Raw genomic sequence first — 144179 nt, forward strand, 5'->3', positions numbered from 1 at the left:
GCGAGAAACACGTCCGTTTCTCACATGTGGAAACCAAGCTGTGGCACAGGCACTCCAGAGTGGAGCGTGCGGCCGCATAGGGACACATGGAGCTGCACGCTCCGCTCCAAAGTGCCGGCACCACAGCTTGGTTTCTAGATGCGAGACACGGACTTGTTTCTCGCAAGTGGAAATGAGCCCTAAGGGTGTAATAGGAATACTCATCCCCCAGCCCACCAGTGAGTGTTGTCTAGTGTAGTGGATTATTTATTGCTTGGTGTGGTTTGTTTTTAGGTCATTGGTTATTTTTAAGAGCAATTTAATAAAAGTTATTTTTATGGTATTAGTTTTTTTGGTGAGACGTTGTTTACACTAATCCAGCAATATAGTTAACATACTTCTTTTTTTGAAGTTGTGTAGAACAACACAAGCTTTTATTACTTCATTAACATTTGCCTCACTCAGCTGAATGGCAGACTGGAGAACACGCCATTTTGATGCCATAATGCCAAAGGCACACTCCACCAGTCGCTGCGCCCGTGAAAGTCTGACATTAAATACACACCGCCGGTGATCCAGGTTGCGCCGGGGATAAGGCCTCATGACATGCCTGGTCAATTGGAAGGCCTCATCTGCCACAAGTACATATGGCACTGGTTCAGCATTGGAGCCTGGGAGTTGTGGTGGTGGGAGGTCCAACAGGTTTTCACGTAGCCGCCGACCCATAATGGACACATTGAAGACTCTAGAGTCTCCAGTTCGCCCATAGGCCCCAATATCTACAATTATAAACCTGTAATTACTGTCAACTACAGCTAAAAGAACTACAGAGAAAAACTGCTTATAATTCTAGAATTGGGTGCCCGAGTTCGGCGGCTTACGCACCCTGATATGTTTCCCATCCAGGGCTCCAATACAGTGCGGAAATTGACAATAGTGTGAAAAACCATGGGCTATTTTGAGCCAATCCTCCATTTTGGGCTCCAGCATCACAAGTTCATGCAGTTTGTCCCAGATTTGAACACATGTGTTACGTACAATGCCTGAAATTGTTGACCGCCCTATAAGAAATTCAAGATGTAATCCTGCATAAGATAATCCAGTTGACAGGAATCTGAACGCACAAAAACTAAAAACAAAATATATACATTACAATGCTTAGACAAAACCATAGTAAACCAAAGTAATATGAGGAAAAAAAAGGCAGGAGAATACAGTAGTGTACCTTCATAAATTTACACTGGATAACAACATTTAACATTTACTACATATTTGTATAGGATTGATAAAACATTTAGTAATCTAATTAAAATAATATGCTAGGTTTTTAAAGTAAAAAAATATATATATAATCAACATACAGTATGTGAGGATGGTGATTACATACCGTAAGGCAAGGAGAAGAAGCTCCTCTGCGGATATGCATTTCCGCATCCTGGTATCCTGATTAGTGTTGAGCATTCCGATACCGCAAGTATCGGGTATCGGCCGATACTTGCGGGTATCGGAATTCCGATACCGAGATCCGATACTTTTGTGGTATCGGGTATCGGTATCAAAACAACATTAATGTGTAAAATTAAGAATTAAAATAAAAAATATTGCTATACTCACCTCTCCGATGCAGCCTGGACCTCAGCGAGGGAACCGGCAGCGTTGTTTGCTTAAAATTCGCGCGTTTACTTCCTTACTTGAAGTCCCGGCTTGTGATTGGTCGCGTGCCGCCCATGTGGCCGCGACGCGACCAATCACAGCAAGCCGTGACGTAATTTTAGGTCCTTCAGGATTTTAAAATTACGTTCTGGCTTGTGATTGGTCGCGTCGCGGTCACATGGGCGACGCGACCAATCACAAGCCGTGACGTCACGGGAGGCTGGACACGCGCGCATTTTAAAATGCGCGCTTGTCCTGCCTCCCGTGACGTCCCGGCTTGTGATTGGTCGCGTCGCCCATGTGGCCGCGACGCGACCAATCACAGCAAGCCGTGACGTAATTTTAGGTCCTTCAGGATTTTAAAATTACGTTCTGGCTTGTGATTGGTCGCGACGCGATGCGACCAATCACAAGCCGTGACGTCACGGGAGGCAGGACAAGCGCGCATTTTAAAATGCGCGCTTGTCCTGCCTCCCGTGACGTCACGGCTTGTGATTGGTCGCGTCGCCCATGTGACTGCAACGCAACCAATCACAAGCCAGAACGTAATTTTAAAATCCTGAAGGACCTAAAATTACGTCACGGCTTGCTGTGATTGGTCGCGTCGCGGCGACATGGGTGGCACGCAACCAATCACAAGCCGGGACTTCAAGTAAGGAAGTAAACGCGCAAATTTTAAGCAAACAACGCTGCCGGTTCCCTCGCTGAGGTCCAGGCTGCGTCGGAGAGGTGAGTATAGCAATATTTTTTATTTTAATTCTTAATTTTACACATTAATATGGTTCCCAGGGCCTGAAGGAGAGTTTCCTCTCCTTCAGACCCTGGGAACCATCAGGGATACCGTCCGATACTTGAGTCCCATTGACTTGTATTGGTATCGGGTATCGGTATCGGATTAGATCCGATACTTTGCCGGTATCGGCCGATACTTTCCGATACCGATACTTTCAAGTATCGGACGGTATCGCTCAACACTAATCCTGATACGTGATTCCTGGACGTACGATCTCCAGCAACATATCAAAGGTGGGTATTGTCATCCGACAGTAGTTGAAAAATTTTCCCGGATGCAGAGCTGAATATAGGCGGTGAAAATGCCCTTTAGTGGAGCGTTGCTGCAAAAGTGGATGCACCCACATTCTTCTTCTCCTCCTTCGCGGATCAACTATCACAGGGTATGGCTGGCCAAAGCGGTGTGACAAGACACAATTAAATAACACCCGCTGAGTTGGTGTGAATTGCAGGAGGTCACACATGTTGCCCAAGTACCACCAAAACACCTACACAAGCACAGCAACAAAATGGCCATAAGGGAGGGTTCCACCTGTTGTTGAGGCTTTAAATAGGATTAGGCTGATGATTTAAATTATTTTCAGGCCTCAAAACCGTTAGCATGTCCAATTTGTGAGTTGGCGTAAAAAAAAACGAAGTACGGATGGCATACAAATTACATACGGAGGTAAACATGCATAAAATACGCTGCCACACCCTGCCTACGGATGACATACGGATCACTGTTTTGGGATCATTTCTGCGTATTACGCATGTAAAATACGGACCGTATTTCCCTACGCTGAGTGTGACTCCGGCCTAAGGGCTCATACCATCACCATTAAAAAATCAATCAGATGTTCCTGAAAAGTCAGACGAGTGTTATGCAAGTGGAATGTGATTTTTATGTGAGTACAATGTGATTTTTATCAGCTAGCATCCGAATGACATCCGAATGACATGTGAGTGCAATCCGTATTCAATGCGATTTTCACATTAGCTTTTAAATCACAGAGTAATTCTCTGCCATTTAAAGATAGTTTTCAAATCAAATGAAATATTCTTCAATGCATAGATAGATAGATAACACAGGTCAACAAAAAAAATTTTTTTTTCTGGTATCCAAAATATTTTAATGAATTTGGGGTATTTTTGGGGTGCTGATTCTGAATATGTCATCAGTTTTGCCAGATTGGCTCAAGTTTTTGACATTTTTGGTATCTTATTTATAGCACTTGTTGGTAAATGCGACGCATCATCTCATTAATTTCTTTGGATTAGTACTTGAACTGAGCAGTTCTCAATATAGTTTTGTGTTAATTAGTGTTCTAAAAGTTTGTTCATAGCTTGATTTTTGCACTAACTTTATGTTGTTGTCTGTTTTCCAATGAAAAGCATGAACTCATCAAGAAGAAGTTGTCTTAACGATCCAGACTCATTCTGTTACATTTGTGGTGAATACACACTGCCAAAACATAGAAGAAACATAACAGACTTCGTAAAAAAAGTGTATTTTGCCTATTTTGGGGTTATGCTTGGGGACCAAGACAAGTTTTGGGCACCACACATAGTGTGCAAAGCATGTATCGAATTATTACGAAAATGGAGCAAAGGACAAAGAAAAAGCTTCAAATTTGGTGTTCCAATGGTGTGGAGAGAGCCAAAAAATCATCATGATGACTGTTATTTCTGTGCAGTGCAAGTGCAAGGATTCAATAAGCATAAGAAACGAAAATGGGAGTAACATGGAATCTGCAAGAAGGCCTGTCCCTCATTGTGAAGATGTGCCTGTACCTGTGTTTACCATAAATAACAGTCATCATGATGATTTTTTGGCTCTCTCCACACCATTGGAACACCAAATTTGAAGCTTTTTCTTTGTCCTTTGCTCCATTTTCGTAATAATTCGATACATGCTTTGCACACTATGTGTAGTGCCCAAAACTTGTCTTGGTCCCCAAGCATAACCCCAAAATAGGCAAAATACACTTTTTTTACGAAGTCTGTTATGTTTCTTCTATGTTTTGGCAGTGTGTATTCACCACAAATGTAACAGAATGAGTCTGGATCGTTAAGACAACTTCTTCTTGATGAGTTCATGCTTTTCACTGGAAAACAGACAACAACATAAAGTTAGTGCAAAAATCAAGCTATGAACAAACTTTTAGAACACTAATTAACACAAAACTATATTGAGAACTGCTCAGTTCAAGTACTAATCCAAAGAAATTAATGAGATGATGCGTCGCATTTACCAACAAGTGCTATAAATAAGATACCAAAAATCTCAAAAACTTGAGCCAATCTGGCAAAACTGATGACATATTCAGAATCAGCACCCCAAAAATACCCTAAATTCGATGAAATATCTTTGGCACCAAAAATGCTGTTGACCAGTGTAATAGATCCATTTTTCTGGAGTTCAAAAACTGCTTGATCACTTCCTTTGTGGACATATTTGCAGATATGCTTGATTGATTTCACAGAGTAGCAAGATTCAACATTTATGTGGGCCTGGAAGATTTTTGAGAGCAAAGGGTTGTAACGCACTACCCACCTGTTGTCAATTTCTATCTCTTGGAGTGATGATCCAACACGCATTTTGAGCTTTGCTGTGAAACCACCATCCCCTGGCTTTCTTCCTCAGTAACTGGATATCCATCTTGTCCTGTTTGGGTTTCTTGGGCCAGGAATCTTGGGTAATACTTTGAACACCCTCCATCAATCATACAGGGAGAATTTAGGTTGAGACTCCCACACGGACCATGGATCATGTTTTTTGTGATGGTGTCAAACAGCAATGGGTCAATCTGGAGGTCTGGCAATTCGGCACTGATGATATTGTCAATTTCGGTAGGCTGTATTTTTTGCTTCAGCCAGATCAAGATGTGGGCGTGAGGAAGGCCTCTTTTTTGCCATTCAACTGAATACATCCAGCACTGCGTCTCACCATAAATATGTGATTTTGTGATGAGATTAGTCATTTTTGAAAGTTTCTGTTTGAAAACCCGAGCAATAAGTTCATGGCGATTCACTGTTTATTGGCACGGCAACAGGTGCCCTCCAATTTCCTCCCAGGCAGGATTGCAAGTAAAGGTGATGAAAAGATCTGGACGGTCATACTTTCTCACATAAGTCATTGCATCCTGTGTGTATTCATGCATGTGTCGTGGGCTTCCAATGACAGTTGATGGAAGAATAACCATTTTCCCCAACTCTTTTGGCTCAGCATCATTTGCAACAGCATCTCTAAGGTGAATATATTCCTCTGCGCTGAGGTTCTTTTGATTTAGTCGGATATATAAAAGATGTTCACTCTCAATCTTTGCATATATGTCAACAATAAATTAGTGGAAGAGGTGTTTGCATTTCAAGATGTGATTTTTCCTCTGCAAATCTTGTCATGATCCTATATGCATAGAAGTCCATGGCAGACACTATTTTTCCTGAAGGATTGCCTGTTGTAGGATATGTCTGAGGTATTCCAAAGTGATAGCCATCCTGTCCCTGCCAAAAGATGATTGGATATTGCAGACCATCATAGGACCTGTGAGTTTCTGCTGCTCGTTGCAAACTATTGTTCCTTTTCTGAAGCACAATGTCACGGCTTTGAAAATCATTACCTACAATCAAGATGGCTACCTCATCAAATGTGGGAGCATTGAAACGTCGCTGATGTTCTCCTTGTGGTGTTTTGTCAGCTTGAATGACAACCTTGTAATCGTCATTTGGCATGCATTCAAGTGCAGTCTTGAAAAGTTGAACATATGGATTGTTGGAGTGAAGGAACTGCTGCAAAATAGTGACAATATCAAGGCGAGTGTTAGGAATTAAAGAGCATGTCCGCTGAGCCTCTGCTTCTGCATTTCCCATGAAGAAGAGTTGAATAAACTGAGGTTCTTCTTCTTGTAATGGAAGCAGTGAGCCAATTGAATGGCAAACCTGTCCTGTTGTAAACATTTCCTTTGTTGCAGCAAATTATGTCATTTGGAAGCAGGAGTTGTACTTCCTGATGTTGTCCAAGAAATGCTTTGATATTGTACTGGTATCTGTCATCAGAGACTCTAGGGGATCTGGTGGTGGCAGGAGAGGTGGAAGTTTTATCTTGCCATTTGCACAGCATAAACCTGGCAGTTCATCTTTCCATTTCAGGGCACTGCAGTACATGCAGACCACATCCATTTTTCCTGTCTGAACTTTAGGATTTTCCTGATAGTTTATGTCTGACTGGTAACAAAAGGCAACATGTTTAAAATCTCCAACCATTTCCTGTGACCTGGTGGAAGAAATAGCAATTGTCTCAGTGTCAAGTCGGCCTTCTCTCTGCTGAGATGACTCATTGACCCTTGAGGAAGCAGCTCTTCTCTTATCTGCAAGCCTCACTTCCCTCTCTTCAGAAAGTTCATTGGCTCTTGAGGAAGCAGTTCTTGTTCTCTTGTCTGCAAGCCTCGCTTCCCTCTCCTCAGAAAGTTCATTAGCCCTTGAGGAAGCAGCTCTTGTTTTCATGTCTGCAAGCCTCACTTCCCTCTCCTCAGAAAGTTCATTGGCACTTGAGGAAGCAGCTCTTGTTCTCTTGTCTGCAAGCCTTGCTTCCCTCTGCTCAGAAAGTTCATTGGCTCTTGAGGAAGCAGCTGCTGTTCTTATGTGTGTCAGCCTTGTTTCTCGGTCTTCACATTTTTCATTGGTCCGTAATGCAGCTTTTCTTTTCACATCAGCTGACATTCGTGCCATGGAATTCCTTTTCTTATGAGGCAATATTGTGGTAAAAATAGTCTGTAACTGGCAGTTCCTATATCCTCTCACATAGAGGTAATGTGACTGACATCAGCCTTTCCACCAACACACCCTAACTGACATGCTATTACCTCACACAAGCTTTGTTATACTGAGAATTTCCTTTGTTGCCTATATTAACCAATCAGAGCTCAGATTAATTAACTGTAGCAAAATAGAAGCTGAGCTGTGAATGGTTGCTATTGGCAGCCTGATAAATCCCCAGCCAACAGGAAGCCCTCCCCCTGGCAGTATATATTAGCTCACACATACACATAATAGACAGGTCATGTGACTGACAGCTGCCATATTTCCTGTATGGTACATTTGTTGCTCTTGTGGTTTGTATGCTTATTAATCAGATTTTTATTTTTGAAGGATAATACCAGACTTGTGTGTGTTTTAGAGTTTCATGTGTCAAGTTGTGTGTGTTGAGTTGCGTGTGGTGACATGCATGTAGCGACTTTTGTTGAGATGAGTTTTGTGTGGTGACATGTGTGTAGCAACTTTTTGTGTGTCAAGTTGCATGTGACAGGTTAGTGTAGCAAGTTGTGTCCAGCAAGTTTTGCACATGGTGAGTTTTGCACGTGGCAAGTTTTATGTGTGGTGCGTTTTGAGTATGTGCAAGTTGTGTGTGAGGCAATTTTTGCATGTGTTGCAACTTTTGTGCATGTGGCAATTTTTCCGCGTGTGCAAGTTTTGCGTGTGGCGAGTTTTCCATGAGGTGAGTTTTGCACTTGTGGCGAGTTTTGCATGAGCCTAGTTTTGCATGTGGCAAATTTTGCAAGTGGCTAGCATCACAGGTGTCTACAATCTTGGAATCGGTGAGTGGGCCTGTATATAGGGCTACAGATACTCAATGTGCTGTTTTGTGACATGGTGTGTATCACACTCAACATGGACCAGAGGATACATATTTGAAGACTTATATACAAAAAAGTCTTATAAAATTCATATCTACAGACATATAATTATATTGAAACAATATATATGTTTCAATATATATATATACATATATATATATATATATATATATATATATATATATATATATATATATATATACACACTCACCAGCCACTTTATTAGGTACACCTGTCCAACTTCTTGTTAACACTTAATTTCTAATCAGCCAATCACATGGCGGCAACTCAGTGCATTTAGGCATGTAGACATGGTCAAGACAATCTCCTGCAGTTCAAACCGAGCATCAGTATGGGGAAGAAAGGTGATTTGAGTGCCTTTGAACGTGGCATGGTTGTTGGTGCCAGAAGGGCTGGTCTGAGTATTTCAGAAACTGCTGATCTACTGGGATTTTCACGCACAACCATCTCTAGGGTTTACAGAGAATGGTCCGAAAAAGAAAAAAAATCCAGTGAGCGGCAGTTCTGTGGGCGGAAATGCCTTGTTGATGCCAGAGGTCAGAGGAGAATGGGCAGACTGGTTCGAGCTGATAGAAAGGCAACAGTGACTCAAATCGCCACCCGTTACAACCAAGGTAGGCCTAAGAGCATCTCTGAACGCACAGTGCGTCGAACTTTGAGGCAGATGGGCTACAGCAGCAGAAGACCACACCGGGTACCACTCCTTTCAGCTAAGAACAGGAAACTGAGGCTACAATTTGTACAAGCTCATCGAAATTGGACAGTAGAAGATTGGAAAAACGTTGCTTGGTCTGATGAGTCTCGATTTCTGCTGCGACATTCGGATGGTAGGGTCAGAATTTGGCGTAAACAACATGAAAGCATGGATCCATCCTGCCTTGTATGGAGCATCTTTGGGATGTGCAGCCGACAAATCTGCGGCAACTGTGTGATGCCATCATGTCAATATGGACCAAAATCTCTGAGGAATGCTTCCAGCACCTTGTTGAATCTATGCCACGAAGAATTGAGGCAGTTCTGAAGGCAAAAGGGGGTCCAACCCGTTACTAGCATGGTGTACCTAATAAAGTGGCCGGTGAGTGTATATATATATATATATATATATATATATATATATATATATATATATATATATATATATAATATATATATATTAAATAGCAGCTGAATGCCTGATAAAATATCATCTCCTTGTAGGTTTATAAACTACATTATCAGGTGACTATCATACTGTAGAGACATTTCGTATGTGATGCCTCCACACTGCAGGACTAGTAAAATGCCCATATGTTTATGGAAAATAAATAAGGTAACTTTGTAGGCTTGAATCAAATCTTATGGAAATGGAAAGATAGTGCATTCCGTATATCTCTCAATTTTTATTTTTTTTTAAGAATGAGTACCTCGTTCCCAAGTCTCTAGGCAGTTCTGCGTTTAACCACCGTAAGGCCGGATTCACATTAGCGTTCGGGGGCTTTGCAGAGGGCTGCGTATGTCCTCCGCTACAAGTTGCGTCTTGTGCGGACGGCGGGCACATCAAAACAACACATCCGCATACATCTGCATACATCCGCATGTCCTGCGTTCACAATGTTAAAGATAGGTACGCAGGACGCATGCAGAAATATGCGGATGTAGGTGGGGCTTAGCAGAGGACGTATGCAGCCCTCCGCAAAGCCCCCGAACGCTAATGTGAACTTAGCCTAAGACCTAGCTATTCTCAATGTGCAATGTACATTACATGTTAATATCCAGTGAGCACCAGTAATGAAGAGGATCCACAGAATGATATAGAGTAAGTGATTGTGCCTGGTGTAGAATCTAAATGTGTTTTGGTAATTTAAGGCTCTGAGATCTATATTCATTTAGGAGTTAGTCTGATGTGTAAGCTAATTTTGTGGTCAGGCCTGAGATCATTTTAGATTTGGTCTAAAGTCTGAATAAATTCCAATCATTTTGTCAGGGTGTAAGATCTATGTTCCTATAGAGGTGTCACGACTCTGGAGCAGGGGCTCCTTCCCTGTCCCTAACACTAGAGAGCGCTCTAGCTCACCTTATTCCCCATGTTAATTCAGAAGGTGAAGATGCTGGGGCCACATACCTTGCCTTATCTCCTGAATCTGTTCTCTGTCTGTACCCTTCACCCACCCAGGGAAGAGAGGAATAACAGTGCACTGTAGTACACCAACCAGATGAACAAGGAAACACGAACAGTGGAAACGGAAAACATCAGGCATACAAATATACACTATAACAAAGGTATGCACAGGGGAGTGGAGGATGGGGTAAAACCAAAGTAGGAGAAGAAAGGGAATTATCACACTCACATACCCAAGCAACAGACACAAATAAATCCACCAAACACCTTCGCCAATAACCACCAACTACTATCCTCCCAGCCATGCAGCATAAGCTAGCTCTGACGATGCGTGTTAGTCAGATAATGGATAGGAGTGGCTAACAGTGCTCAGCTGAGCACCTTAGCTTCCAGAGCTCTCAACAAAGCAAATTAATTAACACTGTTTAATAAAAAGGTGAATTGCTTCTATTCAGTGCAGGAGTAGGAGCATCAGACGTTGTGGTCTTCTGGCTCCTCTCTGTATATGCCACCAAACCCTTCTGTGATGAACAGTATCCTGTGAAGTATGTGTTACAGTATCCTGTGACGTATGTGCCCCCACTGTTTCCTGTGATGTATGTGCCCCGAGCACCTCCTTTGATGTATATGCCCTGGTGTTTCCTGTGATGCATCACAGGAGAGGCTGGGAGCTGATACAACACAGGAGGGTCGAGGGCATATATACATCACGGAAGGGTCTGCGGAAATATATAAATCACAGGAGATGCTCTCAGCTTATATATATTACAGAAGAGCATAGATACTTCAAAGGAGGGGCTGGGAGCATAAAACATTACAGAAGGGGCTGGGGGCCTATATACATCAAAGAAGAGGCTGGGGGCATACATACATTACAGGATGGACTGAGGGCATATATACATCACAGGAGTGGCTGGGGGTCTACATACATGACAGGAGGGGATGGGTAAATATATTCATCATATTAGAGGCTGCAGGCATACATATTCATCATATTAGAGGCTGCAGGTATACATATATTACAGTATGAACTGCGGGACCATAGACTTAACAGGAAGGGTCAGAGGTATATATACATCAAAGAAGGAGCTGGGGGCCTATATACATTACAGGATAATCTTGGAACACATACATCAAAGGAGGGGCTGGAATTCTATATACATTACAGGGGGTGCTGAGGCCTGCATACACTACTAGAGGGGCTGGGGGCACATACAACAAAGAAGGGGCTGGGGCATATATACATCACTGGAGCCTATATACATTACAGAAGGGGATGGGATCTAGAATAAGACATCAGGTCACAGATATCAAGCTATCATTTTATTCACCTTTATATGACTGTGGCAGAGCGGTTCACTTGGCTGCACACGGAGGTAGACACGGGAACACTGTGGTTTTAAGACCTTCCTTGGGTTTATTGTAGGCAGCATAATCCAAGGTGTGGTAAAGAAAATACAGCCCCCTGGGCAAAACAGGAAAACAAACAAAATGGCGGCAGAACAAACACAGTCTTTCTGTGAGTGGGGTTCCTCCGGCTGACAGCTGGCGGAACACACACAATTCAGGTTCACAGGTCCAAGCAACAATTTCCTGGAGTCCTCCTTGTCCAGGCACACCCACTGAATACTGAAAGCTCTTTCCTTCAGCCATTTAAGCCTAGACAATGTGTGTAATAATTATAGGGGATAACTCTGGAGACTCTTTGCATGGAACAAGACAACTACAGGATACAGTTTTATAAGTGGTAAAGTCTATATTATCACACGGTGACTCAAACAGGTGCAGAGAGAAACTCAAGTCCACAGCACTTGGTATAAATATTAAGTGCAGCTTAAACAGTCTATAGGGAACTTCAGAGGAAAATGCAATCACGCAGAAAGTCTATGAAGCACAATTATTCTTGAGGATACTTGACAAGAATAAGTCCTTGTTTTAGTCCAAACACAGATAGCTATGCTTATAAGGCAGTTCAAATAATGTCTTAGCACAACCAGGGAGGCCTGGGTAATAGTCTCAAGTCTTTGCAGAGCAGCAACAGCTTACATGTTCAGCAAATGCAGATGGAAGTAAACACGAGCAGCAGACGAAGGAGGATTACTGGAAACTGGTGTATGCAGCAGGAACTCAGAGCAGAGTAGCAGGATCACCACACAGGTTCACAGGTGCAGGTATACAGCTAGGGAGTCAACAGGGTCAGGAGCTGGATGCAAGGCAGCATACTCTAGCACAGACTGAAGGCTGGGGTGGAGTTTTACAGCAGGAAGACACAGTGCACATGAGACCAAAGACGCCATCTTGGAAAAGGGCAGTAATGCACAAAAGGTAATAAAAATGTTCAGAGTCCTGACAATGTGACTCCTCAACCACCTGACTGTTCACATGACTGTGACATCATCGAAGTCCTGTTAGCACACAGTGGTGCCTGCTCTGTATGTGGAGATATGGAGGGACAGTCTCCCACCCGCTCTATGAATGTCCCCCTAAAAACCAGTCCATAACATACGTTAACTTAACCCTCGCAACACTTACTGTGCTGAAGGAAATAATGCTCTGGATTTTATACCACTGGCACCATTAGTCATAGTGAAACATATCTTCCCTATATTACATTACCAGTGACTCTGTCACAAGGACCTTCAGAGCATGCCTATAAAGCGATGGCCGGGGGACCACCACAGTGCAGGAAGACTACTGTACACAAGATGAGGTGCAAACAACAAAGGGTAGATTTATTGGAAGGCATGGAATGTAGTGGATGAGGAAGATGCAAACAGGGGTATGCAATGGCAAAAGATAATTTGCAAGAGTTATATTCTTTAGCTTGTTCGTAAAATAGCACGGTGCTCCAACTGTTACAGACTTTTAGCTGAACCAAAACTTCATTTTATAAAGCTGGCATATAGCAAGTAATATAACATATTGGCAAATTTTGGATTATGTTATGGCTTGCATTGATGAATTATTTTCTTTATCACTTTCTAGTGTCATCTAGTCAACCATGTTGTAAGTCAATGTCCCACCCAAGCCGTGGGGACAGACACTAAGTTGTAGTCTAGCTACCTATAAGAGGCACTTCCAAGACAATGTGGGCAGAGTAAATTTTCATGCCTTTTTCACAGAGCATTACCTGTAAAACTTGATATATTTGCTAGATTTTCACATAGAGAAGCAGTAAGCCCTGCGAACAGATAAGGAATATCAATATAAGTATAGAAATATTAAAGACGTTCTTCAGCCATTTTAACCGCGCTCTGTTCTTTGGTACTGTCCACTTGTCACTGACTGTTGATCTCCGCCAACACATCCTGAAAGATGTCAGAGCAGAGCATCAATATTCTTTGAGAATGGATGTGTTACATACAGGAGCTGCCAGCAGGGTGGATATCTCCTGAATGCCAAGATTCCCAGACAGAGGACCCCTGCTGTTCTGGCATCTGGTGAAAGAGGATTTCAAACATATACAAAGACACATAGACACAAATCACCGAGCAAAATGTTTCATTTTAATAATTTAAATATTGCTCATCGTTAAACTAATTAGAGATCTTTAATGAGGCAGCTCATAGTTTCCATCGAATGCTGATTCATTTGGTACAATTCACTGCAGTGAGTAATATTCAATCCAAATAATCTCTGTAAATACAAAATGTGCAAAATATCGAAAAGAGCACTGTAGCAGTTCACTATTTTTTTTATTTAATCCTATAATTAATCCTCCAACATATATAACTTAGGTAGAATTATTTAGCTGTTCTTTTTCTTTTCTGTCTGAAAATTCATGAATTTCTTCTCTTAATTTAGCTCATATGTTCTTTAGAAGTTTGTGCCTTCTTCTTCTCGGAAGGGGGTCACTGTGTAACTTGACAGAATTGACTGTTTGATGAAATTACATGAACTGTATCACTGAACTTCTCCACATGGAATACACAGACTATTATCATACTTACTAATGATGATTGCGCAGCTCCTGTCACACAGTTATGATGAAGGAGATGACAATTAAGTCTGCCATATTGTATACACTGTGTTCCAAATTATTATGCAAATTGGATTTAAGTGTCATAAAGATTTAATTGTTTTGTTTTTCAAATAAACTCGTGGATGGTATTGTGTCTCAGGGCTCAATGGATCACTGAAATCAATCTTAAACACATGTGATAATTGGTTTTCCAGGTGATTCTAATTAAAGGAAAACTACTTAAAAATGATGTTCCACATTATTAAGCAGGTCACAGTTTTCAAGTAACATGGGAAAGAAAAAGGATCTCTCTGCTGCTGAAAAGCATCAAAAAGTGCAATGCCTTGGTGAAGGGATGAAAACATTAGAAATTTTCCAAAAACATAAGCTTGATCATTGTACTGTTAAGAGATTTGTGGCTGTATCTGAGCACAAATGTGTTTGTGCTGATAAAGGCATAATGAGGAAGATTTCTGCCAGGCAAGTTCATCGGATTAAGAGAGCAGCTGCTAAAAAGCCATTACAAAGCAGCAAACAGATATTTGAAGCTGCTGGTGCCTCTGGAGTCCCTCAAACCTCAAGGTGTAGGCTCCTTCAAAGGCTTGCTGTGGTGCATAAACCTACTATTCGGCCACCCTTAAACAGCGTTCACAAGCAGAAATGGTTGTATTGGGCCCACACATACATGAAGACTAATTTCCAAACAGTCTTGTTTACTGATAAGTGTTGAGCAACCCTGGATGGTCCAGATGGATAGAGTAGTGGATGGATGGTGGATGGCCACCATGTCCCAACAAGGCTGCAACGTCAGCGAGGAGGTGGAGGAGTCATGTTTTGGGCCAGAATCATGGGAAACAGCTGGTAAGGCCCTTTAAGGTTCCTGAAGGTGTGAAAATGACCTCTGCAAAGTAAATAGAGTTTCTGACTGACAACTTTCTTCTATGGTCTAAAAAGCAGAAACATGCCTTCAGCAGCAAAATCATCTTCATGCTGACAATGCACCATCTCATGCTGCAGAGAATACCTCTGAGTCATTGGCTGTTATGGGCATAAAAGGAGATAAACTCATGCATTTTGAGGTTTTATTCATTTTGGAGATTATACTGTTATCATTGGGAGGTTTCTTCAATAAAATTCGATGTATAATCTAACGGGTGATGACTTTTATTAGACTGACTGTCATTTGCACCGACCATTTAGGAAAATCTGATAAAAATGTAATTTGCATAATAATTTGGAACATAGTGTACTTATAATCTATTAATTTAGCCATCTAGAGAGAGACAAGGGCTCCCTTACATTGTGATGCTCTCCTGGGTAACCTAGTAAGAACCATTGCCAACTGTATCAGTGTCTACAATAAAGGTAGTAACTTTGGTAGAGGAAGAAACCATGGGTTCCCTTCCTTTCCAGTCTCTGTTTTATAGGTTGCAGCTTGCGGAATGGTAAGGTCACACATAAAACATCAGTTTCCCAGAGCTGGTGATGTGATAACGTCACAACTAGTGTTGAGCATTCCGATACCACAAGTATCGGGTATCGGCCGATACTTGCGGGTATCGGAATTCCGATACCGAGATCCGATACTTTTGTGGTATCGGGAATCGGTATCGGGATTAATATCAATGTGTAAAAGAAAGAATTAAAATAAAAAATAGGGATATACTCACCTCTCCGACGCAGCCTGGACTTTACCGCCGTAACCGGGAGCCGTTGTACCTAAAAATGCGCGCTTGAAGGGCCTTAGATGACGTCACGGCGCTCTGATTGGTCCGTAGCGGTCGCGTGACCGCTACGCGACCACAAAGCAGTGACGTCACCTAAGGTCCTTCAAGCGCTTGAAAGACCTTAGGTGACGTCACTGCTTTGTGATTGGTCGCGTAGTGGTCACGCGACCGCTACGCGACCAATCAGAAGCTGCGGACGTCTTCTAAGGTATTTCAAGCGCTTGAAAGACCTTAGGTGACGTCACTGCTTTGCGATTGGTCGTGTAGCGGTCACGCGACCGCTACGGACCAATCAGAGCGCCGTGACGTCATCTAAGGCCCTTCAAGCGCGCATTCTTAGGTACAACGGCTCCCGGTTACGGCGGTAAAGTCCAGGCTGCGTCGGAGGGTGAGTATATCCCTATTTTTTATTTTAATTCTTTCTTTTACACATTGATATGGATCCCAGGGCCTGAAGGAGAGTTTCCTCTCCTTCAGACCCTGGGAACCATACAGGATACCGTCCGATACTTGGTGTCCCATTGACTTGTATTGGTATCGGGTATCGGTATCGGATTAGATCCGATACTTTGCCGGTATCGGCCGATACTTTCCGATACCGATACTTTCAAGTATCGGACTGTATCGCTCAACACTAGTCACAACATTGCTCAGCCTGAATTTGGTACCATCTAGCTTGGTGGTGGACTTGCCATGATCTGGAATTAATTTCTAGTTTTTGTGGGACTATTGGAGCACTATTACTTTTTATGAGCACTGTGGGCATTATTACATTTGAGGAGCATTTGTGGCAGTATTACTTTTTGTGGGGGTACCTAGGGGGTATTTGTTACTATTTGTGAACCACTTGAATAATTATTCATTGCTAAGGGGACACTAAGTTAGCATGATTTCTTTTTAGAGCTCAAGGAGCATTATTTCTTGTGAAGTGGGCACTTCTGAATTATAGCATGTTAAGTCTTAGTAACCGTAAGTACAGATCCACATGGAGAAAAAAGAAGAACCGGAGGATAAAAGCCGCGCAGACCACAATGAAGATAACAGAGTTACACACACACTCTGTTTATTAGCCTACGCGTTTCGTGGCAGACAAGCCACTTCATCAGGGCATCCTACGTGTTTCGTGGCAGACAAGCCACTTCATCAGGGCATCCTACGCGTTTCGTGGCAGACAAGCCACTTCATCAGGGCATCCAACGCGTAGGCTAATAAACAGAGTGTGTGTGTAACTCTGTTATCTTCATTGTGGTCTGCGCGGCTTTTATCATCCGGTTCTTCTTTTTTCTCCATGTGGATCCATACTGTTTGCCGGGAGCCTGCTGCGACCATACGTGCTTATCCAAGGGAGTTGTGACCTGTCACAACCAGACCAGGTGAGTCTGTTTTGTGGGGGTCCACGTGATTGCAATACCTGAAGGTATTACTCTATGTGCGCTTCTTTTTCTTGTTTTTAGTAACCATAAGTACAGTAATACGGAATAATTAGGGAGCAACAGCATTAGTGTTGGAGGTAGAAGCGGGTTGGGAATTGAAGGATGGGATTCGGTTAAAGGTACAGGAAAAGTGTGTCATGGCTGCAAACTCTGAATGCAAGTCATGAGTGGAAGAAGTCATCATTCATGTCTGTCTGAACTAGATGGAAAAGAGAGGAAAAATGAATGACTATCAAAAAGTAAGTTACCCATGAATTTGATACCAGGATAGCGCTGCTTTCAATTTATTCCAGATTGTCACTTGGCTCCATTGCTGGGTCCCTCTGCTCTTCTGCACATTGGGTTGCAAATTGCAATGGCAACCTGGCACAAGTTAGTGTAACACTCTGGGACCATATAGTGTTAATATTCAGGTATTTGTTTCCATGTCGCTAAAGGTGACTACTTCTATGTGAAAAAGGGGTAGAGGAAATCAGCTCACCTATAGCAGTATTCAGCGTGTTGAAGTACGGAACTCGTGTGGCCACACGTGAGTAATCCAAGGCAGAAGGGCAAATTGTTCCAGATTCATAAAAGTATGTTTTTATTTTAACATGGTAACATTAATCAGGTTACAAAGTCTCGTCATGATCCAAATAGTAGAAACACGTTTCAAATGCCAAGAAGTGTCCTTTATCAAGCTCAGTACATTTTGCTATAACTTTGAGAAACTAAGTTAAGTCTCCTCTACTCTAAACAGAGGCTGGACAGACATCTGTCTGAGATGTTTTAGTGAATCCTGTGCTGCCCTGGGCAGGGGGTTGGACGCGATGACCCAGGAGGTCCATTCCAACTCTATCATTCTGTGATTCCATTTCCTTGTAGATTACAGTACTGTTACTCCTGTTGCCACTAATTTAATTATGTTTCCTCCCATGTTGGGATTAATGTTTTCTTCTGCGGTTGTTGTTCTGCCACAGCAACTTTCTTTGTTACATCTGGATAACTCTGTAACACTGCTGCACCAACGTCATCTGTCTGTGCTGCAAAATTCTGATTAATTGGACCAAATTCCTCAAGGACCCATTACACTGGAAGAAACATAACACAAATTCCATGCTTTTTACTCCCCTATCCCTCCCAGATCCTTGCTTTGTTTCCTTTACATTGGTCCACCGAACCTAGTTCTACTCCATGTAAATTTATGCTGATAGCCTGGCTTGATCACATGTGATGGCTTATATAAGGCCTACCAAGACACATACACCTGTGCCTGTAGCCTCCAGGCCTGCAGTCTCTTGGACTTCTGCTACCTGTCCTCGGTCACTTGTCCACCCTTGGTCTCCAAGACCTCGGCTACCTTTTTCTCATCTCCTGTCCACCTGTAGTCTCCAGGACCTCTGCTACCTGATCCCTGTCTCTTGTCCACCTGCAATTTCTAGGACTGCTGCTTCCTGTTCCCAGTCTCCTATCGCCTACATGCCCAGTACCTCTGCTACCTGTTTTCCATATGTCACACATGCTTGCTGCACTGATGCCGGAGGCCTGTGTGTCCACCTAGACCTTGAAGGATGTTTCTCACCAGGTAAGCCTAACAATGCTACATAAAGTTGATTCACACTTTAGGGTCATTTAGAAATATTTGGGTGGTGGTTTATACCATTAAATTTAGGATAAAATTGTTCATTCTGGTGTTCTCACTCTGGGATGTGGAAGGATTGCAGACCGAAACATGAGTCAAAATAACTTTACTCACAAAATGGCAATATCCTTAATGATTACAAAGCCTCTTTAAGGGTAATTTGCTTTGTAGTACAAAGGCCCTTACAAAACGCAATATCTTGAGCAAGGGTAGATAATTGACATTACCATCAACCATGGGCTTGCACAAGAAGACACCTCTGCTCTGCTGTGATGGATATCTGATATGAACGCAACACACACTCACTCACGGGTAGCAGGAAATGGGAAGAGTTACTACAAGGAGATGCTACACCCATACTCAACTGGTCCCTGTGCAGACTAGAAAGGCCCTAGCCTCACACCACAAAAATACCACCTTGGACTTGGCTCCCTAAAAGGCTACTGAGGGGTTTCTCATACCTCCTGAGAAACCAGAGCGGAGGTCACAACACACTGCCAAGAAGAGGAGATGAAAGTGTGCAGGAAGTCATGAAAACCCAGGGGGAGAAAATTAAAGCACATATGTATAGAGTAGAGAGGGGAAGCTAGGAGAGCCAAAATGAAATGGGACAAGTATAACTTCCCAGAAAGCTAAAGAGGTGAATGGAAGAGGAACTGTGAAGGAAAACACACAGACTCAATGCAGGAATTCTACTGGTATGTAACATATAAGGTAAATGTAAGGTAAACTCCTTAGCTGAAGAGCTGCAACTCCTAAACCCAAGTTCACCTAGAGGTATAGCCAGCAAAGAAGTGCAGTGAAGGATGAACATATAAAACCCAACCCAAAATGTGATCGGGCAGACCAAAACACAAAAATGTAAAACAACTGGAGAGGTGCAAACCAAGAAGGGGGAACAAAGACTATTGGAACCATCAGCAATTGTACAGGGAAGAAAATGCAATAGCTCAGCAGACAAAGGAATAGACCACACAGCAACAGGTCAGCCAATCTAATCCCTAAGCCAAGCCATGACAATATTCTCACCCTCTGTTAGCAATAATCGTGCTTACTATGGGAGTTAAGCCTTTCTCTGTCACCTGTGACAGACTAAAGTGATGGCAGTACTAGCAGGAGCTTTCTGCTTTGCTCTTTTGTGGTCATTAATAGTGCCCTAGGGTAGCACACATATAGTATATACAGTATATAGTGAGTGCTGCTCACCCCAAGACATTCTCTATCTAAGCTTCTGCCAGGCTATTTATCTGTGTTTGTCTGCTCTATACCAGTGGGTATACTACTAGGACAATTAAAAGGAACTTGGTAGAATTATGTTCTTTCCAAAAGCATGGGTATGACTGTAAGTCCTAGAACAACAATAAAAATAGATGACTGTCATCCAAATAAGATCCATATATTCACCAGGAATGTACAAAAACAATGAACCATTAAAACCAAAACGCGTTTTGGCTTCAACCAGCCTTTTTCATTTAGATCTTCATTACGTGGGAGTGTCGAGTACCTGGATTTTATACCTTGTATTGCACTCTGGTGGAATCTCCTCAACAGTCGACTGCACCTCTTACTATTAAAAACACACATATGGAGTTGTGTACCTCCTAGCCAGGTGAGAGACTTCACTTCTTATTGCCATATTGATCTCCAACTTACTGCTCAGAAAGTGCCATCGTTTCTCCCTTTCCCAAAGGGATAAATATACATTCTTAAAGCCAATAATGGAAACATAAAAAGAAAAACTATAATTTAATGTATGTTCATGTAGGTGTCATAAAATGATGACCTGGCTGCTACTGACTCAAGGCCATTGTGTTTCTACTATTTGCCGATGCAGCATTTAGACACCACTTAGTGGTCTTTTAATATAAACTGAACACATTGTATTCGGAGATTGGAAATGCACAATACTTCAATGATTCCTCCAAACAGATCTCAAATGTTTTCAGCGTCTGAGGAGATAAAAATGAAAAATGTTCACAATGTTTCCAATCTAATTAATGAGCCAGCGCTTAATATGACTCCTGCACATTACCAATAGATTAAATGGCGGTAAGACGGCACTTAGACTCATGCAATGCATTGAACATGGAACTGAAGAATGTGCTAATGTGCCATTACCTTATCACTTACTGACACATTGTGAGCATGGCTGATACTCCATAATATGCGAATCCTGTTATTTTAAAATTAACTATGTTTATTCTGTGCCTTATAACGTTAGGACATCATTGCTAACCATTCCGGAAAATTCTAAATCAGCTTTTGGCTCTATGTCCTCATACCTTTTTAAAATTAATTTATGACATTAAATGTAGTGATTTTGTGACTGTAAAGTAGTAAATGTATTATTGAAAAGGAAGGAAATCCAGCAATGGAGGTGACATAAAGTACAGAGCAGTGTCACCAAGCGCTGAGGAGCAGAGGGCAGAAAAGTTACTAGTGCTTAGCTGACTCCATAACCGCCAAGTCCAAACCTCATCTAATATTAATTTAAGAAAGTACGACATAAGAGATGAGAAACGAAACCCTGTGGAACCAAACAAAATAGGGAGAGTTTCAATGAGGTAGAGTTTGGATGGAGCATTGGGTCAGGTGACATTAAACAGCAATTTGCCAATATAAAAGGCCAGCGAGCCAAAATAGGAGATTTGGCACCAAGTGCACGAATGGGCAGAATGTGTATCCAGGAAGATGCCGAGGACGAGAGCCGTGGTATGCCTGTAAGCAAAACCCAGGTTCTGGAAGGCAAATGCTGGTCCACCCCAAGGATCCACTCCAAGAAGAAGACTCGAGAAGACTCGATCCACTCCAAGCAAGACCCTGAATCCAGATGACAATAGTCAAGTTCCGAATACCCGATCTGCTCCAGTCAAGACCTGGATTCCAGACTACGCCCGGTAAGAGCCAAGACCCAGTCATCATCTCACCAGGAACAAGAGACATCCGCTTTCAGTCAAGCACCAAAGATCTATGAGAAGACTCCACTCCAGGGTGGATGCCGGCGGTAGGCGCGAGTGAGCTTCCACCATCAATGTACAATACATGATTTGGCTTGGGCTAGTACAACAGACAGGGCGGGGGCCTACTGAAGCAAAGACAGCCCAGCGAACACTTGCTAGACATTGTCAGGAAGACTTGTGGCCTAATGGGATGAACAAGAGACCCCTGATAGGGCCTGTGTTACAAGAAGCAATAATACAGTGACTTTCTCTTGTACCGGTATCATCCCCTTAGTCAGAAATTATAAGAACGTATAACCAGAGACTGCTATAGTAGCTACAGTGAGCCAGAGGATTCTTTGTACATTTGTTACCATATATTTCATGCTGTAATTACCCTGTTTAGTTTTAACTGTCGTTGCATAGTTACTACAATTTCTGCCATATCAGGTAAATAAAGTTTCAGTGGTTACTTTCCTCTTGTGCTTTGTCAGTGTATTGCATCCGGTCACCTGCTTACATTTACATCAGCACAAACACTATAGCCCCGCTGGGATCTTCATGGTCGAGGAGCTGCGTGCAGCCTTACATCACCAAGATAAATGCTGAGCGTTAGAGTGGTGTAAAGAGGCCATCACTGGACTCTGGAGCAGACGTGTTCTGCGCAGTGATGGATCTCACTTCTCTATTCGGCATCTGATGGACGAGTCTGAGTTTGTTGAATGTCAGGAGAACGTTACTCACCTGACTGCATTTTATGCACTGTGAAGTTTGTTGGAGAAGGGATAATGTCATGGGCTTGTCTTTCAGTGGTCAGCCTCATGACGTTAATGCTTAATCAGCTTAATGATTCAGCACAAGAGATTTAGTAGTTCTTTCTGGGAACAGTTTGGAGAAGGCTAATGATGAGCAAGCACTTAGATGCTCGGTTGCTCCTTACTCGAGTGGAGCAAATCGTAATGCTCAGGTGCTCGACCCAATTAATGAGTATAATAGAAGTCAATGGAAACTCAAGCATTTACTGTATCTGGTGGCACGCCCTGGAGGTCTGGAGGGGGTCTAAAATTGCTGAAATCGATGGAAATAGCTCTGAAATGGCATGAGAACAGCATGGGGAAGACCGATGGAAGAACCTCTGCATCCCAGGCCACTGTTGGGAACAATGCTGTCAGAGTATTACACCGCTTTTATGGACTGACAATAAAAACATACAAAGCCGAAGCTAAAATAGATTTTACAGGAAAAAATGTTAAGAATAGTGTTGAGCATTCCGATCCTGCAAATATCGGGTATCGGCCGATATTCGCTGTATCGGAATTCCGATACCGAGTTCCGATATTTTTGTGATATCGGAAATCGGAATCGGAAGTTCATATAAGTTCCCAGTCATCTTCGGCGTGTGCAGTGCGTATGGTTCCCAGGGTCTGGAGGAGAGGAGACTCTCCTTCAGGCCCTGGGATCCATATTCATGTAAAAAATAAAGAATAAAAATAAAAAATATGGATATACTCACCCCTCCGACGGACCCTGGACCTCAGCGGTGCAAGCGACTGCCTCCGTTCCTAAAAATGCAGTGAGTGTAGGACCTGCGATGACGTCGCAGTCTTGTGACTGCTGACCTAACAACACCACTTGTTGGAAATTGTGTCTCATCGACATCCACCTCTTGCAACAGTAATTGCATTTTCTCACTGTTGCCTTCTTGTGACCGTGGCTGCTCAAATATTTGATCAGAACTACAGTACATGGGATCTCCTTATGTCCTACTTGAAATGACCAGGGCCAGAGGCCAGAATCTATACATGGAAATGTGAACAGCTCTGCGGAGTTTCCACATGTGAGATCACTCGAATCCGGGCGATCGGCATGGTGGGGGAAATGAGGGTCTGGGTATTGATTATGTGGTCCAGAATCATGGCTACTGAGTCTGGACCATGTGGGAGACAGGGTGGTGCTGACAAAGTGACTGCCATCCATCCAACAACCTTACCACACTGGTCTGGCTTCAAGTTAAGTTGACATGATGTGTTTGTTGTGCTTCCACAGCAGACACAGTTTGACTTAGCTCACTTCCTCTGCCCATGCATTCACCATCAGCATCGTATCCACTTTCCTGACCCTTACCACGCACCTTGCCCATTTTAACTCCTTTCCGACATCAGGTGTAATTATGTGCTGATGTCGGACTCCTTCCCTTTGATGTGTGTTTTCGTTTTTCGCTCCCCTTCTTCCCAGAGCCATAACTTTTTTATTTCTCCGTCAATATGGCCACTTGAGGGCTTGTTTTTTGCAGGACAAATTGTACTTTTGAATGACTCCATTGGTTTTACCATGTCATGTACTAGAAAATGTGAAAAAAATTCCAAGTGTGGTGAAATTGCAAAAAAAAGTGCAATCCCACACTAGATTTTTGTTTGGCTTTTTTAGTAGGTTGACCAAATGCTAAAACTGATCTGCCATTATGATTCTCCAGGTCACTACCAGTTCATAGACACCAAACATTTCTAGGTTAAAGGTTATTATTTACCTAAGTGGTGAAAAAAAATTTCAAACTTTGTAAAAAAAAAAAAATTGTGCCATTTTCCAATACCTGTAGCGTCTCCATTTTTCGTGATCTGGGGTTGTGTGAGGGCTTATTTTTTGCGTGCCGAACCCACGTTTTTAATGTTACCATTTTTGTGCAGATAGGATCTTTTGATTGCCCGTTATTGCATTTTAATTCAGTGTCGCTGTGACCAAAAAAACTTAATTTTGGCATTTTTACTTTCTTTCTCGCTACGCCGTTTAGCGATCAAATGTTTGATTTTATTTTTATTGTTTTATTTTGAATGGGGCGAAAGGAGGGTGATTTGAACTTTTATATATTTGCATTTTTTTATATTTTAAAAAACTTTTTTTTACTTTTGTCATGCTTCAATAGTCTCAGATTTACTGAGTTGCTATGAGCGCCGACCACTGGCATTGAGACCTCAGGATGTCATACCAACACAGCGGTGACCATTGATCACGTGACGGGGGTCACTGGTGTGAGTATATCAGAGTTTGACAGCAGCATTTAATTGGTTAATAGCCATGGGTGGATCGCAATTCCACCTGCGGCTATTGCGGGCACAAGGGAAGGAGACCGACATCGGCTTACTATTATGCCCGATATCTGTAAGGGGTTAATTGCAGCTGAATCCTACCTACCCATAATTTCAAGTTTTAGCCTAAGAGAGGTATTCACACTAGACATGTAGGTTTCCAGTAAACTTGAGACCGCCTTGTCGTTGGTTGCTGGGCATGCATGAATTGGCCAAATTATGTGTTAAGTGTCTCCATTTTTTCTTATTATCTAGAGTAGTAGTAAAAGCGATGGTCTTAAAAAGGGTTTGTGAAATAATAAAAGTTTGTGACGCCACCTGTGGTACTCGGTCAGGGGTGACCGACGCTGCGTAAAGGGGTCCTCTGGGGTGATGTTATGGCAGCAGGGATGGTATGGCTTCCCACAGGTGAAGCTGCATCCCCAGGGCTCCCGGTGTGTTTGACAAGGATGGTGTGGTGACAGAAAATAAACAGAGGACACAGGGTTGCAGTCTCTTTACCTTTTTTACTGATGGCAGACAGCCACAATCCAGAGTACCAGCAACAGGTGTTGGTGAGGTCCAGTCGGCCTGGAAGCAATTACAGATCCCTTTCCCAGGTGAGGTTCATAAGCCTTCCATCTCGCGCTTCTAAGCGAGTTCCTTGATGCCTGTGGCTTCTGTCAAGGTCCTCTCTCTCCTGTCCTGGGACAGTACCTGCATGGTATGCGACTCAAGCCTTTTTACAGAGTCTCTATCATGATTCAGGCTCTGTGTGTTGCTGTACCTTCAGGTTGGGGTGCAGACAGTTGACTTAAAATCTACTGTCCTCCGGTTCTGCTGTGGGGCATAAAGTACTACACAGCCTCGGGCTCCCGGTGCCCGGTTCCTGCGCTTCACCTCACCTTTGAAGGAGCGCAACCGTAGCTCCCTTCAAGCTCCCTTCTTCCCCAGCACTTCTCCCCTCAGGCACTTGCTATCAATGCAAAGTTCCTGATTTTCGTCTCTGGCCTGGAGCGACAGCACCACACGTGGCTGCACGGCCCCAGCTCTGCTCACACTCCTCTCTTCTTCACTGTCTCTCTCAGTCTCTCCACTCAACTAACTCCTTCTCCAGACCAGAATATATATATATATATATATATATATATATATATATATATATATATATATATATATATATATATATCTATATCTGGGGGAAGCTCCCCTGAAACCGGGTTCAGAGCTCCCCCTTCTGGCCTGGAATCAGAATATGTTGCACGTAGGTGTGCTTCCAGGCATGACATCACCCTCCCCGAAAGGAAAACAACATCATTGTAACAACTGGTTACCTGGGGCCAGGCCCGGATTTAGGGGGGCCCAAGGGGCCCGGGCCCTTGGCCACCCACCATGCGGGGGCCTCCCACCAATATAGGGATAAATATCTCAAAACATGTAAAATATATGTCTCTTTGCTGTGAACCATTCCTAATTATAAGGAATATTCAATAAAAGAGAAACTATTGAAAGTGTAGGGACCTGGCTACGGTCCTACATCTCAGTGGCTGGCGCAGAGTGGCAGAGTCATGGCACCTGACCTGCGTCAGCATCCACTGACCTGGCTAGCCTAGCTAGACTTCCTTAGTACCCTCCCTGTGCCTAATGCTTAGCTTATGGCATGTGTCTGCCTTCTCCGATCCCAACAGAAGCTTCTAGGCGCTACCTATTCAGCTATATGATCGCTCCCTCAGACTAGATCAGATGAGAGTTTGTTCAGCTACCTACGAGGAAGGAGGCGGATCAACAATGTCGGCGTGAGAAGAGCATTCTCCACCGCGGGGCGCAGCAGGACTTCACTCTGGATCTTCAGTCACTGAAGATCCAGAGGTGAAGTGGTTCAGTCTTCACAGTGTCACGGTGGGTGAGTATGATCTCTGTCTGTGTGTGTGTGTGTGTCTGTCTGTCTGTGTATCTTTCTTGCAGCTCCTGTCCTACACAGTATCATACTGTATATACAGGTCCACACTGTATCCTGCATTACAGTGTGTCTGTGTATACTGTATGTATAAAGTGTGGACCTGTTTACAGTATAGTGCTGTGTATACACTTTATACAGCCCCTCAGCCTCTATTCTATATACAGCCAGCACAGCAACAGCCTCTGATATATACAACCCGGCAGCAGCCCCTCATATATATACAGCCCAGCTGCATTCCCTCATATACATATATGTATGTATATATATATATATATATATATATATATATAGATATATATACAGCCCAGCGGTGTGAAGCAGAAGGACTGTTAAGACAAATGAATCAGCTTGAAATTGGTATTAACACAACCTTCTGGAATGATGTCCTGCAAAGAACAGATGCTACTAGTAAAAATCTACAACACGCAAAACTCGATCTAAACAGTGCTGTGGCGTCACTGACCAGCTTAAAAAACTATGTCGCATCAAAGCGTGACTCCTTCAAAATTTATGAGAAGCAAGGCGAAGAGCTGTCTGATTCATCTGAGTAAGTTCAGATGATAACTCGACACAGGCGCCGAGACGTGTGTCTCAATCCATTGGATTGTGGCCATACGGAAGAAGTACAACTCAGCCCTTCTGAAAAATACAGAACAGAAACGTTCTTGCCTATCATTGATCAGTTTATCGCTTCTCTTGACCAACGTCTTCAAGCATATAAAGATATATCAAGCAAATTTAGCTTTTTTAGCCATCTGAAAGAACTGTCTTCAGATGAGCTTAAGGCCACAGCAGAGCAACTCGTCAGGTCTTATTCAGATGACTGTGTCAGTTTGTAACATTTGCCAATTTATTCACAGATGAGGAGCCAAAAGATATCAGCACTGAAGTTTTCATGTACAAGCTTATGATGGAAAAGGGTGTGCAGGACAGTTTCCCAAATAATGAGATAGCTCTAAGGATATATCTAATTTTGATGGTAACAAACTGCAGTGGTGAGTAGAGTTGAGCGACTTTTACTTTTTTGAGATCGAGTTGGGTTTCGCGAAACTCGACTTTGTGAAAAGTCGGGTCGGGTGAAATCGGCCGATTATTGCGAAAATTCGGGGGCCGACTGAAACACGAAACCCAATGCAAGTCAATGGGGAATCAAAGTCGGCAGTGAGTGGAGGACAGGAAAACACCTACAGTGCCCATTTTAATGCCAAAAACATCAATTCTTATTAATGAAGCTTGTCAATCTTAATTTACTTTATAATAATGGTTAGGCATTGAAAACTGGGGGTCATTTGGCTAAAGTTGTGGGGGGGGGGTAGGGCTGGCTCAAGATTCTGGCTGTGTAGAGTGCAAGGGGAATGTAGTGGTCTGGGTCAATGTACCAGCAGACTCATCTAGCAGTGGCTGGGCAATGGGCAGGATGAGGAGGAAACACAGATATAGGCCAAAATAATAAAGTGGGCTAAATGCAGTTCAAAATTGGTAACAGGACTAAACAGGCGGCATTGTTTTGTTCAGTGGAGGACAACTGTAATGAGCGGCAGACACAGTTAGTAGGCCCAAATAATAAAGTGGGCTAAATGCAGTTCAAAAGTATTAACAGGACTAAACAGGCGGCATTGCTTTGTTCATTGGAGGACAACTGTAATGAGCGGCAGACACAGTTAGTAGGACCAAATATTAAAGTGGGCTAAATGTCTGCCAAAAAATTGATCATAAATAAACAGGTGACATAGCTAGGTAAAGGGGTGGGCTCCTCTGCTGGGTAGCCGACAGTGGTAGTAGGCGCAAAGTATTAACTGGTCTAAATGGAGGCCAGGGCCCCTGTATATTTTAACTATCATCTATCATTTCAACAAATTTGTATTGGCAGTGCCATTGAAGGATTTAACAGCACAGACTACACAGTGGTGGAGCAGGGAGAGGTAAGTATTGCAAGTGGTAGAGCACTGTTCGAGCTGGGGGGAACACTCTCTCATGGGCGGCGGTACTGGCATAGGGCCCCTCATATTACGACACTGTGTCTGACATTGGTTGTGCACCACCACCATCAGAGACACTTCATTGTACTATGAGGGACCCTGTGCCAGTGCCGTCGCCCAAGAGTGGGCACACCCACCTGTACAGGCAAACGGCACTCGCACGGGTGCTTGCGCCAGGTGGTGACCACGGCCCTGTGGGGGGAGTCAGCCCATTCAGGGAGGTATAAAAATGGCCTATGGTGGACATTCAGCAGCTGCAAATGGAGGAATTGGAGAAGTCAGTAAGAGGAGGCCAAAATCAAGACATTTTTCAGGCAAGCTACGTGTCAGCAGGGGAAGGTGGGGCAAAATAATTTAAAATCCATGATTGATTCATTTTAATGAAGGTTAGATCATCAACATTTCGGGTAGCCAGACGTGTCCTTTTTTCGGTCAGTATTGAACCAGCAGCACTGAATACTCTTTCTGATAGCACACTAGCAGCTGGGCAAGCAAGCTCCTGTAATGCATATTCTGCCAATTCAGGCCAGGTGTCTATTTTAGATGCCCAGTAATCAAAGGGGAATGACCTGTGAGGGAGAACATCGATAAGGGAGGAAAAGTAGTTCGTAACCATACTGGACAAATGCTGTCTCCTGTCACTTTGAATCGATGCAGCAGTGCCTGTCTTGTCAGCGGTTATTGCGAAATCACTCCACAACCTGGTCATAAAACCCCTCTGTCCAACGCCACTTCTGATCTGTGCACCTCTAACACCTCTGCCCTGTAGCCCCCTACGGCTCGTGTGAGAACCATCACTGCCGCTGTGTGCTGGGAATGCCTGAATCAAACGGTCTACAAGAGTAGCTTGTTTGGTTGCTAATATTTGTTTGAGGTTCTCATGTGGCATAATATTTTGCAATTTGCCTTTATAGCGAGGGTCAAGGATGCAGGCCAACCAGTAATCGTCATCGCTCATCATTTTAATAATGCGTGGGTCCTTTTTGAGGATACGTAGGCATAATCCGCCATGTGGGCCAAAGTTCCAGTTGGCAAATCTGCGGTTGTGCTGGTTTGAGGGGCAGTTACAGGCAAATCTACGTCACTTGTCTCCCTTACAAAAACAGAACCCGGCCTTGCAACACCACTAATTTCTGTTGGCCCAGGAGAAGCTTCCTCATTCAAAAAGTACTCATCCCCATCATCCTCCTCGTCCTCCTCCTCCTCTTCGCCCGCTACCGCGTCCTCTACACGGCCCTGACCAGACAATGGCTGACTGTCATCAAGGCTTTCCTCTTCCTCGGCTGCAGACGCCTGCTCCTTTATGTGCATCAAACTTTGCATCAGCAGACGCATTAGGGGGATGCTCATGCTTATTATTGCGTTGTCTGCACTAACCAGCCGTGTGCATTCCTCAAAACACTGAAGGACTTGACACAGGTCTTGTAGCTTCGACCACTGCACACCTGACAACTCCATGTCTGCCATCCAACTGCCTGCCCGTGTATCCTCCCACAAATACATAACAGCACGCCTCTGTTCGCACACTCTCTGAAGCATGTGCAGTGTGGAGTTCCACCTTGTTGCAACGTCGATGATTAGGCGATGCCGAGGAAGGTTCAAAGAATGCTGATAGTTCTGCATACAGCTGTAGTGTACAGGCGAACGGCGGATATGCGAGCAAAGTCTGCGCACTTTGAGGAGCAGGTCGGGTAACCCCGGATAACTTTTGAGGAAGCACTGCACCACCAGGTTTAAGGTGGGAGCCAGGCAAGGAATGTGTTTCAGTTGGGAAAGGGCTATGGCAGCCATGAAATTCCTTCCGTTATCACTCACTACCTTGCCTGCCTCAAGATGTACAGTGCCCAGCCATGACTGAGTTTCTTTCTGCAAGAACTGGGACAGAACTTCCGCGGTGTGTCTGTTGTCGCCCAAACACTTCATTGCCAATACAGCCTGCTGACGCTTGCCACTAGCTGTCCCATAATGGCACACCTGGTGTGCAACAGTGGCAGCTGCGGATGGAGTGGATGTGCGACTGCGGTCTGTGGACGAGCTCTCGCTTCTGCAGGAGGAGGAGGAAGAGGAGGAGGGGGGGCGAACGCCTACAGCCAACTCTTTCCTTGACCGTGGGCTAGGCAGAACTGTCCCAATATTGCTGTCCCCTGTGGAGCCTGCATCCACCACATTCACCCAGTGTGCCGTGATGGACACGTAACGTCCCTGGCCATGCCTACTGGTCCATGCATCTGTTGTCAGGTGCACCTTTGTAGTCACAGACTGCCTGAGTGCATGGACGATGCGGTCTTTAACATGCTGTTGGAGGGCTGGGATGGCTTTTCTAGAAAAGAAGTGCCGACTGGGTAGCTCGTAGCGTGGTACAGCGTAGTCCATCAGCGCTTTGAAAGCTTCGCTTTCAACTAACCGGTAGGGCATCATCTCTAATGAGATTAGTCTAGCAATGTGGGCGTTCAAACCCTGTGTTCGCGGATGCGAGGATGAGTACTTCCTTTTCCTAACGAGAGTCTCATGAAGGGTGAGCTGGACTGGAGAGCTGCATACGGTTGAACTAGCGGGGGTGCCGGTGGACATAGGTGACTGAGAGAGGGTTGGAGATGGTATTCTTGCCGGTGCCCTACATTAGGTGTTTCCTACTGCGAACCTGGTGATTCCCTGACTGCTTTGGCCTGGCGACGAAAGCTGCACAGATACTGCAGGTGGTGCGGGAAATGGTGGGTTTACAGGGAGGGAAGGGATGTTGCATTGCTGACTAGCTTCATTGGCCGAGGGTGCTGCAACCTTTAGGGACATTTGGTAGTTAGTCCAGGCTTGCAAATGCATGGTGGATAAATGTCTATGCATGCAACTTGTATTTAGACTTTTAAGATTCTGACCTCTGCTTAAGGTAGTTGAACATTTTTGACAGATGACTTTGCACTGATCATTTGGATGTTGTTTAAAAAAATGCCAGACTGCACTCTTTCTACTATCGGATACCTTTTCAGGCATTGCAGACTGAGCTTCTTTAACCAGATGGCCACGCTGTCCTCCAACTGGTTTTGGTTTTGCCACGGGTTTTTGGCCAGATACGGGCCCGGCAGATGGAACCTGTTGTGATGTTGATGCCTGCTGCGGCTCCTCCTCCTCCGCTTCAGAACTACTGCCGCCTGCACCCTGTTTCCCCAATGGCTGCCAATTGGGGTCCACAACTGGGTCATCTATGACCTCCTCTTCTATGTTGTGTGCAACTTCGTCTGTGTCACCATGTAAGCCGGTGGTATTGCGTTCGTGACGGAGCACCATAGTCTCCGCTGGTTTTGATTCTGCCTCAGTACACTGCGAGGGCAATGTTCTGGTCTGAGTCAAAGGAACAGCATAGTAATCTGGCTGTGGCTGTGCATCTGTGCACTCCATGTCCGATTCAACTTCTAATGGGCATGGCCTGTTAACTGTTTCACTGTGTAACCCAGGAACGGTATGTGTAAAGAGCTCCATGGAGTAACCTGTCGTGTCGACTGACGCATCCTTCACTGTTGTTTTTAGTGAAGGACACAAGGAAGCGACTTGTTCCTGACCGGGAGCATCCACTGACGATGCACTGCTCTGACATTTGGCACTTTCCGAGGAGGAGGCGAAAGAGTTAGAGGCAGAGTCAGCAATGAAAGCCAATACTTGTTCCTCCTGCTCCGGCTTCAAAAGTGGTTTTCCTACTCCCAGAAAAGAGAGCGTTCGAGGCCTTGTGTAGCCAGACAACGAACCTGGCTCAACAACTCGAGACTTAGGTGCTGTACTGCTTTTACCACGACCACCTGATGCTCCACCACCACTACCATCATTACCAGCTGACAATGACCGCCCACGGCCACGACCTCTTCCACTAGACTTCCTCATTGTTTGCAAAACGTAACCAAAGTAACGCTATTTGTTACTGTAAAAAACTTATCAGGTGAACTCAAACTTCTGTAGGATTTATATATACCTTTATAGGTGCCTGACACTGAAAGGAAAATCAGGCCCAATGTTACACACTAGGTTTTCTGTGCCCCAATAATTTGAGACAGATGGCACACACAGGACCAGCACTCAAGCAGAAATGCCAATCTTAATCTCCCACTATTTTTTTTTTTCTGGGAGAATTTACCCTAAAAAAAAAAAATGGCCAAGTATTACACAGTGTTTTCGGTGGCACACAATGAGAGACAGATACCACACACAGCAATGGCACGGAGGCAGACTTGCCAATATTTATATCCCACTAATTTTTTTTTTGGAAAAGGGAGAATGTACCCAAAAAAAAAAAAAAAATGGCCAAGTATTACACAGTGTTTTCGGTGCCACACAATGAGAGACAGATGCCACACACAGCAATGGCACGGAGGCAGACTTGCCAATATTTATCTCCCACTAATTTTTTTTTTGGAAAAGGGAGAATTTAGCAAAAAAAAAAAAGGGCCAAGTATTACACAGTGTTTTCGGTGCCACACAATGAGAGACAGATGCCACACACAGCAATGGCACGGAGGCAGACTTGCCAATATTTATCTCCCACTAATTTTTTTTTTGGAAAAGGGAGAATTTAGCAAAAAAAAAAAAGGGCCAAGTATTACACAGTGTTTTCGGTGGCACACAATGAGAGACAGATACCACACACAGCAATGGCACGGAGGCAGATTTGCCAATATTTATCTCCCACTAATTTTTTTTGGGGAAAAGGGAGAATTTAGCAAAAAAAAAAAAAAATGGCCAAGTATTACACAGTGTTTTCGGTGGCACACAACGAGAAACAGATACCACACACAGCAATGGCACGGAGGCAGACTTGCCAATACTTATCTCCCACTAATTTTTTTTTTGGAAAAGGGAGAATGTACCCAAAAAAAAAAAAAATGGCCAAGCATTACACAGTGTTTTCGGTGCCACACAATGAGAGACAGATGCCACACACAGCAATGGCACGGAGGCAGACTTGCCAATATTTATCTCCCACTATTTTTTTTTTGGGAAAAGGGAGAATGTACACCCCAAAAAAAAAAAATGGCCAAGTATTACACAGTGTTTTCAGTGCCACACAATGAGAGACAGATGCCACACACAGCAATGGCACGGAGGCAGACTTGCCAATATTTATCTCCCACTAATTTTTTTTTAGAAAAGGGAGAATTTAGCAAAAAAAAAAAATGGCCAAGTATTACACAGTGTTTTCGGTGGCACACAATGAGAGACAGATACCACACACAGCAATGGCACGGAGGCAGACTTGCCAATATTTATCTCCCACTAATTTTTTTTTGGAAAAGGGAGAATGTACCCAAAAAAAAAAAAATGGCCAAGTATTACACAGTGTTTTCGGTGCCACACAATGAGAGACAGATGCCACACACAGCAATGGCACGGAGGCAGACTTGCCAATATTTATCTCCCACTAATTTTTTTTAGGGAAAAGGGAGAATGTACCCCCCCCCCCAAAAAAAAATGGCCAAGTATTACACAGTGTTTTCGGTGCCACACAATGAGAGACAGATGACACACACAGCAATGGCACGGAGGCAGACTTGCCAATATTTATCTCCCACTAATTTTTTTGGGGGAAAAGGGAGAATTTAGCAAAAAAAGAAAAAAGGGTCAAGTATTACACAGTGTTTTCGGTGGCACATAATGAGAGACAGATACCACACACAGCAATGGCACGGAGGCAGACTTGCCAATATTTATCTCCCACTAATTTTTTTTGGGGAAAAGGGAGAATTTAGCAAAAAAAAAAAAAATGGCCAAGTATTACACAGTGTTTTCGGTGCCACACAATGAGAGACAGATGCCACACACAGCAATGGCACGGAGGCAGACTTGCCAATATTTATCTCCCACTAATTTTTTTTTTGGAAAAGGGAGAATTTAGCAAAAAAAAAAAGGGCCAAGTATTACACAGTGTTTTCTGTGGCACACAATGAGAGACAGATGCCACACACAGCAATGGCACGGAGGCAGACTTGCCAATATTTATCTCCCACTAATTTGTTTTTTGGAAAAGGGAGAATGTACCCCCCCCCCCAAAAAAAAAGGCCAAGTATTACACAGTGTTTTCGGTGCCACACAATGAGAGACAGATACCACACACAGCAATGGCACGGAGGCAGACTTGCCAATATTTATCTCCCTGCAGTTATCTCAGAAAAGTATGGCAGGCAGCTATAAAAAGGACTGCTGCACACCAAAGTGTGGACAAACACACAAGATAGCAGAAAGGAAGGAAAAACAGGATTTGTGCTTTGAAAAAAGCAGTTGGTTTGCACAGCGGCGTACATACAGGCACAGCAACGCAGCTATCAGGGTCAGGGAGCCTTCTAGTGCAGCCCAATGAGCTACAGCGCTGAGGAAAAAAAAATGTAGCTTCCACTGTCCCTGCAAACAAAAGGTGGTGTTGGACAGTGGAAATCGCTACAGCACAAGCAGTTTGTAGCTTTATGTACCCTGCCTATCACTATCCCTGCTTCCGAAGAAGCTGCAGCAACCTCTCCCTATGCTCAGATCAGCAGCAGTAAGATGGCGGTCGGCGGGAACGCCCCTTTATAGCCCCTGTGACGCCGCAGAAAGCAAGCCAATCACTGCAATGCCCTTCTCTAAGATGGTGGGGACTGAGATCTATGTCATCACGCTGCCCACACTCTGCGTCCACCTTCATTGGCTGAGAAATGGCGCTTTTAGCGTCGTTGAAACGCGACTTTGGCGCGAAAGTCGCGTACCGCATGGCAGACCCCACACAGGGATCGGCTCGGTTTCATGAGACGCCGACTTTGCCAAAAGTCGGCGACTTATGAAAATGAACGATCCGTTTCGCTCAACCCTAATGGTAAGTATTGGATATAAGGCACTTCGGGCTGAATCACATTTGATGGTATTAGGTACATGGCTCTGCGGGCGCTATCACACTTGATGGTATTTGATACATGGCTCTGCGGGCGCTATCACACTTGATGGTATTAGATACATGGCTCTGCGGGCGCTATAACACATGATGAGGTTAAATACATGGCATTAAAGGTAACCTGTCACCAGGTTTTCCCATATAACATACGGCCGTCACCATTAGGGTGTTTTTTAGATCATTTTGGAACGCACGGGCCTGACGGGTTTCTGCTGTGCATCACATTTCAACTGAATTTGCATCCGAGGACGCACATCCAGTTGAAGTTTGTGCTGGCCACAGCGGTCCCCTCACCCTCATGGCCTGGTCTGTGACCTCTGTCATTACGCCCCTGTTTGCATACAATTCAGCACTTACATAGACTGCTGTATTCTTTTATATATCTTTTTATCTATCATCTCTTTGTGTAACATCTATCTCTATATACTATATGTTCGTGTATTGCTCGTACAACCTAGAAATATACAGGTGCCTTGATAACTCGCCATTATATCGGGTAATGGTGTCATTGCTACTACTGATGACATTTATTACCTTTCTGATGATTATTTATCAGTATTCTTTTTATAATATATCTCAATGACTAAATCTCCATCACACATGTAACTGATAGTTTATATCCATATGTGGGCATTTTATCATCAAGCCGATACTCAAAATCTCATTTACGATACTTGCCCGACCCATAATATGATATATAATAATCTTTATTTTTATATAGCGCTAACATATTCCGCAGCGCTTTACAGTTTTGCACACATTATACATTATAAAGCCAAGTAATACTGTGACATAGGGAAAAACAATGATTGTGTGGTCATATGGAAAGTGGAGGACTCCCCTCAGGCAGTCATTGTGGGATAATAAGTGCAGTAGTGGAAGGAGATGAATCTGTGGCGTCTCCCATTGGGTGTTAGGAAATGATGATGGGAGCCCTGAGCAGAGTTCTCTCTCTCCAGCAGATGGTGTTTGTCTGCTTCTATGAACTAATTGCTATCAATAATTAAAAACAGGTCTCTGATTCATAGTCATCGGTCCTGAAATTCCTAAATTAACCATTTTATAATCATTACCGCCCCTTTAATGCTGTGCATTAAGCTAAAGAGGACGCTGGGGATCATTACCTAAACATATTGGTGCAAAATTGCAGATTTATGCAGTAACCACATCTCCAAAGTCGAAAGTTCTCTTAACTAGGAGGGTTATAATTCCAGCTGATGTACAGAGAACTTCATAGGAAGAGATAATATTTCCCAGAAGAGACTGTGGAATTGGGAATTATGTTCTCAGTGTATCTCGGTACGATTCTTCCTGGCAGCATGAAGTGGTATTAATGTTATAAACCTAAAGCTTGGAAACTATAATAGGACTCATATGGGAGCTTTAACTAGTTTCATATTCCAAGTAATTCCAAGTTAAAATGCGCACCCCTTGTTTTGGTTCTGGATAGAGATGAGCGAATCTGACAAAATGCAAACTGTCATGATCACTGGAATTTGGCTAGGAAATTCAATTCACTTTTAATAAATTTTTGAACAAATAGAATTGGCCCAGAAAAGAGTTGAAAAAAATCTTATATGTACCTCATCTCAGACCCAATCAATCGTCTCTCGGTCCGCCAAACAGCTCGTCTGTTGTCTCTCTTCTGTCTTATACATATACTAGATGTATAACGCATCGAGTATTCTAGAATATGTATGTAGTTTATTTATGAAGATTTAAGAATAATGCAATGAATACACAGGATTTTCCGGGTAAAATATATACATTATTATTGTCGTGTGGCAGTTTGTTGTGGTGTCTCCTGTTGGCGACGTTGTCTGTGAGATTACGCATCCTTGGCTTGTCTAGCGGCAGTTTGTTGAAGTGTTTCTTGCTCTCGACGTTGTCGTTGCCTTGCTGCTGCTTTTCTGTCATTCTCATTGGCGTATTTTTGCTGACGACCCATTGGAAGACAGGAAGCGTAAATCGTGATAGCGTACAGTAAAGAAGTATCTGTTCAGCGCGCTGTGACTGACAGAACGTGTTCAGTGAACGTGAGTGAACTATATCGCATTGTGACTGACAGAACTTGATCAGTAAACGTGACTGAACTACGTGGCACTGTGACTGACAGAACTTGTCTAGTAAACGTGAGTGAACTATGTGGCACTGTGACTGACAGAACTTGTTCAGTAAACGTGACTGAACTACATCACACTGTGACTGACAGAAGTTGTTCAGTAAACGTGAGTGAAATACGTTGCGCTGTGAGTGGGGGTTAATATCGCTGATTGGTCGCGGCCGGCTGCGACCAATCAGAGAAGCGGGGTTTAAATCTCACGCCAATATCGCTGATTGGTCGCGCCCCGCCGGCTGCAACCAATCAGAGAAGCGGGGTTTAAATCCCACGCCAATATTGCTGATTGGCTGCGCCCGGCCGGCTGCGACCAATCAGAGAAGCATGGTTCAAATCCGGCGTCTGTTGCTGATTGGTTGCGCCAGCTGCCCGTGACCAATCAGTGACGCGGGATTTCCGTTACAGACAAACGGACAGAATTAGACGATTACATAGTAGATGTATAATTAGAGCTATGCTTATATATGAGCTGACAGCAGCTTGCTGAGTAGACAAACGTCTAGTCTATATTAATGGGAGAGAAAAACAGACCTCAGATTCAATTTATATTACTGGGAGCACGGACCTCAAATCTAGCTCATATAACTTGGAGAGAAACACAGACCTCCTATCCAGCCTACAGTATTTTACTGGGAGAGATACACAGTCCTCCTCCCATCCAGCCTATATTACTGGAAGAGACACACAGACCTCAGATAAAGCCTACATTACTGGAAAAGACACTCCCACAAGATATTTTGGATTTTAAACTGCTTATCAAGGGGATCTGAAAATAAACCATCAAGTGAAGCTTCCAGAGTGAAATTTTCAAGAGCCCTGCTGCAGACTTACAGCAGGAGTCGGTGCACGTGTTACAGAAGGAAAGAGAGAGAGAGTAAGGAGCGTAGGACCTGAAACACGTGACCTACAGGGGGGGTGGACAGAGGTGGAACCAGACGCCAAGTGGCGGCGGTGACCGACGGAGCCAGAAAGCAGTCTGAACGGGCTGAAGTCAAGCTGGGAGGTCGATGTAGTGCCAAAAAGGTGAGACGTAAGTGTGGTTGGGACATAGCAAAAAGGTTGGGGAGCCGAAGATAGCGATGCAGTACAAACGGTGCAGACAGGAGGGAAGTTAGAGTACCAAGCCGAAGGTCAGAGCCAGAAACAGACAATTAGCACAGAGTCACAAGGCAAAGCACAGAACGAGAAATCAGACTGAATCATACACAAGAAAGCAACCAGACAACAGTATGCAAGCACATCAGGGGGTCACACACAGCCAAGACAGATGTATCACTGACAAGGATCCCCAGAGGAAGGCTGGTAAATATAGCCCTCTCCAAACCAGAAGGAGACTATTCAAATTAACCCCGAGAGGACAGAGAAGGATCCCTGTCCACAACCATGACAGTAACCCCCTCTTAATGGGGGACCACTGGACCCCCAGGCTTCTCAGAATGCCTGGAATGAAAAGCCCGAACCAACCAATCGACATGCACTGAAACGGCTGAGACCCAAGACCAATTCTCTGGATCATACCCCTTCCAGTGCACCAAATACTGCAGATTCCGGCGCACCCACCGAAAATCAACAATGCGCCCCACCTCATACTCAGATGACCTTTCACCAACACAGGAGGAGTGACAGACGAGGAGTCCTCCTCGACCACCCCCAATGGTTTCAAAAGGGACCTGTGAAAAACGTTGGATATTTTGATTTTGAAGTATGCATGAAGCTGTAACCTGTAGGCCACCGGGTAGACAACCTCAATTATTTTATATGGGCCAATGAACTTAGGACCCAGTTTGGAACCTTAAGTTTAATATTGTGGGTGGATAACCACACCTTCTCGCCCACTAGGAACGTAGGACCCCCTCCTCTTGTCTGCAAAAAATTCCCTGGGCATTGGTTGTTTCGCTGAACCTCCACCCACGGGACTTTTAAGCATTGTACGGTACCCCCCGCCCCCGGGCAATCTGAGTCCATGCAAGAGAACTCCCCAAAATGAGGGTTTAAACCCATAGTTGACTAGGAAGGGAGACATTCCCGTGGACTGACTCACACGACCGTTGAAAGGAAACTGTGCCACGAGTAGCGCATCACACCAGTCATCCTGTCTAGAAGATGCCAAACATCTCAGAATTTGCTCCAAGGACTGGTTAGTGTGTTCAGTTTGCCTATTAGACTCCGGATGATAGGCAGAGGAAAAAGACAGAGTGATTCCTAACTTCTTACAAAAAGCCCTCCAAAACTTGGCCACACACTGCACACCTCTGTCGGACACCACATTCGTAGACACACCATGCAGATGGACCACATGGAGCACAAACAACCTGGCCAAGGTTTCAGCAGACAGTAAAGCGGGCAGAGGTACAAAATGAGCCTGTTTGGAAAATTTATCCACCACCACCCACACAACAGAGTTAACCCTGGATGGAGGGAGATTAGTGATAAATCCATGGACAAATGTGCATGTGTAAAGGCACCAATTCCCTGGCTGGCAATAAGGATTTCTTGAACGGGCACAAACCCCACATGCAGACACAAACCTTTTAACATCCACGACCAAAGAGGGCCACCAGAAAACCCTAGCAAGTGCCTCCCGAGTGGCTGAAATTCCAGGATGAGCACTTAATACAGACTCATGAAACTCCCACAGGAGTCCAAGATGGAATTGTTCCAGTACAAACAATTTCCCCACTGTTAGGGCTAGCGGAAGGCACCAAATAATTAGAGAAAAGGAATAAGGTGCATTCGCAGCCCGGGGTCCACCGTACAGAGATGGAACCTGCTGCTAAGCAATGACGGACTATATGGAAGTGGAATGAGGATACACCCACAGGTTAGTTTCACCCTGTTTGAAAGAAGCGAACCCTGTTGTGTCACAGGGCCGCAGTACCTCACATAACAGAAATAATAAAGTAGCACAAGAGTGCATGCGGTGCCGCACTGGCGGATGCCACTAACCACCCAGAATTGGGTTTGGAAAGCGCAGTGATAGCGCATGGTGCCGCACTGGCAGTAACAGCAATAGACGTTGTTTGTGTACTTGTGTTGGTAACAAGTTGGGCGCTAGATTACAATCATCCTCCTTATGTGAGCATTCAAACACAAGGGAGGGGATCGCAAGAGCTACAGTAACTGAGCAACTTCAGGACCTTCCTAGAGGACCAATAGGAGCTACTGCAGTACCTGAGCATGTGACCCCAGACCTCCACTGAGAGGTCTTCCTTTGGGCATGCTCAGAAGGGGAAAAGCAGGACTTAGTCCCAGAGACGTCTGCTCGCCGCTGATCAGTACAGGCTGCAATGGCAGAGCCTGGAAAGGCAGCAGTAACCCTTTGCACAGAATCAGACTGAGCAAGACGCTGGGACCGACGTCTCCGCTGAGCAGGCTCCACTGCAGCTGATGCATAATGAGAGACCGCAGCAGACCTGGTTCGAGATTCCCCCTGTGCAGCAGTGGGAACTCGACTCCTAACACCCACAGGTTCATTACTGGGAGCCAGAACCTGGGACTCAAAAATTTCTCTCTCCAAATCAGACGAGGTTTTGGCCACCACCACCCCAGGATGAAGAATGGAGGACAGGGGTTCAGGAGGAGACACCGGATCAAAGCTTCGGGACAATGCATCTGCTTTAACATTCTTAGACCCTGGACAGAAGTTGATGGAAAATTGAAATCGGGAAAAAAAAGCGACCATCGGGCCAGTTTGGGGGTCAATCTTTTGGCAGACTCGATATAAGCCTTATTTTTGTGATCAGTGATTACAGTGACCAGATGAACAGCTCCCTCCAAAAAAATGCCTCCATGCTTCAAAGGCCAACTTGACCACCAGAAGCTCTCTATTACCCACATAGTAATTTCTCTCGGCAGAAGAGAACTTTCTGGAAGAGAAGGCACAAGGTTTGAGGTTGGTCACAGTAGCGGGACCCTGGGACAACACTGACCCCACTCCCACCTCAGATGCGTTGACCTCCACGATGAAAGGTCTACATGGGTCTGGCTGGATTAACACTGGGGTAGAAATAAAACACTTTTTTAAAGTCAGAAAATAATTTTTTGCTGAAGTTGACCAATTCTTCACATCAGCCCCCTTGAGTGTGAGATCAGTCAGGGGCTTAACCACCTGCGAAAAACCCTTAATAAACTTTCAATAGTAGTTTGCAAAGCCCAAAACGCATTGCAAACCCTTTAAATCATGAGGTTGAACCCAATCAGTAATAGCCTGGACTTTTTTCAGATCCATGCGAAATCCCTCACAAGAAATAATCAATCCAAAAAAAGACAATTACTGTACAAAGAATGAACACTTCTCCAACTTAGCATATAAATGGTTTTCTCTAAGTCCAAGAAGAACAGTTCGCAGATGGTGCATGTGGGATTGACTATCAGGTGAGTACACTAAAATATCATCAAGATAAATGACCACAAAATGCCCAATCAGATCAGAAAAAATGACATTAATAAAATTTTGACAGACAGCAGGAGCGTGACCAGGTTTTCAAACAGTCCTTCAGACGTGAGAAACGCAGTTTTCCACTCATCCCCTTCATGAACCCTTATCAGGTTATATGCCCCCCCCATAAATCAAGCTTGGAAAACCATTTGGCCCCTGAGAGTTGGTTACACAGATCTGGAATGAGGGGAGTGGATACGTGTTTCTCACAGTAATCTTGTTGAGTTTCTGAAAGTCAAGGCACGGCCGCAAACCACCATCTTTTTTCTTAACGAAAAAAAACCCAGCGGCTACAGGCGAGACAGAAGGGCAAATATGCCCTTTGTGGAGACTCTCTACAATATACTCCATCATGGCTTGGCGTTCGGCCCTGTCAGATTAAAAAACAAGCCTTGGGAAATTTAACTCCAGGAACTAAGTCAATGGCACAATCGAGAGGTCTATGTGGTGGTAGCACCTCAGCCTCGTTTTCGGAAAATACGTCTTCAAAGTCTATTAGGTACTCCAGAACACCCTCCAGACTGACAAACTACACAGATACAGATTTTAAAGGGGTGGACAATGGCACAGAATTGCAACACAGACTGGTACAATTGGACTCCACTGGACAATTTCCCCCGATACCCAATCAATAATGGGGTTATGGCGTTGAAGCAAAGGCATACCTAGAACCAGACCCTCAAGCAAATTATTTAAGACAAAACAGCTTATGTTTTCCAAATGAGCAGGACCCACTCTTAGTGAAAAAAAACTCAGACACAAAACAGATTCGCTCTCAAGTGAGAGGAGAGGAGTCAATAGCCTCCACTTTGACAGGGGATTCAAGCCTAACTGTCCCTATCTTATAAAGAGTCACAACAGGACAGGCAGCCTGTATAAAAAGTGATTGGTGGTGGCAGCGCACTTGGCTTATTGTGGAGTTATCAGTGATAGCAGGGTTTATAAATATATTCCATGCGTCAGAATTGGAGGTGTATATACCACACGGTCACTGTTAGTTTACCAATAACTGGCCTACTAGTAGAAACAGCCAAAGCCATCTCTGTTAATCATCAGCCAATCATGTATTTGTCCGGATGATAGGGTACAGCTCTAGGGGATGTAGAACTTTAGTGATAGGGACCAACCATATTTAGATCCACCTTGACGTGGTTGGATGGCTTTTATGTTCTTTGGTCAAAAAATGCTAACTAAGTACCTACAATTTTTAACTTTTGCACAAATATTGGAGTTCATGTATTTATTAGTCGCAGTGGGCTGACGCATCATGTACATATACAGTTAGGTCCATATATATTTGGACAGAGACAACATTTTTCTCATTTTGGTTATAGACATTACCACAATGAATTTTAAACAAAACAATTCAGATGCAGTTGAAGTTCAGACTTTCGGCTTTCATTTGAGGGTATCCACATTAAATTTGGATGAAAGGTTTAGGAGTTTCAGCTCCTTAACATGTGCCACCCTGTTTTTAAAGGGACCAAAAGTAATTGGACAGATTAAATAATTGTCAATAAAATGTTGATTTCTAGTACTTGGTTGAAAACCCTTTGTTGGCAATGACTGCCTGAAGTCTTGTACTCATGGACATCACCAGATGCTGTGTTTCCTCCTTTTTAATGCTCTGCTAGGCCTTCACTGCAGTGGTTTTCAGTTGCTGTTTGTTTGTGGCCTTTCTGACTGTAGTTTAGTCTTTAACAAGTGAAATGCATGCTCAATTGGGTTGAGATCAGGTGACCGACTTGGCCATTCAAGAATATTCCACTTCTTTGCTTTAATAAACTCCTGGGTTGCTTTGGCGTTATGTTTTGGGTCATTGTCCATATTCAGTATGAAACGACGACCAATCAGTTTGGCTGCATTTGGCTGGATATGAGCACACAGTATGTCTCTGAATACCTCAGAATTCATTCGGCTGCTTCTGTCCTGTGTCACATCATCAATAAACACTAGTGACCCAGTGCCACTGGCAGCCATGCATGCCCAAGCCATCACACTGCCTCCGCAGTGTTTTACAGATGATGTGGTATGCTTTGGATCATGAGCTGTACCACGCCTTCGCCATACTTTTCTCTTTCCATCATTCTGGAAGAGGTTAATCTTGGTTTCATCTGTCCAAAGAATGTTCTTCCAGAACTGTGCTGGCTTTTTTAGATGTTTTTTAGCAAAGTCCAGTCTAACCTTTTTTATTCTTGATGCTTATGAGTGGCTTGCACCGTGCAGTGAACCCTCTGGATTTACTTTCATGCAGTCTTCTCTTTATGGTAGATTTGGATATTGATACACCGACCTCCTGGAGAGTGTTATTCACTTGGTTGGTTGTTGTGATGGGGGTTCTCTTCACCATGGAGATTATTCTGCAATCATCCACCACTGTTGTCTTCCGTGGGCGCCCAGGTCTTTTTGCATTGATGAGTTCACCAGTGCTTTCTTTCTTTCTCAGGATGTACCAAACTGTAGATTTCGCCGCTCCTAATATTGTAGCAATTTCTCGGATGGGTTTTTTCTGTTTTCGCAGCTTAAGGATGGCTTGTTTCACCTGCATGGAGAGCTCCTTTGACCGCATGTTTACTTCACAGCAAAACCTTCCAAATGCAAGCACCACACCTCAAATCAACTCCAGGCCTTTTATCTGCTTAATTGAGAATGACATAATGAAGGGATTGCCCACACCTGTCCGTGAAATAGCCTTGGAGTCAATTGTCCAATTACTTTTGGTCCCTTTAAAAACAGGGTGGCACATGTTAAGGAGCTAAAACTCCTAAACCCTTCATCCGATTTTAATGTTGATACCCTGAAATGAAAGCTGAAAGTCTTAACTTCAACTGCATCTGAATTGTTTTGTTTAACATTCATTGTGGTAATGTCTAGAACCAAAAATAGAAAAATGTTGTCTCTGTCCAAATATATATGGATCTAACTGTATGTTCCTATATTGTCGGCATAGACTATTTATGCACCTTTACATTAGTTTAATGCTAAAAGTGTAGGGTCACTATTATATTATTTTTTGTGTTTGCGTTTATAGCGCTTGAACCCAGGAACATATTGTTCTAACCACAATGGGAATGCGGAGCGCCGATGGGTTACAATGACAGCTGGGGGCTTGCCGAAGACCTCTACACTTTTCATGACTGTGCTTTTGTGAAATCCAGTCTGTGGCTGGTGTTCATAGGAGACCATGATTTGTGCCATGTACAGCAATACTATGGTGGGGATGAGCGTGAGGCCAACACAGACTTTCTGCTGCAAGTCCTCCATAGAACTTTTTGAGCACCAACTGTCATCTCCAAGCTCCATAATGGGAAGGTCTGTATTACCTGCGGACACCTTTTTCCCATCAATTGAGAATTTTGAGAACAAATGAGAGGATAAAAAAGCCAATTTCTCTGATCAGATATATTAGAAAGCTTTTAATTTTTATGTGCACTATTGATATATGAAAACAATTTAAAGAAATAATGTTTGCTCTCTAATTTAAAAAAAAAACTGAGCAAGTTGGGATTGCCGTTATCATAATGACCTGAAGAATATTTCCAGGTCGGTTTCAGTGTAGAATGAACGCATAAAAACAAGACTCAAAAACACAAATGCAGATTTTTATTTATTTATTTTTTCACAATTTCAGCTCACTTGGAACTTTATCTCCATTTTCCAGTACGTTAAATGGTAAAACTAATGATGTCATTCAAAAGTACAACACAAAAAAAAGCCCTCATGTGGAAAAATATAAAAAAAATTCCTTTAGGAAAAAGGGAGGAAAAAACTAAAGCGTAAAATGAAAAATCACTTGGTCATCGAGAGGTTAAAAATCTCTCACAAACTCAATACTGTGATCGGTTACTTTGGGGATTTTTTTTTAAGCAGTTTTGATAAATGAGGCCCAAAGTGTAAAACAAGCATATTGGAATTTTTTATTTGCCAAAGAAATTGGAAATAAAAATGTACCCCCTCCCCCCCAAAAAGACAAAAAATACAATTACTCCATTGAAAAAATAATAAAGGGGTGAATAAAACTGCTACATGATGTAAATAAAAAAATGGAAAATCTCTAAAGAGTATGGACATCTTCAGCTTCTCAACTGATAGGACCTCAGAAAAAAGACCCAAGCTTCTTATATGAGTGATCTCACAGACAGATTCTCACTTTCTTAACGAAACCCAATAGTAGAAATTAGTTTTAGAAAAAAAAAATGCATCAATTTTAGTGAAAAAAGAAATCCTTTAAGAACATAAAATGCACAAGCGCCTTGTGAGGACTGGAGTTCCTTATTCCTCATGTATCATCAGGATTGTGCCCTTTATGTGCTATTTAAGGGTGAAATTGCTCTTTATACATTTCCATTATCCCGTAATATACAATTCACTCATTGATCACATCTGCTTCGTAATGCTAATGGATCTCATAGAAGACGAGTGAAGACGCTCTACAGCGTCTACATTTTAAAGGAGAACAACACAATTTTGTATGTTCTGCTGTTGGGGAACCATAAACTCGTGTTATCATTTCGGCAAGGCTAAAATCTGATGTACAGTTGGTGCGGATATTATTCAGACCCCCTACATTTTTGTATATTGTTGTACCTGATGAGAGGTGCAGAAGTCTCATTGACAGTTACAGGAATCATTTGATTGCAGTGATTGCCTCAAAAGATTGTGCAACAAAATATTAAGTTAAGGGAACCATCATTTGTGTCCAGGCCTATTTCAAGAGATTAATTTTTTTTTAATTCTGTGAAAGCATGGTTGAAAAGCAATGTCTGACTTTCATTTGTTCATTTTCATCAATTTTTTTTTTATTATTACTTTTGTCAGATTCTGTTCCACTGGAGACATCCCCACAGCCTACTGTCATTTCCCGTCATGGCCGCAGGAGAGAGCTGCAAGAAAATTGCAGGAATGTGGACACTGGAGTCCTTAATTATTTGGCCAGGGCTGCTCAGAATGAGGGTAAGGAGGCCTATGCGAGGAGCCTGGCCCGGTACCTCCGTCCCATACCCCGTGAGGTGAGGCTACGTGTGAGAGGGTGTATTCAAATACTTATTGATGCATGTACCCCCCCAAATGAACCGTATGATTTGTTTGAATTCATTGAGAGGTGGCAGCTGTCAGCACGTAATGTCCTGCGCCTTCCAACACCTCAACAGATGCATGCTCAACAAATATTTGAAGCACCCCCTCCATGTGTGCCTACTCCTCTACCTGTTACCACCCAAAACCCACCAAGGCCAGCACATTACCATATGCCATCATACCATCAACCTTCCCAATATGGCCATTTGTACAGACCCAGTGCTGGAGGCTGGTCCCAACCAGAGTTTGGACGACATTGCCATATTGGGAGGGTATGAGGCAAGGCCTTTTTTGCAACCTCATGAGGGCTATACTCAAAACCCTTGGCCAATACCCAAATGGCCAATATGAGCAACGGCAGCATTTTGATCAGGGACAGACAACATACACACAGGGTGATGGAAAATTGGCCCAACAAAGGCCACCTGACCAGGACCCTGAGCTGCCGCCTTCACCTCCACCAACTTACAGGAATCTGTAATTACAAATGTTTTCTGGTGTTTATATTTTTTGTTGCTAACCATATTTTTGTTTTACTCTGCTGTGATAGCACTTTGTTCTATTTTCCTAAAAAAATGGGTTATGTCAAGTTTATTTTCTAAAAAAAACATATGATTTTAATATGGTGTTTACACAACAAAAAAAAGGCTTTTGATATAATAAAAATATATAGTTAAAAGTCAATTTCAGTCTGTTGAACCAATCATTACAACAACATACTCAATTACTAGGTTTCCTAAATATCTGTTAAATAAGTCATTGAAACACACATAGTTAAGAAATTTAAGTAATTTATGCATTTTTTAAGAAAATATATATAGATATAAAGGAAAAAACTACAACACAGAAACAGCATTATCTTGCCAGGGAGTAGCACCCTGAGGAGAAACAAAATAATTTGTATAAATATCCCTAACTTTTATGCCAGAAACGGGACGCCGCTGAGGAAGGCCATGTGGTGTAGGCCTAGCCACATTGGCCAACATAGAAATGAGGAGAAAAAGGAGTATCACGGGTATAGCAATATACACATTTTATTAAATGTACAAAATAATCATGAACAATATGAAAAAAGAATACAAAACTACTAAATAGAGGTGCATAAGGGTGGTTTGAGGAAACAGGTATCCACCGGTGTGCAGTGCCAAAGATGTAAACCAGTCTGATAAAATCAGCTGAGTGGTAAAAAGAAAGCCGTAAGTCGCCGCCGTAATTATTAATCCAGTAGGATGACACAAAGTCTCTAGTCATAAACACATATTATGCAACGCTTACCGCTGAAATGGAAGGCAATATAGCACACCGGACTGGAACCAGGATGAAGCAAAGACCCCCGAAGCGCGTTTCACTTTTGGTGTTACCGCTTTCTCAAGGGGAAGTGGTCTGTCATGCAGAAAAGGACCTTAATATGGGCCGGTGCTGAGACATGTGACGAATCACATGTTATGCATCGGCCAATAAGATGTGGCAATAGCGGCGCATGCGCCGGAAGATCGGCAGGTCCTGTGCCAGAGACCGGCGTCAAGCGTCCCAACATGTGGGAGGGGAGAAAGCCCCGGTCACATGTGGGAGGCAGGAAAGACACTGCTCGGGAACAGGAAATCGCGGACCAAGCCAACGCATTCGCACTGCCACATATGTGGGGAACAAGATCACTCCACATAAGAGGTATGGTGACAATGAAAGCACATATAAACCCCTAACCACAAGTGAAGATGAGACAAGTCTGAAGGGACAGTATGTCCCAGAATGCAAATAGCAAATAGTCCACCTTGAAGATTAGAGCATACATTAAATGATAACATGATCCCACAATAAAGTCCGATAATTTTGACGGATATAGCATATTCATTGATATTGGTGGGACAGACGATCTGAATCTTCCGTGGGCTTGATGCCAAATTCTCCACTGGGAAAGGTTACAATATACGTCCTCCCCGGCATGACACATGGTAAAAGGAAACTATGAAAAAGGAGACAATAAAAAGTGAGAAATACAAAATCACAGTAAAAATTAAAACCATAATAAAAACAGGAACCAGTAACTGGAAACCTGTTCCTATGAAAGGAGGACCGGATAGGGTAACAAGATAAAAGGAAGAGCACGCCAATGCAGAAAGTTATTTATTTCCTGAGCGACACAATTTAGAGAAATGAGGAAAAACTAAGCGATTCATTCAGGCCGTTGGGCGCAACAGTATTAAGTCTGACAATCCAACTGGCCTCACGTTGTGCCAGTATCTTCTTGTAGTTACCGCCTCGTGTGCCTAGATGAACACAGTCGATGCCACTGACCCGCAGCGACCCCGCATCACAATCATGATGTAATTTAAAGTGACGGGGTATCGTTTTTAAGTCAGAGGCATCGACTGCGGTCCTGGCTGCCTGGATGTCACGCACATGCTCCCTAGTGTGGATACGGAGCTCCCTAGATGTTAAACCCACATAAATTAGAGAACATCCACATGTTGCATAGTATATAACATTTGTGGTGCCACATGATATATGGTGTCTGATGGAGAATGTCCTAGATCCATCAGATGTTGAGAAGGAAACTGTCTGTACAATATTGGCGCAAGCCAAACAGTGACCACACTGGAAACATCCAAGCAGGGGGCCTCTAGTACCAAAGGGGTTACTGGCAGGAGGAACATAATGGCTCCGAACAAGCATGTAATTCAAATTTGGGGACCTCCTTGCTGTCATGGAGGGAAAATCACCCAGGACGGGACCCAGGGATGGCTCTGTTGCTAAAATTGACCAATACCTGGTAAGGATGTCTCTCATATTAAACCATTCATGGTTATATGTTGTTATGAACCTTATTTTCTCATCCTTTAACCTGGTTTTGGCTTTATCACCTGTTGTATAAAGAAGATCCCTACGATGCGTCCTCCTGGCCCTGTCGTAAGATGCCTGATACACCTACGGCTATATCCACGTGCCTCAAAGCGTGCCTTAAGGGCCACAGCTTGGGTCTGGAACCTACCCTCTGTGGAGCATATCCGCCTCATCCTCAAAAACTGTCCAACCGGGACGGCCCTCACTGTTGTTGGATTATGAGCTGAGTCAGCGTGAAGTAGGGCATTAACGGCAGTTGGTTTTCTGAAAACATCAGTCAGGACGTGACGTGTATTGTCAATCTCCAGACTGAGGTCCAGGAAGTCAATATGGCTCTTATCATATTGATAAGTCAAAGAGATATTAAATGGATTGTCATTCAGCTGACTCATAAAAACCTCGAGCTGCTGCGCCGTTCCCCCCCACAAAAATAAAATATCATCTATATACAGGAGCCAGCACAGCACATGGTCGGCGGCTCGTGCCCCCCCATCGCCAAACAAGAATCTCTCCCAGTAACCCAGGAAGAGATTGGAGTACGAGGGCGCACAGGCCGCACCCATGGCTGTGCCGTGCCTCTGCAGATAGTAAGAATCTTTAAATACAAAAAAGTTGTGGGTGAGGACAAAGCGCAGCAGCTCGAGGATGAAATTGCACAGAGGGCCGCACAGTTCGGAGGTTCCCAGGAAGAGGCGGACCGCTTCTAATCCGTGCTCTTTCCGTCTCAGTTAGGGACTCAGATGGATCATAGCTTTTGTGATGTAACTTCCGCAGAATTAATTTTCTAGAGAAAAGGTGAAGGTCCTTCAGTGCTGTAAAGAAATTAAAAGGGTGAGTGGGTGAAAAAGTCAGGCCCTTACTCAAAACTGCAATCTGTGTACTGGTAAACGTTCTCGTAGACAAATTAAGTACCTGAAGGCTACCCTGGGTACCCGTCCCCTGTCGTCTCCCGGCTGAACCTTTGTTCTTAGATGTTTGTCTGGTGGTAATCCTGTTCTGAGAAGTAGTAGGTCCTACTTGGTCTTCTGGTATCTGGGTATGTTGTGCAACCCGAGATATATTTGATGCCACTGACCGTGACCAAGATCTAGAGCTTGACATGTTTCTATAACAGGAGCGGGAGCGTTCACCCGGGCCAGACCATCTGTATACATTAGCAGTTTGTTTGTCGCACACATCGCACTTGAACTTTCTCGCCTTGTTAGTCTGTATTTCAGTTGCCCATTTCTGCAGGTCAACATCAATGGTGTCATTCAGTTTTTTAAATGCATCGGCAGACATCTCCTTTTTTAAAACCAATTGAATGGACTCAATTTTAGTTTCTATGTCACTCAATGTTTGTGAGTCCATCTCCTTTAAAAGCATCATATAACCCAGGGAACATGTATTAGATAACTCCTCCCATTTATCTTTAAAGTCACCATCAGGGATAGGGAAAGATGGAAACACATGTATCCTTAGACCATGGGGGATTAATTTCCCTTCTAGATATTTTTCAAAATAGGCGTGATTCCACCAGACTCTAGTCCTCTTACGGAGGAGGTCTTTAAACCGGGTTATAGATTCTTGTAAGTCAATCTGACGTATAGCCAACGGTCCGCCATTAAGGAATTACAGTCCTACACAGATGTGGTTTACAAACCAGCTGGCAAGGGGGGAAACATCGTGATCTGGCCATGTCATAAGTATGAAAAAGAGGTGTTTCAACAGCTTAGGGACACCATAACATATACCAAACTTACTTATAACCCAATGCTCTCTTTTTCGTCTCAGTTACAAATAATACTTGCTCCCGCTTTGGATGAGGATATAATTGATAAAAAGGTGTGGGAGGGATTGACGGTCAGGTACCCCAAGACACCCACCTTTTACCTCCTACCAAAGGTCCACAAGGACGCCGTCAACCCCCCGGGATGTCCGATCGTGTCAGGAATCGACGGTCTTTGTGACCCTATATGCAAGTTCATAGATTTCTACCTCAAACCACTGGTTGAGGTTTTACCGTCGTATGTCAAGGACACAACGGACGTCCTTACTAGGGTGGACGGGGTCCTTGTGGACCCTGACATTCTCCTGGTCACTGCAGATATTCAAACTCTGTATACTTGCATCGACCATGAGCACGGATTAGAAGCGGTCCGCCTCTTCCTGGGAACCTCTGACCTGGGCAGCCCTCTGTGCAATTTCATCCTCAAGCTGCTGCGCTTTGTCCTCACCCACAACTTTTTTGTATTTAAAGATTCTTACTATCTGCAGAGGCGCGGCACAGCCATGGGTGCGGCCTGTGCGCCCTCGTACTCCAATCTCTTCCTGGGTTACTGGGAGAGATTCTTGTTTGGCGACGGGGGGCACGGGCCGCCGACCATGTGCTGTGCTGGCTTCGGTATATAGATGATATTTTATTTTTGTGGGGGGGAACGGCACAGCAGCTCGAGGTTTTTATGAGTCAGCTGAATGACAATCCATTTAATATCTCTTTGACTTATCAATATGATAAGAGCCATATTGACTTCCTAGACCTCAGTCTGGAGATTGACAATACACGTCACGTCCTGACTGATGTTTTCAGAAAACCAACTGCCGTTAATGCCCTACTTCACGCTGACTCAGCTCATAATCCAACAACAGTGAGGGCCGTCCCGGTCGGACAGTTTTTGAGGATGAGGCGGATATGCTCCACAGAGGGTAGGTTCCAGGCCCAAGCTGTAACCCTTAAGGCACGCTTTGAGGCACGTGGATATAGCCGTAGGTGTATCAGGCATGGTTACGACAGGGCCAGAAGGACGCATCGTAGGGATCTTCTTTATACAACAGGTGATAAAACCAAAACCAGGTTAAAGGATGAGAAAATAAGGTTCATAACAACATATAACCATGAATGGTTTAATATGAGATACAGGAATTATACACGGCACTCGAGGCTCCTGGGTGGTGCTCAAGTAAGGTTTCCAACCCGTCAATAAATTAATAAAAAACTTGGCACTCAAGAGTTCTTTTTGAAAAATGAAGAAATAATTGTTCGTTTATTGGTGCAACCAGTTCAGTAATTGATGATGTATAAACGTTTTCGGTCACAAGACCTTCATCAGAAACATCATATATGAAACTGAAATACATAATTTACAGAGAACGCCATATGTTACACAATATGGATCACATACAGAGGACCAGTATATGCACACAAGTAAAACGAGATAAAAAATCAAATGGGTGCTGGTTCTAGAGAAGTATATAAATGACAAAATTAATAATGATGATAATGATAATAGAGGGTGACAACCGTGGCGGTTGGAACGAATCCAGACGTGCTGCGTGAGTCGTGGAATTTCTCAAGCTAAAGAAAAAGCTGTGAGCGTGGATAAGGAGAGAATACAAGGCATGGTATAACTACTGTATAAAATCACAAAATTGCACCTAAATGACCAACAAAGGATACTAAGTAGCAGGTGATGATGGGTGCTGGGCCGTGGTATTGGGGACGGAAGTGCACAGTGAGCACCTAAAAGAAGAAAGTAAGATCGTGAGTCTGTCAGACTATCCCAATCAAAACCATATAGCACAGTAACAGTATATACAAGTGAAAGTGTATGTAGATATATCCGCAATAGAATGAATGTTGTCCAGACCTGCTGATACCACAGTGTAGAGAAAGGTGGACCTAGGCATGCCCCTGAGTTGACCCCTGACTGTATACCAGTATATGCATATCAATATAGTACCTGGAAGCAGGGCTGCAATAATGTATAGGCACAAAAGGCCTGCGTACAGGTGTTACCGGGCAGATGAACCTGAGGAATATGATGAGGGCAGATGATTATTGCCCACAAGAAAAACGCAGGATGTGGGTAATGGTAACCTGTATGGAGGGGTAGAACTAGTTACCTGGAGGCTCCTGGGGAGACTGTGAGGTGGGGCGCACTGGGGAAGCAAGGTCCCGCTGTAAAGGACTAGCGCTGGAAGAGAAATGCACAGTGGGAGATACCCCTTAGAAATGTGCATATAACAAAGAGGGAATGGAGAGAAAGGCCCCATGTATTTACCTTATGTATCCAGGTCCAGGGAACGCTGTGTAGCTGGAAGAACCAGAAGACGCTGTTTGCCAGCGTTACTTCCGGGTTTAAAAGCTCCTAGCAAGCAGGTCATGTGACCCGCCGCATCATAGACCATGTGACCGCAGCAGCAAGCTGCAGTTGCGCAGAGCTGATGAATGCTATGAGACAGGAGTAAGGGCTTTATTGCTATTGCGCCTGCGTGGATACTGCAGAGCTAAATGAATGATAGAAGGCAGGAGAGAGGGCAAGACTGCGCATGCGTGGATGCCATATAGGCAGCGATGGCATGCAATAGTGTGATGAAAACATACAGTAGTTATACCATGCCTTGTATTCTCTCCTTATCCACGCTCACAGCTTTTTCTTTAGCTTGAGAAATTCCACGACTCACGCAGCACGTCTGGATTCGTTCCAACCGCCACGGTTGTCACCCTCTATTATCATTATCATCATTATTAATTTTGTCATTTATATACTTCTCTAGAACCAGCACCCATTTGATTTTTTATCTCGTTTTACTTGTGTGCATATACTGGTCCTCTGTATGTGATCCATATTGTGTAACATATGGCGTTCTCTGTAAATTATGTATTTCAGTTTCATATATGATGTTTCTGATGAAGGTCTTGTGACCGAAAACGTTTATACATCATCAATTACTGAACTGGTTGCACCAATAAACGAACAATTATTTCTTCATTTTTCAAAAAGAACTCTTGAGTGCCAAGTTTTTTATTAATTAATTGGTTTAATATGAGAGACATCCTTACCAGGTATTGGTCAATTTTAGCAACAGAGCGATCCCTGGGTCCCATCCTGGGTGATTTTCCCTCCATGACAGCAAGGAGGTCCCCAAATTTGAATAACATGCTTGTTCGGAGCCATTATGTTCCTCCTGCCAGTAACCCCTTTGGTACTAGAGGCCCCCTGCTTGGATATTTCCAGTGTGGTCACTGTTTGGCTTGCGCCAATATTGTACAGACAGCTTCCTTCTCATCATCTGATGGATCTAGGGTATTCTCCATCAGACACCATATATCATGTGGCACCACAAATGCTATATGCAACATGTGGATGTTCTCTAATTTATGTGGGTTTAACATCTAGGGAGCTCCATATCCTCACTAGGGAGCATGTGCGTGACATCCAGGCAGCCAGGACCGCAGTCGATGCCTCTGACTTAAAAACGATTCCCCGTCACTTTAAATTACATCATGATTGTGATGCGGGGTCGCTGTGGGTCAGGGGCATCGACTGTGTTCATCTAGGCACACGAGGAGGTAACTACAAGAAGATACTGGCACAACGTGAGGCCAGTTGGATTGTCAGACTTAATACTGTTGCACCCAACGGCCTGAACGAATCGCTTAGTTTTCCTCATTTCTCTAAATTGTGTCGCTCAGGAAATAAATAACTTTCTGCATTGGTGTGCTCTTCCTTTTATCTTGTTACCCTATCCGGTCCTCCTTTTATAGGAACAGGTTTCCAGTTACTGGTTCCTGTTTTTATTATGGTTTTAATTTTTACTGTGATTTTGTATTTCTCACTTTTTATTGTCTCCTTTTTCATAGTTTCCTTTTACCATGTGTCATGCCGGGGAGGACGTATATTGTAACCTTTCCCAGTGGAGAATTTGGCATCAAGCCCACGGAAGATTCAGATCGTCTGTCCCACCAATATCAATGAATATGCTATATCCGTCAAAATTATCGGACTTTATTGTGGGATCATGTTATCATTTAATGTATGCTCTAATCTTCAAGGTGGACTATTTGCTATTTGCATTCTGGGAGATACTGTCCCTTCAGACTTGTCTCATCTTCACTTGTGGTTAGGGGTTTATATGTGCTTTCATTGTCACCATACCTCTTATGTGGAGTGATCTTGTTCCCCACATATGTGGCAGTGCGCATGCGTTGGCTTGGTCCACGATTTCCTGTTCCCGAGCAGTGTCTTTCCTGCCTCCCACATGTGACCGGGGCTTTCTCCCCTCCCACATGTTGGGACGCTTGACGCCGGTCTCTGGCACAGGACCTGCCGATCTTCCGGCGCATGCGCCGCTATTGCCACATCTTATTGGCCGATGCATAACATGTGATTCGTCACATGTCTCAGCACCGGCCCATATTAAGGTCCTTTTCTGCATGACAGACCACTTCCCCTTGAGAAAGCGGTAACACCAAAAGCGAAACGCGCGTCGGGGGTCTTTGCTTCATCCTGGTTCCAGTCCGGTGTGCTATATTGCCTTCCATTTCAGCGGTAAGCGTTGCATAATATGTGTTTATGACTAGAGACTTTGTGTCATCCTACTGGATTAATAATTACGGCGGCGACTTACGGCTTTCTTTTTACCAGTCAGCTGATTTTATCAGACTGGTTTACATCTTTGGCACTGCACACCAGTGGATACCTGTTTCCTCAAACCACCCTTATGCACCTCTAGTTAGTTGTTTTGTATTATTTTTTCATATTGTTCATGATTATTTTGTACATTTAATAAAATTTATATATTGCTATACCCGTGATACTCCTTTTTCTCCTCATTTCTATTATAAGTATGGAGTGGGTTGCCTTTCCTTTAGGCTTTGGTCTCTTACCACTATTTAGTGCTAATAGCCCCTTTTCTCTTCAAAACATGCGTTCTGGTTTTGTTGTACCACATTGGCCAACATGCCATAACCACTGTCAGCTGAGGAGCACTCATGAATTCTTGAGAAGTTGTATAAAACAACACAAGCTTTTATGACTTCATTAACATTTGCCTCACTCAGCTGAATGGCAGACTGCAGTACACACTATTTGGAAGACATAATGCCAAAGGCGTACTCCACCAGTCGCTGCGCCCTTGAAAGTCTGACATTAAACACCCGCCACCGGTGGTCCAGGTTGCGGTTGGGGATAAGGCCTCATGACATGCCTGGTCAATTGGAAGGCCTCATCTGCCACAAGGGACTGCTTCAACATTGGAGCTGGGAGTTGTTGTGGTGGTGGGAGGTCCAACAGGTTTTCACGTAGCTGCCGACCCATAATGGACGCATTGAAGATCCTAGAGTCTCCAGTTCGCCCATAGGCCCCAATATCTACAATTATAAACCTGTAGTTACTGTCAACTACAGCTAACAGAATTACGGAGATAAACTGCTTATAATTGTAGAATTGGGAGCCCGAGTTCGGCGGCTTACTCACCCTGATATGTTTCCCATCCAGGGCTCCAATACAGTGAGGAAAATCACAAGAGTCAGTAAATTCACAGGCAAATTTCAGCCAATCCTCCCTTTTGGGCTCTGGCATCAGTAGTTCATGTAGTTTGTCCCATATTTGAACACATGTATTACGCACAATGCCGGAAATAGTGGACATCCCTATCAGAAATTCCAGATGTATTCCAGCATAAGACAATCCAGTTGACAGGAATCTGATCACACAAAATTTTTTTTAGCAATGTTACAATGCTTGTTAAAAACCATAGTAAAGCAAAGTAATATGAGGATATAAAAAGGCAGGAGACCAGTGTACCTTACAAAATTTACACTGGCTACTAACATTTAATATTTACTACATATTTGTATTGGATTTTGTACAAATAGATTAATACAATTTAAATCTGATGCTAGGAAAATCAAAATAGTACAAAAACATCATCAACATACAGTATGTGAGGATGGTGAATACATACCATAAGGTAAGGAGAAGACGCTCCTCTGCGGATATGCATTTCCGCATCCTAGTATCCTGAAACTTTATTTATAAGATATCAAAGGTGGGTATTGTCATGCAACAGTACTGAAAGAAATTGCCCTTTAGCGAGGCATTGCCGCAAAAGTGGATGCACCCACATTCTTCTTCTCCTTCGCGGATCAACTATCACAGGGTATGGCTGTCCAAAGCGGCGTGACAAGGCCCAATTAAATAACACCCGCTGAGTTGGTGTGAAATGCAGGGGGTCACTCATGTTGCCCAAGTACCACCAAAACACCTACACAAGCACAGCAACAAAATGGCCATATGGGAGGGTTTATGCTGATGATTAAAATAAATTTCAGGCCTCAAAACCATTAATTGTCCATTTTGTAAGGCTGCGTGAAAAAAGCGCATTACGGATGACATACGGATTACATATGGAGGTTTACATGCGTAAAATACGCAGCCACACCCTGCCTACGGATGACATACGGATCACTGTTTTGGAATAATTGCTGCAAATTACCCCTGTAAAAAACGGACCATATTTTCATACGCCAAGTGCGACGCCGGCCTCATAGTTTAGGCTTCTTGCTGTTCCATTGCTCAAATGGATTTTTCTCAGTAGCTTTACCTGGTAGTCTGCTTTGAAGATGGTAAACTCTCATGATTGCTCACCCCAATATGTTGTTGGCAAATCCGCGTCAAATAGCATACTTCTTCCACTTTTATAAAGTGTCTGTTTTCTTCTTTCTGCTACACCATTTTGTTCAGTGTTGTATGGCACCATGGTCTGAAACACGATTCAATTTTTTTTTTACACGCTTTGTGTCTAATTAATTGTATATTCAGTTCCATTATCTGCATACTGAATTTTTGACATTCTCCCAAATTTCTTATATACTTCAGCAAGATATATTTCACGTTTCCCTGAAACTTCATCTTTTCTGTGAAGCAGATAAACAGCTGTGTATTTTGAATAATCATTAATAAATGTAAGACAATATCTCTTCTTTCCAGGAGAACTTGAAAAAGGCATCAGCTGAAACGTGTAGTTTTAGGGGGGTGAGGGGTCAATTTTTTGTTTAGACATGTAACATTATTGGATTCATTAAATATCGAGAAGTTTTTTGCAAAAACGTCTATCACTGGTCCTTGCACGCTCACTGGATACACTCCTCTTTTTGTTTGAGTACACATTGGACCACAAACATGTATGTGTATTAAGTCTTGAAACTGATCTGATTTTGTATCACTATTTGTAGAAAAGGATTTTCTTGAGATTTTCCCTTTAAGATAGCTAGTACATTGCATTGTATGATTGCACAAATCGACTGTAATACCATCGTTGTTTTTTAGCTAACTTTCTAATTGCTTCTTGGTCTCTGTGCAAGACACATGTGTCATACATGGCTACAATTCTCATGCTGCTAATGTTTAGCAGTGTATACACTTTCTTTGCATTTTAGCTGGTACAACTCATCTTTGATTTTTCCTTCAGTTAGTGTGTGACCTTCTTTTGATATGATACATCTGTCATCTTTAAATGTTATTCAATTTTCTTGTTTTGTAAGCTTTTTCACATATAGCAGATTGCGTTCAAGACTAGGCACATAGAGCTGTGCTTTACTGGGATCTTACTGCTTTGAGTTGGGAAGACTTGACAATTAATGTAACCATTTCCTATTCCCTATGAATTCATATAATGACCATTAGCCAAGACCACTTTCTCTGACTTTCTTTGGTCAAGGTACAGAAGATGCTTCTGTCATTAGTCATATGACTAGTTGCCCCAGAGTCTATACACCATACATGCTTCAATGTACTTGCCAATAACAGTAAACACAGCTTCAATACTTGAAGTGTCATATTCTTCAATGAGCATAATCTCTTATGTCCAGGTTTCCCTCTCCTACTGTTGTGAATTTACTTTTTGGCTCCCTCTAGTGGCTACTAGGGATTTGACTCTGGGTATTTCTGTCATTCCTTTTATGCTCACCTGGGTCGTTAGGTCAGGGGTGTTGCTATATAAGCTCCCTGGACCTTCAGTTCAATGCCTGGCAACGTTGATATCAGAGCTAATCTGTAGTGCTCTTGTCCACTGATCCTGGTTCCTGCTTCATTAAGCTAAGTCTGTTTTTTTGCTTTTTGCAATTTGTTTTCTATTTTGTCCAGCTTGTATATAATCTGTATCCTGACCTTGCTGGAAGCTCTAGGGCGGCTGGTGTTCTCCCCCCGGGCCGTTAGACGGTTCGGGGGTTCTTGAATCTCCAGCGTGGATTTTTTGATAGGGTTTTTGTTGACCATATAAGTTATCTTACTATATTCTGCTATTAGTAAGTGGGCCTCTCTTTGCTAAACCTAGTTCATCTCTGTGTTTTGTCATTTCCTCTTACCTCACCGTTATTATTTGTGGGGGGCTTGTATCCTACTTTTGGGGTCTTTTCCCTGGAGGCAAGAGAGGTCTTTGTTTTCCTCTTCTAGGGGTAGTTAGCTCTCCGGCTGGCGCGAGACATCTAGCGACCAACGTAGGCATGTTCCCCGGCTACTTCTAGGGTTGGCGTTAGGAGTAGATATATGGTCAACCCAGTTACCACTGCCCTATGAGCTGGATTTTTGTACTTCGCAGACTTGCTGATATCTCTGAGACCCTCGCCATTGGGGTCATAACAGTTTGCCAGGCCAGTACTAAATGTTAAATGCACTGCAGAAGTGGGATTATAAGAAAGAAAGCTCTGAGTTTTTTTTTCTCTCTCTCATTTTTTTTTCTTTTCCCCTTTACCTCAGAGTGGCTTAAGCTTGCTGCAGACATGAATGTCCAGACCTTGATTACAAGTGTGGACCAGCTTGCTGCTCGTGTGCAGGGCATACAAGATTATGTTACCCGAAATCCTATGTTAGAACCTAAGATACCGATTCCTGAACTGTTTTCCGGAGATCGATTTAAGTTTAGAAATTTCAGGAATAATTGTAAATTGTTTTTGTCCCTGAGACCCTGTTCCTCTGGAGACTCCGCTCAGCAAGTGAAAATTGTTATTTCTTTTTTACGGGGCGACCCTCAGGATTGGGCTTTCTCGCTGGCGCCAGGAGATCCGGCATTGGCTGATATTGATGCGTTTTTTCTGGCGCTCGGTTTGCTTTATGAGGAGCCCAATCTTGAGATTCAGGCAGAAAAAGCCTTGCTGGCTATGTCTCAGGGCCAGGACGAGGCTGAGGTGTATTGCCAAAAATTTCGGAAATGGTCCGTGCTGACCCAGTGGAACGAGTGTGCATTGGCTGCAAATTTTAGAAATGGCCTTTCTGAAGCCATTAAGAATGTGATGGTGGGTTTTCCCATTCCCACAGGTCTGAATGATTCCATGGCCCTGGCAATTCAAATTGACCGGCGGTTGCGGGAGCGCAAAACCGCAAATTCCCTCATGGTGTTATCTGAACAGGCACCTGATTTAATGCAATGTGATAGAATCCTGACTAGAAATGAGCGGAAAATTCATAGACGCCAGAATGGCTTGTGTTACTACTGTGGTGATTCTGCACATGTTATCTCAGAATGCTCTAAGCGTCTTACTAAGGTTGTTAGTCCTGTCGCTATTGGTAATTTGCAACCTAAGTTCATTCTATCTGTAACTTTGATTTGCTCACTGTCATCGTATCCTGTCATGGCGTTTGTAGATTCAGGTGCTGCCCTGAGTCTTATGGATCTGTCATTTGCCAAGCGCTGCGGTTTTGTTCTTGAGCCATTAGAAAATCCTATCCTTCTTAGGGGTATTGACGCTACGCCATTGGCAGAAAATAAACAGCAGTTTTGGACACAGGTTACCATGTGCATGACTCCTGAACATCGGGAGGTGATACGTTTTCTTGTTCTGCATAAAATGCATGATTTGGTTGTTTTGGGGTTGCCATGGTTACAGACCCATAATCCAGTCTTGGACTGGAAGGCAATGTCAGTGTCAAGTTGGGGCTGTCATGGAATTCATGGAGATTCCCTGCCCGTGTCTATTGCTACTTCTACGCCTTCGGAAGTTCCGGCGTATTTGTCTGATTATCAGGATGTCTTCAGCGAGTCTAGGTCAAGTGCATTGCCTCCTCATAGGGAATGTGACTGTGCAATAGATTTGATTCCAGGCAGTAAGTTTCCTAAGGGAAGACTGTTTAATCTGTCGGTACCTGAACATACCGCGATGCGTTCATATATCAAGGAGTCTCTGGAGAAGGGGCATATCCGTCCTTCTTCTTCCCCTCTTGGTGCGGGATTCTTTTTTGTGGCTAAAAAAGATGGATCTTTGAGGCCTTGTATTGACTATCGGCTTTTAAATAAGATCACTGTCAAATTTCAGTATCCTTTGCCGTTGTTGTCAGACTTGTTTGCCCGGATTAAAGGTGCCAAGTGGTTCACCAAGATAGACCTTCGCGGTGCGTACAACCTTGTGCGCATTAAGCAAGGAGATGAATGGAAAACCGCATTCAATACGCCCGAAGGTCATTTTGAGTACTTGGTGATGCCATTTGGGCTCTCTAATGCACCTTCAGTTTTTCAGTCCTTTATGCATGACATTTTCCGGAAGTATCTGGATAAATTTTTGATCGTTTATCTGGATGATATTCTGGTTTTTTCTGATGATTGGGACTCGCATGTGGAGCAGGTCAGGATGGTTTTCAAGATTTTGCGTGAAAATTCTTTGTTTGTTAAAGGCTCAAAGTGTCTCTTTGGTGTACAGAAGGTTCCCTTTTTAGGGTTCATTTTTTCCCCTTCTGCTGTGGAGATGGACCCAGTCAAGGTTCGAGCTATTCATGATTGGACTCAACCCTCGTCAGTTAAGAGTCTTCAGAAGTTCTTGGGTTTTGCTAACTTCTACCGTCGTTTTATCGCTAATTTTTCTAGCGTTGTTAAACCGTTGACGGTTATGACCAAGAAAGGCTCTGATGTGGCTAACTGGGCTCCTGCTGCCGTGGAGGCTTTCCAGGAGTTGAAGCGCCGGTTTACTTCAGCGCCTGTTTTGTGCCAGCCTGATGTCTCACTTCCCTTTCAGGTTGAAGTGGATGCTTCGGAGATTGGGGCAGGGGCCGTTTTGTCGCAGAGAAGCCCTGGTTGTGCTACTATGAGACCTTGTGCCTTTTTCTCTAGGAAGTTTTCGCCGGCTGAGCGAAATTATGATGTGGGCAATCGGGAGTTGTTGGCCATGAAGTGGGCATTTGAGGAGTGGCGTCATTGGCTCGAGGGTGCTAAGCATCGTGGGGTGGTCTTGACTGATCACAAAAATCTGATGTACCTCGAGTCTGCTAAACGCCTGAATCCTAGACAGGCCCGCTGGTCATTGTTTTTCTCCCGTTTTGACTTTGTGGTTTCATATTTACCAGGTTCTAAGAATGTGAAGGCCGATGCTCTGTCTAGGAGCTTTGTGCCTGATGCTCCTGGAGTCGCTGAACCTGTGGGTATTCTTAAGGAAGGAGTTATCCTGTCAGCTATTTCTCCAGATCTGCGACGTGTGTTGCAGAGATTTCAGGCTGGTAGGCCTGACTCTTGTCCACCTGACAGATTGTTTGTGCCTGCTAAATGGACCAGCAGAGTCATTTCCGAGGTTCATTCCTCTGTGTTGGCAGGGCACCCGGGAATTTTTGGCACTAGAGATCTGGTGGCCAGGTCCTTTTGGTGGCCTTCCTTGTCAAGAGATGTGCGGTCATTTGTGCAGTCCTGTGGTACTTGTGCTCGAGCTAAGCCTTGCTGTTCTCGTGCCAGCGGGTTGCTCTTGCCCTTGCCTGTCCCGAAGAGACCTTGGACACACATCTCTATGGATTTCATTTCGGATCTTCCGGTGTCTCAGGGCATGTCTGTCATCTGGGTGATATGTGATCGTTTCTCCAAGATGGTCCATCTGGTTCCTTTGCCCAAACTGCCTTCCTCTTCTGATCTGGTTCCTGTGTTCTTCCAGAACGTGGTTCGTTTGCACGGCATTCCTGAGAATATTGTGTCGGACAGAGGATCCCAGTTTGTTTCCAGGTTCTGGCGATCCTTTTGTGGTAGGATGGGCATAGATTTGTCGTTTTCGTCCGCTTTTCATCCACAGACTAACGGTCAAACGGAACGTACTAATCAGACTCTGTAGGCGTATTTGAGGTGTTTTGTCTCTTCTGATCAGGATGATTGGGTGACCTTCTTGCCGTTGGCTGAATTTGCCCTTAATAATCGGGCTAGTTCTGCCACCTTGGTTTCGCCATTTTTCTGCAACTCTGGTTTCCACCCTCGTTTTTCCTCGGGACATGTGGAGCCGTCTGACTGTCCTGGGGTGGATTCTGTGGTGGATAGGTTGCAGCGGATCTGGAATCATGTGGTTGACAACTTGAAGTTGTCACAGGAGAAGGCTCAGCGTTTTGCCAACCGCCGCCGCGGTGTGGGTCCCCGACTTCGCGTTGGGGATTTGGTATGGCTGTCTTCTCGATTTGTTCCTATGAAGGTCTCCTCTCCCAAATTTAAGCCTCGATTTATTGGTCCTTACAAGATATTGGAGATCCTTAATCCTGTATCTTTTCGCCTGGATCTTCCGGTGTCATTTGCCATTCACAACGTATTTCATAGGTCCTTGTTGCGGCGGTACGTTGTGCCTGTGGTTCCTTCTGCTGAGCCTCCTGCTCCGGTGTTGGTTGAGGGCGAGTTGGAGTACGTGGTGGAGAAGATCTTAGACTCTCATCTCTCCAGGCGGAGGCTTCAGTACCTGGTCAAGTGGAAGGGCTATGGTCAGGAGGATAATTCCTGGGTGGTCGCCTCTGATGTGCATGCGGCCGATTTAGTTCGTGCCTTTCACGCCGCTCATCCTGATCGCCCTGGTGGTCTTGGTGAGGGTTCGGTGACCCCTCACTAAGGGGGGGGTACTGTTGTGAATTTACTTTTTGGCTCCCTCTAGTGGCTACTAGGGATTTGACTCTGGGTATTTCTGTCATTCCTTTTATGCTCACCTGGGTCGTTAGGTCAGGGGTGTTGCTATATAAGCTCCCTGGACCTTCAGTTCAATGCCTGGCAACGTTGATATCAGAGCTAATCTGTAGTGCTCTTGTCCACTGATCCTGGTTCCTGCTTCATTAAGCTAAGTCTGTTTTTTTGCTTTTTGCAATTTGTTTTCTATTTTGTCCAGCTTGTATATAATCTGTATCCTGACCTTGCTGGAAGCTCTAGGGCGGCTGGTGTTCTCCCCCCGGGCCGTTAGACGGTTCGGGGGTTCTTGAATCTCCAGCGTGGATTTTTTGATAGGGTTTTTGTTGACCATATAAGTTATCTTACTATATTCTGCTATTAGTAAGTGGGCCTCTCTTTGCTAAACCTAGTTCATCTCTGTGTTTTGTCATTTCCTCTTACCTCACCGTTATTATTTGTGGGGGGCTTGTATCCTACTTTTGGGGTCTTTTCCCTGGAGGCAAGAGAGGTCTTTGTTTTCCTCTTCTAGGGGTAGTTAGCTCTCCGGCTGGCGCGAGACATCTAGCGACCAACGTAGGCATGTTCCCCGGCTACTTCTAGGGTTGGCGTTAGGAGTAGATATATGGTCAACCCAGTTACCACTGCCCTATGAGCTGGATTTTTGTACTTCGCAGACTTGCTGATATCTCTGAGACCCTCGCCATTGGGGTCATAACACCTACAGAGTGTAAGCTCTTATGATCAGGGTGTCCTCGCCTGTAGGTTATAAGTTATGTGCAGGGTCTCCTCTCCTGTAAAGTGTAAGCTCTTATATGCAGGGTCCTTTCTCTTGTTGAGTGTCATCTTTTATGAGCAGGGTCCTCTCTCCTGTAGAGTGTAAGCTCCTATGGGCAGTGTCCTTTCTCATGTAGAGTGTCAGCTCTTATGGGTAGGGTCCTCTCTCCTGTAGAGTGAAGGCTCTTATGGGTAGGGTCTTCTCTTCTGTAGAATGTCCTCTCTTCTGTAGAGTGTAGGCTCTTATGAGCAGCATCCTTTCTCATGTAGAGTGTAAGCTCTTATGATCAAGGTCCTCTCTCCTGTAGAGTGTCGGCTCTTCTGAGCAGGATCCTCTCTCTGGTAGAGTGTGAGCTCTTATGGGCAGTGTCCTCTCTCATGTAGAGTCTAAGACAGTGCTCCCCAACTCCAGCCCTCAAGAGCCACCAACAGGTCATGTTTTCAGGATTTCCTCAGTATTTCACAGGTGATGGAATTATTGCCTGTGCAGGTGATGCAATTATCACCTGGGCAATACTAAGAAAATCCTGAAAGCATGAACTGTTGGTGGCTCTTGAGGACAGGAGTTGGGGAACACAGATCTAAGATAAGGACTAATAGCATTATACTGCCCAATAATTCATATGAAACTGCCACTTGGGGGCAGTAGTCATCAAGATCACCCCAATCTCAGACAGTGACCCATTTCCAGCCTTTTTCTCAATGTTATTTCTCAGTCCTAAATAATGCAGAGAGCAGCGTTATGCCATTTAACAAAGTACATTCTGTGCATTGGTCCTGAATTACTAATTTCCTCATAAAACCTATTTATTAAAATGACTTCAGACAGTGAGTCAACATGCATGATGTACCCTTAACCGTAATCCAGCATCAGTGATTTAAAACATAAAGTTCATGAGATAAGAGATAATGGTTTTATTCCCCTGACTTACTGTAACCGGAGAACAGCTGACATCATATACACTGGGAGATGCAGTTGCCTTAAACTAATTATATCCTGATTGAATCAGCAGTGAAATGGATGGGACGGTCTGTGCACACCGAATCCGAGCTGCACTCTGTGACATTGTAGCCATGAAGCACTATAATAGGGTCATTCATGATTTACTGTAGCTGTCAGCTCTGGGGTATGAAAATCTTGCTCTTGAATTATTATTTTTATGGTCGCAGTGACGATTTTGAAGAGGTAGTTTCTTTAAGACGAACCTATCATGTTGGGTCTTTAAAGTGGTTGACCACTACTTTTTTTTATAAAGATATGCCATCAATATTCGAGCGGTCAGGGTGCGACATTTGGCTCGCCCAACAATCAACTGTTATGCCAGCCGTAACGTATCGGATGCTGCCGGAACACAGAGGCTCCATCATTTCTAATATGGTCGAGGCCAGGTGCTGCAGATCTACCCCCTATTCAAAGGAATAGGGGTAAATCTGTAGTATTTGGACGAGGCCAATATAGATTTGAAGACTTTGTCTTCCGGCAGCATCCAATAACTTTTGGTCCCCCATAACAGCTTGGGGTTCACTGATAGTGAAATATAATAAATTAAGGTGAATCATAGAATATCCCCAAATTTTGGGAACTTTATCGGCTTGAACTCTCTCTCGCCTTTTTTAAAATGCTTGACTAATAAAAAAATAAGGACATGTGTAAAGGATCCTGGAGAATGGTCCTGCAATACAGGGCTGATGTTATTTCTATCCCCTCCGTTTTACTATTTAACATATAACCTTTTGTATTGAAATCTCTCACCCAAAGCAGTACCACCAACTTTGGATGATTTGACCCAAGAGTCTTTTTCAGGACTAGAACTTTTTCAAACTACCACAAAGTTAATTTCGCAAAAATATAGGATATCGATAATTCAACTTGGTCTTGGGTAAAATATGAAATTGTCAGCTCAGGTCAATGCCTGCCCACATTAAATGAATGCCATCAGGAGATGATAGTGTGACAAGAAGAAACTAGAGAGCGTCCATCCAAATGTATCTACTCTGAAGACATTAGAAAAGCCTCCAAGAAAAATTCTCTCAGTGGTCCATCACCAGGATTGATGGCTGAAGGAAACTGAAATGCTGAGTATTCAGGAAATGATCTTAGAAATGTCAAAGACAAGGGGTCTAATGAACCCTGGGTACATACAAGTAGAGATGCCTCAAAAAAATTGCCTTGAATGAAAGTTTTCGAGCAATTTGACTAAATGGAAGTGTCCGGTATAAGCCGTTCAAGAACTCCCCTTTATAACTGTTCATTATGGCAAACTTGTTAATTAAGGAAGTTGTCTTTTGCTTTTTTACTAAAATTGTTCCAAACCTGTGCATAGGTTGTGTACTACATTGCAGTGTAGCACCATTCTCTTCAATGTAGCAGAGCTCCAACATCAGAAACCACACAGAAAACGGTGTAAAAAGAAAGCTGCCATGTTCTAATAATCCTGGACAGCATGGCAGAGACTGACATTGGGGCAGAGTAATGGGAAGCAGTAATAGTTGATGGTGATATAATTGTGCACAACAATACAAATACGTAAGTATTTAATTCTGGATTTGTGGATTGACAAAAAGCCTGGCCCAGTGTGTGCAGTAATTACAGTCCAGGAGAGGAGTTAACTCCTATCATTCCAGCCATCTCTCTCCAGCCAATTGATTTCTATACAGCAGTTAGCTGTTCATTTCCCTACCGCTCCCTCTCAGCTCCTGACCAAGGTGCTCTTATTAGTTCTGTAGAATCATAAGCCTCTAGCATCGGCAGGTTCGAGACCACTTCTCCCAAGTCCTGGGCTTGTTGAAAGGCACGGTTATCTCTCGATGCAAATATAGTGAAATTAGTATAGAACAACCACTGACTTAATGTGTTATAATGGGACGGAACTCCAGACTAGCATTCCCTCTCTAAGAGGAGTGCTCACATTACAAACAGCAAGGAAATAAAAAAATTGTGAAGTGACAACTTGAGAATACCCCTTTAAACCTATAAATAAATGTAAGTAGGAGCCTAATGTGTCCAAAATGAAGTAGAGATTTCCTGGGGAGCGAAGGTTAGTCATTGCAGAGTATGCAAACATCCTTTATGTTTTTGTTCCTCACCTCTCTGGTGAACACACGTTAACTAAATTCCTCCCTGTAGTTGCTGGGAGCATTTACCATGTGCGTGTGCTGCCCCTTTAAGACCATTGGAGCACAATCATATGTGGCCTAGTCAGGCCCCCTGGACACAGTGTGACGTACACAGAGGAGGCAGGAGCAGGAGCACACCGGGGATCGCGAGTAAGCCGGCATCCCTGCATGGAGGGACCTGGGGACCCCATGCAGAGGTGCTGATCATAGCGTTACTCTCTGCAACATTTGCTTCATAAAACTTTGTCAGCTCTGCTAAACTCAGCCCACATTGCCATATCAGCTCTGCTTTATCAGTACCTAACCTCTGTATTAACTCTGCTACATCGCTGTGGCAACTCTGCTTGAGTCATCGTTGCAAACTCAACTCTACTGCATCGTTTCCACATCACTGTGTCAGCACAACTACATACTGTATTTGTTCCAGATCTGCTAAACCGAGCCACCATTACACTCTCAGCTCTGCTCCATCAGTACTATATTGCCAAGTCAGCTCTGTTGCATTGTTGTAACTACTCTACTTCTTCATGGATTACAACTCTTCTACTCGAGTTGCTGTGAATCCAGATAGTCCAGTGGGGAGAGGCTCCTGCTGCAGGCAGTTGTGTTATGCCAAATCATAGGATGGTAAAGAAGACTAGAAACTCGGCATGGTGGATCTACTCAGGCACACAAAGAAGATTTCTTTATATTTCTCAGATTTAATTGTAATGAGACCAGATAAAATGAATACAAAGGACGAGACGAATGGAGGAATTGTTGCCATTCCTTTTTTTTTTTGTGCCTTTTCTATGCTTAGTGTTTCTTTAGGGTTCTTATAAACCAGCATTTGTTAACCATGTAGGAGACCAATAAAATATTAAAAGGCTTCTCCCAAAGAAGAAGCTCGGCAGCTTATGCTTCCATTTACATGGGGAATGCTCTTTAATACCTGTCAGGAGGGGTGTTAAATGCAAAATAATTTCCAATATTATGTTTATAACGCTGACGTCTCTGGTGTCCAACAAAGGGAAGACATTACGGCGGTCGTTCTGTGCTTCTGCCTAGTGCCTACCCTACAGAACCGAGGCTGATAATAATCTATTCCTTTATGTTTGATGTATCTGTATGTTCCAGGTGCCACATGATAATGATAGACTCTCTCACTTTATAGATTCAATGCGATGTCCTACTTTCCTGGCCTCCACCCTCTGGTGCTTTAAACAACCCAATCTGCTGCCTGAATCAGGTCAGATATCTGGAAGAAAAATGTGTCAGCTAAGATTAGTTTGACTCCTCTGTATTCTCAGCCAACAAGGAGCCATGAAGATCTTTCCATTTATTGTATTGTTATGCTTCCTACAGTATCCTGAATGCTGCATATCCTCCTTTTATAAGCTTTTCCTAGGTTATTGCTTTTTGGAGCCTCCTTGTCAGGAATGTGATGAGAGATTCTTCATGCCACCACTTATAAATGATGGCCGGGTTGTCACAATTCTGGAAATAGCTGAAAGTATTATTATAACTTTATCTTTAATTTATCCTGAATTGGTCCTTTAATGGCCCCCCTGCTTTCCTGATTAATTCACTTCTTTTTATGTAAAATTCCACTATACGGTTCCAATTATATGGACTTTTTTATTTAGAGCCATTTTAATGGTCTTTCCTAGGGGGCGTGACTTACATGGTTCCTCAGGGGCGGGGTGTGTCCTTAGGCTGATCAAGAAATACTACAATGAAAAAAATGTAAAATGCTAATAAATCTGAATAAAAAAAGATTAAAAATAGTACATAAATAAAAAATAAATAGAAAAGAAACATAAAAAAAAATCAATAATGTGCCTAACAAATACAGAAAAAAATAAATATATAGAAATTATTAAAAAATAGTACATAAATAAAAATAGAAATGAAATACAATAGATAATGGGTAGAAAAAATAGTACATACTGTCAATAAAAGAAATAGAAATTAAATACATCAATAAATAATGCGTCTATAACATTAAAATATTAAACAAATTAAAAATAGTACATAATTAAAAAAAAAAGAATTGAAATACATTAAAAAATATAACAATGAATAACACAGATACTAAATGTGAATAAATATTAGTAAATGAATAAAAATAAATGATAACAAAATAGTAGATAAATAAAAAAATAGAAAATAAATACATCAATAAATATAGCAATAAATAATGTGCATGCAATATGTGGATAAATATTAGTTAATAAACTGATTAAGAAATAGTACATAAATGAAGAAAATATATAAATTAAATACATCAATAAATAATGCGTATACAAAATGCAAACAGCTATAAAAAAATGATAAAAATAGTACATAAATAAAAAAGATAGAATTGAAATACATCAATAAACAGCAATAAATAATGGGTATACAAAATGTGAATAGGTATTAATAAATAAATAAAATAAATTATTAAAAAGAGTGCACAATAAAAACTAGAAGTGAAGTACATGAGTAAATAAAACAATAAATATATACATAAATGTAATGAATAATGTGTATATAAAATGTAAATAAATCTAAAAAAAACCCCATAAAAATAGTACATAAAAAAGAAGAAAAGTAATACATCAATAAATACAACAGTAAATAATGTATTTCCAATATGGGAATAAATCTAAAAAATAAAATAAATTATTAAAAAGAGTCCACAATAAAAGAATGGGAATAGAATACATGAATAAATAAAAGGATAAACGTGTACATAAAAGTAACCAATAATGTCAGTGTGTGTATATATATATATATATATATATATATATATATACATATATATTAATTCCAAAAATGTATGTATATATATATATATATATATATATATATATATATATATATATATATATATATATATATACATACATCTACATCTTTTTGGTCTACTTTTTTTAGACATTTGGGTGAAATGTCACAGTACTTGGGTGTGTTTTATGTCTGTACTGTACCCAGTGCAGCCATGTCATGTCCAACACTTGCAGATCCATTCCTCTTTATGTCTGAATCAGACAAGCATGCTTTTTTGCTTTAACCCTTCCTCTCCCAGGCAGTGTGTGAGCAGTTAGATCTCCAGAGAGGAGGCAGGGGCTGGGGAGGGAGGAAGGTGCTGCTGATTCCTGCCTTGTAGCGTCAGCATTGCGTCAGTTTGGCCATCATCAGCCTTGTCTGCAGCTGGAGCAGAGCAGGAGGTGAGCTGCAGTCAGCTCAGGAGAGCCAGCCCCTCCTCATCCTCACATCCACTGGATCCAGGCACATTCTCTCTCTTTCCCTCTCTGCCATTTTCTCAGGCTGCTCACAGCTGCTGATTTGTAAGAGGAGCCCGGCAGAGAAGCCTACAGAACAGGTTTCAGCACCTTGGAGAGTGGAGCCAGGATCATGGCTCCAGTCATTGCCAGCAGTGGGGAGGCTTATGGTAAGATACAGCTCTTCTTCTTTTCTTAGTTATAAAGTTGGGGAAGAAAAACAACTATTAAAGTATCAGATTGATAAGTAACACTGGGAATAACATAGGGGGCAGTTGGTGGTTGCAGGTGATGTTCTCAGGCTGTAGACTCCATAGCTGCTGGTTCCTCTCCCTGTTACTTATGGTGAAGTCTTGGTTATGGAGAACATCCCTGTAGGGGCAGTGGTGGTGGTGGTGGCTGCATGTGATGTTCTCAGGCTGTAGACTCCATAGCTGCTGGTTCCACTCCCTGTTACTTATGGTGAAGTCTTGGTTATGGAGAACATCCCTGTAGGGGCAGTAGGTGGTGGTGATGGCTGCATGTGATGTTCTCAGGCTGTAGACTCCATAGCTGCTGGTTCCACACCCTGTTACTTATGGAGAAGTCTTGGTTATGGAGAACATCCCTGTAGGGGCAGTAGGTGGTGGTGGCTGCATGTGATGTTCTCAGGCTGTAGACTCCATAGCTGCTGGTTCCACACCCTGTTACTTATGAAGAAGTCTTGGTTATGGAGAACATCCCTGTAGGGGCAGTAGGTGGTGGTGGTGGTGGTGGCTGCATGTGATGATCTCAGGCTGTAGACTCCATAGCTGCTGGTTCCACTCCCTATTACTTATGGTGAAGTCTTGGTTATGGAGAAGTCTTCATGTTAAGCTCTAATTGCTATCTACGCCATGGCTTGATAGGGTGTGGGGCTACCGGATGACTGGCATTCTCATACCCACAGACCGATATGTTCAAGTTAATACATTTTTGCAATACATTGCTTATTTGTGTGCAATGGAGAGAAGTTTTTGGCAAGGCAGTAGATGACATTGGCTTTGACTCCCATCTATTAGTGAGGTGGACTCCATTGCTGTAGGACAAGACTCATCCTGCCTCACATTAAGCCATGATTCATCATCGCCTGGATGTGTAAAGTGTTAATGCATCCTGCCTCAATGACGTCAGACATTATGGGACACCTATAAATAGCTTTTCTCTGGATGTTCGGAACATCTGCAAATCCATGGGAAGTGCAGGAAACATTGTCACAAAGTTACTCAACAAATTAAGATAGATTTGTGTCTCTTGGAGAGGACCACCTAAAAATTGCAATAAAAAGTGTTTGTGGTGGTCTTCACAAAAGAACATGCCCAGTATGGTAGGTATAATATATGGTGGAAATGGAAAGTAGAAGGAATGCAGGAGTGGCCATCACAAAGAGGTGGTGTTTGTATATGTATTGTGTAGGTGATGGTATTTGATATGATTGTGAGATATAGGTGGGGTTGGGAAGTGCAGGGTGGGACCATGGAGTGAAGAACATGGTCCATGAGAAGGTGGATGGTAGAAGTGATCAAGTTGCATAAGGGGGCTCAAACTGATATGTATATATATATATATATATATATATATATATATATATATATATATATATATAATATATATATATATATATATATATATATATATATATATATATATATATATATATATATATATATATATATATGATTGTGGATATATATGTGCCTTTTTATGGAAGTAATGCATGACTGACATGAGATCACAGCTGGCAGGATGGGTGTGAGGCTGGTGGTCTTATGGATGGCCCCAGTTTTATTCCAGGTGCAAGCTGCTGCACCTGCAGTCTGAATATACATCACCTTATCTTTACATTTCTATAATTTCTAAGTTTTATCTTACACTACATTTACTGTACAGATAGCTGTGAAGAGGAGCGCCCACCTTCTCATGGAGACATGTCCGTTGCACCATACACTTATACTAGGATTCCAGCTATTAGTAAAACCCATTATTTGCTACATAGTTTAACAGCTGAGGATCTGTATTTATGATAGTAGCATCACTAAAGGCTACTCCACTGCACTGTGTATAAAACCATGGAAAGGAACATCAGGAACAAAGGAAAACACTGTCTCCTACAGTATAAGTGTGGGTGGCTTCTTTTCTGGTTGCGGGGAAGCCATATATTCGAGTTACCTATGAAGACATCTTGGTTGGAGAACTGACTGTAGTTGTAGATTGATTTTTAGTTTTTCACTCTTTTTTATGTGAAATGCTACCCTAAATCCTACTCCACCTGTAAAGGCTGACATTCTTATTTATGCTCACAAGTGCAATAACCTACCTGATGGAAAAGTTTGTTAGATGTTCATTGTCTCATAGTCAATGGTTTACTGGGTCCATCAGCTATTCAGAAACCAAGGGGTTAAAGTTTGAGCCAGCACATAGTCTTTCCTTATAGAAATATGAAAGGGTTAAAACTTGAGCTGGCACATGTAGGGTCCTGTACATGCCCCCTGCTCCTATGCAGCTTGTAGGGGTTGATGTTGTGCGATGCAGGTGTAGGATCTGCACCATTTCCGCCCGGCAGTGACCCTGTGTGAATTCTCAGCAGTCACTCTGCATCTCTCCTGCTCACCTCTATGGGAGAAGAGTTAAACCAGTTATAGATAACCCTGCGGATGGATCAGGATGGACATATTTATTATCAGCCTGATGACCATGTAGAGCTCCCTGTAGCCATGCAACCACCAGCCTCCATGGACCACAGAGAGCAGAGCTGCCCCTCCTCAGTGCTTCACATCTCACAGCTGCCCCACCTCAGAGTGCCAGATCTCACAGCTGCCCCTCAGTGCTTCACATCTCACAGCTGCCCCTCAGTGCTTCACATCTCACAGCTGCCCCTCCTTAGAGCTCCACATCTCACAGCTGCCCCTCCTCAGAGCTCCAGATCTCACAGCTGCCCCTCCTCAGAGCTCCACATCTCATAGCTGCCCCTCCTCAGAGCCCCACATCTCATAGCTGCCCCACCTCAGAGCTCCAGATCTCACAGCTGCCCCTCCTCAGAGCTCCACATCTCATAGCTGCCCCACCTCAGAGCTCCAGATCTCACAGCTGTCCTTCCTCAGAGCTCCACATCTCACAGCTGCCCCTTTTCAGAGCTCCACATCTCATAGCTGCCCCACCTCAGAGTGCCAGATCTCACAGCTGAGCCTCCTCAGTGCTTCACATCTCACAGCTGCCCCGCCTGAGTGCTCCACATCTCACAGCTGCGCCTCCTCAGAGCGCCATGTCTCACAGCTGCCCCTCCACAGTGCTCCACATCTCACAGCTGCCCCTCCTCAGAGCTTCAGATCTCACAGCTGCCCCTCCTCCGAGCTCCAGATCTCACAGCTGCCCCTCCTCCGAGCTCCAGATCTCACAGCTGCCCCTCAGTGCTTCACATCGCACAGTTGCCCCTCCTTAGAGCTCCACATCTCACAGCTGCCCTTCCTCAGAAGTCCAGATCTCACAGCTGCCTCTCCTCAGTGCTCCACATCTCACAGCTGCCCCTCCTCAGTGTTCCACATCTCACAGCTGCCCCTCTTCAGAGCTCCAGATCTCACAGCTGCCCGTCCTCAGAGCTCCAGATCTCACAGCTGCCCCTCCACAGTGTTCCAGATCTCACAGCTGCCCCTCCTCAGTGCTCCATGTCTCACAACTGCCCCTCCTGAGAGCTCCACACCTCACAACTGCCCCTCCTCAGTGTTCCACATCTCACAGCTGCCCCTCCTGAGAGCTCCACATCTCACAGCTGCCCCCACTCAGAGCTCCAGATCTCACAGCTGCCCCTCCTCAGTGCTCCACATCTCACAGCTGCCTCTCCTCAGTGCTCTACATCTCACAGATGCCCCTCTTGAGAAGTTTCACATCTCACAGCTGCCCCTCCTCAGTGCTCCAGATCTCACAGCTGCCCCTCCTCAGTGCTCCACATCTCACAGCTGCCCCTCCTCAGTGCTCCACATCTTACAGTTGCCCCTTCTCAGAGCTCCACATCTCACAGCTGCCCCACCTCAGAGGGCCAGATCTCACAGCTGCCCCTCAGTGCTTCACAACTCACAGTTGCCCCTCCTCAGAGCTCCACATCTCACAGCTGCCCCCACTCAGAGCTCCACATCTCACAGCTGCCCCTTCTCAGTGCTCCACATCTCACAGCTGCCCCTCCTCCGAGCTCCAGATCTCACAGCTGCCCCTCCTCAGAGCTCCAGATCTCACAGCTGCCCCTCCTCAGAGCTCCAGATCTCACAGCTGCTCCTCCTCAGTGCTCAATATCTCACAGCTGCCCCTCCTCAGTGCTCCACATCTCACAGCTGCCCCTCAGTGCTCCACATCTCACAGCTGCCCCTCAGTGCTCCACATCTCACAGCTGCCCCTCCTCAGTGCTCCACATCTCACAGCTGCCCCTCAGTGCTCCACATCTCACAGCTGCCCCTCAGTGCTCCACATCTCACAGCTGCCCCTCCTCAGTGCTCCACATCTCACAGCTGCCCCTCCTCAGTGCTCCACATCTCACAGCTGCCTCTCCTCAGTGCTCCACATCTCACAGCTGCCTCTCCTCAGAGCTCCACATCTCACAGCTGCCTCTCCTCAGTGCTCCACATCTCACAGATGCCCCACCCCTGAGCTCCAGATCTCACAGCTTCCCCTCAGTGCACCACATCTCACATTTGCCCCTACTCAGAGTTCCACATCTCACAGCTGCCCCTCCTCAGAGCTCCACATCTCACAGCTGCCTCTCCTCAGTGCTCCACATCTCACAGCTGCCTCTCCTCAGAGCTCCACATCTCACAGCTGCCCCTCCTCAGTGCTCCACATCTCACAGCTGCCTCTCCTCAGAGCTTTACATCTCACAGCTGCCTCTGCTCAGTGCTCCAGATCTCACAGCTACCCCGCCTCAGAGCTCCACATCTCACAGCTGCCTCTCCACAGACCTCCACAGCTCACAGCTGCCCCACCCCTGAGCTCCAGATCTCACAGCTGCCCCTCCTCAGAGCTCCACATCTCACAGATGCCCCACCTCAGAGCTCCAGATCTCACAGCTGCCTCTCCTCAGTGCTCCACATCTCACAGCTGCCTCTCCTCAGAGCTCCACATCTCACAGCTGCCTCTCCTCAGTGCTCCACATCTCACAGATGCCCCACCCCTGAGCTCCACATCTCACAGCTGCCCATCAGTGCACCAAATCTCACAGCTGCCCCTCCTCAGAGCTCCACATTTCACAGCTGCCCCTCTTCAGAGCTCCACATCTCACAGCTGCCCCACCTCAGAGCTCCAGATCTCACAGCTGCCTCTCCTCAGAGCTCCACATCTCACAGATGCCCCACCTCAGAGCTCCAGATCTCACAGCTGCCTCTCCTCAGTGCTCCACATCTCACAGCTGCCCCTCCTCAGTGTTCCACATCTCACAGCTGCCCCACCCCTGAGCTCCAGATCTCACAGCTGCCCCTCCTCAGTGCTCCACATCTCACAGCTGCCCCTCCTCAGTGCTCCACATCTCACAGCTGCCCCACCCCTGAGCTCCAGATCTCACAGCTACCCCTCCTCAGTGCTCCACATCTCACAGCTGCCCCTCCTCAGTGCTCCACATCTCACAGCTGTCCCTCCTGAGTGCTCCACATCTCACAGCTGCCCCTCAGTGCACCAAATCTCACAGCTGCCCCTCCTGAGTGCTCCACATCTCACAGCTGCCCCTCCTCAGTGCTCAACATCTCACAGCTGCCCCTCCTCAGTGCTCCACATCTCACAGCTGCCCCACCCCTGAGCTCCAGATCTCACAGCTGCCTCTCCTCAGAGCTCCACATCTCACAGCTGCCCCTCCTCAGTGCTCCACATCTCACAGCTGCCCCACCCGAGCTCCAGATCTCACAGCTGCCCCTCCTCAGTGCTCCACATCTCACAGCTGCCCCTCCTCAGTGCTCCACATCTCACAGCTGCCCCACCCCTGAGCTCCAGATCTCACAGCTGCCCCTCCTCAGTGCTCCACATCTCACAGCTGCCCCTCCTCAGTGCTCCACATCTCACAGCTGTCCCTCCTGAGTGCTCCACATCTCACAGCTGCCCCTCAGTGCACCAAATCTCACAGCTGCCCCTCCTGAGTGCTCCACATCTCACAGCTGCCCCTCCTCAGTGCTCAACATCTCACAGCTGCCCCTCCTGAGTGCTCCATATCTCACAGCTGCCTCTCCTCAGTGCTCCACATCTCACAGCTGCCCCTCCTCAGTGCTCCACATCTCACAGCTGCCCCTCCGGAGTGCTCCACATCTCACAGCTGCCCCTCAGTGCACCAAATCTCACAGCTGCCCCTCCTGAGTGCTCCACATCTCACAGCTGCCCCTCCTCAGTGCTCCACATCTCACAGCTGCCCCTCCTCAGTGCTCCACATCTCACAGCTGCCCCACCCCTGAGCTCCAGATCTCACAGCTGCCTCTCCTCAGAGCTCCACATCTCACAGCTGCCCCTCCTCAGTGCTCAACATCTCACAGCTGCCCCTCCTCAGTGCTCCACATCTCACAGCTGCCCCACCCCTGAGCTCCAGATCTCACAGCTGCCTCTCCTCAGTGCTCCACATCTCACAGCTGCCCCACCCCTGAGCTCCAGATCTCACAGCTGCCTCTCCTCAGTGCTCCACATCTCACAGCTGCCCCACCCCTGAGCTCCAGATCTCACAGCTGCCTCTCCTCAGAGCTCCACATCTCACAGCTGCCCCTCAGTGCACCAAATCTCACAGCTGCCCCTCCTGAGTGCTCCACATCTCACAGCTGCCCCTCAGTGCACCAAATCTCACAGCTGCCCCTCCTGAGTGCTCCACATCTCACAGCTGCCCCACCCCTGAGCTCCAGATCTCACAGCTGCCCCTCCTCAGAGCTCAAGATCGACTCCCTCTGTGCCAGATAAGGTCTGTGTAGGAATGGGCTGTACTGCACCAGGGTCACTTCAACTGCTGACACTATTGGGGAAAGGCTTCCAGTGCAGTGGATGGATTATAAATAGATACTGTAGATAGTAGATTTATAGATGATAGATAAGTAATAGATTGATAGATGATAGATAATATATTTAATAGATAGATAATAGATATGAGGTTAGATATATTAATAGATAGATAATAGATTGATTCATAAATGGATGGATAGATAAATGGATGGTTGGGTGGAATGATGGATCGATAACATAGAGTGCTGTAACGTGACAGTTTCGGCGCTATCTTATTTATGTATATGGAGTAGAATCCATTAGTCATTATCATTGTTACCACTCTCCTCCCCACCCACATTTCGGTTTAACAGGCTGGACAGATATTAGATAGATTTTCATGGAACGTTTTGCTATTGCCAGATAAATGCAGCCAGCTCCTGTGCACTGGTACTAACATCCCGCATCTCGCTGCTCCTCGCTATTTGCGTAGTGCGGCCATTGTGGTTCCCGCTGTATGAATAGTGCGCTGCGTATGTGAGTGATGAGGAGACGCTCACTATTATCTCCTCTGTACTCATAGTTGTAGATCAGCTGATTTTGCCATCTACTCTTCCCCCTCGATAACCATAGAAACATATAAAATCTATGAATCATTGAGCCGGCTGACAGACACCACCCTATTTTTTCTTTATATATTTATTGCAAGATATAACAATATAAAATCTGGGGTTGGTTTCACCCTTGTTTTAGGTGTTTAAAGTCCTCGATCTTTTATAAGTGATTGTGAATTGTGACACTTCCTTACATTGTGATCTTTCTTGCTTTTCTTGCATAAAGTGATATTTTTTGTTATTGACGTTGGATTGTCTTTATGTTAAGAATACAATCTTATCTGAATTGTGGATTTTTTTATCATTATATTATGTGTAGCATCAAACCAATAACAGATGTAGTAGTTGTGTAGTAGAACTAAATCTGTATCTTAAAGGAAGCAGCACATGACATACTCAGCTCTACTACATAGGTTCCATTCTAAAATGTATTGTAATACCACAAGTCACCAGCAGGTGGCGCATATCATCTAGTTTACCGCCATTGAAATGAAATGTGTGTATTCCTCTATATTAATATTAATGTTACAGGGGTGGTTTTTTTATGCTTTTTTCGGTAATTGTTGTTTTTTTATATGTTTATTTTTACAGCCGAAATCCCCACGATGGTTGGCCTCATAGGCGCTTTTGGCCTGGTGTTTACAGTCTCCCTTTTCTCCTGGATCTGCTGCCAACGCAAATCCGCCAAATCCAACAAAACTCCTCCTTACAAATTTGTTCACGTGTTGAAAGGTGTCGACATATACCCTGAAAATCTGAACAGCAAAAAGAAATTCGGGGCAGACGAAAAGACAGAATTATCGCCCAAGTCGCATATATCAAAGACGTCGCTTCACCTCGACCTGGAGAATAGAGACTTGAACGGCAATTTTCCTAAAGCCAATAAAGTCAGAAGTTCTCCAGATCTGGAGGACTTTTCTCAGCCTCCATTACAAGAAAAAGACAAGAATTCTGTATCTCCTGAGAGTATCAACTCTATCTCGTCCCTGTCGTCTGTGGAGAAGCCCGATAAGCTGGGAAGCCTGTTTTTCTCCTTAGAGTATAACTTTGAGAAGAAGGCTTTCGTGGTGAACATCAAGGAAGCCAGGTCTCTTCCGGCCATGGACGAACAGTCAATGACTTCTGATCCTTACATTAAAATGACCATCCTTCCAGAGAAAAAGCACAAGGTGAAGACAAGAGTCCTACGGAAGACCCTTGACCCAGCCTTTGATGAGACCTTTACGTTTTATGGAATCCCTTACAGCCAGGTGCAAGATCTAGTCCTCCACTTCATCATCTTGAGCTTCGACAGGTTCTCCAGAGATGACGTCATTGGAGAGGTCCACTTCCCTCTCTCTGGGATTGAGCTTTCCGATGGAAGAGTGTTGATGAACAGGGAGATCAATAAGAGGAACATCAGGGTAAGGATCTAAATTATTACATTTATTAACGTCACCTATTTAGTTTATTGATCTGCTTGAGTTTTTTTTTGACAATTTTGTCTCACACAACGCCACTAATTACATCGTGCCTGCTCCATACTGTAATTAGCTCCTTACCGGTTGATGGACCAAGTGTGAAGATCTCATCAATGACCTATTGTTTAAATAATGTTTTTGTGTTACATTTATTTAAAAAAAATTAAGAAAAAATTTAAATGAGTAATTTTGTATTTTTTACACTGGCCGCTGGGGCTTTTTTTAGACTCACACTTCCTGCTCTTTCAGTAGGAGTTTACAGCAGCTTCCTCATCAGCAGAGGCAGCATTACAATGATACATATCGCAGCTGATAACACAGGATCCACCAATCACAGCCGAGCCTGCTCCTTCCTTCACCATGATCTTTGCACACGTTCATTAGACTCTTAAAACCAAATAAAGCAAAATATGGGGTCAATGGTCTGACTTTTCTGTCCATGTAAATGTGTTATTTATTTATTTTATTTTTTTAGAGTCTAAAAAGCCTCAGTGACCATGGTCAAAAATGCAAGATTATTTCTTTTATCTTTAATTCAGAAATATATAGAATATATTTACACTTTTTTTTCTGCATTAAAGATAAAAAAATAATCTTGCATTTTTCTCAATGGTCACTGAGACATTTTAGACTTACTTTCTTTTAAAAAAAATAATTAAAGAATATATTTAACACAAAAACTTGATTTATTCTATAACGTTTTTTTCTGTTGACAGCTTCCTATTAAGAAAGCATAAAATACAGATATGGAGTGGACAGTCATGTCACTGTACGTATGTGATTTGCACACTTCTGACCACTGTCTATGCGGCATTTGACCACATCTATGCAAATCACATATTTTCAATCATGTGACCGCTGCTCGCGGCGCCGGCATCGGAGAATTCTCATAGCGCGCAGTGTGCGCAGTGTGCGCGATGTGAGGATTCACAAGTCTGCAGTCACATAGAGTGACTGTAGACTTGTAACTTAAAACCAGGCAACCACTTGAACTTTTTTGGGGAGATTGACATATACTGTGATGATTGGTGCATAATGACCAACTTTGAAAAAAATATATATCTTGTGATACTTTGCAGATATTTGTGCCAAGTGGCTGCCTGCCTCAATCATTCCCAGAACTTGCAGGGAAGTAGCTGCCCACCTCAATTATTCTGAAAAATGTACAAAGAAGTGGTTTCCCACCTCATTTATTCCCACAAATGTGCAAAAAAGAGGCTTCTCACCTCAATCACCCCCAAACCTTGCAGGGAAGTGGTTGCCCACTTCAACCATTCCCCAAAAACTTGCAAGGAAGTGTCTGCGCATCTCAATAATTCCCAAAAACTTGCAGAGAAGTAGTTGCCAACCTCAATTATTCCCAAAAACGTTAAAAAAAATGTGGCTGCCCACCTCAATCTTCCACAAAACTTGCAGGGAAGTGGTTGCCTACCTCAGTTATTCCAAAAAATGTACAGGGAAGTGGCTCCCCACCTCAATTACTCACAAAAACATATCGGGAAGTGTCTGCTCATCTCAATCATTCCCAAAAACTTGCAGGGCAACAACTACCCACCTCAATCATCCCCAGAACTTGCAGGAAATGGCTGCCCACCTCAATTATTCTCCAAAAACTTGCAGGGAAGTGGCTGCTCATCTCAATCATTCCCAAAACCTGCAGTGAAGTGGCTGCCCATCTCAGTCATCCTTAAAACATGCAGGGAAGCTGCTACCCACCTCAATCATCCCCAAAACTTGCAAGGAAGTGGTTCCTCACCTCAATTATTCCACAGACACTTGCAAGGAAGTGGCTGGACACCTCAATTATTCCGAAAAAAGTGCAAAGAAGTGGTTGCCCTCCTTAATCACTCCCGAAAAACCTGCAATAAAGTGGCTACCGACCTCAATAATTCCCTAAAAAACTTGCAGGGAAGTGGCTGCCCATCTCAATTACTCCCAAAAAGGTGAAAAAAAGTGGTTGCCAACTCAATTATTCCCCAAAACTTGCAGTAAAATGGCTACTCACCACAATCATTTCCCAAAACGTTGCAGGGAAGTGGATGCTCACATCAATCATTCCCCAAAAAACATACAGGGAAGTGGCTACCCATCTCAATCATTTCTAGAACTCTCCAAGTATGTGGCTGCCCACCTCAATCGTTTCTGCCCAACTTCCATTATGTGCAGAAACCTGCAGGGAGGTGGCTGCTCATTCAACCACCAGGTGTCTGCAGGGAAGCTGGTTGTCTGCTAGGAGAAAACAAGATTAATAGATATGCTCCCTCCCAGGAGAACTGGCCTCCACAGGAACAGACTACAATGACCTCTGCAGAAGAATCCTAACCGAAAATAGGTGGAAGCAGGTGTAATAATAGAAGGTGTAAAAATGAAATCCAGCTCCAGCATTTGTACCCAGACCTATGCATTCTGTAAGAACATGCACCACCCGAAACGCGTCAGCTATTTTACATGCATTTGTGATGTTTTTCATGTTGCATGAACGTTAATAAAGAAAAGAGTTTTAAACAGAAGAAGCAGAGAGTTGGCATTGTCTCGTATCTATGCATCCCCCCACACACGCTCCGCCAGATGGGGGTCTCTATTACAAATGTGACCCGCCTGACAATGGAGGAAATCAAGATTTACTTCAAGACCAAAAGTACCAATAATATATATGGTTAAATAATATCGAAACAGTATGACCACATAATACCACAACATAGCCAACGAATAATGCCACCATACTAATCATTACCAATATGATTGTAAAAAGACCAATATTAGATGCTATACTGTAATATAGCTTATAAATAATACCGCCAGACAGTAACCAAATATAAACAGTTCTGATAATAGCCTCATACTGATCATAAACTTAGACCGGTATTACCGCCATACAGCAATCCTGTCATGGTAGATATCTCACTGATCATAGTCCATCACTTTCCTATTCTTTCTCATTCGGCCCAGATCATCATGACCACTTCTTCCATCTATAAGGCTGGGTTCACATTACGTTAGACGGACCGAGTTACACCACGCATGCCAAAATGGGCGTGCACTAGCGATGAGCCGTCATTGAGTGACGGACCCTCGGACGCGGGCTGCAGCATTTCCGGGCGCGATCGAATTTTGGCACTTGCATTAACGCAGCCCGTTTAACGCACTATAAACAGTGCCCTGGACAGTAATAATGCCCCCCTGTGCCACCTATTAATTATAATGCCTCCATGTGACCTCTTTAAACTACTATATTAGTATTAATTACCCCCTGTGCCTCCTTTTAATAATGACCCCCATTGTACCTTCTCATAATAATTCCCATTGAGTCTCCTTTAAATAATGTCATCCACTCTCTTTGTGTCTCCTTTTGATAATGATCCTCTTTTTAATAATGACCCCCTACTGTACCTTCTTATATTAATGCCCCCATTGTGTTTCTTTTTAATAATGACCCCCATTGTACCTTCTCATAATAACGACTGCCATTGGGTCTCCATTAAATTATGCCCTCTACGCCCTTTGTGTCTCATTTTAATCATGATCATCTTTTTAATAATGACCCCCACTGTGCCGCCTTTTGATAATTACCACCATTTTTCCTCCATATAATATTGGCCCACCCTACCCCTTTGTGCCTCTTCTTAATAATGGCCCCCACTGTGCCACTTTATAGTAATAATAAAGTCCCCCTGTACCTGTCAAAGAATAAAAATAAATTAATTCTCACTTCACCCCTCTCTCATGCCCAGTGGTGATGCTTTCTTCCCGCTCTCCCTGCTCCTCTGCTGCAGTCCCCATGCCTGCACAGCCTAGTGATGTCAGCGCACCACCTGACATCCTCTGCCATCATTAACCCCTTGCTCTTCACAGACCGGAAGCTTCCTAGTAAGTGGCAGAGCAGACAACTGAGGTTAACACTATCGATGTCCTGATGACGCCGAGATTTTTGGAAGTGTCTCGGACTGATGTGGCAAAATGTTTGACCCTTCCATTTGGCATTTTTTGCAGAATTGCCAGATGGTGCTGTGAGACCCATGACAGCGTGTTACTTATTATTGCACATGTATGTACCTTTACTAAGAAATATTCACCTAAAGATGAAAAGAATTGGAGCCTCAAGTCTTAGTCCAACATTTGTAACCATATTACTATGTAAATCATTTGTAAAATATCTGCTCGTTATCATGCATCACAGCTTTTAATAATGAATGTCTCGTATTGACTTTTAGAAGTCGTCAGGACGCGGCGAATTGCTGATCTCACTGTGTTACCAGTCAACTACCAACACGTTAACGGTGGTGGTGCTGAAGGCGCGTCACTTGCCAAAAGCCGACATATCAGGACTATCAGGTGCGGTACAAAAACAATATGATTATAACAACTTCCTATATTCTATATTTCTCATGCATGGGTGCTGTTCTGCCTGCTTCCCTTCAATCATATCATTAGCTGATCACTGCCACTAGGTGGCGCTCATAGACATTTAAACTTCTGTTATACTGTATACCTGCTGAATTAATCAATAAGCCTTGAGCTCCCCCTAGTGTTGGCTTCAGGGAGTATTTATTTTTTATTTTTACTTTGACTTTGCAAAGTTTGCATGGTTATAAAGATCTAAAAATGTATCTGAATATATAGCATAAAATGCCGATCAATATATTTAATTAAAAAATTATACGACATTTGGTGGCGTATTGGGACCAAGTTTGATTTTGGGTGTCTCTATGATTTCTGTAGGCGTTATGAATATTTTTTGTGTCTCATTAAATGTTAAAGCAATTAACAAACTTTATATTCCATTAATCCCACTTATTGGGATAGTCAGTGGATAAATGGTTAAAGATTTAAGTCTGGAAACATTTCAACGTTATATAGTTGGAAATCATTCAATATGCATAAAATGTAACAAATTATATCGGTGATGGTTAATAAATGTTTAGGATGCATTTAGTATTGTTATTATTGTTATTATTATTACTATTGTTATTATTTTATTATTATACTAGATGGAGGCCCGATGCTATCACATCGGGAGGGCGGTGATGTCACGATGGGGGCAGGCTTTGCACCATTGAGAATCTCTCCCCCCCATGTGCTCACCCACCTATCCCCACTCTCTTTCCCCATGTGTTGACTTCTCCCGGCTGTGCTCTCTTCTTTGACCTGTGTACCATATGTGCTATCCCCTTGTCATCGGCATACTTTTTAGAAGGAGCCATGTTGGCATTGATATTTGATTTTTAAAGGGGTTTTCCCATGAACGAAAATTCATTTTAAAAATTGTCTGTGTCTGACCGTGTATGGAGCATAGCACATCTCCTGGGCAGGGGAGGAAGCAAAAGACCATACTGACATTACAGCAGGAGATCACAGAGGATACATTTTGTGACATATTGTCAGTGAACTATTTTACCTGACAAAATGAATCCACTGTGATCCCCTGCTGTAATGTCAGTATGGTCTTTTGCTTCCTCCCCTGCCTAGGAGATGTGCTATGCTGCGTACACGGTCAGACACAGACAATTTTTAAAATGAACTTTTGTTTGTGGGAAAACCCCTTTAATGTGACCGGCTTCCTCTGCCTGTAGACACGTCACGCATCTGGCGCCGGGATCAGCCCACTGATTCACTGCGCCTGGGCGTGATTCTTGCAGGCGCAGTAAATCAGACCGCCACCATCTTTGTGCAGACAGATAGCGGTGGACACATTAAAACTGCACATGCGCTCCTCCTGTTCAAAGATGGTGACGGTCAGTGAATCATTCGGCTGATCCGGGTCGCGGCGTGTTTGCGAAGGTGTTCCTCTGGTGGTACCACGCAAGAGGCTGTGTACGGCGTATACAGTGTGTGTGTGTATCTATGATAGGGGGTTGGAAGCCTTCAACAAAACGTCCAGGGGCCCGATGAGGAGAAGCAAATAGAGGAAGGCCCAAGCTGCCAGCTTGTTCGGGACCCCTTTTTGCTCCTCATCACCGGGCCCCATACAGTAGTAACAGCTGTAATGCCCTGATGGCGGCCCTGACTGTAGGAGAGCTATGTGGGGGCTCATACTGTATATAGGGGCTGTGTGGGGGCTCTAACTGTATATACTGTAGAGAGCTATGTGGGGGCTCATACTGTATATAGGGGCTGTGTGGGGGCTCTAACTGTATATACTATAGGAGAGCTATGTGGGGGCTCATACTGTATATAGGGACTGTGTGGGGAATCTAACTGTATATACTATAGGAGAGCTATGTGGGGGCTCATACTGTATATAGGGGCTGTGTGGGGGCTCTAACTGTATATACTGTAGGAGAGCTGTGTGGGGGCTCATACTGTATATAGGGACTGTGTGGGGAATCTAACTGTATATACTATAGGAGAGCTATGTGGGGGCTCATACTGTATATAGGGGCTGTGTGGGGGCTCTAACTGTATATACTGTAGGAGAGCTGTGTGGGGGCTCATACTGTATATAGGGGCTGTGTGGGGACTCTAACTGTATATACTGTAGGAGAGCTATGTGGGGGCTCATACTGTATATAGGGGCTGTGTGGGGGCTCTAACTGTATATACTGTAGGAGAGCTATGTTGGGGCTCATACTGTATAAAGGGACTGTGTGGGGGCTCTAACTGTATATACTGTAGGAGAGCTATGTGGGGGCTCATACTGTATAAAGGGACTGTGTGGGGGCTCTAACTGTATATACTGTAGGAGAGCTATGTGGGGGCTCATACTGTATATAGGGGCTGTGTGGGGGCTCTAACTGTATATACTGTAGGAGAGCTGTGTGGGGGCTCATACTGTATATAGGGGCTGTGTGGGGGCTCTAACTGTATATACTGTAGGAGAGCAGTGTGGGGGCTCATACTGTATAAAGGGACTGTGTGGGGGCTCTAACTGTATATACTATAGGAGAGCTATGTGGGGGCTCATACTGTATATAGGGGCTGTGTGGGGGCTCTAACTGTATATACTGTAGGAGAGCTGTGTGGGGGCTCATACTGTATATAGGGGCTGTGTGGGGACTCTAACTGTATATACTGTAGGAGAGCTATGTGGGGGCTCATACTGTATATAGGGGCTGTGTGGGGGCTCTAACTGTATATACTGTAGGAGAGCTATGTTGGGGCTCATACTGTATATAGGGACTGTGTGGGGGCTCTAATTGTATATACTGTAGGAGAGCTATGTTGGGGCTCATACTGTATAAAGGGACTGTGTGGGGACTCTAACTGTATATACTGTAGGAGAGCTTTGTGGGGGCTCTTACTGTATATAGGGGCTGTGTGGGGGGACTCCTACTGAATATTGAAGAGCTTTGTGAGGGCTCATACTGTATATTGTGGGAATTGTGGGGGCTCATACTATATATATATGAGAGCTATGTGGGAGCTTATACTGTATATAGTGGGCCGTGTGTGGGGTCATATTGTATCTAGGGGGCTGTGTGGAGTCATACTGTATATAGAGGCTCTTATTGTATATAAGGGGCTCATACTGTATATAGGGATCTCATAATATGTATAGGGAGGTTAAATGGGGTTCATAATGTATATAGAGGTGTAATGTGTGCTGTTACTGTATATATGTGGCTGTAGAAGCTCATACTGTATACAGAGGAGCTATGTGGGGGCTCATACTGTACATAAGAGGCTGTGTGGGGGCTCTTACTGTATATAGAGGGGCTATGTGAAGACTCACACTGTATATAGGTAGTTGTGTGGGGCTCATACTATAAATAAAGGTGCTATGTAGAGGCTCATACTGTATATAGTGGGTTGTGTGAGGGCTCATACTGTATATAAAGAGGATGTGTGGGGGCTCAAACTATATATAGGGGGCTATGTGTGGGCTCCTACTGTATTTAGAGAGGTTGTGTGGGTATCTATACTGTATATAGGGGACTGTGTGGGTGCTCATACTGTATATAGGGATCTCATACTGTGTATAGAGAGGCTATGTGGGGGCTCTAACTGTATAGAGGTGTAATGTGCAGACTCGTACTGTATTTAGGGGGGCTATGTGGGGCTCGTGCTGTATATATGGGGCTGTGTGTGGACTCATACTCTACTTGTATAGAAGGCTATATGGGGGATCATGCTTTATATAGAGGGGTGTGTGTGGGCTCATACACTATATGGGGGGCTGTAAGAGGGCTCCAACGGTTTTATATATATATATATATATATATATATATATAATTAATTATTATATATAATTAATGTTAATATAATATGATAATTATAAATAACATGTTTATATTAATATTGAGCAGAATTAATTTCAGCCTACTGGTTCAGTCCCCCACAAGAGTCATGGTTTCTCATGTGGCCCCTAGAGAAAATTGATTGCCCACCCCATTATTAGTGTGAAGGGTTAAATTGGAATTAGTAAAAACAGACTGCTCTATAGTCAAGAATGGAAACACTTCTAGCAATGTTTGCTATTAAGTGAGATTGAACTGTAGTACCAGGCACAGCCTATGGACAAGAGAGGCGCTATTTGTAGAAAAAAGCAGACCCTTTTTATAATCTCATACAATTCTGTACACAAGAGAAATAGCTAAATGACTTATTCAGCTCTGCTACATCTGTGGCTATTATTTTGGGGGATTTACAGCAAGACACATATTATAAACTCAGCCATGAGCAAGGGTAAATGAAATCACATCTAACTAAACTTGCTCATAGGAACATTAATCTATCGCAAATAATCCCAGGAGGAGAACACCTCCAGATCCAATTACTCTTATTTCATGTGTCCCGAGTGCAGAGATGGAAAACTATTGTCCCTGCATGAGTCAGCCACTTCACATCAACCGGTGACATCACCCAGCCGGGGCGGCTCAGTACTGCGGCCTCTCAGGCAGCTTAAGTGGGTGGGAGGAGAGGGGTTTCGGATTAGAGCGTCTACTTATCATGCTGTGTCATGCACTTGTACTGAAAGGACCTGAAAAATAGCTCCGCGCTGCTGAACAAGAGGGGCAATCTACAGCCCCAAAACAAAATCTATAACTGCATACCTCTCAACCTGACCTCACCGAGTCTATGGCCTACCTGCACCATGACACCCTCACAGAGAGAGCCCAGAAAGAATGATGCCCTCACTGTAGTTTCCCACACACATAGCATGATGCCCTATAGCCACTCAAGTAGTATGATGCCCCACAGGACATTACCCCACAGCCCCCACACACTGTATAATGCCCTGCAGTATATTATCCCACAGCTCCACGCATAGTATGATGCCCTACAGCCTCCCACACAAAGTATAATGCCCCACAGTGCATTATTCCACAGCTTCACATATAGTATGACACCCCACAGCTCCCCACACACAGTATAATGCCCTGCAGTATATTATCCTACAGTTTCACACACAGTATAATGCCCCACAGTACATTATTCCACAACTCCACGCATACTATGATGCCCCACAGCCTGCCACAAACAGTATAATGCCCCACAGTACATTATTCTACAGCTTCACACATAGTATGATACCCCACAGCTCCCCACACAGAGTACAATACCCCGCAGTACAGTATCCCACAGCTCCACGCATAGTATGATACCCCACAGCTCCCCACACAGAGTACAATACCCCGCAGTATATTATCCCACAGCTCCACGCATAGAATGATGCCCCACAGCCCCCACACAGTATAATGCCCCACAGTACATTATCCCACAGCTCCACGCATACTATGATGCCCCACAGCCTCCCACCAGGGCCGGACTGGCCATAGGGCACTTCTGGCAAATGCCAGAAGGGCCGGTGCCAGTGGTGAGCCGCTCAATCCGCCGCCCCCGCCGTCGCATTCAACTATATCGGCGTATAGACGCCGGTACAGTTGAATGCAATGATGGAGGAGAGAGCGTCTACAGACGCTCCTCTCCCATCATTCCCCGCTCTGCCTCTGACACTGCGGGTGCGCGATGACGTCATATCATCGCGCACCTGCTGTGTCCCGGGCAGACTGCAGCTGCTGAGACAGGAGCAGGAACCAGGAAGCAACGCTGGGCACGAGGAGAGGTGAGGAGTTGTTTTTTTTTTTTCTGGACTGTGGGGCCATTCTCGGAGGAGGTGAGGGGAGGAAGAGAAGAGATGTGGGCTGTATATAGTTCTCTGTGGGCTGTGCTCTGTGCTGTATACTGCTGTGGGCTGTATATAGTTCTCTGTGGGCTGTGCTCTGTGCTGTATACTGCTGTGGGCTGTATATAGTTCTCTGTGGGCTGTGCTCTGTGCTGTATACTACTGTGGGCTGTATATAGCTCTCTGTGGGCTGTGCTGTATACTGCTGTGGGCTGTATATAGCTCTCTGTGGGCTGTGCTCTGTGCTGTATACTGCTGTGGGCTGTGTGCTATATATAGTACTCTGTGGGCTGTGCTCTGTGCTGTATACTACTGTGGGCTGTATATAGTTCTCTGTGGGCTGTTCTCTGTGCTGTATACTGCTGTGGGCTGTATATAGCTCTCTGTGGGCTGTGCTCTGTGCTGTATACTGCTGTGGGCTGTATATAGCTCTCTGTGGGCTGTGCTCTGTGCTGTATACTACTGTGGGCTGTATATAGCTCTCTGTGGGCTGTGCTCTGTGCTGTATACTACTGTGTGCTCTGTGCTATATATAGTACTCTGTGGGCTGTATATAGTACTCTGTGGGCTGTATACTACTGTGGGCTGTATATAGTACTCTGTGGGCTGTGCTCTGTGCTGTATACTGCTGTGGGCTGTATATAGTTCTCTGTGGGCTGTGCTCTGTGCTGTATATAGTTCTCTGTGGGCTGTGCTCTGTGCTGTATACTGCTGTGGGCTGTATATAGCTCTCTGTGGGCTGTGCTCTGTGCTGTATACTACTGTGGGCTGTATATAGTTCTCTGTGGGCTGTGCTCTGTGCTGTATACTGCTGTGGGCTGTATATAGTTCTCTGTGGGCTGTGCTCTGTGCTGTATACTGCTGTGGGCTGTATATAGTTCTCTGTGGGCTGTGCTCTGTGCTGTATACTGCTGTGGGCTGTATATAGTTCTCTGTGGGCTGTGCTCTGTGCTGTATACTACTGTGGGCTGTATATAGCTCTCTGTGGGCTGTGCTCTGTGCTGTATACTACTGTGGGCTGTATATAGTTCTCTGTGGGCTGTGCTCTGTGCTGTATACTGCTGTGGGCTGTATATAGCTCTCTGGGCTGTGCTCTGTGCTGTATACTACTGTGTGCTCTGTGCTATATATAGTTCTCTGTGGGCTGTGCTCTGTGCTGTATACTGCTGTGGGCTGTATATAGTTCTCTGTGGGCTGTGCTCTGTGCTGTATACTGCTGTGGGCTGTATATAGTTCTCTGTGGACTGTGCTCTGTGCTGTATACTGCTGTGGGCTGTATATAGTTCTCTGTGGGCTGTGCTCTGTGCTGTATACTACTGTGGGCTGTATATAGCTCTCTGTGGGCTGTGCTCTGTGCTGTATATAGTTCTCTGTGGGCTGTGCTCTGTGCTGTATACTGCTGTGGGCTGTATATAGCTCTCTGTGGGCTGTGCTCTGTGCTGTATACTACTGTGTGCTCTGTGCTATATATAGTTCTCTGTGGGCTGTGCTCTGTGCTGTATACTGCTGTGGGCTGTATATAGTTCTCTGTGGGCTGTGCTCTGTGCTGTATACTGCTGTGGGCTGTATATAGCTCTCTGTGGGCTGTGCTCTGTGCTGTATACTACTGTGTGCTCTGTGCTATATATAGTTCTCTGTGGGCTGTGCTCTGTGCTGTATACTGCTGTGGGCTGTATATAGTTCTCTGTGGGCTGTGCTCTGTGCTGTATACTGCTGTAGACTGTATATAGTTCTCTGTGGGCTGTGCTCTGTGCTGTATACTACTGTGGGCTGTATATAGCTCTCTGTGGGCTGTGCTCTGTGCTGTATACTACTGTGGGCTGTATATAGTTATCTGTGGGCTGTGCTCTGTGCTGTATGCTACTGTGGGCTGTATATAGTTCTCTGTGGGCTGTGCTCTGTGCTGTATATAGTTCTCTGTGGGCTGTGCTCTGTGCTGTATACTACTGTGGGCTGTATATAGTTATCTGTGGGCTGTGCTCTGTGCTGTATGCTACTGTGGGCTGTATATAGTTCTCTGTGGGCTGTGCTCTGTGCTGTATATAGTTCTCTGTGGGCTGTGCTCTGTGCTGTATACTACTGTGGGCTGTATATAGTTATCTGTGGGCTGTGCTCTGTGCTGTATGCTACTGTGGGCTGTATATAGTTCTCTGTGGGCTGTGCTCTGTGCTGTATATAGTTCTCTGTGGGCTGTGCTCTGTGCTGTATACTACTGTGGGCTGTATATAGTTCTCTGTGGGCTGTGCTCTGTGCTGTATACTACTGTGTGCTGTATATAGTTCTCTGTGGGCTGTGCTGTATATAGTACTCTGGGCTGTGCTGTATATAGTACTCTGTGGGCTGTGCTGTATATAGTACTCTGTGGGCTGTGCTGTATATAGTACTCTGTGGGCTGTGCTGTGTATAGTACTCTGTGGGCTGTGCTGTATATAGTACTCTGTGGGCTGTGCTGTATATAGTACTCTGTGGGCTGTGCTGTATATAGTACTCTCTGGGCTGTGCTGTATATAGTACTCTCTGGGCTGTGCTGTATATAGTACTCTCTGGGCTGTGCTGTATATAGTACTCTCTGGGCTGTGCTGTATATAGTACTCTCTGGGCTGTGCTGTATATAGTACTCTCTGGGCTGTGCTTTATATAGTACTCTGGGCTGTGCTGTATATAGTACTCTGGGCTGTGCTTTATATAGTTCTCTGTGGGCTGTGCTGTATATAGTTCTCTGTGGGCTGTGCTGTATATATTACTTTGTGGGCTGTGCTGTATATATTACTTTGTGGGCTGTGCTGTATATATTACTCTGTGGGCTGTGCTGTATACTACTGTGTGGACTGTGCTGTATACTTCTACGTGGGCTGTGCTGTATACTACTGTGTGGTCTGTGCTGTATACTACTGTGTGGTCTGTGCTGAATACTGCTGTGTGGGCTGTGTTATCTACTATGCGAGCTGTGCTATAGTATGCAGGCTGTGCTGTATACTATGCGGTTTGTGCTATATAATATGCGGGCTTTGCTATATACTATGGGGAGTATATTATATTCTATGGGGGAGGCCATGTTATGTACTATGTGGCTGTTATATACTATTGTGGGGGTATATTATATTCTATGGGGGAGGCTGCGTTATATACTATGGGGGGCTGCATTATATTCTATGGGGGGCTACATTATATATTATGGGGAGGTGGGCTGTATTATATTCTATGGGGGTTACATACTCTGGGGTGGCTGCATTATACTCTGTGGGGTGGCTGCATTATACTCTGGGGTGGCTGCATTATACTCTGGGGTGGCTGCATTATACTCTGGGGTGGCTGCATTATACTCTGGGGTGGCTGCATTATACTATATGTGGGCTGCATTATACTGTATCGAGGACTATGGGGAATACGTTATACTATATGAAGAACTATGGGGTGCATTATACTATGGGAAGTGAATTGTACTACATGGATGACTGTGGCGGTGCATTATACTATATGGAGCACTATGAGGATTGTATTATGCTATATGGAGGACTATGAGGATTGTATTATGCTATATGGAGGACTATGAGGAGTGTATTATACTATGTGGAGGACTGAGCAGTGTATTTTAATATATGGAGGACTATAGGGAGTGTATTATACTATATGGAGGACTATGGAGCACATTATAATATATGGAGGACTATGGGGTGTATTTTACTAAACAAGTAAAATGCTGCATATTCGGATTGTTTTTGCTGGAACAAAAAGCCTTGTTGTCAGCAGCACATTGCCAGTGTAAACTGTAGATGTGCTGCTGAAAACATGATACTGTATGGTGATCTATTAGTGATCGTTCTGTCTCATCATTATTCCTCAGCTGGTGGAAAGAGGCCGGGAAACAAGCGTTGAACAACTTCAGTATTGTCGATCAAACTCGTTTAGCGGCCTGAACTCAGCGCACGTAAATACAACAGAAAGGCTTCTGTGTGATGTGCAATATGTTAGCATTTGGGGACCCATTTTAAACTTTGCCTAGGGCCCCACTTTGCCTAAAACCGGCCCTGCCTACAAGTGTACAAAGATATTATACAGTCACCATGTGACAAGTGGGCCTGTGTAACTTCAAATGCCAGGGCTGAATTTTAGTCCCAGTCCGGCCCTGCCTCCCACACACAGTATAATGCCCCACAGTGCATTATTCCACAGCTTCACGCATAGTATGATACCCCACAGCTCCCCACACACAGTATAATGCCCCGCAGTACATTATCCCACAGCTTCACGCATAGTATGATGCCCCACAGCTCCCCACACAGAGTATAATACTCCGCAGTACATAATGCCACAGCTCCACGTATAGTATGATGCCCCACAGCCCCCACACACAGTATAATGCCCTGCAGAATATTATCCCACAGCTCCACACATAGTATGATGCCCCAGAGCCCCCCACACACAGTATAATGCCCCACAGTACATTATCCCACAGCTCCACGCATACTATGATGCGCCACAGCCTCCCATAAACAGTATAATGCCCCACAGTACATTATTCCACAGCTTCACACATAGTATGATGCCCCACATCTCCCCACACATAGTATAATGCCCCGCAGTACATTATCTCACAGCTTCACGCATAGTATGATGCCCCACAGCTCCCCACACACAGTATAATGCCCCGCAGTACATTATCCCACAGCTTCACGCATAGTATGATGCCCCACAGCTCCCCACACAGAGAATAATACCCCACAGTACATAATGCCACAGCTCCACGTATAGTATGATACCCCACAGCCCCCACACACAGTATAATGCCCTGCAGAATATTATCCCACAGCTCCTCGCATAGTATGATGCCCCAGAGCCCGTCCACACACAGTATAATGCCCCACAGTACATTATCTCACAGCTTCACGCATAGTATGATACCCCACAGCTCCCCACACAGAGTACAATACCCCACAGTACAGTATCCCATAGCTCCACGCATAGTATGATGCCCTGCAGCCCCCCACACACAGTATAATGCCCTGCAGTATATTATCCCACAGCTCCACGCATAGTATGATGCCCCACAGCCCCCACACACAGTATAATGCCCCACAGTACATTATCCCACAGCTCCACGCATATTATGATGCCCCACAGCCTCCCACACACAGTATAATGTGTTGTGAATTCTGCTCTTGGGCTCCCACCGGTGGTTGTTGGTGGTAGTGCAGTTGTCTTGGGGTTGTATTCCGGGCAGGTGTTTCTGCTGATTGCAGCTCTATTAGGTATTTAGGTCTGCAGGATCCATGAGTCCATACCAGTTGTCCATTGTACTTGGAGGGATTGCATCTCTCTCTGGCTCCTCATGCCCTGCTGCCAATTCATCTAAGATAAGTGTCTGTTTTTTTGTCTCTGTGCACACATGCAGTGTGCTTTGCAATTCAGTGCAATTCATTGTGTTTTTGTCCAGCTTAGACTTTGTTTGGATTTTTCAGTCATGCTGGATTCTCAGGAGATGCAGATATACTTTCTATGTCTTTAGTTAGATGTAGAATATTTGTATTATCTGCTGTGGATATTTTTAGGATTTTAATACGGACCGCTTAGAATTCTGTCCTATCCTTTTCTATTTAGCTAGAAGTGCCTCTTTTGCTAAATCCTGTTTTTCTGCCTGCGTGTGTTTTTCCTCTTATACTCACAGTCAATATTTGTGGGGGGCTGCCTATCCTTTGGGGTTCTGCTCTGAGGCAAGATAGAATTCCCATTTCCATCTATAGGGGTATTTAGTCCTCCGGCTGTGTCGAGGTGTCTAGGACTTGTTAGGTACATCCCATGGCTACTTCTAGTTGCGGTGTTAGTTTAGGGGTTGCGGTCAGTACAGGTACCACCTACTCCTGAGAAAGTCTCTCATGCGGCTCCAAGGTCACCGGATCATAACAGTACAACTGGCCAACGATGAGTTAAATGCATCTCAGAAGAAGGGAAGAAAGAGCCTTTTTTTTTTCTGTAGCCTGCTTTGTCTTTTCTTCCCTCTTTTCCTCTGGGTGACTGAGGAGTCTTGTGCTAGCATGGAAGTTCAGGGATTAGTTTCTCGTATAGACCAGCTTGCTGCTAAGGTACAGGGTATTTCTGATTATATTGTTCAGACTCCTCTTTTAGAACCTAGGATTCCTACTCCTGATTTGTTTTTTGGGGACAGGTCCAAATTTTTGAGTTTTAAAAACAATTGTAAACTGTTTTTTGCTCTGAAGCCTCGTTCCTCTGGTGATCCCATTCAGCAGGTTAAAATTGTCATCTCCCTGCTGCGTGGCGACCCTCAGGATTGGGCATTTTCCCTGGAATCTGGGAATCCGGCCTTGCTTAATGTAGATGCCTTTTTTCAGGCTCTATGATTATTATATGATGAACCAAATTCTGTGGATCAAGCAGAGAAGACCTTGTTGGCCCTGAATCAGGGTCAAGAAGCGGCAGCATTGTATTGTCAGAAATTTAGAAAATGGTCTGTGCTGACTAAATGGAATGAGGATGCTTTGGCGGCAATTTTCAGAAAGGGTCTTTCTGAATCTGTTAAAGATGTTATGGTGGGGTTTCCCACGCCTGTTGGTCTGAGTGATTCTATGTCTCTGGCCATTCAGATTGATCGGCGCTTGCGGGAGTGCAGAACTGTGCGCGCTGTGGCGTTGTCCTCAGAGCAGATGCCTGAGCCTATACAGTGTGATAGGATTCTGTCTAGAACGGAACAACAAGGATTCAGACGTCAGAATAGGTTGTGTTTTTATTGTGGCAATGCTTCTCATGTCATTTCAGTCTGCCCAAAGCGTACAAAGAGAATCGCTATTTCAGTTACCATCGGAACTGTACAACCTAAATTTCTGTTATCTGTGACCTTGATCTGCTCATTGTCGTCATTTTCTGTCATGGCGTTTGTGGATTCAGGCGCCGCTTTGAACTTAATGGACTTTGAATTTGCCAGGCGTTGTGGTTTCCCCTTGCAGTCTTTGCAGAACCCTATTCCTTTAAGGGGCATTGATGCTACACCTTTGGCTAAAAATTAACCCCAGTTTTGGACACAGGTGACCATGTGCATGGCGCCAGCCCATCAGGAAGATTGTCGTTTTCTGGTGTTGTATAATTTGCATGATGCTATTGTGCTGGGTTTTCCATGGTTGCAGATACATAATCCTGTGTTGGATTGGAAGTCTATGTCTGTGACTAGTTGGGGTTGTCAGGGGGTTCATAATGACGTTCCTGTGATGTCAATCTCCTCTTCCTCCTCTTATGAAGTTCCAGAAATTTTGTCTGATTTTCTGGATGTATTCGATGAGCCAAAGTCCAGTTCCCTTCCATCGCATAGGGACTGTGATTGTGCTATTGACTTGATTCCAGGCTGTAAGTTTCCTAAGGGCCGACTTTTCAACCTGTCTGTGCCGGAACATACCGCCATGCGGAGTTATGTTAAGGAGTCTTTGGAGAAAGGGCATATTCGGCCATCTTCTTCACCGTTGGGAGCGGGATTCTTTTTTGTTGCTAAGAAGGATGGCTCCTTGAGACCCTGTATTGATTATCGCCTCTTGAATAAGATCACGGTCAAGTTTCAATACCCTTTACCTTTGCTTTCCGATTTGTTTGCCAGGATTAAGGGGGCTAGTTGGTTTATTAAAATTGACCTTCGGGGGGAATATAATCTTGTTCGTATTAAGCAGGGTGACGAATGGAAAACTGCGTTTAATAAGCCCGAAGGCCATTTTGAATGCCTTGTGATGCCATTCGGGCTCTCTAATGCTCCATCTGTTTTTCAGTCCTTCATGCATGATATCTTCCGGAATTATCTTGATAAATTCATGATTGTATATTTGGATGACATCTTAATTTTTTCCGATGATTGGGAGTCTCATGTGAAACAGGTCAGGATGGTATTTCAGATCCTTCGTGATAATACTTTGTTTGTGAAGGGGTCTAAGTGTCTCTTTGGAGTGCAGAAGGTTTCTTTTTTGGGCTTTATTTTTTCTCCCTCATCTATAGAGATGGATCCGGTTAAGGTTCAGGCCATTCATGATTGGATTCAACCCACATCTGTGAAGAGCCTTCAGAAATTTTTGGTCTTTGCTAATTTTTATCGCCGTTTCATTGCTAACTTCTCCAGTGTGGTTAAACCCCTGACCGATTTGACGAAGAAAGGCGCTGATGTAACAAATTTGTCCCCTGTGGCTGTCTCTGCCTTTCAGGAGCGTAAACGCCGATTTACTTCTGCCCCGGTGTTGCTTCAGCCAGATGTTTCTCTTCCGTTTCAGGTTGAGGTTGACGCTTCTGAGATTGGGGCAGGGGCCATTTTGTCTCAGAGGAATTCTGATGGTTCCTTAATGAAACCGTGTGCCTTCTTTTCCCGTAAGTTTTCGCCTGCTGAACGCAATTATTATGTCGGCAATCGGAAGTTGTTGGCTATGACGTGGGCATTTGAGGAATGGCGACATTGGCTTGAGGGAGCCAAGCACCGTATTGTGGTCTTGACCGATCATAAAAATCTGATTTACCTCGAATCTGCCAAGCGGCTGAATCCTAGACAGGCTCGATGGTCCCTGTTTTTCTCCCGTTTTGATTTCGTGGTCTCGTATCTTCCAGGTTCTAAGAATGTTAAGGCTGATGCCCTCTCTAGGAGTTTTTTGCCTGATTCTCCTGAGGTATTTGAGCCGGTCGGCATTCTGAAGGAAGGGGTGGTCCTTTCTGCCATTTCCCCAGATTTGCGACGGGTTCTGCAGGAATTTCAGGCTGACAAACCTGACCGCTGTCCTGTGGGGAAACTGTTTGTTCCTGATAGATGGACTAGTAGAGTGATTTCAGAGGTTCACTGTTCTGTGTTGGCTGGTCATCCTGGTATTTTTGGTACCAGAGATTTGGTTGGTAGGTCCTTTTGGTGGCCTTCTTTGTCGCGTGATGTGCGTTCTTTTGTGCAGTCCTGTGGGACTTGTGCGCGGGCCAAGCCTTGTTGTTTCCGTGCTAGTGGGTTGCTTTTGCCCTTGCCGGTCCCTGAGAGGCCCTGGACGCATATTTCTATGGATTTTATTTCAGATCTTCCGGTTTCCCAGAGGATGTCGGTTATCTGGGTGGTTTGTGACCGGTTTTCTAAGATGGTTCATTTGGTGCCTTTGCCTAAATTGCCTTCCTCTTCTGATTTGGTTCCGTTGTTTTTTCAGCATGTGGTTCGTTTGCATGGTATTCCGGAGAATAATGTGTCCGACAGAGGTTCCCAGTTTGTTTCTAGGTTTTGGCGGGCCTTTTGTGCTAGACTGGGCATTGATTTGTCTTTTTCTTCCGCATTTCATCCTCAGACAAATGGCCAGACCGAGCGAACTAATCAGACTTTGGAAACTTATTTGAGATGCTTTGTGTCTGCTGATCAGTATGATTGGGTGGCTTTCTTGCCATTGGCTGAGTTTGCCCTTAATAATCGGGCTAGTTCGGCTACCTTGGTTTCGCCCTTCTTTTGTAATTTTGGTTTTCATCCTCGTTTTTCTTTGGGGCAAGTTGAACCTTCTGATTGTCCTGGTGTGGATTCTGTGGTTGACAGGTTGCAGCAGATTTGGGCTCATGTGGTGGACAATTTGGTGTTGTCTCAGGAAGAGGCTCAGCGTTTTGCTAACCGTCGTCGGTGTGTTGGTTCCCGGCTTCGGGTTGGGGATTTGGTCTGGTTGTCTTCCCGTCATGTTCTTATGAAGGTTTCTTCCCCTAAGTTTAAGCCTCGGTTTATTGTTCCTTATAGGATTTCTGAGATTATCAATCCGGTGTCTATTCGTTTGGCCCTTCCGGCCTCTTTTGCCATCCATAATGTTTTCCATAGATCTTTATTGCGGAAATATGTGGTGCCGGTTGTTCCCTCGGTTGATCCTCCTGCTCCTGTGTTGGTTGATGGGGAGTTGGAGTATGTGGTTGAGAAGATTTTGGATTCTCGCTTTTCGAGGCGGAGGCTTCAGTACCTTGTCAAATGGAAGGGTTATGGCCAGGAGGATAATTCTTGGGTTTTTGCCTCTGATGTCCATGCTGCTGATTTGGTCCGTGCCTTTCATCTGGCTCGTCCTGATCGGCCTGGGGGCTCTGGTGAGGGTTCGGTGACCCCTCTTCAAGGGAGGGGTACTATTGTGAATTCTGCTCTTGGGCTCCCTCCGGTGGTTGTTGGTGGTAGTGCAGTTGTCTTGGGGTTGTAATCCGGGCAGGTGTTTCTGCTGATTGCAGCTCTATTAGGTATTTAGGTCTGCAGGATCCATGAGTCCATGCCAGTTGTCCATTGTACTTGGAGGGATTGCATCTCTCTCTGGCTCCTCATGCCCTGCTGCCAATTCATCTTAGATAAGTGTCTGTTTTTTTGTCTCTGTGCACACATGCAGTGTGCTTTGCAATTCAGTGCAATTCATTGTGTTTTTGTCCAGCTTAGACTTTGTTTGGATTTTTCAGTCATGCTGGATTCTCAGGAGATGCAGATATACTTTCTATGTCTTTAGTTAGATGTAGAATATTTGTATTATCTGCTGTGGATATTTTTAGGATTTTAATACTGACCACTTAGAATTCTGTCCTATCCTTTTCTATTTAGCTAGAAGTGCCTCTTTTGCTAAATCCTGTTTTTCTGCCTGTGTGTGTTTTTCCTCCTTTTACTCACAGTCAATATTTGTGGGGGGCTGCCTATCCTTTGTGGTTCTGCTCTGAGGCAAGATAGAATTCCCATTTCCATCTATAGGGGTATTTAGTCCTCCGGCTGTGTCGAGGTGTCTAGGACTTGTTAGGTACATCCCACGGCTACTTCTAGTTGCAGTGTTAGTTTAGGGGTTGCCGTCAGTACAGGTACCACCTACTCCTGAGAAAGTCTCTCATGTGGCTCTAAGGTCATCAGATCATAACAATAATGCCCCACAGTGCATTATTCCACAGCTTCACGCATAGTATGATACCCCACAGCTCCCCACACACAGTATAATGCCCCGCAGTACATTATCCCACAGCTTCACACATAGTATGATGCCCCCAGCTCCCCACACAGAGTATAATACCCCGCAGTACATTATCCCACAGCTTCACACATAGTATGATGCCCCACAGCTCCCCACACAGAGTATAATGCCCCGCAGTACATTATCCCACAGCTTCACGCATAATATGATTCCCCACAGCTTCCCACACAGAGTATACTACCCCGCAGTACATAATGCCGCAGCTCCACGCATAGTATGATACCATGTTGTATCTATATCTCATAAATAATTATGGTTTTTTTAATGTGACACGGCTCAACCTCATTCTGCTTTTGGAGCATTACGGCTTTCATGGATTGGCCCCCAGGGACCGGGGTTAAGTGCAGCTTCTGCATTCACTAAGGTTGTTACTCTGGCTATATGGTATATGAAAGGAATAGGATAAAGCCCGGATCAATGTACATCCTGCCTGCTACGTATGTTACTCTGATTATTTCACAGGACATCTTAAAGGGCTTATCTAATTAAAGCCATTAGTGGCACATAACTGGGCCATCAATAACTGTCACATGACAACCCCATAAATCAGATCATAGATGACAGTAGATGATGTCACAGCTCATTCCTAATGGCAAAGCCACTAGTGATCAACGATGGCATTGGCAATCAAGACAACGTTGACATATTCTAGCAATACTTTGCTGTTAATTTTAATGAAACAATGTCTTTAAAGGGATTGTCCCATTAAAAACATACCCTACAGGGAAAAAAATATTGTGTGCCTCCACATTACACCCACAGGAGCTTTTCTGACCTCCCGTTCTACATCCATAGTCATTAATATGGAGTTGGTTCCTCTGCAGATATAACACAGATATAACCGCTTCCGCTCTTCTGGGAAGCTTTTCTATAAAATTTTGGAGATGTCTGTGAGAACTTATGCCCCTTCATCCATTTGTGAGATCAGACACTGATGTTGGGTGGAGACCGAATTTATAATCTTTGTTGTAGTTCATCTCAAAGGTGTTGGATGGGGTTGAGGTCCAGGCTCTGAGCAGTCAGTCATGTTCCTCCACAAAACTTCCCCAACTTATCTTTATGAACCTTGTGCACTGGGCACAGTAATGGGAAACTGTTCACTCAAAGCTGAAAGCTATAATTGTGCTGAAGCATTAAGATTCCCCTGTCCTGAACCAAAGGGGCCAAAATCAACCCATGATAACAATTCTATAGCATTATCCCTCTTCCACCAAACTGTACAGCGGGAACGATGCGGTCAGGCGAGTAACGTTCTCTTTCACCAAACCCAGACTTGTCCATCAAATGCCATAAAGAAAAGTGTGATCCATCACTGCATAGAATGGAGGGCTGATGTCAGACACCAGGGATGAGGGGCTGGATGTTACACACCAGGGTCTGGATGTTATACACCAGGAGCAAGGGGCCAAATGTTATACACCAAGGGATAGGGGCCAAATGTTATACACTGAGGGTGAGGGGCCAAAGTTATACATCGTGGTCAGTGTGGCTGGATGTTATACACTGGAAGGGTACAATGGGATTGAATCATTTATACACTGGGGTCAAGGGGCCAGATGTTATATACCAGGGGCAATTGGGCCAGATGTTAAAGGGAATCTGTCACCCTATTTTTCACATATAAGTTGCGACGACCGCCATTAAGGGCATTCTGTAATGCTGTAGATAAGCCCCTGATGTAACCTGAAAGATAAGAAAAACAAAGATAGATTATACTCACCGAGGGGTGGTCCGGTGCGGTCTGGGTATGATGGGCGTCACAGTTCCAGGTTGTGCGGCTCCCATCTTCATGTGATGACATCCTCTTCCTTGCTTCTGTCGTGGCTCCTGTGCAGGTGTACTGATTTGCCCTGTTGTACTGCAGTGCACAGCTTATATGTGAAAAATGAAGTGACAGATTCCCTTTAAACACTGGGGACAAAAGGAAAAATGTTATACACTGAGTGCAATGGGGATGGATGTTATATACCAGGGGCAATTGGCCAGATACACCGGGGGCAATGAGGCCGGATTTGTTATACAGTGGGGGTGAGGGGCCAGAAGTAATACACTGGAGGACAATAGGGCCAGATGGTATACACTGAGGCGAGGGGCCAAATGTTATGCACTGGGGGACTATGGGGCTGAGTTTTATACACCGGGAACAATGGGACTGAATGAGAAACCTGAATTCAATAAATAAGACTTTAAGAGGCATGTTCCAATACTTGTGCCATATCGTGTATGTCATATACAGAATAGGTGATAAATGTATCATAACTAGAAACCTCAGAGTTTATGAAAATGATGTCCAAAAGCTCCCTGTGTGAATGGAGGGCAGTGAGCATGTGCGACCACAGCTGTATTCACTATAGGAGTGGTGGTCGCACATGCTCATTCCTATTCCATTCACACAGGGAAATCTGGGTTCAGGGGTTCATTGTAGGTCTCTGCAGTTCTACCCCCAGTAGTCGCAGTTTTATCATGCACAGTATGTGTTGTAAGGCAGGGACTATCATGACAGTGTGGTAAAGAGGCAGTGACTTAGGATAGTTCTACATAAATGTCTTTATTTTGGCAACTTACAAAAATAACTCAAACGTTGTCCTCTGGTTTGCAGCTGGATTGTGTGTAACAATCCGTATCAATCTGTTTTCATGGGCGACTACCCCATCCTATCAGTCATGGGTGCGACAGTGGCTTTGCTCTCTCTATCTCTGCCCTGTGTTCATTGTCACACAGACTGGACCTACACTGAAGCTCCTGCTCTTCTGCTTGCAAACCAATACTGACTCACCAAAACCTTAACTGAAAGTTTAAATGGGAATTGTGGACATGGGCCACTCCCAAGAACCGGAGTGGAGGGAGAGATCCACCCCACTACCTTGCTACAGATCTCTCTAAAAAAATAAGCTCATGTCAGGGCTTCCTAAATTTTACTTGGTCAAATAGCTCGACCCAGTCCACACTCTCTTTTATTTTGCATTGCAACCACAGCTTTAATTACAATGGTCTCCAGCGGGTTCAGCTTGTTTCTATGCACATCCTGGGTGACACATAAAGACCCTCGTATATGATTCCCCTCACTGCCTCACAATTTTTTGTATCAAATAACTAATATGTAAATCTGGTAGTGTTAGGTGCCACATTCAGCTTTGTTATATCTACTGTGAGCATCTCAGTTAATGGTGATGAAGCTCTTGACCCTTTTTTTGCTATTTTTATTCTAAAAGCTGATCCGGTAACCCCCGGTGTAGGCAGAGCAGGCAATTATTAGCATTCACTTCGTGACCCACTTTAGTCATTGCAGACGAGAGCCGAGCCGGTAATGCGCAGAATGATGGAGATTCATTAGAGCACGGCTCGCTGCGTGCTGCTGATTATAAATACATCCTACATTCACAGCCATCTCTAATAATGAGCTCGTACTCAGTGCAGGACGGTGAGAGGCCGGACTGTTGTCTTAAAGGATTCAACCACAAAGTGCGGCCTTGTCCTCTGGGAATATCCGCTGCTGCCCATTAATGTGCTGCCATCCCGCGTCTTCTCCTCACATACAGCGTGATCAATTATGCTGAGGCATTGTGACGAGATGACGGGGTCACATGACGCTTCTGAGAGGTCTCGTTTCAGAGCGCACCACTTTTAACTGTTTATGATCCGCAGTAATTAAACACATTCACAAAGTGCTGTTTATGTGAGGACACCAAAGACTCAAGCTATAGTAATAACTTATTGTGCTGGATAATATTATTATTATTCATGGAACAGCTATAGGTAACAGATGGACCAAGGTAATGGGACCACAGGGGGCATATAGAAAGACAAGTATTGGTGGGTGGTGGGCGCTGTGTCAGAGTTACCTTCCTTCTGCTAAGCTGCTACCACTACTACTAATACTACTGCTGTTATTAGTATTATTATTACTACTACTGATCCTACTGATACGGCTATTTCATCTATTTACTACTAATAATATTATCACTATTACTACTTTTACTACTACTGCTATTACTACTACTACGGTTACTATTACTCCTACTACTGCTGTTACTACTTCTATTACTACTACTATTAATTTTAATACTATTACCACTACTTCTAATTTTACTACTACTAATTCTATTAATACTGACACTTCTTCAACTGTTATTTTTACTACTAATAATATCACTATTAGTATTATTTTACTACTATTGCTATTACTACTACTACTGTTACTAGTACTAATACTACTAATACTACTACTTCAAATATTATTTTTACCACTACTAATATTACCACTACTATTACTACTACTAATTCTTGTAATACTGCTAATGCTACTATTACTACTACTACTACTGTTACTACTAATTCTATTACTATAGATTTTACTACTTTTACCACTATTTCTACTAATACTACAACTTATTCTACTAATAGTGGTGCTTCAGCGATTGTTTATATTACTACTACTATTACTACTACTAATTCATCTAATATTACTATTGCTATGTATGCTATTACTACTACTGCTACTAATTCTATTACTACTACTTTTATCACTATTTTTACTATTCCGTTTACTTCTGTCCCCCCTACTACTATTACTACTACTGATCCTACAAATAATGCTACTTCAGCTATTATTGTTACTACGTATAATATTATCACTATTACTATTATTATTTATTAGTACTGCTATTACTACTATTACTATATTATAATAATAATTCAACTAATACTACTACTTCAACTATTATATTTACTACTGCAACTAATTATCACTACTACTATTAATGCTACTAATTACTCTAATATTACTAATGCTATTTCTACTTCAAATTTTATTACTATTTCTACTTTTATTACTACTTCTATTTTACTACTATTATTACAACTTCTACTATTACTACTTCTATTACTTTTTAAAAAAATTTTGCTGTTCAGTGTTTTTGCACATAGACTATTACTATTAATACAACTATTTCTGCCATTTCCTCTACTACTTTGGGGGTCATCTTATTTTAGTGTTGGATCCCTTACAAATATTTTATTCTACATTTGTTGGGGAGGAAATTACCCTACAGTACAATCCCATCCATCAGCCTTTGTATGAAATGGAACTTTGACTTTGGGACTCGTGGCCAAACATCAGTGGCCAACCACCTTGTCGTCTTTTCTGGCTAAATGGGCATATATCTCTTCAGGACTAATGGAACAGTCTATTGAAGAATGGAGGTTAATGGGACAACAAAGAGACGGGCAAAGTTTAAAATAATAGGGAAGTAGGATACTTTTTAAATAGATGTAATGAAAGATGAAGATGGATCACATTTAATTTAACAATTTTTCTCCCCATCCGTATTGATCGTCGCTACCATGGACATCACTTTCTATGAGCCCCCTTGCTTTGCCTATTAGGGTGTATTCCTGTTCCACAGATTACTTGAAATGTTATTTTGCTGGCCACATCTAATAAATTGATTTGTCTGTCCCTCCTGACAGTGAACACTCAGGATTCAGGAACAATGTACTTACAAATCCCTTACAAATCCTTATAATTTAAGCGCGGCAGGATGACTGCTGACGCAACAAGAAAATGTTTCAATCAATCAGATCAATGGATGCAGACAACATAAAACAGAATAGTCATAAAAATGTCCCAACAAAACAAATGACGCATGATATTTCCATATAATATTTAGTTTCTATTCTGTCCCTTTATTATGAAGGTAGATTAACTCCAAACTGATGCACTGTATTGATCCTAGTGCAGGGTCTGAGGCTACGTTCACACGATCCGGATTTTGATCCGGATCCGTAGCGGATTTTCAGCTGCGGATCCGGATCAGTTTTCCATGTTGGTTACAGTACAATGTAACCCAATGGAAAACCAAAACCGCTGTGCTAACGATCCGTTTTTCCGCTGGAAAATCCGCGCGGATTTTCCAGCGGAAAAAAGAAGTAGCATGTCAATTCTTTCAGCGGATTCCGCACCGGTTTTCCAGCAGCTCCAATAGGAAACTGCTATTGGAAACCCGCAGTGGAAAACGCTGAAGAAAAAGGATCAGAAAACGCAGCTCAAATTCACTGCGGAATTTAGCTGCCGTTTTCCAAAAACGGGCAGGAAAAAAAAAGGATGGAAATCCTGATCGTGTGAACGTAGCCTGAGGGTGCAGCAAATGTGACAGAGATTCAAAGAATATCACAGAGACTACCCCCATGTCATGCACCTCCCCACAGACCCTACAAAGGAATAAACACCCCACAGACAATCTCATTGATATCACTCTGGTTGGCTGACAATCTAATGTGTAAGTTGGCCTCTCAAATAACCCTGACAGATGATTTCCTAGAAGAGGAACCTGTCATGGGAAAAAACCCTATTAACCTGCAGATATGGGGTTAATCTACAGGTTAAAAGCGTTCTGGACCTGCCCAGTGGCGACACTTAGAGCACCGCTGCCAGGAGGAAATTAACTTTACTCCTCCCATGATTCAGTGCTGGGGGTGCTGCCGGCATGGGTTCAGTGATCACTCTGTGTATAGAGAGCGGCGACTTTAACCATGTCTGCGGCACTGCTAAATGAACTGTCAGTCAATGCAGGGGGCATGGTTACAGCCACCGCTTGCTATATACAGAGTGGTGACTGAACCCGCGCCGGTGCTGCCCCCTTGACTTAAACCCGAACATTACTGGAAAGAATAAAGTTAATTTCCTTAAAGCAGTGGGACCCTAAGTGCTGGCGCCAGGCATATTCAGAATGCTATAATTCTGCAGATCTATAGATTAATAGCGTTTTTTCACGTGACATGTTCCCTTTAAAGAAATGACTATTGGTTATTTTCTATTTTAATCACATTCTCTGCTTTTTAAGAAAATGTCTTGTAAAAGGGTCTAGTTTTTAGTGCCATCCATCTTTTTTAATTGAAATAGTATTTTTATAAGTGTCTTAGTTGATACAAGAACATACGACACTTACTTTCACCTCACTTTTTAATTATGTTTCTTAACAACATTGTTAATACATTTTTACATATTTTTTTACACATTTCAATAGATATTATTTTTTTTAAAAAAATCAATAAAATTGTCCTTTTTTTTCAGATCCATATGTGAAAGTAAATCTGTATCATGCGAAGAAAAGAATTTCCAAAAAGAAAACTCATGTGAAGAAATGCACCCCGAATGCAGTGTTCAACGAACTCTTTGTGTTTGACATTCCTTGCGAAGGCTTGGAAGACATAAGTGTGGAGTTCCTGATGATGGATTCAGACAGGGGCTCCAGGAATGAGATTATTGGTCGATTAATCCTAGGAGCCTCAGCGGATGGAACAGGTGGAGAACATTGGAAGGAAATCTGTGAACATCCTCGGAGACAGATTGCCAAGTGGCACATGTTGTGTGACGGTTAGAAGCTTCGATTTGAACGGACTTTAGCATCTTTATTTTTATTTATTTCTTTGCCATGTAAAATAAGAAGCTTGCAGTGACATTCTTTTTTTTTATTTCAACACACGATCAATTGCGAAATTAAAATAGGAAAAAATAGATGAAAAATAAAGGACAAAATTAATTTTTGCCAAGGAACAAAAACGAAAAAAAAAAATCACTACCTTCACTTTATAAAATGGAAATTTTTGCAATTTATAGTGATTAATTCTATACAAAACGTTTGGTCATTGTTTTGGAGCAACTCCATGAGCAGCCATCTTTGCTGTTAGATTAAGGGCATGTAAAAAATGAGGAAATTTCGATTGGGCAGACATCATTGCTTAACAACATAATAGAGAATTTAGAATTATTTGAGTTGCATGCGTCCCACGGCCTTTATGATGGAGTAGCCACAATGGCTACAGTCTGGCTTAATATACCAACATTATGAAAATTGAGTACAGGGATGAAACTATTGAAATATATTGGTATGTTCTGGACAAAGATGAATTCATTTTTTTGATTTGGCAAACCAAAATGACCATTAGCTAAGAAACAGTGAATTGTATCCATCAAAAGCAACATGTGAATTGGAACATCTCATTGATTCTCTATTCTACAAATGTTTCCATTATTCTTTTAAATCCCCATAGTTCACCGTATTTATGACCAAAAATATTAAATAAAATCTGTTTTTGGTTGTAATTAAATATTAATGTTTTAACACCTGACTCCATGGCTTTTAGGAAACACAATAATTATGAGTAAAAACTGAAAAACGACAAAGAACAATTTTTTGGTTTAGAATTAATGTTTATTAATATCAGGGTGAATCCAAATTTCCTTTCCAAAAAGCACACACTTAAGGATGAAACTATGCTAGTAAATTTCTTGACTAATTTATACATTTTTGGAATTGAAATAGGAATGTCTCCTTCTCCCAAACTTGATACTGTCCCTAAACTATTTCCAACTTGTTGTGTCCATAAAATATTTTTTTAAATAATGAGTTATCATACATGGACAACCTGATTTTGTGCCCTCTTTTAGGGTATTCGAACCTCATAGAGTGACTATCTTCTATTAAGAGACAGCACAGACAAGTCAATGGGTAGGTGATGCTAAAGTTGAAAGTTCCATTTTTTTTTTGGACAACCAATGGGATGCAGTGGTCAAGATGTTGATAATGCTTTAGATTTTGGGTTCTAATGGGCATCTTTTCATGGTGTAACAAAGAGGCATTTAATGTTTGACTGCACCTCCAACAGTAGTTAAGCTGAAATTTCTGGTTTTCCAAGACAGCTTGTCATGCCTGGCGTAGAGAGCTATTTGAAAGAACACATTTTTCTCTAGACGATTAAGCATCATCATGCATTACTTTATTTCAATGGGTACCAACTCTATAAAGTCTATGAAGATCTAGTGGATAATGCAATGTTCATTTGTCAAACACCTCTATCAAACTCTTACGTAAAGAAAGGGAATTTTGCACTCCAAAAATGTTAAAAAAGAAAAATTTAAGCTCTATTTGTTTGCTCCATTTGATTCAGTCTTGAAAATCAGACCTTCAGTAGATGGATTGCCTAATTATAGAGAGAAAGTGGACTGAATCACTGATGGGTTACAGCTCCAAATAAAACTCAAACTCTTAGTCGTTGGATAGTAGAATATGGACAAAATAATCAGCAACAATCCATAATACATACTATTTTTGAAAAACTGTAAATTGCAAACATTCTTTAATTAAAGTAGAAGGTATGAGATTTTTTTTAACTAAGAACACCTCCAGTCAGGTTTCACGAAAACCCTCCTATTTATTCAGGTTTTGTAGGAACAAATGCAATATTAATTACTCTTGTTAAATTAATTAGATCAAGTTACCAGAATGAATATGAAATTTTACAATTTCTAGGAAACCACCAATGTGCTCCGAGAAGTTGTCACAACTTCCCTTCTTCTACTTTTTCCACTTAAGGTCAGAATATGCATTTTTCAACTGGGGGTCAAAATGAGCACAAGAGAAAGCTCCTGTGGCTGCCATACTTACTGAAAAAACAAAAATAAAGCTGGTGTCCACCAACCATAGATGGTATGAAATGCAACATAAAAGAAAGATGAAATCTTAAAATAAGGTTAGAAGACAATATGACTGTTTCTTGTATCTTTGAGGAGGCTCTGTGGCTTGGAAAACCCATGATCAAATGTATTATTAGGGAAACTTGAAGCAATAGAGAAGGTTTTCCTTCTTGAGATCCTCTTCTTTCTAACTGAGCAGAGAGCATCTACAAAGAGCTCTGGAGGACACAACATGTGGTTAGTCCCTATATATTTTAACGAGGACTGTGTAATTCTTAATTTCTCCAGTGGAGGCACTGCAGGGAAATTGAAGACTTAAAATGCCAGTTTATCCAAAGATTACAACTGATTGCTGGGATCAGTTTATCATTTGGGAACTCTTCTAACAAAAAAAAAATATTTATAGGAAATCAGTTTTGAGTAAAAAGGCTGTTTTCATTTCAATGCTTGGCTATAAAAAAAAAATCAACTGAGATATTCAAGCTATATGGGTCAAGTTTTTGAGAATAAAATCATATTTTTAGTGATGACGTTACCCCACATTGACTGTATTCACTCTTGCTCTCCTGTGACGTCAAAATCAGAAGACCATTGACACCAATCAAGCCAAAAGACTTCCATCGAACAACCGGCTTTCCATTCCGCATCTCATGCATTGTTGTTCTGTTTGTGACTTGTTGTATGAAATTGTGATTTTAATACAGTGTGTGATAAAAATAAGAAAGACACAAGAGGAAGACCGTGAGGTACCCAAAGGGCTCGGACTCAGAATCAGTGGGTCTTGCGAATGATGTGAATCTGTGCACTATAAGAGTACAGTATGTAGCATAAAGTATGTTATATTGAACTATTAACCAGTATGTCCCAGTAACAGATAAGGGGCTAGTAACTGTTTTGTGTCACTGGAATAAACAAAACAAAAACACCTTACTGTCCGAACTTGTAGCAAATTTGCCTTTTTACGTCTTTATTCGAATGTCCGACTGCACTACTGGTTTTTGTGTGTTGCATTTCTTTTTTTTATTGTTTTTTTTTTTTTTTTGTATATGAAGACAAGGAAAGAGATTGTTGGTACTTCTCCAGATAAAAAGAAACAAAACCCCCCATTACTGTACTGTATGCCATCTATTTCCAGAGGTATGACATTAACGAACAATGTATTATTACGTATTATTCCTGCTGAATGGGGGAGACTGGATAATACGACCTCCCTATACTAGTGTGTATACAAGCTGATAATTCATGTGCAATTAATGGGACATGGTGTTCAATTTTACTGTACAGCATATTTGGGTTGTATTAAAGATAAAGGCTATGCATTTTAACGTGAGTATATTGTCTTTTATTGAAATTCATGGGAAGTGCAATTTTTTTCTGAGGTAGGGGAGCTCGCAACAATATAGGGGTTCACAGAGTCTTTACAAAATTAAAAGAAATGAGTAGGTCAAGAATTTGCCTGTTCACGCAGATTTTCCCGGGAAATTCGATTCAGAGAGAAGTTATTCACTGCAAATTTAATATCCCTTATTACGTTCTAGGGATTTTCTAGACCCCAAAGCATAATAAACATATGATGTAAAAAAAAAATAAAATCCTTACAATCACCTCACCAGTCACCTGTTCAGCCACTCCTCATTGTCACCCATCTGATCCTCTCCACATCTTCTGATTGCCACCACTTAGGCTGAATTTCATGGGTTTCTCATGAAAGACCTCTACTTTAGGCTCTGATGAGACCTGTGAGGGTTCTGTGCAGGAACGCAAAAACTTATGATGTCACGAGACATCCCTCGATCTTGTTCACACCTGCATAGAACCTTCTCTGGGGTTATCTGAATCGGAAGTCCCTTTCTAGCTTTGGAGGTCAGGAGATTTCAGCACAAGTTGAGGCGATCAAAAGATGCGATGAGGACAGGTCTGGTGATAGTGATAAGTGAAGGGACTGGAGAGGTGAGTAATAAGGTGAATAAAAGCATTATTATTTATTTTACAACATTTTGATGGCCCTTTACGGTTAAGAAATATGGTGTCAAGCAGACAACATTGTGATGAATCAGTGTCGAAATTAATTGCAAAATTCTGCATTTTGGCAAATGCGCAGTTTTTTTTACAATTCGAGTAGAATTCAATTACATCATACTATATTCGCTCATTTCTAGAAAGAATCATTAAAAAAATTTAAGAAATAAGTGGTTTGAATTTCCCATTGATCCATCTATGGTGTTTGGGGGTCAATATCAGGATCAGAAGTGATGATATCTTGACCATCAGAGATTGGCTGCAGTGCAGTTAGGTGACTCAGGGCTTGGTCCTCATGACTTCCAGAAATGTTATACTGGTAGAATATGTCTCCTCCTCCAAGACTCACAGAAGTACTTCTTAGGAGCGGTAGACAGGTGTATTAAAGTGGCACATTTGGTGTTATCCCCTTCAGTGTCCAAACCTTGGTGGGAGCCATAAAGTTTAAATCTGTGCTGTGAATCCAGCAAAATATGTGGCAAAGTCATTAAATTTCACAAGGGCAGAAGCAAAAGAGGGACGCAATTTTAATTGGAAATACTTAAGTATTGAAAATGTACATTTACAAATACATTTGAAGGCAAAAGAGAGAAGAACAAATCTTTATCAATGTTTTCTCTATTCATAACGAAAAACTGGTGTCTCTCAGCAAATCTCTAAGTTTACCACACCACGTCTAGCCATGGGTTGTGTCTAGACATGAAAGTAGAAAAAGCTAGGTCCCATAGTAAACTTTTAAAAGCCTCCCAACTACAAGTAAAAGTCAATGCACTGACGCACTTTCTGCCAAGTATATTTAAAAAGAAACACAAAGTACTAAACATACAACTACAATATCAAGTAAGCCTCTACCTTTACAAATTTGGAAAAAAAAAAGAAAGGGCTTTCGGAAATGTGCATCGGAGTGTGCACCGCAACTCTTCCGGGACCAGACCCATACTACTTGACAGGTAAAATCCGTTTCTGCCACCTTTATGCAAGGTACACTGGTGTATAATTTCTTTCACTGGTTTTAGTGCAGTTCCTGATTTTTGCACAGTTTTGTTGATTAATAGATCATGAGTTTCTGAGTGGCATTATTTCACATTTTTTTGAATCATGAGATTATGTGTTTTTGAGTGGCATTTTTATCATTTATTTCACACATGGTATTAGATTATTTCAAATATATTTATAGAACATTACATATTTTATTTTGGATTAACCCCTTTCTGACCTCGGACGGGATAGTACGTCCGAGGTCAGATCCCCCGCTTTGATGCAAGGCTCCGGCGGTGAGCCTGCATCAAAGCCGGGATATGTCAGCTGTTTTGAACAGGTGACATGTGCCCGCAATAGCGGCGGGTGAAATTGCGATTCACCCGCCACTATTAACTAGTTAAATGCCGCTGTCACACGCTGACAGCGGCATTTAACCGGTGCTTCTGGACATTTGGCCGGAAATGAGCGCATCGCCGACCCCCGTCACACGGGCGTCAGTGATGCATCAGAAGGGTAACCATAGAGGTCCTTGAGACCTCTATGGTTACTGATCCCGGCCAGCTGTGAGCGCCACCATGTGGTTGGCGCTCATATCAAGCCTGTTATTAAGCTACATAGCAGCGATCTGATGATTGCTGCTATGTAGCAGAGCCGATCGAGTTGTGCCAGCTTCTAGCCTCCTATGGAGGCTGTTGAAGCATTGCAAAAGTAAACAAAAAAAAGTAAAACAAAAATGTGAAAAAAATAAAAAATATATAAAAGTTTAAATCACCCCCCTTTCGCCCCATTCAAAATAAATCAATGAAAAAAAAAAATCAAACCTACACATATTTGGTATCGCCATGTTCAGAATCGTCCGATCCATCAATAAAAAAAAGGATTAACCTGATCGCTGAATGGTGTAGCAAGAAAAAAATTCGAAACGCCAGAATTATGTTTTTTTGGTCGCCGTGACACTGCATAAATGCAATAACGGGCGATCAAAAGAACGTATCTGCACCAAAATGTTATAATTAAAAACTCCAGCTCGGCATGCAAAAAATAAGCCCTCACCTGACCACAGATCATGAAAAATGAAGACGCTACGGGTATCGGAAAATGGAGCAATTTTTTTCTTTTCAGCAAAGTTTGGAATTTTTTTTCACCACTTACATAAAAGAGAACCTAGTCAAGTTAGGTGTCTATAAACTCGCAATGACCTGGAGAATCGTAATGGCAGGTCAGTTTTAGCATTTCGTGAACCTAGTAAAAAAGCCAAACAAAAAACAAGTGTGGGATTGCACTTTTTTTGCAACTTCACAGCACTTGGAATTTTTTTCCCGTTTTCTAGTACATAACATGCTAAAACCAATGATGTTGTTCAAAAGTCCAACTCATTTCGCAAAAAATAAGCCCTCAAATGGCCAAATTTACGGAAAAATAAAAAAGTTATGGCTCTGGGAAAGAGTGGAGCGAAAAACGAACACGGAAAAATGGAAAATCCCAACGTCATTAAGGGGTTAATATTGTTTGTGTGGTTTTCATATCACATCTAAGCACTGCATACAGGTGTCAGGTATTAATATAATAATTCATCCATCTATTCTGGCACACTATTTTGATATTTATGTGGGACAATATTTTTATCTTTAGTTATTCATCCATTTTACTGTGAAGTATTATGATATATTTTTATAATATATTCAGTCCCCATATATCTAGTGGTTTTTATGTAGTCCCCATTTTGATTTATTTATTTATGTATATTGTTTGTTCAGTCTTTTATTATTTTTATTTTTATGTGTGAGGGCACATTTTGCATATAGTGCCAATTTCTTGCCAAATTACCACTAATAAAGGCATATTTTTAACCTTAACATTTTGGTCCATTCCAATTTTGTTTTCATAAATCATTTCCATTGCTATCCACATCCAGGTTTTAGTTTTTGCTCATTTGTGAGTGTTTCTTGCGCTCCTTTTTGTTGGACATATAGAATATTTTTATATATACATTTTTGCATATATAATTTAGATGGTTCACACATAAGTATATCTTTGTATCTACTATATAATTGTCTAAGGGTCACTTCCGTCTGTCTGTCTGTCTGTCACGGATATTCATTGGTCGCAGCCTCTGTCTGTCATGGAATCCAAGTCGTTGATTGGTCGTGGCAAAACGACCTCGACTATTGCCACGACCAATCAGCGATGCGCACAGTCTGGAAGAAAATGGCCGCTCCCTACTCCCCGCACTCAGTGCTCGGCGCCCGCATACTCCCCTCCGGTCACCGCTCACACAGGGTTAATGCCGGAGGTAACGGACCACGTTATGCCACGGGTAACGCACTCCATAACCACTGCTATTAACCCTGTGTGTCCCCAATTCTTTACTATTGATGCTGCCTATGCGGCATCAATAGTAAAAATATGTAATGTTAAAAATAATTTAAAAAAAAACTGCTATACTCACACTCCGTAGTCCGCCGAGCCGCTCGCGCCGGACGCCATCTTCCGTTCCCGGCGATGCATTACGAAATTACCCAGAAGACTTAGCGGTCTCGCAAGACTGCTAAGTCTTCTGGGTAATTTCGCAATGCATCCTGGGAATGGAAGATGGCGGCCGGCGCGAGTGGCTCGGCGGAGCTTCGGTGGATCCCAAGCGTCGGTAACCACTTCCTGGATCCGGGGGCCAAAGGAAGGTGAGTATATAACTATTTTTTATTTTAATTCTTTTTTTTTTTTTTTAACAGGGATATCATGCCCACATTGCTATATACGTGGGCTGCGCAATATACAACGTGGGCTGCGCAATATACAACGTGGGCTGCGCAATATATTACGTGGCCTGCGCAATATACTATGTGGGCTGCGCAATATAAAACGTGGGCTGCGCAATATACAATGTGGGTTGCGCAATATACTAGGTGGGCTGCGCAATATACAACGTGGGCGTCGCAATATACAACATGGGCTGCGCAATGTACAACGTGGGCTGCGCAATATACAACGTGGGCTGCGCAATATACAATGTGGGCTGCGCAATATACTACGTGGCCTGCGCAATATACTATGTGGGCTGCGCAATATACAACGTGGGCTACGCAATATACAATGTGGGTTGCGCAATATACTATGTGGGCTGCGCAATATACAACGTGGGCGTCGCAATATACAACATGGGCTGCGCAATGTACAACGTGGGCTGTGCAATATACAACGTGGGCTGTGCAATATACAACGTGGGCTGCGCAATATACAACGTGGGCTGCGCAATATACAATGTGGGCTGTGCAATGTACTACATGGGTTGCACAATGTACTACGCGGGCTACGCAATATACAACGTGGGCTGTGCAATGTACTACGTGGGCTGCGCAATGTACTATGTGAGCAGCGCAATATACAACGTGGGCTGCGCAATATACAACGTGGGCTGCGCAATATACAATGTGGGATGCGCAATATACAACGTGGGCTGCGCAATGTACTACGTGGGCTGCGCAATGTACTGCGTGGGCTGTGCAATGTACTGTGTTGGCTGCGCAATGTACTGCGTGGCTGTGCTATGCACAACACATACATATTGTAGAATACCCGATGCGTTAGAATCGGGCCACCATCTAGTATATGTGTATATATATATATATATATATATATATATATATATATATATATATATATATTTTTATTACTTAAAAAACGTTGTTCTATTCCATCTATTAGTTTTGGTTACTCTTTACAAATTTGGGAATAGGGGAATAAATAAGTGAATCTGGATAGGTTATCCCACAGTGCTAAGTTTAATCACACCTCAGATTACAATCCAAATTTATCCAAGATTGGATCCCTAATTTATCAGACTCCAAATCAGACCTCTAAATGCATTCATCAAAGAATATGAGTGAAAATTCATTCACACCTCACACTTGATACCTAAAATGATCAAATCCTTGCCAAACCCCTAACTGCATTCAAACCCCAGAAAAGTAATTTAGATTCAAGACTTCTAAATTCAGTCAGGCATACGACCATGCTTCTATATTAACCATGATTAAGACTGGAGTGTCGAAATGCGTTGGTTCGTAGCTCTCTGGGATCTGTATATGTTGTCCTCATTGTGCCTGTTTTTATAATTTATTTTCCATTAAAGTTGAAGATTTATATTTTTCTACACTGAAGTACCTTCTTTTCTTCATTCTTTGGAACTTTCACACCCAAGCCAAGGTAGCTCCATGCGTGGAACTCATTCTTGGAAAGAGACTGCAAATGGTGAGCTGACTCCTCCTGTTCCCCATTCCCCTTTTTTCATGTATTCAATGTAGAGTATAGTTGTGCCATCCAGTGTATCATCTTTCCTGAATTGAGTTATTTTCTCTCCGTCAGGCCCAGGCCACCATGGCATGCCTCTGCATGGGATGCTGCCCAAATTTCTTTGGAAGTTTCCTTTTCAATTCACCCCCCACCGTTACTAAACCATCTGATTCTCTCCGTAGTATTGTTGTCCTGTTGCAAAAATAGTACCACACAGATAGGGCTCCCTTAGTTACCCCTTTACAATAAAATTGCTCCCCTTTGGGCTGCAGTCTGTATTAATATCCCATTGGTTTATTATTCACAGTAATAGTGCCATCTTTATGCCACATCCAATAATGTATAGTTTGTTTCCCCTGTAGGGGTTCACTCACTCAGGTGCATTCGAGGAAACAGGAGGCACATTCTCTTTAATGTCCATGTGGGTTTATTTGCTCCATAAACCAGCAAGGCAGCAACAAAAAGGAAAACAGTCTGTACATCAGGCCGACATAGCATAAAAGTCCATAGAAGAGCTGCGCTCTCTCAGGTCTGTAGGCACACAGACTGTGACATGTCCAGCACGCAGGCCCAGTCCTGGAGCCTTAACACACTGTGGAGGCTTTCTCCTCCACACACACAGACTCCTGTCTGTAGTGTCCTGCCTGGACACAGGGATCTCTGTCAACACTCACAGATTCCCAAACACTCACCGCCATGTGCCAAACACACCTCCATTATGTAGCCTGAAACCACACCCAGGTACCTGTCACATGATTAGACATGTGGTTCTGACATCACCACAGGTCCTGAAACAAACATAGATAGGCATGGTTATGCCCCTTACCCAGGGGTGAGGTATATGGGTAGCCAGACCCTCCCATCTCTCATAGCTACCCGTAACCCAGACCCAAATATACCAAACAATGCCTTATTACTTTATGTGCATTAAAGAAAACACTCCGGGTTACATCACAGCGACAAGCCTTCTCTGTGATACATACCTCCCGTCGACTATCCAACCTTTAGCCACGCTACATACCTCCCCCCTCTGCCTAAAGCCATGGGGCTTGGCACTTGTCCTAAACCGAATAGAGACCTGTTGTGAATTCTGTTTGTGGGCTCCCCCGGTGGTGTTTTATGGTAGTGCCACTTATTTGCCTTCTTCTATCCTTGATCACCTGTTGACACCCATTAGGGAAGTTTCCTATTTAAGGCTGCTTGGCTGCTGGTCTGATGCCGGCCAACAATGTATCAGTAGCATTCTGTTGCATTCTCCTGCCTCAAGATCCTGTTCAGCTAAGTTGAATTTTGTTTCTAGTTTATTCTATTTTTGTCCAGCTATTTGCAATGTGACTCTCTGTAGCTGGAAGCTCTCGTGGACTGGAATTGCCACTCCAGTGGCATGAGTTGTCACTGGAGTTTTAAAGTAATTTCAGGATGGTGTTTTTGAGTAGTGTTTTGAAGTTGACCGTGAAGTGACTCTTTCCTGTACTTCTGCTATCTAGTAAGCGGACCTCACTGTGCTAAATCTGCTGTTCATCCTACGTATGTCTTTTCCTCTTGACTCACTGTCAATATCTGTGGGGGGCTGCTATCTCCTTTTGGGGTTCATCTCTGGAGGTAAGGCAGGCCTGTATATTCCTCTGATAGGGGTAGTTAGATCTCCGGCTGGCGCGTGGTGTCTAGGGCATCGTAGGAAACACTCCCCGGCTACTTCCAGTGTCGTGTCAGGTTAAGGTCACGGTCACTTTAGTTCCCATCACCCGAGAGCTAGTCCGTTGTTATTTTGATTTCCCTGCCATTGGGAAAATCATAACAGTTTGGCCGGCCCACATGTGTTAAAACTATGCACTAAAGCAGGAAAGGATATGAAAAGGTTTTTTTTCCTTCTGTGTTTGGAAAGTGCACCTTAGTGCTTATTTGTACTCCTTGCTTAAACTGCAGTCTTCAGCCTTTTTTTTTTTCCTCTCCTCTTAATCTCTGAATGGCTTTGGTTACACCTGTTTGAATCATGGATCCACAGAGTTTGGTTGCAGGTCTGAATAACCTGGCTACAAAGGTCCAGAACTTACAAGATTTTGTTATACGTGCTCCAATGTCTGAACCTAAGATCCCTATGCCTGAATTTTTTACCGGAGACAGATCCCGTTTTTTGAATTTCAGAGAGAATTGTAAATTGTTTTTGTCTCTGAAATCTCACTCTGCTGGTGATCCTGCGCAACAGGTTAAAATTGTTATTTCTCTATTGCGGGGTGACCCACAAAGTTGGGCATTTGCATTGTCGCCAGGGGATCCTGCGTTATTAAATGTAGATGCGTTTTTTCTGGCTTTGGGGTTGCTTTATGAAGAACCTAATTTAGAGATTTTGGCTGAGAAAGCCTTGATAGCTCTTTCTCAAGGGCAAGATGAAGCTGAGATATACTGCCAAAAATTTCGTAAATGGTCGGTGCTTACTAAATGGAATGAGTGCGCTCTAGCAGCTAATTTCAGAGAAGGTCTCTCTGATGCCGTGAAGGATGTCATGGTGGGGTTCCCTGTGCCTACAGGTCTGAATTATGCCATGAAATTGGCTATCCAGATTGATCGGCGTTTACGGGAGCGCAAATCTGTGCACCATATGGCGGTATCTTCTGAGCAAAAATCTGTGCACCATATGGCGGTATCTTTTGAGCAAAAACCTGTGCACCATATGGCGGTATCTTCTGAGCAAAAACCTGTGCATCATTTGGCGGTGACCTCTGAAAAGGCACCAGAGCATATGCAATGCGATAGTGTATTGTCTAGAGGCGAACGACAGAATTACAGGCGCAAAAATGGGTTGTGCTTCTATTGTGGAGATCCAGCTCATGTTATATCAGCATGCTCTAAACGCATAAAGAAGGTTGATAAAAAGGTTGATAAATCTTTTTCTATGGGTACCTTGCAGTCTAAATTTCTTTTGTCCGTGACATTGATTTGTACTTTATCATCTGTTACTGTGGATGCTTATGTGGATTCTGGCGCCGCTCTGAGTCTCATGGATTGGTCCTTTGCCAAGCGTTGTGGGTTTGATTTAGAGCCTCTGGAGGTTTCTATTCCCTTAAAGGGTATTGATTCTACACCTTTGGCTAGCAATAAACCACAATATTGGACACAAGTGACTATGCATCTGTCCCCAGACCATCAGGAGATTATTCGTTTCCTTGTGTTATATAATCTACATGACGTATTAGTACTTGGATTACCATGGTTACAAATTCATAATCCAGTCTTGGACTGGAGATCAATGTCTGTGCTGAGCTGGGGATGTCAGGGGATTCATGGGGATGCACCTTTGGTTCCCATTTCTTCATCTACTCCCTCTGAGATCCCAGCATTTCTGTCAGATTTTTATGATGTCTTTCAGGAGCCTAAAACTGATTCTCTCCCTCCTCACAGAGAGTGTGACTGCGCTATTGAGTTGATTCCCGGTAGTAAATTTCCTAAGGGTCGCTTGTTTAATTTGTCTGTACCTGAACATACTGCTATGCGGGAGTATATCAGAGAATCTTTGGAAAAGGGTCATATTCGCCCCTCTTTGTCTCCACTGGGGGCAGGGTTTTTCTTTGTGGGTAAAAAGGATGGTTCATTGAGACCTTGTATCGACTATCGACTTCTGAATAAGATTACAGTTAAATACCAGTATCCGTTACCTTTACTGACTGATCTTTTTGCTCGCATAAAGGGGGCGAAGTGGTTCACTAAGATCGATCTACGTGGTGCGTATAATTTGGTGCGGATTAAGCAGGGGGATGAGTGGAAGACCGCATTTAATACGCCTGAAGGCCATTTTGAGTATTTGGTAATGCCTTTCGGTCTCGCGAATGCCCCTTCCGTTTTTCAGTCCTTTATGCATGATATTTTCCGTGAATATCTGGATAAATTTATGATTGTGTATTTGGATGATATTTTGATTTTTTCGGAGGACTGGGAATCTCATGTTCAACAGGTCAGGAGAGTTTTTCAGGTTTTACGAGCTAATTCTCTATTTGTGAAGGGCTCAAAGTGTATTTTTGGGGTTCAGAGAATTTCCTTTTTGGGATATATTTTTTCCCCTTCATCTATGGAGATGGACCCTGTTAAGGTTCAGGCTATTTGTGATTGGGTACAACCTACTTCTCTAAAGAGTCTTCAGAAATTCTTGGGATTTGCTAATTTCTATCGCCGATTCATAGCGGGTTTTTCTGCCATTGCTAAACCTTTGACTGATTTGACCAAGAAGGGTGCTGATGTTGCTAATTGGTCCTCTGCGGCTGTGGAGGCCTTTCGGGAGCTTAAGCGCCGCTTTTCTTCTGCTCCTGTGTTGCGCCAGCCTGATGTTTCGCTCCCGTTCCAGGTTGAAGTAGATGCTTCCGAGATCGGAGCAGGTGCAGTTTTGTCGCAGAAAGGTCCTGACTGCTCAGTGATGAGACCATGTGCGTTTTTCTCTCGAAAGTTTTCGCCCGCTGAGCGAAATTATGATGTTGGAAATCGGGAGCTCTTGGCCATGAAGTGGGCATTTGAGGAGTGGCGTCATTGGCTTGAGGGTGCTAGACACCAGGTGGTGGTCTTGACTGACCACAAAAATCTAATTTATCTTGAGTCAGCCAGGCGTCTGAATCCTAGACAGGCGCGCTGGTCGTTGTTTTTCTCTCGATTTAACTTTGTGGTTTCATATCTGCCTGGGTCTAAGAATGTGAGGGCGGATGCCCTCTCTAGGAGTTTTGAGCCTGACTCGCCTGGTGATTCCGAACCTACTGGCATCCTGAAGGATGGGGTGATATTGTCAGCTGTCTCCCCAGACCTGCGGCGCTCTTTGCAGGAGTTTCAGGTGGATAGGCCTGATCGCTGTCCGCCTGGTAGATTGTTTGTCCCTGATGACTGGACCAGTAGAGTTATTTCGGAGGTTCACTCTTCCGCGTTGGCAGGTCATCCTGGAATTTTTGGCACCAGGGATCTGGTGTCTAGGTCCTTCTGGTGGCCTTCCTTGTCTCGAGATGTACGTATTTTTGTGCAGTCTTGTGATGTTTGTGCTCGGGCTAAGCCCTGCTGTTCCCGGGCCAGCGGGTTGTTGTTGCCCTTGCCTATTCCTAAGAGGCCTTGGACGCACATCTCTATGGACTTTATTTCTGACCTTCCTGTTTCTCGTAGGATGTCCGTCATCTGGGTGGTGTGTGACCGTTTTTCCAAGATGGTTCACTTGGTACCTTTGCCCAAATTGCCCTCCTCCTCTGAGCTGGTCCGTCTATTTTTTCAGAATGTTGTGCGTTTGCATGGTATTCCTGAGAATATAGTGTCTGACAGGGGTACTCAGTTTGTGTCTAGATTTTGGCGGGCGTTCTGTGCCAGGATGGGCATCGACTTGTCTTTTTCATCTGCATTCCATCCTCAGACTAATGGCCAGACTGAGCGTACTAATCAGACCTTGGAGACTTACTTGAGGTGTTTTGTGTCCGCTGATCAGGACGATTGGCTTGATTTTTTGCCATTGGCAGAGTTTGCCCTTAACAATCGGGCCAGTTCTGCCACTTTGGTTTCTCCATTTTTTTGTAATTCAGGGTTTCACCCTCGCTTTTCGTCCGGTCAATTGGAGTCTTCGGATTGTCCTGGAGTAGATGCTGTGGTTGATAGAATGCATCAGATTTGGGGACAGGTTGTGGACAATCTGAAGTTGTCCCAGGAGAAGACTCAACAGTTCACTAATCGTCATCGGCGTGTCGGTCCTCGTCTTTGTGTTGGGGACCTGGTTTGGTTGTCTTCTCGATTTGTTCCTATGAAGGTCTCGTCTCCTAAGTTTAAGCCTCGGTTTATCGGCCCTTATAGGATTCTGGAGGTTCTCAATCCTGTGTCCTTTCGTTTGGACCTCCCAGCATCTTTTACTATTCATAATGTTTTTCATCGGTCATTGTTGCGGAGGTATGAGGTGCCGGTTGTTCCGTCTGCTGATCCTCCTGCTCCTGTGCTGGTTGAGGGTGAGTTGGAGTATGTGGTGGAAAAGATCTTGGACTCCCGTGTTTCCAGACGGAAACTTCAGTATCTGGTTAAGTGGAAAGGCTATGGTCAGGAGGATAATTCTTGGGTGACAGCATCTGATGTTCATGCTCCTGATTTGGTTTGTGCATTTCATAGTGCTCATCCAGATCGCCCTGGTGGTTCTGGTGAGGGTTCGGTGCCCCCTCCTTAAGGGGGGGTACTGTTGTGAATTCTGTTTGTGGGCTCCCCCGGTGGTGTTTTATGGTAGTGCCACTTATTTGCCTTCTTCTATCCTTGATCACCTGTTGACACCCATTAGGGGAGTTTCCTATTTAAGGCTGCTTGGCTGCTGGTCTGATGCCGGCCAACAATGTATCAGTAGCATTCTGTTGCATTCTCCTGCCTCAAGATCCTGTTCAGCTAAGTTGAATTTTGTTTCTAGTTTATTCTATTTTTGTCCAGCTATTTGCAATGTGACTCTCTGTAGCTGGAAGCTCTCGTGGACTGGAATTGCCACTCCAGTGGCATGAGTTGTCACTGGAGTTTTAAAGTAATTTCAGGATGGTGTTTTTGAGTAGTGTTTTGAAGTTGACCGTGAAGTGACTCTTTCCTGTACTTCTGCTATCTAGTAAGCGGACCTCACTGTGCTAAATCTGCTGTTCATCCTACGTATGTCTTTTCCTCTTGACTCACCGTCAATATCTGTGGGGGGCTGCTATCTCCTTTTGGGGTTCATCTCTGGAGGTAAGGCAGGCCTGTATATTCCTCTGATAGGGGTAGTTAGATCTCCGGCTGGCGCGTGGTGTCTAGGGCATCGTAGGAAACACTCCCCGGCTACTTCCAGTGTCGTGTCAGGTTAAGGTCACGGTCACTTTAGTTCCCATCACCCGAGAGCTAGTCCGTTGTTATTTTGATTTCCCTGCCATTGGGAAAATCATAACAGAGACCCCTCTCAGTCGTCCCTGACAGCCACACCGTCTGTCTAAGTCAGGGCCTGTTATTGAACCCTTTTGTCGGTATTCGTCATCCCTTTCCGTCACATCCATTGATAAAGATGACCCCTTGTCATCTTGTCCGCTACAGGATTTCCCGCTTAAGTCACTGAGCCCTGAGCTAACAGAGGAGTCACTATTTCTAGTTCTTCCATCTCACCACCTTCGGTTCTCTCTCAGTCATTGATCTCTCCTATTGTCTTTCTTCAGAGAGCAGCTCTTCTCTTTATGTCTACATCCTCTGTTAACTTCAGCTTGAGGACTTCCAGGCTTTAGAGCACCTCTTCGCCTCTCTGGCAGCTGTTTATTAACTTGCAGTCTCTCAAGTCTCAGCTGTTCTACCTCCCTTAGGTATGCCATGCGATATTCCAGGAGCATGCGGATATTCCTAAGACTCTCTCTGGATCCGACAACCAGGAACGGAACCATCCCATCTTCACCCATGGCCTGGACCTCTTCATCAGCCGGTATCCTCAGTCTCTTCAGACCGGATTTATGCACCATCTCCTGCATCACTCTCCCAAGTTTCCCAATGACTTTCGCCACCAGAACTTTGGGTACTTGGACTGTGTCTTCCATTAAGCCCAACCGACTAAGAGCTTTCCTTTCACGCTTCAAACGTCGAACGGCTTCATCATTCTTCAAAATTATCCTCTGTTTTGTACGGAGGCAGTGTAGGTGCATATCCCTCAGGATAGCCACCCGCTTCACTGTGACTTCCATAGTTGTGTGAAGAGCGGAACAAAAATGGTTACCTCAATGAACCAAAAAGAATTTGTGATCAATATTGACCTATCCATTCAAGGACATTTTAGCTATAGTATGAAATCCTGTTTTTCTTGTCTGTGGAATTGCCTTTGTACTGTTTGTTGTGAAACTGCCGCCCACGAAACTGTTTTTTCTTTCTTTCCTGTTTTGTCTCTTTGTTTAAACATGCAAAACTTGTATAACCACTGAACCTACCGATACAACTATATAAAGAAGGGATAGCACATTGAAGGCAGGCGTGCTTCAGAGACTTCCCAGTGATACACTATACAAGACGTGTCTTGTGTATTATTTCTGGTGATTCCCCACTTCCAAAGGCTCCTCCGACTGAGTGTGATCCTGACATTTCCTGGCGCCTGAACAGGGACCCGAGGTCTGTGTACTCCTTCAAGAACACCGGCAGAATACGAACGAAAGGAGAATCTGGGATAATGGACGGCAGATGAATAAAAACCTGGCCAGGTAAGAGACACTGTTAGATCTCTTATATCTGCCCTGCACTGTCCGTAAGATTTTCTGTGTCGTGTTCTTTAGCGGGTAGTTCTAGTAGAGGAGGATACCTATAGCTCGGGTTCTTGAACTATTTAGGAATTGATCACCTCACGGAGTATGGCATTGAATGAGAGTGAATGTGAATAAAAGGTGTGTGGAAGTTGGGAATAGCCCTATAAGCCGCCCAGGGTGTTGAAACAGAAGAAGTGACTGTCCCACTGGGCAACGTGGTTGCGTCCTTTCGGGGAGACCTCCGCGCCTATGTTCAATCTCTGATCCTGTCTTTGACAAAAACCTGGTGACGGATAACTGTATGATAGTATGAGCCCAGGACAGATAAATTAGCCTGGGACAAGAATACGTTGTGTATGATAGTATGAGCCCAGGACAGATAAATTAGCCTGGGACAAGATACGTTGTATGTTTCTTTTTCTTTTTCTGTCTGGTTGCATTTGTGTTGTTTGCTATAGGTGTAGGAATCAGGATTTTCTTACATCAACACAGTTTAAACATCCTAGCTCCTTAGGAAGAAGGTGACGAGGTATTCTCATACCCAAACGCCACCTAGGGCAAGAAAAGACATCCTAGCTCCTTAGGAAGAAGGTAACGAGGTATTCTCATACCCAAACGCCACCTAGGGCAAGAAAGCTCAGGATAAGAAAATGGGGAATAAGCAAACAAAGTCGGAACCAGAAGAATTAGATATCTATACTATCATAAAGGAGAGAAGTGGTGAAGATGCCACTAAGGGGCTGAGAAAGATTTTTAGTAAGTTTGGAGTTACTAGGGCAGAAGCTTTTAGTAGAAAACTATGGGAAGGAATTCAGGAAAGAAAAAAAGGCATAATCAGAGACAAGAAATGGATAGATCAGATCCAAGCATTGATTGATGTCTCTAGGGTAGCAGAAAATGAGGGATGGACATATAATCAACAGAGTAAAAAGTGGTGTATTAGACCCGCAGGCTGTGGAGAAAAACAAAATGTGGAATCTAAAAATACCCCACCCCCATACCTTAACCCACATGCCCCATCTTTTCTCCAAACACCACCTCAAAGTTTAGCCGGACCAGGAGGATGGGTATGTCCGCACTGTGGACAACAAAATCCAGACTGGAGAAATGATTGCCTAGCCTGTGGTACACCTAGACATGGCGCTGTACTTGCCCCTGTTAGGGTAGTACCAAGACCCTTTAGGGAACCTGGTGCTGATGGAGTAATGGGAACTAGATACCACCAAACTCGACAATATTTCCCTTGGTCCCCCGCTGAAGGCATGTCTCTCTTGCATAACGCACCAGATCCCACCCAGTGTCCAGTTAGATTTGCACAATATATACAGCAAATTATGCAGACTCACGCAGGAGTTTGGGCAGATGGAGAAGAATTATGTAGAATGAAAATGACTCCTGGACTCTTCCAGGAGCTATTAGCAAATCTACAGGTACATAGGCCCCAAGCAGGAGATGGTGCCTTACAAACGATAGAATCAGGTACGCAATTTGTAGATCACTTAATGGTTTTCATGAGGGAGAGACAGAGGCAGAGAGGAACAACGGGAGTGGTGGCTCAGAAATCTGGACAATCAGTAGACGAATATTATCTAAGTGTAGAAAATAATTTCAGAGATGAAGGCATGGATCTAACCGCTCCAGGAATGATGAGGTTAGTTACAAAAACCTTTATAGATGGATTGTCTCCAAAAGTGAAGGAAAAGCTTAAGGCCGCAACCCCTGATTGGAGAACCTTGGAAGACCCACACCTGGCTAGACAGAAAGCTGTAGGGATAGAAATGGACTTAAGAGAAAATTCTAAGCCAGTAAGAATTGCACAGGCTAATACTGGCTCTGCTAATCAAAAGTTTACTTGTCATTACTGTAAGAAGCCAGGACATTTCCAAAGGGAATGTAGGAAGAGAAAAGCAGATATAGATTCAGGAACCTTTGTACCCAAAAATAGGATAAATAACCCAGTGCCTGATCAAACAGACAGCTCAGAATGACTGAAAGTTATGCAGGTCTCTCTTCCTTCTAGAAGACCAATAATACAAGTTGAGGTTGAGGGTAAAAATGTACCTTTTCTGATAGATACGGGAGCAACATCCTCCATTTTAAATCAGGACTTTTTACCATATCCTGACAATATATCCTCAAAGGTTACATATGCAGAAGGGTATGATGGTAAAATTCAGGCGTTGCCCTTTACAAAACCTTTAAATGTGAGCTTTGGCCCTAAAACTTTTGTATCCAAATTTTTATTTGCTAAAGGTGCACCTACCTGCTTGTTGGGTACTGATGTCTTAAGTAAAATGCATGCAAACATCCATTTTAGAGAAGATGGCACAGTTATGCTGACCATCCCTGAAGATGCAGAAACTCTGGAACCATATGTTAGAATACAGGCAATGGAGGATTTTCCCGAAATTTACACTCAACAAGCAAAAATTGACTTGTCTCGGGTTCCTGACAGCCTATGGGCAAAAGGAGACACTGATGTAGGGTTTTTATCAGTAGCTCCTATACTGTTAGAAACTGCCCCGGGAACCATTTTACCTCAGCTTAGGCAATACCCCATCAGCGCCCAGCAAGAACAGGCGATTTCTCAACAAATTCAGGATTATGTGTTACAAGGTGTTTTGGTAGAAATCAGGTCACCCGCCAATACACCCTTATATCCTGTTAAAAAGAAAGTGTCCTCCAAAGAAACTATGGTGAAATATCGCATGGTGCACGACTTACGGGAAATCAATAAGGTTTTGGCACCGGTCACCCCTGTGGTACCGAATCCTCATACCTTACTGTCTCAAATTCCCAGCACTGCTGCATATTTTACGGTAATTGACTTATCAAACGCATTTTTTTCTGTGCCACTACATAAGAACTGTTGGCATTTGTTTGCCTTTACATTCAAGGGTAAACAATTAGCATGGACAAGATTGCCACAAGGTATGGTACACTCACCAACTTTGTACTCTGAAGCAATGCAGACCGTGCTAAAAAATGTCATCCCAGAACCAGTGGTAGTCATTCTACAGTATGTAGATGATTTACTTATTTGTTGCCCTGATGAGCAGACGGCAGTTACCTCAACTGTTAATTTCTTAATTTTCCTAGCGCAAGAAGGCTGTAAAGTAAATAGACAGAAACTCCAGGCTTGTCAACAAACAGTCGTGTTTTTAGGTCACTGCATATCACAGGGCATCAGACACCTCACACCTCAACATACGGAAGCCATACGTAACATGCTTGAACCCAGGAATCACAAACAGCTGCGTGCTTTCCTAGGTATTGTTTCACACTGTAGACAGTGGATCATACATGCAAGTCAACTCATGCAGCCTTTATATGACTGTATTGCCAACACACCATATTCACTCAGTGAAGAGGCTAAACAGTCATTTTCCTCTTTGAAAACAGCACTGGTATCAGCTCCGGCTTTGGGACTCCCAGACTACACTAAACCTTTTCAATTGATGGCAGCTGAGATATCCTCACATGCCACAGGGGTGCTCACACAAAAACATGGAAACAAACAGAGACCGGTGGCATACATATCAGCTCATCTGGACCCTGTAGCTAGAGCCGCACCTTCTTGTGTAAGAGTAGTAGCCGCAATTTCACTGTTATTAGATAAAGCTTCTGAGATTGTTCTTGATCACCCACTTCTAGTTCAGACCACTCATGATGTACATGGCATTCTTAACCAGGTCCAACCTAAACATATTTCAATGGCCAGACACCTCCGTCTCCAATGTTCCCTACTACTGCCGCCCAACATTTCCTTTGCCAGGATTCAGACTCTTAATCTCGCGTCTTTGCTCCCTTTAGACTCTGAGGGGGGTACCATCCATACTGAGGAAACTGCACTCTCCAACTCCTTTGACCCATCAAAGTCAATGCATGATTGTGTACAATTAATGGAACAAGAGACTCAGGGCTTATGTAATGTACGTGACAAGCCACTCTGTAATGCTACATTTGAACTTTTCATAGATGGCAGTAGATATGCAGATATGAATGGACAATTTCATACAGGTTATGCGGTAGTAACTCAGCATGAAGTGCTGAAAGCAGAACCTCTCCCTGCTAATCAGTCTGCACAAGAAGCAGAACTTACAGCATTGGCTGAAGCTCTAAAAATAGCCAAAGATCAGACAGCAAACATATACACTGATTCTAGATATGCACATGGCATTATTTTCGATTTTGGCGTAATATGGAGAGCCAGAGGTTATATGACTGCTTCAGGCCAACCTGTTAAACATGCCTCCCTCATTAGACAGATTCTGGAGGCAGCACAAGAAACTAAAGAAATAGCGGTGATAAAGGTAGCTGCACATGTGAGACTCGACACCGAGGAAGCCAGGGGTAACGATAAAGCCGACAAGGCAGCAAAACAGGCAGCACGTAAACCTTTACATCATGCCCACACACTAGATAACTCTGAAGATGATGAGGAGAGATTGAAGGAAGCTCAGAAACAGGTAGACGACGAAGAACGAGGGCAGTGGCAGAAAAAAGGGGCAGAAGATCAGCAAGGATTATGGAAAAAAGGAACTTTGTTGTGTTTACCCAGAGCCTGGTACCCCGCAGTGGCAAGTGACCTCCACCTACCCACGCATGTGTCGGCAAATGGTATGACGCTCAAGGTAAAAGAAAGGTGGTTGGCTCCAGGCTTTGGTAATTTTGCTCGGAACATGTGTGCTGCATGCGCTATATGCCTGGCACACAATCCAGGTCAGACCATTAAAACCCCAACCAAGCATCATGTAAGACCACTGTATCCCTTTCAAAGACTCCAGATCGACTACATCCAGCTTCCTAGGTACAATGGATACGAATATGTGCTTGTGTGTGTGGACATGTTCTCAGGGTGGCCAGAGGCTTATCCAGTTCGTAAAGCCTCAGCAAAAACTACTGCCATTAAACTAGCACATGAACTGATACCCCGTTACGGCATGCCTGAGGTGATCGAGTCAGATAGGGGTACCCATTTTACTGGGGAAATATTCCAGAATGTTATGAAAATGTTGGGAGTAGAAAACCAGTTTCACACTCCGTATCACCCACAGAGTTCAGGTAAAGTGGAAAGATTAAATGGAACAATAAAATTAAAAATCCAGAAGGCCATGGCAGAAACAGGAAAGCCTTGGACCGAGTGTCTACCACTTGCCCTGTATTCCATCCGAAACGCCCCAAGGGGGAAGGCTAAGCTGTCACCACATGCGATTCTTTTTGGTAGAGCAGCAAATTTGGGTTGTTATTTTCCACAACAACTGATGTTGAATACTGAGACTTTAACTGCTTATGTACAAGAATTACAAAAACGTTTAACTAAAGTGCATTCGCAAGTTTTTGCTTCCCTTCCAGATCCAGAAAATCTCGAAGGAGGCCACAAGTTGGAACCTGGTGATCAAATCTACGTGAAAAGACACACCAGAAAGACTCTGGAACCGAGATTTGACGGACATTTCCAAGTCCTGTTAACAACTCCAACAGCAGTCAAGCTTGAAGGAAAGGCATCATGGATACATGCAAGCCATTGCAAAAAAGCAGTATAAGACTCATGATATTGATGTTAATAATGTTAACACAGATGTGGGATAAATTAGTTAGAGCCACGGATTATCTAGATGACCAGATTTGGGATATATTGGACATATTAAATACTAGTATAGCTGTACAGAATCAGCTTATAATAGTCACTAACCAACATACCCTGGTATTGGATTACCTAACTGCCTCACAAGGGGGTATGTGTCAAATCATCGGACCCACCTACTGTCATTATATAGACCCAAATAGTACTATGAGTATGAGATTTAAATTAGAAGATGTACAACGACTCAGGGATCAGTATGACAAAGACAATGACCAAAATAAGGATAGCTGGTGGTCAGATACCTTTTCTTTTCTTAACCCGGCCAATTGGTTCAGAGGCATCGGTGGGTGGGTTACCGGGATTATGCAAAGCCTAATACATACAGTTATAGTTATTGTAATTATATATGTATTATTCAAGGTTGTACTCAAGGATATCTCGGTATGCACAAATAAATTTTGTGTAATGGATGCGAGAATATAAAGGTTTTTTTTGCAATATCACAAAAAGAATGACTAAAATAATCGTCTATATGACAAGGTTTGAATGGAATATGTCAAAGGGGGGATTGTGAAGAGCGGAACAAAAATGGTTACCTCAATGAACCAAAAAGAATTTGTGATCAATATTGACCTATCCATTCAAGGACATTTTAGCTATAGTATGAAATCCTGTTTTTCTTGTCTGTGGAATTGCCTTTGTACTGTTTGTTGTGAAACTGCCGCCCACGAAACTGTTTTTTCTTTCTTTCCTGTTTTGTCTCTTTGTTTAAACATGCAAAACTTGTATAACCACTAGTGTTGAGCATTCCGATGCTGCAAGTATCGGGTATCGGCCGATACTTGCTGTATCGGAATTCCGATACCGGGATTCCGATACTCTTGTGGTATCGGATATCGGGTATCGCAACAACATTAATGTTAAAATGTGTAAAAGAGAGAATTAAAATAAAAAATATCGCTATCCTCACCTCTCCGACGCAGCCGGGACTTCAGCGAGGGAACCGGCAGCGTTGTTTGTTTAAAATTCGCGCTATTACTTGGTTACGTGAATTCCCGGCTTGTGATTGGTCAGGTCGGCCATGTTGCCGGGACGCGGACCAATCACAGCAAGCCGTGACAAAATTACGTCACGGCTTGCTGTGATTGGTCCGCGTCCCGGCAATATGGCCGCCCTGACCAATCACAAGCCGTGACGTCACGGGAGGCTGGACACGCGCCCATTTTAAAATGAGCGCGTCCAGCCTCCCGGCTTGTGATTGGTTGACCGCGGCGCAACCAATCACAAGCCGTGACGTCACGGGAGGCTGGACACGCGCCCATTTTAAAATGAGCGCGTCCAGCCTCCCGGCTTGTGATTGGTTGACCGCGGCGCAACCAATCACAAGCCGTGACGTCACGGGAGGCTGGACACGCGCCCATTTTAAAATGAGCGCGTCCAGCCTCCCGGCTTGTGATTGGTTGACCGCGGCGCAACCAATCACAAGCCGTGACGTCACGGGAGGCTGGACACGCGCCCATTTTAAAATGAGCGCGTGTCCAGCCTCCCGTGACGTCACGGCTTGTGATTGGTCAGGGCGGCCATATTGCCGGGACGCGGACCAATCACAGCAAGCCGTGACGTAATTTCGTCACGGCTTGCTGTGATTGGTCCGCGTCCCGGCAACATGGCCGACCTGACCAATCACAAGCCGGGAATTCACGTAACCAAGTAATAGCGCGAATTTTAAACAAACAACGCTGCCGGTTCCCTCGCTGAAGTCCCGGCTGCGTCGGACAGGTGAGTATAGCGATATTTTTTATTTTAATTCTTTCTTTTACACATTTATATGGTTCCCAGGGCCTGAAGGAGAGTTTCCTCTCCTTCAGACCCTGGGAACCATCAGGAATACCGTCCGATACATGAGTCCCATTGACTTGTATTGGTATCGGGTATCGGTATCGGATTGGATCCGATATTTTGCCGGTATCGGCCGATACTTTCCGATACCGATACTTTCAAGTATCGGACGGTATCGCTCAACACTAATAACCACTGAACCTACCGATACAACTATATAAAGAAGGGATAGCACATTGAAGGCAGGCGTGCTTCAGAGACTTACCAGTGATACACTATACAAGACGTGTCTTGTGTATTATTTCTGGTGATTCCCCACTTCCAAAGGCTTCTCCGACTGAGTGTGATCCTGACAGTTGACAGTATCACCAACTGTTTAGTCTCTGGTGCCCAGTGCACACTACATGCTTCCACTGCTTTTTTGAAGGCCTCATGTACACCTTCACCGGTACAGGCTTCTTGCACCTCTTCGGGTACATCAATCATGGTCCTGAAGAGCGGGGTCTCACTCTCTTCATAGACAGATGGCTCCCTTTTTGCCTCTGACCTTTCCACCAAGACATCTGTCACGACCGGGTGACTGTCTTGTTCCGCTTTTAGCACAAACTCTTCCTCAGTCTTGTCTTCTGCTTTATCCTTCGCCAAGATGGGGATTGGCAACTCCTCTGCCCGGCAGCGATGTTCCTCCTCTCTCTGGAGAAGTTCCTGCTGATGCTTTTCTTGAGTCATTCTGAGCACGCCCATATCTTTCAATATGGCCCTATTCATGGTTTGACACACTGATAGGTGACCTCTGAGCTCAGAGACTTCCCTCTCCAGCTCATCCACTCTGTGCTCAATCGCCAGTCTCAGGACCCTTTCTTGCTCGACTGTCTCTTTAAGCAGCTCTATCTCTTGGTCCTGCTCTCTTTTGGCTAGCACATGTCGCACCACCAGTTCTTTAATTAAACTTTCAGACGGGGTCTCTTGCCCAGCCACACTCTGCCTCTTCAGAGTTCCACCTGTTTCTGCATCCACCTCCATGGTCTCTCCCGGGCTCTTGGTAACTTCAGAGTTCTCCATCTCTTCAACATCAGGTACTCTGGAGCCTTCATACTGAGCCACTTCACTCTTTTCGGGTATTGCAGACGTGGGTCTACTACAGGCCTATTCTAAGTCCAGCCCGTCACTAACTACCTCAGTGCTAGGGTTTGTCAGAGATAAAGTGACCTCCTCATCAAGGACAATAACGTTATCTGCACCTGACCCTGTCTCTTCCTCATCATCTTTCTTCTCAGAGGGTGTAACCTGTCCTGCCTTTTTCCATCCCCCGCGACGAGAGGAAGATCTGTGATTTTTACTCTGCTCCTCCTTACTGCACACTTTTCCCTTTGCGCTCAAGTCACAGCCTGGATAGGAGTCACCCCCTCTCACTCTGTCATCCTGGAACAGCAATTCCCCATTTACACAAGTGTCAAATCCACACTTTCTTCCAGTCACCCGGAACTCTGGATTATCGACCTTAGGTGTCGCTATCTCCTTTTCACGCATCACACCACTTGGAATCACTACAGCCGCCTGTTGTGATGGGGCTCCCTTAGGGTCATTCTGAGTCCGTTCTGAGCAATCAGACACTCCCCTTTCCTCCCACAAGTCCCAAAACCTTTCAAAGTCCTGGCCTATTACAACAGGGAATGGCAAATCTGAGACTACAGGTACATCATGGCTGGCAATAATAGTGGGCGTCTCAATGATTACCCTGGACACCGGATAATCCCTAGTGACCCCATGAACGCAGTGGACTTCAATCTTCCTTCCGGGAATCAAATAGACAGGGAGTGTGGCGCTCACCAGCATCACCAGGCTCCCTGAGTCCAGAGATCCAGTCACGCACACTCCATTGATTTCTACAGAACAGCTCTGTGTCATCTTGCCAGATGAAAAGTCAGTACAACATTCTGAACATGCGCTGTTTGAACACTGAACCCGGCAACAGTTCATCAGCGAATTCGCCGCCGCCCCTTTTTTGGACTCCACCCCCTTTTGGGTTACTGCCCCCTTGTGGACCATTTTCTCCTTTAGGGCCTCCACCCCCTTTTGGGCAACTACCCCCTTTTGAGACGCAGACCCTTTTTGGCCAACCATAATTATTTGGGCACTGCTCCGTTTTTTTGGGGACTCCACCCCCTTTTAGGGACACCACCCCACTTTGGGGTACACCCCGTGAACTTCCCACAGCACTCTCAGGCCCCAGTTCGCCCAGCACACCAATGTGACTCTGGCCCTTTAAGAGTCTGCACACTCTAAACCAGCAATGTCCTTTTTTTTTTTCCCTCTTTTTTTTTTTTTTTTCTCTTTGCTGCAACCGCGCTGCACAGCTCAACTGCAGACTTCGTGGACCCGCCGATCCACAGCAAGCCGCTTGTCACCTTCATGGACCCGCCGATCCACAGCAAGACGCTTGTCACCTTCGTGACCCCACCGAGCCACAGCAAACTTCGTGACCTCACCGAGCCACAGCAAGCTGACTCTCAGGGAAAAAAAACTCAGTCTCTCACTGACCCCGGTCAGAATACCACAGACTCCGGTCTGTTACGCACCCGGCTTTACACACAGCCCAAACATAGTTTTCCACTGACCCCGGTCAGTACAATACACGGTTTTCAGACCGTCACCCATTGGCAACTTCATGGGTTCCTGGACACCCCTCGGCCTCAGAGGTGCCCAGACACAACAGTTTTCTCACTGACCCCGGTCAGTATTTACACACGGTTGTCAAGACCGTTACCCGTCATTGCCACACAGGTTCCTGGGACCCTCTTCTCCTCGAAGGTATCCCACCAATAACAATTATCACTGACCCCGGTCAGTATTTACTCACGGTTTTCAAGACCGTCCACTCTTCAAGCTCAGACCAGCCAGCGCTGCAACATGTGCTCTTCGGATCTTTGCCCGCAACCGAAACACCAATTGTAGGGGTTCACTCACTCAGGTGCGTTCGAGGAAACAGGAGGCACATTCTCTTTAATGTCCATGTGGGTTTATTTGCTCCATAAACCAGCTAGGCAGCAACAAAAAGGAAAACAGTCCGTACATCAGGCCGACATAGCATAAAAGTCCATAGAAGAGCTCTGCTCTCTCAGGTCTGTAGGCACACAGACTGTGACATATCCAGCACGCAGGCCCAGTCCTGGAGCCTTAACACACTGTGGAGGCTTTCTCCTCCACACACACAGACTCCTGTCTGTAGGGTCCTGCCTGGACACAGGGATCTCTGTCCACACTCACAGATTCCCAAACACTCACCGCCATGTGCCAAACACACCTCCATTATGTAGCCTGAAACCACACCCAGGTACCTGTCACATGATTAGACATGTGGTTCTGACATCACCACAGGTCCTGAAACAAACATAGATAGGCATGGTTATGCCCCTTACCCAGGGGTGAGGTATATGGGTAGCCAGACCCTCCCATCTCTCATAGCTACCCGTAACCCGGACCCAAATATACCAAACAATGCCTTATTACTTTATGTGCATTAAAGAAAACACTCCGGGTTACATCACACCGACAAGCCTTCTCTGTGATACATACCTCCCGTCGACTATCCAACCTTTAGCCACGCTACACCCCTTACACAAAAAAGTGACTCAAAGTACCACAAAGTAAAAAAAACCCAACACTCATGTACTCCATGCAATAAGAATGCTCCCTTTATGTCAGTAAATTATAAGACACAAACACTGAGTGCTACTTTTAGCTCCAAATGGTATCATAATATCACGGCCAGTTTAAGGTCCCAATAAAGTGATTACTATGAATTTTTAGAGCACAATTGATTCTGTAGTACTGTACATATACAGTATAAACCAAAAGTTTGGACACACCTTCTCATTTAAAGATTTTTCTGTATTTTCATGACTATGAAAATTGTAAATTCACACTGAAGGCATCAAAACTATGAATTGACACATGCGGAATTATATACTTAACAAAAAAGTGTGAAACAACTGAAATTATGTCTTATATTCTAGGTTCTTCAAAGTAGCCACCTTTTGCTTTGACGACTGCTTTGTACACTCTTGGCATTCTCTTGATGATCTTCAAGAGGTAGTCACCGGAAATGGTCTTCCAACAATTTTGAAGGAGTTCCCAGAAATGCTTAGCACTTGTTGGCCCTTTTGCCTTCACTCTGCGGTCCAGCTCACCCCAAACCATCTCGATTGGGTTCAGGTCTGGTGACTGTGGAGGCCAGGTCATCTGGCGTAGCACCCCATCACTCTCCTCCTTGGTAAAATAGCCCTTACACTGCCTGGAGGTATGTTTGGGGTCATTGTCCTGTTGAAAAATAAATGAAGGTCCAACTAAACACAAACTGGATGGAATAGCATGTGTGCAAAGAGTGTGAAAAGCAGTCATCAAAGCAAAAGGTGGCTACTTTGAAGAACCTAGAATATAAGACATAATTTCAGTTGTTTCACACTTTTTTGTTAAGTATATAATTCCACATGTGTTAATTCATAGTTTTGATGGCTTCAGTGTGAATTTACAATTTTCATAGTCATAAAAGTACAGACAAATCTTTAAATGAGAAGGTGTGTCCAAACTTTTGGTCTGTACTGTAAATTACAGTCAAGAAACTAGCAATGCCTGACATATAGAACATAGAGGGCCCTGTCCTTTCAGACTTACATTCTACACGATAATGGGAAGTAGACAGTTGGAGGTCGCTGCAGATCCGGTGGTGGCTAGATGGCAGTCAGATTATTTAAACTTTCTTGAAAAGATGGGTTTTCAAGTTCCATCTGGAAGTTCAAAATGTGTTGGATAATATTCGAACATGTTGGAGCACAGAATTCAAGACAAAGGGGAAATGTGGGAGAAGTCTTGGAGGTGACTGCATGAGGAGAGAAGGAGGTCTTGGGAGGACTGGAGATTACATATGCAAAAGTATTGGGAGATTAGTTCAGAGATATATCTCAGAGACAGATTATGGAAAGCTTTGTAGGTCAATATTAGTAGTTAAATTAATAGTTGTCTCCTTTAATAGTGCCTATATTAAACCCTCCATATAGTAATGCTATCCTTCTGTTGCACTGTAATTATTTCCTCTTTTTTCGTCATCCTACAGTGTTAGTGCCCCCATGAATTCCAATATAATATTAGTACCCCATACAGTATTGATGCCATTGAGCCAACAAACAACATGACAGCTTCTGGCTTCTGCTAGTACCCAATCTAGTTTGACCAATCCAGCTTTCACCAATGTTACGGGTGTGTCAGGTGTGACAGACAGTCATCCTGGATCCAGCTGTAGAAGGTCTATGCATTTAGCTCAAGCACCTTCTTGATATTTGGATCTCTCTTATAGAGTGATATCCTTCTCCATTTAGGACCCAATAATTGCCTCCACCTTCTGCTGCTGATCACACACCTGTGCTGAAGGTTTAAATAGATTCAATTGCTGCAGCATGGTGTGGGTGTTAGCTCATACTTGCCTCGGTCTTTTTGGAAGTGCTAGCAGTCGGCTAGTGTCTTTCCCTAAGGACTCTTGGAGGAGTGCTGGCATGACATCTCGGTTCCTGCTCGGCGATAGGTGCAGAAACTATTTAAGGACGTTTAGGGCAGACACGGTGATTTTAGATCTACCTAGGGTCTCCATTCCCCTCCTCCTTAGTGTTTGAGCTCCCCCTTCCCTCTTCCTGTTGTTGTACACTTACTTATCCTCACCCAGCGTGACAGCCAAACTGTGCTGTATACTACCATCATTGGTTGGTCCCTTCTCTTGTATTCTCCACCTTAGTTCCAATCTTATCTTTTTCAACAAACTCCTGCTCTCATACTGCCATTATCACAATTCCTGAGCAAAGCTGCCACCTGCAGTGTGAATGGTGGAGCATCATATAGTTCAATGGGACACCTGCATTAGGACAGCCTCCTCTTTGTAAAATATACAGACATTATGTAAGGGGATCCCCTGGTCTGGACTGCTCTCTATTGGTAACTACTACTCTGGAGGGAATTTCGATGTGCACCATGCAACGCCATCACTCTCCGGCATTGGCGACTACAGGAGAAATGCACAGCTATCTACATCTTCCACAGTGATAACAGATGAGCTGCAATCAGCTAATCTCCAATGCGTCTTCATTTCAGCATTGGGTTGCGAATATGATGTAAACTGCCAATGGTAATTAATTTGATTATGAGTGATGAGTAGTGATGAGCGAATACACTCGTTACTCGAGATTTCTCGAGCACGCTCGGGTGTCCTCCGAGAATTTTTTAGTGCTCGGAGATTTAGTTTTTATTGCCGCAGCTGAATGTTTTACATCTCTTAGCCTGCTTGATTACATGTGGGGTTTCCCTAGAAACCAGGCAACCCCCACATGTTCTTATGCTGGCTAACAGATGTAAAACATTCAGCTGCGGCAATAAAAACTAAATCTCCGAGCACTAAAAAATTCTCGGAGGACACCCGAGCGTGCTCGGGAAATCTCAAGTAACGAGTATATTCTCTCATCACTAGTGATGAGCTTAACAAAAAAAAGAAAAAATTGTTATTCATGCGATACTTTTTAATGTGGCTGTAATTCTGCATCTTTAGCAATAATAGTGGTAAGTCTTTTTTGAAAACAGAAGAAAGAAACATTGTGCTAGGTAAATGAAGGCTCGTGCCAGATACCTGACCTTTTCTTTTCATTGGTGTAATTGATTAGATATCTGCTCATTCAACCTGCTTTAAATATCGACTTGGTCCTCCATGAGATGTGACCTGGCTTCAAAGATATTGAGGTCATTAACTTTTCTTCTGAACAGAAAAATACAGAATTTTTGGACCTACACTTGTTTGTATATTATATAGAACTTTATAGATCTATGTAGCCATTAAAAACAATGATGCATCGTGTTAGCCAAAGAAAATAGATAATAGTGATTGTGAAAAATATTAGAGGAGCCACTAGACCAGAGCCCTTAGGTTTGGGGACTTTTGCGAAACGAATGAGACCCTAAAAAATGAATTATCAAAAAGACACAAAGAGTTACAAAATTGGCTTAATTTTATACATCATGACCAAAACAGTTCTCCATAGCCTTCAAATATGGATACAAAAGGAAAAGATCAGAACGAACGGGGTCTAATTTACATTTTTTAATAATCAGTGAGTTTTATGCCTTAAGGGAAACTAAACAGATAAATTAATAATTAAATAAACAAGAAAGCAGTATAGTTGTCCACTCTTTTTCTTAGTCTACAGAATTTTCTGTGTGATCTCCATATAGTCAGTCTTATAGAAATCTTGCAGAGAACACAGGGGTTATTCTCCTGATGGTCAGTTCCTTCTTCAAGTGGTGCCACAAAGACTTTTGATAAGTGGTGGACTCAGTAATTATCTGTATTCTCTAGATGAGTAAGAGAGAGAGAGAGGCTCCTGCTGCAACCAATTTTCTTTGTCACACTGTGACGGTCTTTGGTATGGAAGGGAGACCTCAAACTGTCCCTGGAACACAACTATCCCTGTCCCTGTCTTGATGGAAAAGAGACCTGAGTCTCCATCCTCATTATGCTCCTGTTAGACCCTGATCTGGCCCCTCCCCCACCCCATGAAACATGGGACAGGAATGTAATGGAAACAAGAAACAAAAGAAAAAAAAACAGGGACAACAGAACACCTCTATCATACAAAAGCACTAACCAACAATTGAGAGGAGGATATAGACAGGGAGGAATAAACTAAACGAGGACCAGGAGATAAAGACAAACGTACTACAGCAAACCACAGAACACTTCTGCTACAACAGTACTTCAAATACTTCTCTTTAGCACAGAGCACAGGAGGACAAATCTCCAGTAGCAATAACGAACTCCTATTCAGCACAGCATCTCCAAGGAGAAAGGAAGCAGAACTTTCACTGGCAAGTCAAAGAGGGTCTGGCCAGGTTTTTTAGGGAGAGGTAATGACTAGTGATGAGCGAATATACTCATTACTCGAGATTTCCCAAGCATGCGTGGGTGTCCTCCGAGTATTTTTTAGTGCTCGGAGATTTAGTTTTTATCACCGCAGCTGAATGATTTACATCTGTTAGCCAGCATAAGTACATGTGGGGGTTGCCTGGTTGCTAGGGAATCCCCACATGTACTTATGCTGTCTAAGAGATGTAAATCATTCAGCTGAGGTGATGAAAACTAAATCTCCGAGCACTAAAAAATACTCAGAGGACACCCGAGTGTGCTAGGGAAATCTCGAGTAACAAGAACATTCGTTCATCTCTAGTAATGACTAGGGTTGAGCGACTTTTATTTTGATAGGATCGGGTCAGGTTTCACGAAACCCGACTTTCTCAAAAGTCGGGTCTAGTGAAATCGGCCGATCCTATAAAAAAGTCGGGGTCGGGGTCGGCCGAAACACGAAACCCAATGCAGTGCAATGGGATACTATGGTTCCCAGGGTCTGAAGGAGAGGAAACTCTCCTTCAGGCCCTGGGATCCATATTAATGTGTAAAATAAAGAATCAAAATAAAAAATATTGATATACTCACCCTCGGACGCGCCCTGGTACTAACCGGCAGGCTTCCTTCCTAAGAATAAGCGCGTGAATGACCTGCGGTGACGTCGCGGCTTGTGATTGGTCGCGAGCGGTCACATGGACAAGCCGCGACGTCATCTAAGGTCCTTCACGCGCTCATTCTTAGGAAGGAAGGCTGCTGGAAAGAAGCCGGGGGCGTCCGAGGGTGAGTATATTCCTATTAGGTATATACTCACCCTTGGACGCGCCCTGCTTCTTTCCGGCAGCCTTCCTTCCTAAGAATGAGCGCGTGAAGGACCTTAGATGACGTCGCGGCTTGTCCATGTGACCGCTCGCGACCAATCACAAGCCGCGACGTCACCGCAGGTCATTCATGCGCTCATTCTTAGGAAGGAAGCCTGCCGGTTAGTACCAGGGCGCGTCCGAGGGTGAGTATATCAATATTTTTTATTTTGATTCTTTATTTAACACTTAAATATGGATTCTGATACCGATTCCCGATATCGCAAACATATCGGAACTCGGTATCGGAATTCCGATACCAGATTCAGAAGGTCGCCGACCTCATGGCCGACCCCATACAGGGGTCGGGTTTCATGAAACCTGACTTTGCCAAAAGTCGGCGACTTCTGAAAATGGCTGACCCGTTTCGCTCAACCCTAGTAATGACCAGAGCAGAAGCAGCGGAAAATGGAGCTGCATGTTTCTGACTAGAAGAGACAGTTAACCTCCTCAGCACCATAGTAAACCAAACCCTTTTAATATGGGACACAAACACACAGGCTAAATGGAAGATCTCCGATTCACAATACATAGTGAACTTCTACCCCAGATCCCCCAGGAGGATGTGACACACTTGTGACAGTCTTAATGTCACACATAAGACTATTAGATGAAGGACATGTTTGAGCTCCTGAAATGGTCAGAGAACATTATGTATTGTTCTGTTTGTAATAAGAGACAAAATAGGATCAAAGATACAGATTAGTGATGGGCGAGCGTGCTTTTCACTACTTGTTACTTGCTCGAACATCAGTGTGCTCAGGGTGCTCGTTACTCAGCGAGTATTTTTTTAATGTTCAAGCGGGCACTTGAGTCCCCACCACGCATGTTTGGTGCTGCTTAGTCAGCCAATAAACATGGATGGATTACCTGCCAGTCACTGCAATGCCATAGCCATAGGGTTGTTTCATTACTGTGATTGGCTGGCACCAGCACCAA

At 43.8% G+C, this 144179-nt stretch overlaps 1 protein-coding gene and 1 long non-coding RNA gene across 3 annotated transcripts; one reads left to right on the forward strand and one right to left on the reverse strand.

Annotated features, from left to right (window-relative positions):
* Positions 1–53117: 53117 nt before the first annotated feature.
* LOC143793704 (uncharacterized) lies at positions 53118–54561 on the reverse strand. Of its 2 annotated transcripts, XR_013220205.1 has the most exons (6): positions 54256–54561; positions 54098–54168; positions 53935–54003; positions 53652–53714; positions 53496–53561; positions 53118–53321 (listed from the first exon to the last, which is right to left on the reverse strand). It is a non-coding gene; the product is annotated as an uncharacterized LOC143793704 (long non-coding RNA). The 2 variants fall into 2 exon arrangements; XR_013220206.1 differs by lacking the exon at positions 53935–54003 and having other exon boundaries at positions 54256–54560.
* A 17242-nt stretch (positions 54562–71803) lies between these two features.
* SYT4 (synaptotagmin 4) lies at positions 71804–112840 on the forward strand. Its single transcript, XM_077283861.1, has 4 exons — positions 71804–72167; positions 80145–80956; positions 85225–85345; positions 109113–112840. The coding sequence occupies exons 1-4, from the start codon at positions 72131–72133 to the stop codon at positions 109418–109420; spliced, it is 1278 nt and encodes a 425-aa protein (XP_077139976.1). The 5' UTR covers positions 71804–72130; the 3' UTR covers positions 109421–112840.
* Positions 112841–144179: the final 31339 nt, after the last annotated feature.

Source organism: Ranitomeya variabilis, chromosome 1 (genome assembly GCF_051348905.1).
Source record: "Ranitomeya variabilis isolate aRanVar5 chromosome 1, aRanVar5.hap1, whole genome shotgun sequence".
NCBI classification, from domain to species: Eukaryota; Metazoa; Chordata; class Amphibia; order Anura; family Dendrobatidae; genus Ranitomeya; species Ranitomeya variabilis.

Coding starts and splice junctions, on each gene's coding strand:
- SYT4 (XM_077283861.1), top strand. CDS start 72,131: ATGGCTCCAGTCATTGCCAGCAGTGGGGAGGCTTATG. Junction 72,168..80,144: donor CAGCAGTGGGGAGGCTTATG/GTAAGATACAGC, acceptor TTATTTTTACAG/CCGAAATCCCCACGATGGTT. Junction 85,346..109,112: donor CGACATATCAGGACTATCAG/GTGCGGTACAAA, acceptor CTTTTTTTTCAG/ATCCATATGTGAAAGTAAAT.